The sequence below is a fragment of the Acartia tonsa genome, chromosome 5, assembly GCF_053477335.1.
Source record: "Acartia tonsa isolate MP-2025a chromosome 5, ASM5347733v1, whole genome shotgun sequence".
NCBI classification, from domain to species: Eukaryota; Metazoa; Arthropoda; class Copepoda; order Calanoida; family Acartiidae; genus Acartia; species Acartia tonsa.
The window spans coordinates 22,703,787-22,847,965 of NC_137264.1; the positions used below are offsets into that span (position 1 = coordinate 22,703,787).

The window sequence follows — 144,179 nt, forward strand, 5'->3', positions numbered from 1 at the left end:
AACACTGTAATAATAGAAACATAAGAATGATGTCATTTTTTATAGTTCCTATAAAAAATGACACCATACTGGCCTACACCATTGGTCAATTTAAATGTATATTGGCCTGTCATTGGTAACTTATTCTGTGTATTAGTCATTTATGTTCTATGAAGTAATTTTTTTATATGAACTATAAAAAGCTTCAAGAATGATTACATACAATAGTAACAAAGCTTATGATATAATCCTTACCCTCATGTGAAAAACATTGAATAATGGAAAATCTTCCAAGAGAAAATTGAATAATTCTTTGACTAGAATTACTTTTAATTTGTGTGAGAATGTAATATTCACGATAAAAATTTCAATTGTGTTTCTTTTTTAATGTACTCTACAAGACTTTTGAAGTAGCTTTGCTAAATAAAAGTACACAAATTATAAGAAGTAAATATAAAGATAAAATTAGAATAGGTTGGTGATTATATTGTTTGAAATATTTTGAAAAATAACTAAAATAACAAAAAACGTAGGGTGCTTTCAATTTTTCTATACAAGTTCCATATGCGATATGTGGAAAATCGTCAATTTTTTCCCTTATAAGATTAAAAATATTTTCCTTTTTTTTTGTTAAAATAAAATTTAAATTATATTAGATATCTTCTTAAGGTATTAGTCTGTTGATTTTTCTAAATATTGATTCATACATTGATTCCAAGAATTCCAGATTCTTTCGAACCTAAAAATATATAAACTTTGACAACTTGGCAAAAATAAACTTGCGTTAAACCGTACTTTTTCGCGCATTCCCATATGCCTAGGGCGAAATGAGCTATGGAGTATTTAGATTTTAGCATTAATTAGAGATAAAGGAGGGGGGTCAACACACACACCCCAATTTTAAATTTTATTTTTAAAAAGTTAAAATTTTTTTCTTGGGGGGGGGGGTTAATCTCCAGTGTGATTTCTCTAGGAAAGATGGTAGTACCCTCCCTCAAAATGGTCAAAAAGCTTCCCAGGACCCTGTAAAGAAGAACCTGATTGGTTCTGCGGTTAGTGAGATCCATCGGTACAAACAGACAGACATCCTGTTATTTTATTACAAGGATAAAACATTAGTTTACTTTAACAAGGTTTACATCAAGCTTCCCAGGACAATGTAAAGGAGAACCTGATTGGTTCTAAAGTTAGCGAGATCATTCCGTACAAACAGACAGACATCCTGTTATTTTATTACAAGGATAAAACATCAGTTTACCTTAACAAGGTTTACATCGATTTTGACCATCCTATTCCTCATATCAACCTAATAAACAACATTTTCAAATCTTTAAAAAGGAATTGTAGCTTTCGCAAAATTCCATAAAGTTGTGAGTAAGATTCAAGTCAAATGCGGTTATTAGGTCAAACTGTTTTTAAATATGCAGTTAATTACATATTCATTTGGTCAACATTAAGGACAGTTACAGTTAATAAGCACATTTGACTGGAAGCTTGCTTATAATTTTACGGAATATTGCGAAAGATACTCTTCCCTCTCTTTAGGCATGTTATTTAGGCTGGGCCTTCCTCACACTATCTTTTTGTCTATTTCTTTAGTAATATTTATGTTTTTGTTTTTTTTGGACGGATCTTTATGATTTGTTACCGTTCACAACAAATAACTTAAAGATTAAAACAAAATTTTTTACCTCTTTTGAAAGGTTCGAAACCATACATAAACAATATAAAATGAAATATGCATGTTTGATGAATGGGAATTAAATCAGGTTTTTATTTTTTGCTGTATTATTTAAACAAGCTTCAAGATTTAGCCCTATTATAAAGATCGTACAATGAAAGACTGGGTATCTTGTAGTTTATCTACTTAATAAGAAAAACAAAAGTCAAATCGCCACTTATTTTAAGATCAATTGAAAATAAGGAATGGGAATTTTTCGTTTCCTTTTCAGGTTAGGTTTAGGTACATTAATGGTGATCGCTAGGAACGTTGAGGGGAAAGCACAGTCTATAAATAAGAGAACCTACCAAAATCTTGACAAAAGCCATGTTGACGTTACCAATAATTCTCAGGTTAGATTTAAATGTTCTTCTGGTTCGGTAATGAGCTAAAATAATTGAATTAGAATTAATTCTGGAGCAGGAATTTAAGTAATGGGTATAAAAAATTAATAGTTACTTATCGCCTACAGTTAAAGAAAGCTTTCCCCGGACAGTAAGATAATTATAATTGCTTCGAGGTGTAATTTTTGATTTATTTTATTCTTGGAAAATTGTCCGCAGTACGATAAGATACATTGTTTTTTTTTGTACATACTTCCCAGAACCAGTTGTAATCCATTAGTTATCAAGAGAAATTTTCGTAAAGGTTTCGTGATTCCAGTATTTTCTTTCAGGGATTTTATGTGTATGACAACATCTTAATCTGACACTGAATCTTTTCCCGACTTCCATCACCCTCCTCTAGAGGCAAGGGGCGAAGCAACTAATAACAAATAAAGTAGCTATTATTGAAAAATAGATATTTCATCAAATTAGGTTTAATAAAACTAATATGACTACAAGTCAGAAAGACCCATTGAACATAAATTATAACAACTGGCTTACTATGGAAAACAGACACAAATAGTTAAGTTTCTTCACCACCAAAACTCGTGTACTTACTGTTATTACAAATAGAACATTTAAGTGGCTTGGCATGCTTCTGCAGAAAATTCTGTCTCTTGTTGCACATCCCTTAAATAGGATACTATAATAGTTATATAAGCATAGCAATACAATTCCGGATCTTCTACCTGGAAATCAACATCTATCTATCTATATCCCCTCCATTCATCTATCTATCTATCTATATGCTATTCATCTATTTATCTATCTATATACTATCCATCTATTTATCTCTGAATCTGGAGGAGCAGAATAGAAACCACAGTCAGGTTGGGAAGGAGCCAACTCTAGATCTTCTACCTGGAAATCAACGTCTATCTACTATATCCTAATCATCTATCTATCTATCTATCTGTAAACCTGGAGGAGCAGGATAGAATCCACAGTCAGGTTGGGAGGGTGCCAACTCTGGATCTTCTACCTGGAAATCCAAAGTAAAAATATTCATATTCAAACAAGGACAAATATTTTCATAGCTATAATAAAGATCTAAGAATCTATTGGACAGTAAATTATAATGGTACCTAACTATTTATAGATTCTTTTTCTCATTCGTTAGCTTATTAGCTCTGGGGACTTAGTTGATTGGTTCGAACTAGCAGTGTCTAAACTTTCAAAGCAATAGTTTAGATCTAAAGAAGGGGTAATTTTGTTCATCATCATTGGGGATGTACAAAAATTTATCGTTAAGGCCCATAAAAAAGCAAAGATCTTTATGGTTTTATATATTCTGTATCATTTCTGCTAAAGGATTGGTTTCTTTGTGTTTATTTATATGTATGTACCAGTCTGTAAAGCCTTAGGTTCTCCAAATTTTACTATACCTTAAGTTCTTGCTTAACAGGAATATCTTCTTCAATTATTCCAATTCTTCTGGCTTGTCTAGTTTTCCTTTTCTTCAATTTCTAACAATATTAACAGCTTGAATGTTTGTTTGTATGTTACTCATAATTTTGCTTAATACTTGACCAATATGTGACTTCTTTTTTGAGGGGAGGGGGGAGATAACTTTATAATGTTCCAAGACAGATATTTATCTAATTCAGAAAAGGAAAAGTAAAAGTGATTAAATTTACTATAAAAATTGAAGGAGAGAAAACAACATTTATTCTTAATCTTGTATTAGCTGACCCACCTTTGAAAAAAGTTTCTTTTTCATTTTATCCACTACAGTTTCTTCATCCTCAGAATTCTCTACAAAATATATCCATTGATGATTAAGATCTAGTGCAGTTCACGGTAAAATGTTCCTGGTAACGATTATCTACAAAACTCTGAGAACTTTAAGGTCTGTTATCAGCCAAACGGCTAAACGGACATGTCATGCCCGCACGTTTTAAGCAGCATAAGAAGGCATAAAAATAATCTGCAATAGCAAAGATTCAATGATGCATGGGGAAAGCTTTAATGAAGAAACAAAATAAGTTTTTTTTCGCGCATTTATGTGCACCAACTGTCCAATATGTCTATATATTTGCAGAATATTCGTAGGCCTTCTTTTGTCGGTTAAATTTTGTGTGAGCATAATCTATACATTCCACAGTTTGACCGTTAGCAACTTTTAAAGTTTAGAGATAATATTTACCTGGAACATTTTACCGTTAATTATAGTAGATCCAATAATTATTATTAATGATCCAAAATTCAATTTTGTTGATTTGTACTTGGTATAGAGTCTGAAGCAATCAATGAACAATGTACTAATCAACCTATCATTCTATCTATCAGCAATTTTCCAATAAGTCAATCTAAAATTTACTATCTATAAATGAATATATATCTTTCAATGCATCAAGCTATAAATCAATCAATCTATGAATCTATCAATGAATCTATAAATCAATCTGTGTCTATACTTCAAACAATAGATAATCAAAAACCCTATCAATCAATCTATCTAGAGTAATAAACCTGGAATATACTCTTCTAGCTGAAATGGGGAAATTGCATCTGGAGTTTTGCTCTCCCTGTCTTTAGCTGACATCGGACTTGGGGATTCTTTTGCCCTCTTTGTATTGAATCAAAATATTTTGTTGGTATCCCATTATCATATTATATAAAGTACTAAGCTTTTTTGTTTGTAGCGAATGATCTCGCTAACCACTGAACCGATATGGTTCTCCTTTACAGGGAAGCTTTGTATAGGCCCTGAGATGGTGTTAGACTATTTTCTTTTCTTAAATAAGTCTGGGTATGGTTTTAAACTATTTTACTGCCCTTCTTTATCCCTTCGAATTTAATGCCCCTAGATGCTAGGGGTGCAGCCGTTGGTTATACATATAAAGTAATACACTTTTTTGGACTGTATCTTTGGATTGCGATAATTCCTGAACCGATTGAGTTTTCCATTTTAGGGGAATTTTAAATAGGTCCCTGGATAGTTTTTGGGCGATTTTTCTGTGCCTTCCTGTATCTTCGAACACGGATTCCCTAGAGTCTAGGGGCGCAGTCGCTATTATACTTAAATGAGTAAGTAAACATGGCATTTTACTGCATTTATTTTAACCCCTTTTAGTTTTTACAATTTTTCTGTTAATTTTAGATCAAAGGATAAAAAATGTAAAATGAAATACATCTAAATATGAATGGATTTATTATTACTTTGATCCTTCTCCAGATAATTGAAATTTTACCTCTCATTAAATTCAGGTAAATGTTATTTTGAATACTTCATTTATCTATATTCAATAGAAACCAATTATAAAGACCTAAACTTAGCCAAAGTCTATTTCCCTTTCCCCTTTATTTTTTTTTCTTCTAAACATCACGAAACCTCGTATCAAAAAAATATTTTTAAAATTTCCTTCTTGTCAGTTTTTTTCTTGGTCTTCTTTTTTTTCTTCTTCTTAGTTTCCTGTAATTGGAATATAAGTATTATTTCGAACCCGATTAATATCCGTTTGAATAGAACCGGTTCTCAGTCATACTGAAAAAAAACATGTATAGCATCATATTCAGACATTTTTTTTATGAATATTAAGATAAAAATCATATATTAACCCCTTACAGTCGGGCCCCTTGCCGCACCTTAATCGGTCGGGGGGGGGGGGGGGGGTATAATTGATATAATTGCTGTTTATTAGTTATGTAATTTTTGCATAAGATTTATATTTATTAATTAAGTATTAAAACTTATTATGTTAATTAATTGTGTTGTGTAATAATATTTAATCTAAAACCTTAATTTAATGTTATTGGTGGATAAAAGTGTTATTGGAGCATTTACAATTTCAATAGTTAATGTCGACTAAAAATGGCCATTGATGACAAACTACTAATTTGTCTGTCGAGGGCTTTCAATAAAAAGTTTGTCTGTCTGAATTACCTCAACTAAATTGTAATTCTCTCAGGATATATAAATAATTTTAAGCTACCATTATTAGATATTCTTGAAGGTTTTTATAGTGCATATAAAAAATGATGAAATACTGGCCTACCATTGGCCAATTAAAATGTATACTGCTATTGGTATTTTAGTCTGTGCAATGGCCTATCATTGGTCATTTGTATTGTATGACGTCATTTTTATGGGCACTATAAAGAGCATTAAAAAAGAGTTTTAAAGGTTTTATGACCTACCTTTGAAGACGACCTTTCCGTAGATGATGCACTGGACGATCTGGCTCTCCTACTTATCTTTCCTTTCTTACCCTTCTTCTTTTTCTTCTTACGAGAACTATATAAAATAAACAAGGATGGCAACATTCATTACATCAAAGCTCTGAAACGGTAGGATAAACGACTTCTAGAGTGTATGAACTGAATGAGCAGTATTTAAATGTTTGAGTCTATTTAAAATTGAAAGTAAATTTGTTCCAAAACAGATTAGGATAATTATGACACCTACGCATTTGTTGTTAAAAAGGTTAGAAATCAAACTGATTTAAATGGACTTGGAGTAGAGGAAATAAAAAAATCGGTCTCATTAACAAAATGGCACACTTTCTAACTAATGATATGGCTGGATTACTCCTTCAATGTATATTTACTGGTTCATTTCATAAAAAGGGAAAACAAACATTGAGAGACACATAATACCTTCTCTTTGAATATAAAATAAACAAAATTTTATTTCATAATCTGAGCAAAATATTTATGTTAATTCGTTGTTAAGTAGCTTCAATACTTGCTATTTGAATTGATTATAGACGGCCTAATTGTCATAGAAATCACAATTTCAAAAATCATGATAAACGGAATATTGAATCAGGTGAAAAATTGTGTCAAAATATCTGAAACGTACATGTTAAGAATGGACGTATGGAACCAGTATGCAGGGTTTAAAATTGAAACGATTAACCACCTGCGCTTTCCCTTTCTTTCTTGATCAGCCTGATCCTTGAACCTGACCCTGTCCTGTTCCAGATCCAACTTCTGGAGGCCCCCGCCAACCTCAGCTTCCTGATTATTATTAAGGTAACAACATTTTTTTGGGTCATGGAAAGAAAACGAAGATGCTGGTTTTATCGTATTTTCACAGTAGCTTTTGAAAGGTTATTTTATATTTGGCTAGGTTAAGTAAATGTTAATGATTGCCACGCAAGTCTAGAGCCCCCCCGCAGGGGCTAGAAATAGGAGAAAAGCTACTGTGAAAATACGACGAAACCCGCAACTTCGTTTTCTTTCCATGATCAATTTTTTTTATCAAATAGAGAATAGAGGGGGTTAAAGTTTTTATGTTTGGAAACAGTACCTATGAAATTAATGAAGCAGCTTATAAAAATGATGGCATACTTTATAAATGACCAATAATAGGCAAGTATACATTTTTATATTTGACCAATAGTAAAATGTATACTGGCCTATCAATGGTCATTTGTATTGTAAGACGTCATTTTTTATAGGCACTAAAAGCTGCTTCTATTCAATGTATTGCATATATATTATATTTGCATATTTCAAATTAATAAGTAATCTATGGATTTTCAAAATTGACTTTAGAAAAATGAATTTAAAAACTGTAGTCCTTTTTTCAACATTGAAAGTGTAAGTTTTTCAAACTTAGAGAGAAAACAGAAATTTACAAATACAATTTTTTTTGCAAGCTTAGGGGTGCATGCGAATACTTATAAAACTATTATGTTGATGATCATCCCTGATCAGTTTGGCCTTCAGCTTCATACATTCCAATGCTGGATCCTGCCTGGCTGCTGAACTAAAATTAAGATACTTTAAAAGGCAACCACTAAGTGTCTATGATGCTAGATATGTAGTTTTACTTTGAAAAGTTTACAGATACATGTTTGAACTTGATGGTTGCTAAACTTGGAAATTAATCTTTTATAAAAATTTACTACAAATCATAATCAGATTGTTTGAAAATCAGAAACCTTGACGATTACAGAAGATTTGCTGGCATTTGAAGCAGCTTATAGTACCCAGTATACATTGTAATTGACCAATGGTAAATTTTTACTATCCTATCACTGTTGATTTGTATTGTCTGACGTCATTTTTTCATTAGGGACTGTAAGCTGCTTCCTGGCAATTTCAATAAGTATTAGTTAAAATATTAAAATAAACCTGAGTTCTATATCTTGGATTGGATACATCGCTTTGATTAGATGCCAGGCTAAGTTGACTGAAATAAAGGTAGTATAGTCTATTGTTAACAGAAATGATATGACATTAATACATCTATTAACAACATTTGAATTGTTATTAATACTTATTACTGCCAAGATTAAAGTATAGCCATCAAGTAAAATAAATCTAAAGTAATTTTGGGACAGATAAAAGTTTGTTATTGCTACTAAAAGTTGCCCACCGAAATCACGAAACCTTTACAAATATCTTTTTATTTTTTTTTCAAGTAAATTAAGTTGTTTTGCTGCATTAGAATTTTAGGTATCTATTGCTCTAAGCCCTTAGTATGTAGATCTTTTAGTCATCAAGGAATACGTGTTATCATTTTTTAAAGAGCAAAAGGAAGCAGTAGGTATTTCCTTAGAAAGAAAGTCAAAATACAACAAACGGCTTTTGAAAAAAGAAGCTTTTTTATAGTGCCTCTAATAAACGACTTCATACTGCCATTGGTAATTTAGTCTGTGTATTGGTCTATCATTGGACATTTGTATGGTATGACGTCACTTTTTTTATAGGCACTATTAACAGGTTTAAAAAGTTTTAAAATCACCTTGTTTGCTTGACAGGCATACGGATAGACAGCTTTCTAATTTTACACAAAAATACATTTTAAATTTTGAGCCAATGAATTTTTATGATCATTGTTTGATTGAGTTCAATGCCTAATATTGGCTGATAAATGTTTTTATAACGGTCGTAGAACACATTTTTTCAAACGCCCTTTTCTCTATATTAAAATACAACTGCAATTTTTTTGTATACATGTTGAAAGGTTAGCAATACAAATCGGGTCACCCTAGCATTGCAGAATGTCCGACAGACACAAAAACTTGTAGAGTAGCTTCATTAATAAAATATCTTTTATAGTGGATTAACATGTATATTTTTCCTGTCCATTTCTGAAGACAGCTCGGTGACTGCATCCTTATTTTCCTAAAATATTTTTATCAGGAATTCGAATTTTTTGCCTGAAAATTATTTCAAATAAGAAAATGATTCCATATACATTTACTAGTTGAGAACAGAATATACACACCTCTCCTTAATTTCTGCTTTCAAAATTTGTATGGAGCCCTTATCCTGCGGGGCACTCCTAAACTTGCCCAAAGATAATTAAATCTAATATTTTGAAACACCCATGAAAAATTGTCGTCAATTTGTATTGCTTACATGGAACTCATTAATAGGTAAGTTCGATCATCAATCAAGGTGGAGGGGAAGGGGTAAAGGGGAAAGGGAAGTGTATCGTTATTTTAGACCGCTGTAAGTTCCACTTTACTAGAGAACAGGAAAACAAGAACAGAACATCCAAGTAATAATATATTCGTTCCTATATACATTTTAGGTTTATCTATCTATGTATCCATTTTCTATCTATCTATCTATCTATCTATCTATCTATCTATCTATCTATCTATCTATCTATCTATCTATCTATCTATCTATCTATCTATCTATCTATCTATCTATCTATCTATCTATCTATCTATCTATCTATCTATCTATCTATCTATCTATCTATCTATCTATCTATCTATCTATCTATCTATCTATCTATCTATCTATCTATTTATCTATCTATCTATCTATCTATCTATCTATCTATCTATCTATCTATCTATCTATCTATCTATCTATCTATCTATCTATCTATCTATCTATCTATCTATCTATCTATCTATCTATCTATCTATCTATCTATCTATCTATCTATCTATCTATCTATCTATCTATCTATCTATCTATCTATCTATCTATCTATCTATCTATCTATCTATCTATCTATCTATCTATCTATCTATCTATCTATCTATCTATCTATCTATCTATCTATCTATCTATCTATCTATCTATCTATCTATCTATCTATCTATCTATCTATCTATCTATCTATCTATCTATCTATCTATCTATCTATCTATCTATCTATCTATCTATCTATCTATCTATCTATCTATCTATCTATCTATCTATCTATTTATCTATCTATCTATCTATCTATCTATCTATCTATCTATCTATCTATCTATCTATCTATCTATCTATCTATCTATCTATCTATCTATCTATCTATCTATCTATCTATCTATCTATCTATATATCTATCTATCTATCTATCTATCTATCTATCTATCTATCTATCTATCTATCTATCTATCTATCTATCTATCTATCTATCTATCTATCTATCTTTCTATCTATCTATCTATCTATCTACCTGTTGTTCAGGATCCAGTAACATTATTGTTAATAGGATTATCTGAAATTATTATAATCTCAAAATTATTTTGTTTATATGAGATCATATTATAATATTCATAAATGGGATTTTTCCACTTTTTTAAATAGCGCAGCTCTTCTACAACTCGGATATAATAAAAGAAAAGTATACAAATTTTATAAGAATAAAATATCTTTGTCATTTAAAGCATAAACGAAGGACCAAAAATTTGTATAATTGGTGCAAATTGGTGCAATAAACAATAACTGTCTTTCTTGAATAGCAGCCGAGAAAAAAATTTTTCTTATGGCGTTACGGCCGGGTGGACGGACTGACAAAGTGAATTTTAGAGTGGTGTCTTGGCTATAGAAAAATTCCCTTCAAAAATAAAAACCAGGTTGTTAAATCTCTGATCCTTTGAACTTGACTGAATTATTTACTTTAATTCTTTTTGACGGACAACTGGATTTTTATTAACCGGGGGGGGGGGGGGACACACCGAGGACAGGAACAATTATCCAGGGTTAATAAAATAAGGGATAACAAAAACTAATTCAAACATATGTTTGTATCATTTATGCTTTTGATTTAACTTGGTTATTGTCCGCGGATAGGTAAATGTAAAATCCAGGAAGGGTTTCTGCAAAATCTAGAGAAAAAAAAATTATTGTATGATTAGAACCGGTTCTCAGCCATACTGAAAAAATAGCATCGCATTATATACAATTTTCTACGCATAATAAAATGAAAATCATAGAACTAATATTTAATTTCATCATTTTTCAATATCTGCGGAAAGCTGTCTATAAAACAGTGTGATAAAAATTCACTAAAAATATTACTCTATAATGTCTTTTTTTTTCTGAATTTCCTTACCTTAAAAAGATTTATAAACGATTGTTTGACAATAATAAACTTTATTTCATATTGGATAGAGAAGGAGTGAGAGAGAGAGAGAGAGAGAGAGAGAGAGAGAGAAAGAGGGAGTGAGGGAGAGAGAGTTTTGTTTATTTGATTATCGGAATAAAACAAGGATGACATCATCCATTATAGGTTAAAATAAATCCTTCTTACATTTATTTATAATCAGAGTGGAAGGGACTCTGATATGTAAATTACACTAGTACCCAATGTTAATGTTCGTTTTTCCGTCCAATTTGTTTGGGCTTTGCTAATTGGTTGAATTCATTCTTGTTTTACGGATAGCTTTTTTTTGTTTAATAGCTTTTTTTCGTTAATTTTATTATAACTTTGTGTTACATACTTAAATCCAACCAAAATTTAGTAAATTTTCTTATATTTTTAGGTTTGATCCTTATATCCCTGGTTTTAATGATAAAATGACAAGGTAAATATAATAATGTAAATATCCCCCTGCAGAGCAAAGCTACTTTACAGTCATTTACAAGATCTTATTGAGCATTCTTATTTTGAAGGAGGGTGAGGTAAATTGTACTGATAAGAAAAGTTTATGAAGGAATCAGTTCATATACGTTGACTTTAAACTTTGGGTACTTTTATTAAATCTTGATTTGTTGGTACAGAAGCGGTGTCAACACCCCACTAAAACAGGATATTAGGAAGAACTCCTTGTAAAAAAAATTCGACTCTGGTAAATCCTTTTCTAGTATCGCTTCGAAACCGAATGATATCCGCTGGATTAGAAGCGGTTCTCAGCCATACTGAAAAATCATGTATAGCATCCTATTACAGACAGTCTACACGAAAATTTAAATAAAAATCATAAAATTAATTCCAGTCAGTACATAGAATAAGGAGTCAGTATAGCAGTGGTCTTTGGTCCCCCGGGTCGGGGCCTAGAAAACTGGTTTTAATCTTTTAATTTTTTATTTCATTATCAGTGGAAAGCTGTCTATAGTACGATGTTATAAATTACTAGTATACATCACTTGATGTATTATACGTAATTTTATCCTTTATTGATAATCCCCTAAGATCTTTAGGTTTATTGAATAGGTTTCGCTACCAAGGCAATCATATTGTTCTTGTGTTTCTAGAATTAAATTTTGTTGAATTAAGGTTCCAATATTCCGATAATCTGATCAACCTGGAAAAAGAGAGGGATCAAGAGGTGGTGCGATTACAAAATAAACTCTATTTTGTTTTTTATTAGCAAAGCTACTCTGAAATTCGATATGTCTGTTCGATTGTCCGTCCATTTGTCTGTCTGTCTGTTCGTCTGTCTGTTTGTCTGTCCGTCCGTCTGTGTTTCTGTCTGTCTGTCTTTCTGTTTGTCTGTCTGTCAGTATTTCTGTCTGTCTTTTTGTCTGTCTATCTGTCTGTCTGTCCGTGTGTCTATCTCTCTCAATGTCTGTCTGTCCGTTTGTATGTCTGTACGAAATATTGGAACCATTAATTTATCAGCTGCTATTCAAGAAAATATATGAAATATTTTAAGGACAAAATAAATTAGGACAATTTGAATGTACTACTAACCACTGAACGAATATGGTTCTCCTTTAAAGAGAAGTTTCTTATATGTCAGGGGAAGGTCTTTAATTATTTTGTTAAAAGGTCACTCACTAAATCTTCTAAAGAGAAACCTTTTTTTAGTGTTCAAGTTATATCTTTTGAAGATTTCAGATTATACTTAAGTTCTTTCTAATATTCTTCCCGTTTTTTAGATCTTAAAAAGTTATTTTATTTGTTAACTTGTAACAGCACTTTTCTAACCTAGACTAGATTGCGTATTATTTGATAATAGAAATACACTTTTAGAAAATAACTTTTCAGAGGCGGGACATAAAATAGCTTAAAGCCTAGATTAATAATGGATTTTAAAAGATAATACACTTTATGACGAACTGATTTATACACACAATTATGATTAGCTATTTTTACAACCTCGTAAATTGAAGTTATTAGTGGAGTAGTTTGGACATTGGACGTGTCCCAGAAAGGCCATTTTTCTATGGAGGTCAAAATCAACCATCTCTTAAATTACATGTCCTTTTCTGGAAGTACTAACAGTCTGTGCTAATTACTTTTGTCTGTTTACTGGTCAAAGCATTACCACCTGCTCTCACTATTAGTGTCATGTATCAAACATAGTAGTAGTAGTAATCAATTTAAACGTCTGAAGTATGACACGGAGTTGTGCATGCTCGAACCCGACACCTCCCTGACAGCTATACTAAAATTTGCAGAGAGAAAGAGAGGAGAATAATGGGCTGTTTATTACACTAGTCCCTAAACTTTTATAATAACGGTCTCTTATTGGCTTTACAACTTTTGGGACTTCAGTGAATTTTGAAATGTTGCTTAATTTAGTTCAGAGTTCAAACGTTTCAACCATCTTTTTTTAATATACAGAAGGGGTAATTTTGTTTATAATCATTAGGGATGTACATCAATTTATCGGTCATTGTCTTATCCCTTTATATTCCTGATAATTTGATATCCCTCTATATTGCATAAATCTGTTATCTATAATACTATTATTTATATTTGTGTGGGAAATTCAAGAAGTGTTTTGAAAAATAAAGTGTAAACCTTGACCCATACCTATCACAATAACAGCTAAGGACATTATATTTATTATTTATCTAGACAGGGATTTTAAGGGATAAGACAATGGTCGAGAAATTGATGTTGATCTTCAATGGTAACTATAAAATTATCCTTACTGTAGATAAAAGTCATTGATTGAAAAGTTTTTATTCAATAATCAAGATAATTAAAAGGTACCCAATGTTTGAAGTCAACGAATGAGGGAAGGTGTTACTGAAAATTTGGGTACCAGTATAGTTTACGTTCCTATGTCACCTCCCTCATTGTTATATCCAAGGATTCTTGGCAATTTCTTTTCAATCCCCAGTGGTTGACCCTTTCAAATCCCCGTTCATTAATTTGCCTTTTTAAAGTGAAGCATTTATGCATTTAGGGTCTATACATACGTCCTTAACGGAAAGCTTCAATCGTTTATTTTTTTTAAATTCAAATTTTCCATGGGTATCTTAACAATTAGGTACAATTTTGGCTTTTTAAAGGTGATTTTCAGAGCAATTAGGCACATTTTTATAAAGCATTGCAATATTTAACTCTCAAAAATGTTACGAGTGTGTCTGTATTTAGCTTCATAAACTAAATCAATTATAAGAAATATTTTTCTCGTATTCATTCGAATCCGGGGGACAGGAACCGGTTATCATCCATACGAAAAAACTATGTCTAGCATCGTATCATATACAGCTTTCTACGAATATAAAAATGTACAATCATAAGATTAAAACCATTTTTTTAGCCGGTGCCTTATAGATTTTAAATTCTTTTAATAAAAAATATAAGGTGCGCTAAATTTAAACCATTAATATTTGTTTTTCCAACTGTCTGTTTTAGTTTTCATGGATGTTGTCATCCCTGTTAAAACAAATGTATTTGATATCCAGGTGAGGTTGTGTAAGATAAAGCCCCACATGTTTAGAGCTTTACGTAGGATCTGTAATCTTATTTTTAAAGAATTCTGTGACTGATAATCATGATAAGACAATAAACAATCATGAAAAACTTTTAAACAAGGATGACAACATCCATAAAGGCGAAACTCAATATATAATTTTATTTCAAAATCATATTCAGAACAACAAATTCGATTTAGATATATGGCAGAATTAGCTTTTATACAGTATTCTTAGCATCGACGTATATATTAATATATACTTAGACATTATTTGAGAAATGCTTTGCAGTTTAATCTTTCAAGTCAACATCTAAGAAAAGACATATGGGCGTTCCAATAAAGCATGTAGATTTGCTATGCTTCAAATCATGCCTAAGTGTCACAGGAATCATCATGAAAAGTTTTAATTCTATAAGAAGATTCTATCACGATTGAAATATTGATGAGAACTCCCATTTGCGTACGTAATTGTAGAAAATCTTCGCTTTTAGAAATAAAACTCAAAAAGATTGAAAGGATATGATAAAATCAAAAAATAAAGATATCGAAATTTTGACAGAAAACAACAAGTATTTTCAAAGATTTAAAATTCTTAATTAACCCTGAACAGTCGGATCCCTTGCCGCACCTTTATCGGTCGGGGGGGGGGGGGGGGGTGTGGCGTTACAGATACTCATCTATCATATAACTTACCGTCTATATGTCGGTCATGCAACAAAATAATATGAAAAAAATTATATGAAAGGTTTCATGATTTTCCTATTTTTATATAATCATATATTTTATGATATTATATTTTAGTAACTAGCGGTTCATCTCTTAGCATCTAGGGGCTGTTTTGGAAATTGTAGGGTAGGAGTAAAAAATATAAAACCATTCTAAGACTTAAATCTTAATTTGAAATTGCCTAAAACCAATAAGAAGCTTACCTATAATCTATTAGTCAATCAGTTAAGTGAAACCTTAAGCTATAGACAAAAAACGTATAATAGGTTTAACATTTTCTAATTTATATCTATTTATCCTAATATCTTTCCATGCCAATTATTGGGAGGAAATGGGTTAGTCAAAACAATTACCTATCTATTTATCTATCTATCTATCTATCTATCTATCTATCTATCTATCTATCTATCTATCTATCTATCTATCTATCTATCTATCTATCTATCTATCTATCTATCTATCTATCTATCTATCTATCTATCTATCTATCTATCTATCTATCTATCTATCTATCTATCTATCTATCTATCTATCTATCTATCTATCTATCTATCTATCTATCTATCTATCTATCTATCTATCTATCTATCTATCTATCTATCTATCTATCTATCTATCTATCTATCTATCTATCTATCTATCTATCTATCTATCTATCTATCTATCTATCTATCTATCTATCTATCTATCTATCTATCTATCTATCTATCTATCTATCTATCTATCTATCTATCTATCTATCTATCTATCTATCTATCTATCTATCTATCTATCTATCTATCTATCTATCTATCTATCTATCTATCTATCTATCTATCTATCTATCTATCTATCTATCTATCTATCTATCTATCTATCTATCTATCTATCTATCTATCTATCTATCTATCTATCTATCTATCTATCTATCTATCTATCTATCTATCTATCTATCTATCTATCTATCTATGGTAGGAAATGGTTTAGTCAAAACAATTACCTGTATTATGTAATGTGGCTTCAGGACTTCAGGATTTCAGGGAGAGGTCGTTTGGTGAATTTTAATTCAAAATCAAAAAATCTGACAATTTTTCTAATATCATAATGAATACCTTTTTCCATGCAAAGAAATATAGTATAGTATAGTAAAGTATAGAATAACATTATTCTATATAAATGGGCAATTTTGTTTACCTTCATTGTGGACGTATATACATTTATCTTCCATTTTCTTATCCCTTAATATCCCTGCTTTTGAGTACTATGCTTGTTGAGGAAGTGGGGCTAGTGTGAAGTATTAGTAGTAAGGGAAGACCTACACTGAACATTAATAATATGTGCTTTTTATCTAATAAATTTGAAAAAAAAATATAAATATCTAAAGGAGTTTACATTAGATATCTCAAACGAACAAAGAATGATTTGGTTCTCCTTTTATAAGGACATATTTGGATCCATGGCATGTTTTAGGCTATTTTACAGAATGGTAAGTTACATAAAAGTTTAAAATTTCACAATTTGGACTTTAAAATAAGGATTACAATATATTATTACTAGCGGCTTCGCCCCTAGCCTCTAGGGGCATTGTCCCAAGAGGTGATTTAAAAAAAAATGGAGCTGCCCCAGTATCAATTTCAAAATTTTCGGGAAAAAAAAGAATTGGATCTGCCCCAGTATCAAATTCAAAATAAAATAAAAAATGGGGGGGGGGGGTGTTTTTGTTTTTGGGGGGGTTGTGGGTGTCCCACCCCCCAAGAAAATAGTCTAAAACCACCACAGGACCAGTAGGTATATTCCCTATACCAAAAATCAGATCAATCGGATGATTAGATCACATAAAAATTTGTTGTTAAAAAAGTAAAAAAATCAACATGTTTAAAATGGACGTACGGACATTTTGGTGATGATTATAGAGTTGCTACGCTTTCTAAATCGTACCTAACTATTAAAGGAATCACCATGCAAAATTTGAAATCGATAGGACAATTCTAACATGCCTAAATTAACGAAAAAAGCTATCCGTTACGGACGTACGGACGTACGGACGGACGGACCGACCCTAATTATAGAAAAGCTTCGCTTTTAATAAAAGAGAAACAAGTAGTGTGTTTAGAGTACATGCATGGTCGTGGGATAAGAACCAAAAAATTGGGGAATCCGATACCAAATTTCAATATTTGTACTACTAAACCTATAAACTCTAAAATAATGATCCTAAATCAGCTATTGGGAATTGGGAGGTGATACTTATTTGTCATTTAATAGAATGTAAGTTATATTATTATCCAAAGAAAAGTATAAATGAAATATGTTTAATTTAATCACTAACGGCATTTATAAGTCATTAAAAAATATAACTTTTCTTAGCCTTTGCAGGGAGCTCTAAGCTATTGGTTAACCTATAACTGGCCTTAACTTACATCACAAACAAAATTTGTGAAGAAAATTTAAAAAAAAAGATAATTACTAGCATAGCTACTCAGGGAGGGAGGTGACATTGAACATGTCCAAACAATTTTAATCTACAGAAGGGGTAATTTTGTTTATCACCATTATGTAATGTTGCATTTGTTTACAAATATTGGAATTAGTTTTGGGTAGCCAGAGATTGGTGGACTCGTCACAGGAAATAACAAAAATCAGGTGCCATACAATAATAGAGAAAATATAGAATTAGGTTCACGTCATACAATAGTCACTAAAGAAAGTAAGAATAATGTAATTTCTTGACAATAGAACAGGTGAAGATAGTTAAAATGCCTTGTAGATACTTCCAGACAAAAGTCTTGTAATCTAATGGATATTAGAGTATATATCACATGTAGGGAAAGCTCAAGAAAATTTTATTTTCGAAAATTCTCAAATCAAGCTTTGCTTTTAGAAGCCTCTTAGATATTGGAGTGGAGGGGGGGGTGGAATGGCTGTTTTATATTTTAACTTTCATTGTTCTACCCCTTCCTGCTAAAATGAGAGCTCTAATGATCATTGTTCTCATGAAAAATTGAAGAGTTATAGGAAAAGGGGGTAGTTTTGTTGAAGTGGTTGGGTAAAAAGTTCGGGTGAGTTGTTAAATAAAATAAAAAAAGGGGTGTGGTTTGATAGGGTGTTGCGCAGGGATAAAGGAAAGGACAATAGACAGTAAATTTTGTATTCCCCAATTATGATAGACAACATTAATCTTTGGTAAATCAATACTATGAGATGGAAAGTTTAAGGAAGATTGTTTTGTTTTCTTGATTAGTTTTTGAGTAATTTTCTTAACTTAATCCTTTAATTAAAATTCCTAGGGGAAGATTATTTTTTTTCCATTGTCCTGTCTCTTCATCCCTGGATTCGTCACATGTTAAGGAAGCAATTAATGAGGGGGGAGGGTTGGTTGTTCAAAAAAATATTATTATTGGTTGAGGGGAGGAAAAGGTGAATTTAAAGGGTTAAGATACGAATAAGGGGGGTGGAATCTAATAGGAATAGGAAGTTGTTAATCCAAGAAAAAGTTTTATTGTGAATTATGGAAATAAGCATTTATATTTTACTTATTCTAACAAGATTAGCTTTTCTTTTTTTAGGGCATATATTGTATTCTGTCTGTAAATGGGAAAGAAAGAGAAAAAAGGACAAAAAAAGAAAAAGAAAGAGAAAGAAAAAGAATGAAAGAGAAAGAAAAAGAATGAAAGAGAAAGAAAAAGAAAGAAAGAGAAAGAAAGATAAAGAAAGAGAAAGAAAGAGAAAGAAAGAGAAAGAAAGAGAAAGAAAGAGAAAGAAAGAGAAAGAAAGAGAAAGAAAGAGAAAGAAAGAGAAAGAAAGAGAAAGAAAGAGAAAGAAAGAGAAAGAAAGAGAAAGAAAGAGAGAGAGTAAGAGAAAAAGAGCGAAAAAAAAGAAAGAAAGAAAGAAAAAGAAAGAAAGAAAGGGAAAGAAAGAAAGAGAAAGAAAGAAAGGGAAAGAAAAAAGAGAAAGAAAGAAAGAAAAAGAAAGAAAGAACGAGAAAGAAAGAAAGAGAAAGAAAGAGAAAGAAAGAGAAAGAAAGAAAGAAAGAGAAAGAAAGAGAAAGAAAGAAAGAGAAAGAAAGAAAGAGAAAGAAAGAAAGAGAAAGAGAAAAAAAGAGAAATAAAGGGAAAGAAAGAGAAAGAAAGAGAAAGAAAGGGAAAGAAAGAGAAAGAAAGAGAAAGAAAGAGAAAGAAAGAGAAAGAAAGAAAGAAAGAGAAATAAAGAAAGAGAACGAAAGAAAGAAAGAAAGAAAGAGAAAGTTAGATAAAGAAAGGGAAAGAAAGGGAAAGAAAGAGAAAGAAAGAAAGAGAAGTAAAAAGATAGAAAGATAGAGAAAGAAAGAGAAGGAAAGAAAGAGAGAGTGAAAGAAAGAGAAATAAAGAGAAATAAAGAGAAAGGAAAAAAGAAAGAGAGAGAGAGAAAAAAAGAGAAAGAAAGAGAAGGAAAAAGAAAGAAATAAAGAGAAAGAAAGAGAAAGAAAGAGAAAGAAAGAGAAAGAAAGAGAAAGAAAGAAAGAGAGAGTGAAAGAAAGAGAAAGAAAGAAAGAAAGAGAAAGAGAGAAAAAAAGAGAAAGAAAGAGAAAGAAAAGGAAAGAAAGAAAGAGAAAGAAAGAGAAGGAAAAAGAAAGAAAGAAAGAGAAAGATAGAGAAAGAAAGAAAGAGAAAGCAAGAGAAAGAAAGGAAAAGAAAGGGAAAGAAAGAGAAAGAAAGAGAAAGAAAGAGAAAGAAAGAGAAAGAAAGGAAAATAAAGAAAAATAAAAAGAAATAAAAAGAAATAAAGAGAAAGAAAGAAAGAGAGAGAGAGAGAGGAAGAGCGAAAAAGAAAAAAGAGAAATAAAGAAAGAGAAAGAAAAAAAATAAAGAGAAAGAAAGAAAGCGAAAGAAAGAAAGAAAGAGAAAGAAAGAAAGAAAGAGAGAGAGTAAGAGAGGAAGAGCGAAAAAGAAAAAAGAGAAATAAAGAAAGAGAAAGAAAGAAAGAGAGAGAAAGAAAGAAAGAGAAAGAAAGAAAGAGAGAGAAAGAAAGAAAGAGAAAGAAAGAAAGCGAAAGAAAGAAAGAGAAACATAAAATAAGGAGATTAACGGAACGTAGAAAGACATAATAAAGGTAAAAATTAATAAAGAAATATAAAATAAAACATAAATAATTTTATGGATTATGATATATATGTTTTTTTTAAAAACATAATCATATAATAAATATATAGACTTAATAACACCAAAAAATGTCTATATTTTTATTAACAAGGACAAGTATATACGTAAGCAATTCAGAATTAACAACACTCAATGATTCACTAGGATAATAGGCAGGGATATAAAGGGATAAGACAATGGCTGATAAATTGATGTACAATTACATCAACAATGATTATACACAAAATTATTACTTCTGTAGATAACAACTAGTGGTTGAAACGATTGGACACAATGTCCCCTCCCTCCATGGATAATAGGTCATAAGATGGAGAAATTTTGATCTTTTGCACTTCAAAAGATAAAATACATTTGTGATTTTGAAGACAAAATTATTTGCTCATGAAATTTGAGCAATATTTTTTGAATCCGTCAATAAAACAGGATAGTGATAGATGTCTTTAGTTATTCAGTAGCAGCACTTTTTAATAAAAAGCGGAAAAGAAGGAAGGAAGAGGGAGAGAGAGATAGAGGTGGAAGGTAAGGTGTAAGGGAATATGATAAAAGTGGAAGGTGTAAGGGGACAGGTGGTTTATGATTTCTTTACTAATAAACACTCACTCACTATCTATCTATCTATAGAAGGAGAAGGGGGCTTTCAAAAGGGGATGGGATACACCTTTACAATAGAGAGAGGAGATTAAAGGGGAGAGGGTATAAGATTATATGTGGTTACTAGAAATTATTTGAAACGCAATATAACATTGGGATTAGATACTGACAATACTAGTAAAGGGATATATTCTTTATATAATTGCCTGCCTTTGGAAAACTTTTCCACAAATCTCTTAGTCCGTCCGATTTCAACAGTTTATTCACATAAGGAGGGACATTAACATATATAGTGACAATTTGTGAAAAATAACAATTTTAAATATGAAGTTTTAAGTCTTTGAAAGGGTGATAATTTTGTTATATGAACAATGATTAAAACTTAAGTTTTAAAAAAAAGTGAGAGAAAAAAATCTAGCAAAAAAAATGTTTAAATCTCAGTTTGCCCAGGAAATGCTGCACTACAGCAGTTTGTCTGAGGAACAATGGTTCAGGTTTGTTCTTGTTTTTTTTCTTCTTTTTAGTTTTTAATAGAGTAACTACCCTATACAGCAATACAAAATTCCCAATAAATCTATTTAAAAGATCTTTAGCTTCAGACAAATGCCTTACTTAATAATCCAAATTGTTACAGGAATCAGACATCCAAATTTAGAAAACAATAGTTCTATTATAAAACTAACATTTACGTTACGTATGCAAAGCCCCTATTGTAGAAAACCTTCAATTTAAAAAGATTGATAACTAAACTTAAATTTATGATTTATATCATGTTTTTGTTCTATTTTTATATAATTTAGAATTTAATCAACAAATCTTAACCCAGCAGTTTACAGATTGGCTGATCTTACTTAAACTGTAGGGGGTAATATTTAGGCCCCTTACGCGATTTCAGGGCTCTAAAGGGAGAACACAATAGAAGATAAATTGATTCCTAATTGTGTTACAAAATTACCTCTTTTTAAAAGAAACATTTAGAAACTCCTGGTTTGTTCATCCAAATGAAGATTCGATAAAATCCTCCAAAGTTTTAGAGCCAACGAATGAGATAACGTGATTATTAAACTTTGGGAAAACCAATATTATTAACAGTCCCCTCCTTCTCTGAATTTAATTTAACTCTGGGGGTTGATACCGCTCCCTTCTCTTCCCCCTTTAAAAACGTTTTCGTGATATTAAAGAAAAACAGATTTATTCTAAATTTATCAGTTTTTTAAAAGCATATCATATCAGTGATTATAGGTTTTATATTGTTTTCCTTACAATTATTATTGCTTTTCCTTCTTATTGATTGGGTAAAATATTCGTTCTCATTGTTTTTTAATTGGGTAATGCTATTTATATTAAATGCTACAATTTTGTAGCATAGTGTTTTCTTGGATGTTGTCATCCTTGTTTCTTTTATATTTGTATTTCTTTTAATTAGCAATTACTGTTCTTGACCAAAATACAAATAAATATACATTAAAATTTGTTTCAAGGGACTATCTTGAAACAAATTAAGATATTTACAAAATTATAATCAATATATAGGAAGCAATTGATTTAGAATATATGTATGTGGACATTATAATTGGGGAAAAATTGTCAGTTTAGGTTGCTAACATGGACATAATTTATTCAGTTCGTTCATACAATAGGTGGAGAGGGGAGGGGATTAGACAAAGGGAGTAAATGTGGGGTATCGTTTTTTTTAGCCAGCTACATGTTTCGCTGTATTAGAGTACATTATAATCTGGTGTAAGATGGTACTTTTTGCAGGAAATATCAATAACTCTGACACTGTTCAATATCTATATCTATAGCCACTAATTGTTTGAGGAATCAAATTTTCAAATATTAAACGAATAATGATTTTTACAATTATATTTGAATTGGGATTAGTTACAAATTAACATTTTCAAAATGGACGTGCTTACTAGGATATATAAGTTGGACATCTGTGATTGGTGGATTTAAAACTATATGCGCTCTGGTTGGAAAAGCTTAAGTGTCGTACATCATTCAATTTTATAAAAAAAAATCCTTAAAATTTGATGCAGATTTCAAATCTCCCTCTAACATTAAAATTGTTTCCAACTTATATATCTTAGTGGTCACCTTATAGGTGCACACCTAATAATTTAGACACCCCCTTACTATTTTCTTATCCCCCTAAAACCAAAATCGAGGGGGGCGTATTATAGACAACAAGAGGTTGTGCATTTTTAGAGTTAGGCGTCTAAAAAGTCCCTGAATTGCTGAATTGCCTAAGCGCGTAAATTCTAGGAGATTGCTGCTTTTTTTTACCTTGAAACCCCCCTTGGCTGTATTAGTGGGTTGTACCTACCTCCCTTTATTTTGTGAAGGCGCTTGTTAATGTTAACCCCACACCACACCACACCTTCTTCACTGCAAGCCTTTTTAGTGTAAATAATTGAAAATTAGGAGTATACTTTAACTAAAAACTAAATTAGAACTTCCTAGTCAATTTATTGAACCAAATTGTTGCTGTATTGTACATCATACAGTAAACTAATTAATTTTGTATTTGTAAATAACTGTCTTTTTTATGAGGTCTATAGGTTCGAAACTTGGATTTTTAATTTGTTTACTTAAATTATTTCTTGTATTCTACTGGTACCCAAAGTTTTCTAAATGCGTTTTCTTATTGATAGACTTAAAAACTTATTGGGGTACTTTTTAAAATTTAAAAGTTTGGTACAAAAAAGCATTGTTCAAATAATTCAACAAATAGTTTTGATCTACAGAAGAGTTAATCCTTAATATTGGGGCAGCATCAGGGAAGAGGGTATATTGTACTAGTACCCAAAGTTTCGTAAATTAAAATGATCTTATTCGTTAGTTTTGGGCACTTGTTTCTTGATTGAATGGTCAAAATTGATCTACACAAGGGGTAATTTCGTTTATCATCATTGGGGAAGTACATCGATTTATCTTATATTATCTTATCTCCTTAGATCCCTATAAAATCATTATTATTGAGAATGTGCATAAATTTATCATCTATTGTCTTATCCCCTAAAATCCCTGTTTTACACTACAAAACATGCAAAATTTAGGACAGTACAACTAGAGAGTTGGTACAATATAATTTGCAAGCATTCAAATTTGCCAACACGGAAAGTGCAATAAAAAATAGAGTTGTTATAAAATTTTTGTCAGTTTTCTGTTAAGTTAGTATTGAGATTTTACAAAAGCCACCTTCAAATTAACTTAAATTTTTTATCTGAAGAAGCAAATTAATGGCAGTATAGTATTAAATGTAGAAAATTGTAGGAATATTTTTTTAGTGCAAAGCCTATATAAGTTTTTAAAAATGATTTATCGTTTAAATAGATTTAAAGGAACATCTACTGAAATTGTGAAAATAAATAAATTATTACTTATAATCAGCTTTAAGCCCCTAGAGGCCCCTCTTCATTGTATCGTGGGCGTTGAGGTACCTACCTTCCCACAAACCTTCCCTGGAAGGAGAAACTTATGAAACCGATTAATATCCGGTGGATTAGAACCGGTTCTCATCCATACGAAAAAACTATGTCTAGCATCGTATTAAATAAAGTTTTTTTTACGAATATAAAATATTAAAATGAAAAAAGATAAGATTAAAACCAGTTTTAGTTAGCAAGTTTCTTCGGCTCCTAGGGCTAACAAACTGGTTTTAATCTTATCTTTTTTTAATTTTAATATCCGCGGAAAGCTGTCTTTGATACGATACGATAAATAACTATTCTTTATCTTTATACTATAATTATTTATAGTTTTTTGACAAACAGGCACAATAATATGACACAATTTAATAAAAATGGGATATTGCAAAACAGTGTGAAAAAAATTTGCTAAAACCATATGTTTGCAAATTAGAGCGTTGCATTTGCTACAAAGGTGGTTTCAATCCTATAATAAAAAGTAGTAATATTTTTTTTTGTCCATTAAGATCGCACTAATGACTGGATCAGTTGAGTTTAAACCGGGATAGGAACCGGTTCTCATCCATACGAAAAAAACATGTCTAGCATCGAATTATATCCAGCTTTCTACGAATATAAAAATGTACAATCATAAGATTAAAACCAGTTTTTTTAGCCCGTGCCTTCGGCACATCGGGGCTAAAAAACTGGTTTTAATCTTAAAATTGTACATTCTATATCCGCGGAAAGCTGTTTATAATACGATGCGAGAAATAACTATTCCAGTATGGCTTCGAAACCGATTAATATCCACTGGATTAGAACCGGTTCCCAGCCATTCTGAAAAATCATATAAAGCATCGTATTATAGACAATTTTCCACGCATATTAAATTGGAAAACATAAAATTAATACCAGTTTTGTTTTAATCTTCATTTTAATATCCGCAGAAAGCTGTCATAAAACGTTAAGTTAAGTATTTGGGATGAGAATAGATTTATTGGCCATTTTTACAAGATATAAGGATTCATTAGTTTTAAAGAAGCTTAACTACTCATATTATACCAAGAACAACTTAACATTTTATAAATACCAAAATTCTTTTAACTGAGCTTATAACCATAAAAAAATAGAAAAAACCTACATATTTTAGAAAGATATTGTATAGTTTATAAGAAATTGAGGAATAGATATTTATGGCTTCGTATTATAGACATCTTTCCGCGATGCCGAGGGCCTGGTTCTTTACCCCTAATTAACTTTTTAAAAAGTATTAGAAATAATATAATAAAGATAAGCATAATGATATATATTAAAATAGATAGATTTATAAATAATTATATTAAAATAAATAGGTAGATAATTACATCCGAATAGATAAATAGAAATATAATGATATAGAAATAGATAGATAGATAAAAATGGATAAATGACTATGGCCACACGCTCTAATAAGCATGGTAACACTTTACTATTTATCCATAAATAATAAACAAGAATATTATTCATCCATAACTAGCTAAGTACAATAGTAATTTTTTTTTGGGGGGGGGGAGGGGGGTGTGGATGGATGAGCCACTTGAATTAATTATTAAAAATGAGCTTAGCTTCAAAATGTGATACAGCAATTTGACTTTGTCTGGCAATTGCTTAAATGTATTTTGATGTGGAAGTGTTTATCTCTGCGTGTTTATCTCTGCCGCCGAAAACGGTCATATACGAGGATAATTGTCAATATAATTATGGCAGGAACTTATGTACCACCGCCGCGCCGTTATTTCAGCTTCTATAATATATTGTACCACATCAAACAACTTAATAGAAAAATCCTTATTCTGTTATCCTTTTTATGATGAGTTCCTTTGTGTTGGTTTTTAAAAGTGGCACAGTCACCCCATCCCCGCTCCTGATTATTTTGAAATACCCTTGCCGGGCCCTGGAACACACAATATGCTCCACTCTAAGTAAAATTATTATTTACATATTCCTCACTCGCCTTATTAGGTTAGTTTAGGTTTTATAATGCCTGCAGGGTCAAATTCACAAAATTAAATTAAGACTTATCCAAAGTAGGGGTTACTTACTCCTTAATTTGTACACCATTTTTTAAAAGGACAACAAGTATTAAATTAAAGAGTTGCTTCGATTCTGAAGTAATCATTTATAAGTGTTATGTTATTAGAAGTCTGTTTTTGTTTCAAAGTTTGCAATTTATATTACTGTAAATTCTAGATTTAATCATTTTATTTGCGATTATTTTAAGTTGACTTATTTAGAATTTTGTTGGTAAACCTTTCTACTAGGATAGGTTAAACTATATAGGATTTTTTTTCGTGAATGGAACAATTATTATTATAAACAAAATTACCCTTTATGAAAATTAACAATTGGTAGAAAAATTAGGACTAGTAGATTGTACATGCTAATTATAGATCAACTAATAACCAAAAGTTAAGGTAATGTTCAGGCCTAGCTATCATAACAATCAATTCTACAAAAAATATCTTGCTTTTATATGTAACTACTAGAGTTGGCTCGATATAACTATCTCCCTATTGGCTAGTTTTCTATATGCATGTCTATTTCTCAATAAATCTATTTTCCTCACCCGGCATTACTATTTAAACGGAAGTAAATATTTAATAATTTAAATGATCTTAAAAAGATCTTTTAAATTATATTTTTTTCTTTACATTACCATCACCAAAGGGTTTATTATATGATTACAATTTTAGTTCAATATTTGAACACACAAAGTGTCGCCACAATCGAATTCTTTTAAAACAGAGTTTTCTTAAATTTATTATATCATAAATCTAAATTTTCTTTTTTATGATTAGAAATTAAATACTTCATTATAATGTAAATAGCAACATGAAATGAAAAAAAATAATTTGTTTTTAATAAAGTAAAATAATGGGTCTTATCGTTCTGGGCAATGAGAGTTTATTATGGATTATTGAAGCACTATGAGTTTTCAACGAATAGTCCTTGGAAAACTTGAGCTCGTTTATAGACATTTATTTCCTATACAGATCTGACATGGATCTTGAAGCAATTAAGCAGGCCGTTTTGTACAGGTTAAAAATTGGAAGATTTCATTAAATAAAAGTTATCGCAAATATACTTAGTAAATAAATGAGGTGTGGGTAAGAAGGGGAGGAAAAGGGGAAGTGGGTTGTAGGGAAATTTTCCTTCAGAATTGTTTGTCAGAATCACATTCCTTTTTCCCTGGGTATTGATAAATGGAATAAGTATAATTTACATTCCAATGTCCTCTCCCTCCGTGTTCTTAATCCATTTTTATTTTCTTCATGTTTCTCTCTTTCTCTCTCCCTCTCTCTATTTATCTTTCTCACTCACTCACTCTCTCACTCTCTCTCTCTCTCTCTTTCTCCCACTCTTTCTCTCAAACTCTCTCTCACTCTCTCTCTCACTCTCTCACTCACTCACTCTCTCTCTCTCTCTCTCTCTCTCTCTCTCTTTCTCTTATTATTTGGTCAATTACCATGTAAAACTATAAATATCATGTACTTTTAAACTTCCTTATTACATAGAATTTAGGGATAAGACAATGAAATATTACACAGGAAGGAAGGGAACATTGAATTATAAAATTATCATAGTACCCAAATTTTCACGCTCTCTCCTGTACTGGCATATAACTTCGATTACTTTTATTAAAGTTTGATTGATTGGTAGCAGTGTTTTAACCGACAATTTTAACCTACAGAAAGGTAATTTGTGCATACATCAATTTGTATTCAGATTCCAAACATTTTCTACAAACATATCAACCTACCAAAGAAGATAATAATAGTAAATTCCCAATAATAAACTAAATTACAAATTCTATAGCTTGCAATCATAGGTGAAAAGTTTAAACACTGTCAGTTTTTTTTTACCCTATCATGATTTAATAAAAGTACCCAAATGAGAAGACTTGATTTAAAACTACATTATAATTTAATTTGCAGTCACGCCCAAAGAGGCCTCTTGGGGCACGTTTAATGATTTTCTTTTCAATCTATGTTAAGATCAGCTGTTTACCAAAAATTATATTTTCACTGAAAGGAGGGTGGTGGTATCCTCCCCGAATATAGCTATAAACCTTCCCAGAACCTATGAGAAGCTACACAGTAAAGGAGTACCAAATCGGTTCAGTGGTTAGTGAGATCCTTCGGTACACACGAACAGACGGACAGACTCACAGACAGAAATCCTGTTACTTCATTATCAGGATAATCCTATCCCTGTTTCCTTGATAATACTAATGTATTATTACATGCTATGACTAATTAAAGCTAAGAGAAAGTTACATAATATAAGTAAGTATATATATGTTTATTAGAGGGTGTCAAAATGTCTTTAAAGTTATGCAACAGAAATCAGAAGCGTGCAGAAGGGAGGTGAATCAACAGATCTATAATATATTCTTTTCCAATGACCTTTTTTGGTCTGCCAGCAAATTGTTTCCTGCTACTTGGCTGTATTAATATTCCCGACATTATTGGTTGATTTTTAAAGATCCATTTTATAGTCGGCACAAGATTGTTATACTCTAATGGTGAATTCACCCCTTGGGTAAACTAAGGAGGAGGATACACCCCCTTAGGGATCTTAGCCCTTTTATGTATTAGGTCTTAAGGCTTGAATTCAGGAATCTAAAGGGATAAGACAATAGCCGATAAAGTGATGTACATCCTCAATAATAAAACTCATAGGTAGTTTTAGTGGTTGAAACTTTCGAACACTTAACTTAATGAGCCATCCAGTCAATAGTCTCTAAAGACCCAAAAGTTGTTAAGCCAACGAATAAGAAAAGGTTATTATAAAACTTTAAGGACTAGTGTAATAAACAGCCTATTGTCCCCTCTCTCTGGCTTGAATTAGAAAACAATGATATTTTCAGTATTCAAAAAGTTGATAATTTTGAAACCCTCTACTGTGCGTATAAACAACGTATTTAAGACCTCATAATCATTTGATAATTACTCTGTGTGTTTGTTTGTGTGGGTGACTGTGTGTGGGTGTGTGTGTGTGTAGTGTACTAATTATTCTTACGCAATAAATTCATTGAATACCATCAACTTAACTTTATATGAAGGAACAGGAATAAATTTTAGTATTTACCAGGAATAAAGGACTCACGGTTGGACCCTCAGATGTCAAAACTTTATTTTAGTGTTTGGCCAAAATGACTTAGCAATTGTATCTGTAAGTACGTCTAATAACACCCTTTGCTATTTTTAAAATCCTAGAAAATTTTTTTTGCAAGAAAATTGCATAAATTCGCAACCTTTTTTAGAACCACTACATAACTCGAGTTTTAAAACTTTTTATATAAAATCCTTTTTACAAAAAATATCAATAATTACTTAAAATTAAACCTGAAAGAAAAAAATTCTCATTACACGTGTTAATTTTCATGTTTTAGGTCTTTTTTTGAGGAAAACATAACTTCTCCTTTTTTGACAATAATATATTTTTTTAACAATTCAAAGTAAAATATAATAAAACTTAAACGATTTTTCTTGAATTATCAGTTGAAAATTTCATCAAACATGCAATTTAAGTGATGAAAATTTAATAAAATCATTTTTTGAATGTTTAGAATTACCAATTTTCTACATTTAAAACAAAATGTTAACAAAATTTAAAAACATTCTAACATATAACTTCAAAAATCAATAACATTCTATAAAAAGATGTTTCAAAAAATAAATCATTAAAAGGTATTAAAATGCATTTGAAATTACTTAAAATTAAAACGAGAACATCTTTTTACACTGTATTCTGTGAAATAGAGTTTAAATGACATGATTAGTGAATGAAATATTTCCTAAACTCATTAAGCCTTTTTGTGACTATATCAAAAATAATTTATTTTGTTTAATATTGTTTTTTTATTCAAATATTTGACAAAATTTTCCCTACGTCAATAAAATAAAGTCAGTTTTTTACTGTTTCCAGGTTTTTCTTTATAATTTTAATAATTAAATATAATATAAATCTTCATTATCTTTTATTTGAATTATCATACACATTAAAATGTGAAGTATAAGCTAGAATAGCACTTTTTTCAACAAATATTTTAATGACATTATATCAAAATAATTCCTCTTAAATATCACACAACATATGATTGGGAAGTATAGCCATTTCTTGGAGGTATAATATTTACAAAAATACCATTAATTCTGTTTTTATCAGAAGTTAAAAAAATTGAACAATTCTAAAACAATGGTTGGCTGTCTAGATATTGAGAACACTAAGACTACGGCTCTGTTCTATTGAAATAACGTTGCAAAAAGAGGGGTTCTGAAAGTAATCTACCTAATTTTATTAAAAGAACCAACAAGTACTGTCAGTATCTTTTTTCTTGTAATCTAGCAGACAATCAAATCATAACACAATTTTCATGATAAAATATTCAGGTTTCTACTTCACATTTTAAAAAATATACTGATCAATAAAATGTTCAAAATTTTACGTTGTACTAATTGAAAAAATATGTTGTAATTCTTATTTTAAAGTTACATTTTTATCCCTGACAAAATCATAGACGACTTTTAAAGGCATCTTATCTAAACTTTTTGAAGAAAAACTTAAAAACGTTAATTAAGTATTAAAACTATATTCTTCGATTTTTCTGAAGTTATTATCGCATTCTATGGGTTTTTTATTATCATTTACTTATATCGAAAGTGCCAAACATTGTACCCCAACTTATTCATTTAATAAAAAACGAAGCGTGGACTATAAATGGATTTTGCATTTCTTATGGTTGTAAACAAAATCTACTCTTCTGTAGCCAAAAAAAATGAAAGATACAGTTTTATTGGGTACCAATATAATAAGTCCAAGTCCCCCCCCCCTTTCCCTTTCAGTAGCCCCTTTTTACAGTTATTGTCAATAAATCACTATATATGACATAAATTTATTAGCATTTTAATGTTTGAAGTGAAAGTAAGACTATGAAATATTCGTAAACCTGGTTATTTAATAATAATACTTAAGTTCATTTTGTGTTATGAAATAAGTGTAAGGTTCATAAAAATATGTATTTCAGTGTTTTTACAAAGTAGCATAATCTTACAAACGGTTCAATATTTTATGAATAGAAAAATGAAGTTTTTTTATTTCATCGTATGAAAAATATAAGAATAAAACCAGTTTAGTTACAAAACTAGTAATGATTTTATGATCTTTATTTATTATTCGTGGAAAATTATATGTAATTCGATGCTATACATGATTTTTCAATATGGCTGGAAACCGGTTCTAATCCATCGGATATTTATAGGTTTCGAAGATATACTAGAAATTATTTTCCTTCCTTTTCATGAGTGTACATTCTGTCTTTGGTAGCAGTTTAAATTTGAAAGATAAATAATTAATTTATCCTAAATTTTACTTGTGTTAGATCTATAATTCTGTGAGAGTTTTAAAATTGTTATGCAGGTTTTAGACAATTTTTCTTGGGGAAAGAGATCCTTCTTCAGAGGAATGGGTCAGAGAAAAAAGTTGAAACTCCAAATTCTAATAGGAATTATATTTACCAAAAGATAAAACCAGTTTTGACAAAAGATCAGTTTTGCTAAGGATAATTAGTGCAGAATCAATGTCCAATTTCTGAACATTTTTGTATGAAGACTGCAAAGAAAAATCCGTTTTTTCCCATTGTTGCGGTGCACCAACAAATTTCCTTTGCCCGCCTTTTTCTCAGGGAGGCAAAGGACAGGGTACTGCAAATTATACTCACCCCCAATGAACACGTTCTGTCATTTGTTGGCTTAGGGACAGTTGATCTATGATTGAACAGTGCTTAAACAAAATAATCTGTATGTGGTAATTTTTTTTATCATGATTGAGGTTTCATTTCATATTCCTCAAAAATTAGATCGTAGCATTAATAATCTGACAAATTTTAAAGGGAGTGTGAACGTAAAAATTTCTCATCTGATTATCAAATCTTAACATTTACTAAGCACATTTCACTACACTGATCAACCAAAAATGTCCTATTCACAAAAATATCCAGAAATAATGCCTTGATTTTATGGTATTTTGAGAGGGAAAAAGGAAAAAACAGGGAAAATCTGAACGTTTTTGTTTCTTATAATGTTTGTAGGGATATTTAACTTGTCATATATAGTTGAAACAATTTACTTACTGTTAAGGATTTATTTTATGCTATAAAATTGCCAATTCGTTTTTTTATAACGTAGTAATTAGGTAATAAAGACATATTTTAAATTCGTATTATTGACAAAAAAAAATACCTCACTGTCTACAAAGGGTTGAATCTCATAGGTTATATAAAATAATAATATCCTTTTTTATTGTGTTGAACAATAAATAACCCACTTTGGAGAATTAGTTTACACTTTTATCAGACTGTTTATAAAGAAATATTGCGTCTTTATTATTTACAAATTTGTAATTAAAGGTGGGCGAGAGATGGGCCATTTAAAGTTAATTGGATACTAATAAAAAACCTGTTTCTGGCTTTGTTATTGTATTTGGTTTTCAATAAAAAAATATTGCTTATTTTATCAATTTCTAAGTAACTATACATTGGATTAAAGCAAGGATTATGTTAAAAGCCAGCTTAACTGTTAGGAAAAATCTAGAACTATGTGAAAAAGTTTAATTTTAGCTATAATGGGAGAAAAAAGCAATTTAATGCACATTTTATATAATACGGAAAATTTCTTCCTTTCCCCGTACCTTATAAAAATCGTCGGAAAAAGCCGTTTTTTAAGCAAACAAAAGCGCGTTTTGCTCTATCTGTGAGATATTATGAATGAGATAATGTTAAGATTTGATATTAAGATGAGAAAAATTTACGTTCACAGTCCCTTTAAAGAAAAGAACAATAAATTATAGTACAGCAATAACGAATATTTATTTTCTTGAGTTATTTTTTTCTCTATCTTAAATCTAACCAACTAATCAAAATTTATTTTAAACTACTTTTTCTATATCCTTTTAGAAATAAAAAAACTGTACGAAATTTTGAAAGACTAAAATAGGGCAAACATAAATATAAATAAATTCTCGTCGCTTCTAGGGGTAGAACGTAGGCAGAAAAATAGACTAAAACCATCCAGGAGTTCTTTAAAGCTTCCGTATATTGAAAAATCAATCAGTTCGATGATTTGTGAGATCGTAACTGGCATAAAAATCTACTACTTTATATAATAAGAATATAAATATGTGTTTACCCCTAATTTGAAAAGTACATGATTCTGTTAATGTTCTAAAGAATAAAATTCCATCTATAACAATCTATCTTTCTGTCTACTGAGCTGTCTATCTTTTTCACCAATGCTTCATTTTTGTGGTCTTTAATTACAATTGTCTTGGATTTATTATCAAAAAATATTGTTTAGATTGATTAAAAAAGAGTAGAATGTTTAAACTTCCTACGTACATTGGCTTTTAATTTGAATATATTGAAATCATTGGTTGAAAAGTTTGAACACTGCTAGTTTTTGCCAACTAAATAACTTTAAAAACTAATGAGAGAACTTTTTTAGCAAAATTTGGGAAACAGTATCATATAAAGTCCAATATCTTCCTCCCTCACTTTCAGATTTTCAGAATAAGATTGTTGATGAATGGGGAGTATACACCCCCCGTGCACCTTATTTGGCATGCCCCCTCCTGTATGACACAACGTCTAATTGACTGGTTCTACTCTGTTGAAAAGTCAATCATTGTCCAAATATTTCTTTATTTGAATTGTCCAATCAAAAAGTGTTCGTTCAGACTTGCCTGAAACTTTTCCCTTAAAATAATAATATTTTACGAAATAACAGCTAATTGAGGTGGGAGAGGGTGGAGGTCAACTCTCCACCCCCATTTTAAATTTTAGTTTTAAAAAAGTTAAATATTTTTGCGGGGGCTTATTTTTTTCTAGGAGTGATATAAATCGAAGGGATATTGAACCCTTCTCTAAATAAATATAAGAGGCTTGATTGTAGTAAAGGACCATATTGGCCCATCGGTTAGCGGAATCCTTCGGTCCAGACAGACGAACACACACACACAGAAATCATCTTGTTACTCTACTTTGTTTTAGTTTTAAGTAGAAAATTTCTAAATTTTTGTGTCAAACTTATTTTAAAATATTGTTAGCTTGTTGTTGCTTCGCTATTTAGTTAGAGTATGGGTCTTGCTAGAATGTAAAAACACTAAATATAAAGAATGACAGTTATAAAAAGTTTATAAAAAGACTAAATTTCACATAGATACATTCAAATTAAGTAATTACATGAGGAGAGGGATAATTATAAATATGGATTTTAAATATTGTAACTCAGGGACCTTAAGGGATAAGATCAGGGAAGACAATTTACTCACCCCTTCTGTATATTAGAATTATTGGTTGATAACTTTCAAACTTGTTTTTTTTCAGCACAAATTTTACATAATATTTTATTTTTAAAATAAATTGTTCTACTCTTTCTTTATAATTTTAATTATTACTTTTGGTTTAGAAAAGTCTAGTATTAAGACAAAGGTTTTCAAAATAATAGATTTATTAGAAAATTACAAGAAATCCAAATATAAAGGGGTAAGATAAATCGCGAACAAACAAAAAGACAGATTAAGAGACATTTCGACAAACAGGCGGACGGACGGGCGTATAGACGTACAAACACCTTACTCTTTTAGAGAGAAGTAATTGACAGAAAAATAGCAATCATAGATATCTATGTTTTATTTGTTTGAATTGTATCATGAATTAATCATGTGTTCTTTTTGAAGCATCAATAAAAAAGAAAACTTAATCGGTTCAGTAGTTAACCGTATCTTACACAAAAACAAAACCAAAAAAACCTTAGGCTGTTTCATAAAATAGTATATAAGATTAAAATGTTTCGCTGTTTTGGAATAAATCGTGTTTGTTTAAAATATAAAATATAGTTTTGGTTTTTATATAAAGAGTTTTTGGCTTAAACAAGCGCAATTAAAAAGCCATTATGTTTCGCATTTTTAATTTCTCTTTTTACAATTTCATAGATTTTTTATTTAAAATTTTTCCTATATTTTGCTTGTATTTTGTCTTGCATACTTCTTTTCTCTTTTTTTGTGTGTAGCGATGGATCTCGCTAACTGCTGAACCGATATGGTCCTCCTTTAGAATTGAGCATTTTAAAGATACTGGGATGGTTTTATAATTTTCTATTTAATTTTTTAATATCTAGGTATAGTTTCAGGCTATTTTTGCCCTCCTTTAATTTAGAGCCCCTAGATGCTAGAGGTACACCACCAGTAGTTTATAATTTATTTATCTATCTCTCTATACTTGTACCTTTTACAGTATCTATCTATCTATAACATGTTTGGTTTTTCTTCTGTTTATTTTTAATTTTTCCCTTTTTATCAATTATATTTTCTTTTTATCTTAGTTTTATCTTCTATATTTTCCTTTTCCTTATTTTGTCTTTTCTCTATTTTCTCGCACATTTTATCCACGTATTATTCTTTATCTATTTAGCTATCCTTTTCTTTCTCTTGTATCTATTTATCTATCTATTGTATACACTATACATCGATCTATTTCTGTATCTATCTATCTATCTATCTGTTGTGTTTTAACTTCTCTTCCTTTTTCTCATTCTCTCTTTTCTCGTTTTCTTTCTATTTCTCCATCTATTCATCTACCTATCAGTGTAACTATCTATCTATTTATTTCTTGTGTTTTAATTTCCCAATGAGAAATTGACATTAGCAAGAGCTACAATTACGTAATTTTTACACCCTCTATTGATACCACACAGAAATGTATTATAAAAAAGAAAATTTAGTAATTATTAACGACACATTACAAACTGTCCCAATTTTGCGGAACATGTTCTAGTTACGTCATATTTTTCTTTCCCGAAAAAGAGAAGGGGGGAAGAAAATCTCTTCAAAAGAGATGGGGAAAACCCCCTTTTCTCCCATCTCTTTTTTCTTCCCCCCTTCCCTTTTTTTCTTTCCCTCTTCCCTTTTTCGGGAAAGAAAAATATGACGTAAATGGAACTTGTTCCGCAAAAGTTATACAAAATTGGGCAGTTTGTAATGTGTCATTATTAACAGAAAATAAGGAAGGACGAGACAATGAACTCAAAAACTTTGGGAACCTGATTGTTTGATGCAAACTAGCACCTATACTTTAAACATACAGAAGTAATTTAATTAATCATCATTGGGAAAGTACATTGTCTTATCGCTTAAGATCCCAGAACACAACTCTGAATTCTATTGTAAGTCGCTTGACATAGCAGCAGTAGGAGATAAGAATCCTACGACCCCAAACAAATTCACACAGACTAAAACATTGATAAAGTACTACTTCGTATTAAAACCTTAAATATGGTCTGTTAGTGAATGATCGACTAAAAACTTAGTTTTTCCTATATTATTATTAATATTGTACTTTAAATCCAAACTATTATTAGTTTGTATTGCTAAGCTACTTAAGAGCTCAATTGTCCTTGTTTTTAGGCAAAATGAATATATTTCACTAAACAAGTCCTAATCATTGAATTTTCAAGACAATTTTGGGAAATTCCTTTGTATATTGATTAGTATTTACTAGTAATTATTTTAAATCATTCTTTATTTAACAATTTTGCTTGGGGCTAAGATTTTATATTTTTTTAGACAAGGTTGATTAGGTTTTATATAAAGTGTCATTTATTTAGTAATGTGTCATATTATTATGTAGCTTCGCCCCTTTGATCTCGGGTCTTCATGGTATACTACATTTGCTAGGTATTTTAACCCTGCTGGCCTATGCAACATGCTGGGGATGTTACCTAGTACCTAAAAATACCTAACCTTACCTGATCTATAGTAATAAAAAAACAAATGAAAAAATACCTCGTTTTTTTTTATTTATTTTAAACATATAGGGGATGATAGTTTTCAGAGGTTTCTGTGCTTGACTGGGTACTTTGGGGGAAAAACTTATCTAGGATACCCTGACCAAAACAGATCTCCTCTAATTATCACAGATTTGTTAGTGTACCTGTTATCTTTGACCTATTGAAGTCTTATGTTGAAAGTATGCAGAACAGACTTATTTTTTTTACAATAATAATCTTTTTTTAAATTTCAGAGATGATAATCTGGATCCTGGTGGCGGGCAGGAATTCTCCAGGTCTCCAGACTTCCAGCAGGAAGACTTGGCAGCTGTAGGCAGCCGCAGAGAGTCGCAGACCTGGATGGATGCGGCTACGTTTCAGAAAATTCTAGATACAAGGTATTGCCAACTGTAACTTACTTTGTCTGTCTGTCTGTACGTCTAAAATAAAGCATCTCAATCCTATACATTGTTTAGTTCGTCGGTATGTCAAATAATGCTTTGATTTTCGTTTACACGTGGCATGTAAATTACAAGATAGATGGCTGATTTTTTTAGTGAACATTTTTTGACCGTTTACTCTAGAGTCTACTCTATATTTCACGTTGTCCGTCTGTCAGTCAATAATATGCTACGGATGAGATTTCATTTCTGCGGTAAAATGTGAATTTAAGAGGCCATGAAGTTTTTCTTTCTGAAATTTCATACATATATTTCTTAAGCATCTTCTATATAACATACTTATCAGTCCGCCTGTTTAACCTTTTACTAAATTCTTAGCTACATCTTGTAAGTTGGCATAAATAAGGTGCTAAATATTACAGTTTCAATTTAATTGTTTAGTGAAAGATTTGAAGACAAAACAAACAAGAATGTGAGCAAGCAAAGGTTTAGCCACGGATCTCTCTCCTCTGACGAGCCGCACTCTGGTAGAACCACCCCAACACCGCCGCCCATAATTGAAGCCCCAGCGCAACTCCGACAGACACTTGCTAGCGGCAACCCACGCGACGCTTTCAAGCGTCCGCATAATATTGCAGACAATCGTCGCCATTCGCTGGTGCAATCAGACGACAGCCGTCGCTCATTTTTGCAGCCCACAGACCTTCGCGGTCCTCGCCGCTCAGTTTCGTCATCCTCAACTTCAGACGATCATTTGGAAGAGCTTATTCCTGGCGGTACTGTTCTCCAGTTATCCAGGTAAAAGTTTCTAGATAAAAGCGTAACACTACTCTATGATTAGGGGTTTTCCGACAATTTTAGTGTCAGACTGTCTTTTATTACCTGTTTAAACACATAACACATTTGCATATTTTTTTTTATTTACAAACATTTACTAAATTTTGCTGAAGACTTATTATAATTTTCTATGTGCTAGAACTACTTTTTCTACATATCTAAAGAGGTTATACTGAGATAATATTACTGTTATATTGATAGTTTTAAGACATTATGACTACATACTTTTTACATTAATTTAATTTTTATTTTTTTCTACCTCTCTATTCACTCGTTTAAATCACATTTGCGTATATGATTTTTACTTTCTTTCTCTCTACCTATTTATCTATTTTTTCCCTTCCCTTTATCTCATTTTCCCTTTATTTCTATTTTTGTTGTTGTCAGGATATTTGAGACTGGGGGTGAACCTGGAGGGAGCCAGAAAACAAGTTTCCCTCCCCCCCAACACAGCAGATCTCATTCCAGGGGCTCACTAAGGTAAATACGATTACTGTATTATGATTTACTGTTCTATTTACACAGATTCGAAGCCATTTCTTTATGCCCAATTAAAACTGGTTTCAGTGATCCAATTTATGGTACAAGGGAAAGCACCAACATTTTCTTATTTTAGATCCTCCCGTTCTTCCGTTACCTCCAACCAGCTGACTCGTTCTACAAGATCTGTGGATGCTGCCGGCGCGCCGCCGTTAAATGATAACGGTTACGGCGGCGGCCGACCAGACAATGACGAAATCGGTGATAATTTAGAATTGGCTAGTACCAGCAATCGTAACTATGGCAGTGAAAATAAAAATGCTATTGAAAACAGTGATGATAATGAATACATTGGAAATGGTTTTGACGGTCTTCAGAATAAAGTTAGAAAGGTAATATTTATTTGATATGCTCTGTTGGGGCGTGACATAGGCGCTAACCTCTGCCCCCTCCCCCCCAAAGCCAAAATCACATGAACGTTCTTCAAATAAATAATGTGTCAAAATGCCATACAAAAATGCAAGGTCTCGCCTGGGGCAATGAAAGGGTCATCAAACTGCCAAGGAAATTTATTCTGATGAAAATTATTTACTAAGTATATTTGCGATTACTTTTATTTAATGAAATCTCCAATTTTTAACATGTACAAAACGGCCTGCTTAATTGCTTCAAGATCCATGTCAGATCTATATAGGAAATAAATGTCTATAATCGAGCTCAAGTTTTCCAAGGAATATATGATTAAAACTCATAGTGCTCCAATAATCCATAATAAACTCTCATTGCCCAGAACGATAAGATCCATTATTTTACTTTATTAAAAATAAATTCATTTTTTTCATTTCATGTTGCTATTTACCTTATATTGATGTATTTAATTTCTAATCATAAAAAAGAAAATTTAAATTTATAATATGATAAATTTAAGAAAACTATGTTTTAAAAGAATTCGATTGTGGCGACATTTCGTGTGTTCAAATATTAAACTAAAATTGTAATCATCATCATTAACCCTTTGGTGATGGTAATGTAAAGAAAAAAATATAATTTAAAAAAATCTTTTAAAAATCATTTAAATTATTAAATATTTACTTTCTTTTAGATAGTAATGCCGGGTGAGGAAAATAGATTTATTGGGAAATAGATATGCATATAGAAAACTAGCCAATAGGGAGATAATTATATCGAGCCAACTCTAGTCATTATATAAAAGTAACAGGATGTGTATTTGTCTGTTTGTCTGTACCATAGGATCTCGATAGCCGCTGAACCTATATGCTTTTACTTATTGGTGAATTATCTTATAGGTCGTTGGAAGGTTGATAACTACTTTGGAGTAGGCTACCTCCACCCTCCGATTTTGCCTTTATTTAAAACCAACATTAAAAACGGAGGTGTCTCTAGGGGCCTGGCCGCTTGTATTACATATTTTATATTCATATATTTAAAAAAAAATTTCTTGTAAACTTACGAATTTTTACCCTTTTCAATTCAATGACAAAATTTCTTTTTTTTTTAATTAAGAAAGAATAACGAACAGAGATAAAGATACGTAAAAACATTTTAAATGATTTTGTTATTGGCCACTTAAAAATTTTATTAAGCCAACGACAATTTCTATTATTTGTCGACATTATCTAAAAGTAGACAAAGCTGACAAAATATCGACATACTGATATTATAAAGATATTTTGACCACAGTGATGAATAACTAAAAAATGGTGGTTTCTAGATCACAAGTTTTTTTTTTGATAAAAACGTGTTTTATCAAATTTATTTAAAATTATCTTTAGAAGACCTATCCCTGTCCCCTGTGATCCATGGCGCCAATCACGTAAAAATTTCCCAATGAATATGTATAAAAAAAATCGTTCAATTAAAAAGATTTTTAACTTTCTATTTTGTATCCACTACGCACTCTATGTTAGCCCCATGGAGTAATCATAAAGAGTAGTATTGATTTTAGTAATGATAATAATCTTTTTTTCGTATTCATTCGAAACCGGTGGATGAGAACCGGTTCTCATAAATACGAAAAAACTATATAGCATCGTAATATAAACAGCTTTCCGCGGATATAAAATGTAAAATCAGAAGATTTAAACCAGTTTTTTAAGCCCGTACCTTCGGCATCTCGGGTCTAAAAAAACTGGTTTCAATCTTATAATTGTACATTTTATATCCGCGGAAAGCTGTTTATAATACGATGCGAGAAATAAATATTCTTTCATTCGCTGGCTTAAAAACTTTTCATTGAATCTTGATTGATTGGTTTAAATTAGATGTGTCAAAACTTTTTAACCAATGCTTTAATTACAGAAAAGGTATTTTCTCGTATTCATTCGAATCCGGTAGATAGGAACCGGATCTCATCCATACGAAAAAACTATGTCTAGCATCGTATTATATCCTGCTTTCTACGAATATAAAAATGTACAAGCATAAGATTACATTCTATATCCGCGGAAAGCTGTTTATAATTCGATGCGAGAATTAACTAATATTTTTATCAACATTGAGGATCAGTGGTTTGATTCTAAAATTCCGTTTATGCAATATACAATCAAGGACGCCCAAGCCTTTTTAAAGAGGTAAATGAGGTTTTCAAAGGATTTAGGGTAGTACTCTAATATATTTTTATAAAAAAAATAGCAAGGTAAAACATGGGTTTCAAAGGGGGGTAATCACAGCTTTATCCCTCCTCCCCCACACACCCCCCCTGTAGGCATCTATGGTTACAATATCATAAAATACGATTTCTTATCTTGTTACATTCCACCTAGTTACTTTGAGACTTGATTATGTATATAAATATGTATGTAATCATAGAAAAAGGGACAAATTTTCAACAAAAAATGATAAAATTAGTATTACAAAATAACTAAAAATAGCTATCATACTTTTATGTTCCTTATACTTCTCCATTAAGCTCAATTTTTAATGGTTTTTTGAGTAGATTACAGAATATGACACTTATCTGTCTTGTTTTATCAATTGTTTTTCTGCATGCTTATCCCCTGTGTGGTCGTTTCGAGATATTATTTGACATTAATACTACTTTGAAATACAGGATACATGTCCCCTCCCCCCCCCCCCCACCTCTGCGGGGCCGCATGTAATGATGAACTTTTAATACTTGTTTCTTTCAATTCCATGCATGGATTACGCATAACTGGTGGACATATAAACCAGCAAATTTTATACAATATCTACGCAGTATTTAGATTGTGCAGTCTCTCGCTTAGTGCAATCTTAATACACAGACACACACAACTTAAACTACTGAAAATGTGGGATCTTAAGAGAAAGGGCCATCGACGGCAAATTGATGCAAATCTCCAATAAATATAAACAAAATTAACCCTTCAGTGAATTACAAATTTTTATTTAAAGGTTTAAACTTTGCTAGTTTGAACAAATCAATTAAAATTTAACTAAAATTAATAACCAACGAATAAGAGAGCATGATTATAAAACTTTTAGTTACGAGTACATCATAAACCACTTGCACAAAAACTTTATAATTTCATTTTTACTGAATTACAGTCTACTATTGTATACATCGACAAAAAAGACTTCAAATAATCAAATCATGACAACATTCTTAAAATAAATAACTTTCTAGAAACACTGAAATAATTTGGTAGTAGAAACTATGCTTTTTCCCACGGGGGGGGGGGGGGAAGTGAAATGGGAATGGAGCCTAGAATTCTAAATTAATTAAGGGGGGGGGGGTGTATTAAAAAGAGTATAACCTCCAGTCCCCTGTTAGTTAAGATGAGGTCGTGTAAAACGGCAAATATTGAATGTTTTGTTTATTATTATTTCTTTTTTAATTCAAAATCTAAACCTTGGAGAAAGGGGACTTTGGATTGTAAATAATATTAACACCCAACGCCTTCTTTGGGTACTTGGATTCAATCTTGATTAGTTTGGTAAAACTAGCTCTTTCAAACAAGCAGACATGCAAACGCACTTTGTCTTACTTGATTGTATAAACTCTGTTTACTATTGATACGGTTCAATTCTTTACTTTTCCGTTCATTCTATTCATGTATACATTACCATGACTTATACTGGGTGTCCCCCCAAAAATTCAATTAAATAATAATACAGTGTGTCCACCAAAATGTGTATGTTAAATATTACTTTCAAACTTTTTTTTATTCTATTCATGTATGACTTATACAGTGTGTCTGAATAAATAGGAAATGTTTATTTTTTTTAAGTTTCATATTTATTTTTTATTCTATTCATGTATATACATACTACACATGGTGTCTCAATAAATAGATCGGTCTCATTTTATATATCTTTTAAAATTGTATACTAAATAGTCTATAGCTGAAAAAAAAAAATTCTTGAAAATTGTGGAGCTATCATTCGTTTACTTTACGAGATCTAATTGAACATTCGCTCACTATTCAATATTAATAATTTTAAAATAAATTTTGGGTCACCCTGTTTATAAAAAAAGTCTTGAAGAAAACGGATATGCTACTTTTTTTGTATGCCTAAATCCCTCGCATACAAATTATCTGATTCGTTCCCATAAATTAAAGCCAGGAAATCTACTAAAAGTACTAAAAAAGAAACATTCAACAAGGAAGACAACATCCATAAAAAATCAGGAAAACAAACAATAACATGTAAATATTAGAAATTAGAAATTCTGAACACAAATTCTTTATTAATTATTAATATTTCTCAAATTATTTAAATACAGAATGTATTGGACATACGTCCATTCCATTTGACTTTATTATTGAGATACCTCGCTTGTAATTGTACTCACTGCCATGTTTGAAATCAATAGGACAAATGTATAAACTAGCTTTATCTTTTACAAACGAACGGACATTAAATATTGTAAACATTCGTCAATTAAGAGTCATGATATAAAAAAAAAATTTTCAACTGAAATAAATATATAGATATGTATTATTCATATATTTAATATGCCCCAAATTGCTAGAAATAAGAAAACCCATAAGATTTTAGAACTTTTAGGGAGGGGAGGTGGGTACCATAGTTTTTTAAGAATAGATTAGATTTAAGCCAACACATAAAAGGGGGGGGGGCGAAAGTGACACTTTTTGAAACCAAAACTAAAAGTCAACAAAGGAACTCAACTAAAAAAAGAGTTACAGGTCTGAGATTTTGCATGGCAGTTGCTTTATAGGGGTAAAATATGGAACTGTGAAGAAACGGCAACGCAACCGCCGAAAACCGCCGTTTCCCGCCGAAATTTTTTTTGCCTTTTTTCGGCGGTTTTCGGTGGTTGCGACGCCGTTTCTTCACAGTTCCATATTGTACCCCTATAAAGCAACTGCCATGCAAAATGTCAGACCTGTAACTCTTTTTTTAGTTGAGTTCCTTTGACTTTTAGTTTTGGTTTCAAAAAGTGTCACTTTCGCCCCCCCCCCCTTTAATTATATCCCCTCCCCAATTTTGAGCAACAACAATTTTTTTATCATCACGTGTCAAATTATAGGATTCACATCATTGATACAACACAGATATTTTACAATTATTATCAATTAGTAAATTTTCACACAAATCAATAGAAATGGATAATTATTCTCAAAAAATACATATTTAGTTAGACTGAAACATAGGGCCACTTAAGGTGGGAGGGGGTAGAAATCTATTTTAGTTTAAGAAAAATAATTTTTTTATTTTTCTTTTTTTTTGGAGGTGGGGGGCTGGGTGATAATTTTTTTCTAAACGTAATTTATCCTGAAAGAGTGGTGGTACCTTTTTCAAAAATAGTTTAAACCCTCCCAGGACCAATAAGAAACTACATTGTAAAGAAGAACCATTTTGGTTAAGCGGTTAGCGAGACCTTTTGGTACAGACAGAAACACACACACAGATCCTGTTACTTTTATATAAGGATGATAAACTACATTTAGTTCCTAATAATGTGTCCTAATTTTCTGTTCTCCTTAATTATTCTATGGTTTTTAGGTATTAAATACCTTTTGGTCATGGGATGGTTTTAAGTTATGTCGTTTTTTTTAAGAATGTTATCATTATTGTTCTATCAAATGATAGTGAAATTTGTAACTGGCTTAAATAACGACCCCCCCCCCCCCATTCATCCCCTTCCCTATTACTGGATGAACGAACTGGTCAATAAATGATATCCATGTTAGCAACCTAAATTGGCGATAATTTTTTCCTGTCATAATAACCACGTATATTCTATATCCATTAGGATACAAAATCGTATTTTTGGCCATGAAAATCTAATTCTATTTCTCGCCAAGGGGTAGTTTAATAAACACTAATCTTTCAATTTTTACTCGCCGGGGGCTATGCGTACTTAGTATTATGTCATCCTTGTAAAATTTAGCACTTTAGATTGGATAATTTATGTAATTTGAAGGCGTCAGGGTTCTAGAATAAAGGAAAGAATAAAAGGAATGAAATTTGGTAGGGTAAGAGATACCAAATAACTGCTAAAATATAAACTGGGTTTAAGAGTATATTTTGAGGGGAAAATACCATTTTTATAAATACTTTTCTGATAGGGAGATGTTTTCTTTCTTTTAAAAGATAAAAACCTGCCCCCATAAATATAAATTTTTTGCAAAAATGGAAACCAAAAGGTTCTGTAGCTTGTAGGTTTATGTTAGAATTGCCAAACAGTGGCGTGACCAAATTTTTTTTAGATATTGGTAAACTTAGGGAGATTGCATGCCTTTCTTATTTTTATTTTAAGGAAGGTGTAGACTCGTAGAGTCGACACCCGACCCCTTTCCACACGCCTATGTTACCAAATCTTTTATCCCGAAACAATTGATACATAATTATTTGGATGTTGCACCAGATTTTTATGTACTATGATAAAGTGATACTCATAATGGCTAACATAACGATTCACCTCCTTTACCCCATCACCACCCCTTCTACTGGATGAACGAACTGACCAATAAATTAGGTCCATATAAGCAACCTAAACTGACGACAAATATCCCCTGTCACTATATCCACGCATACTATATCCATTCCCTGAATTGACGATGAGAATTTTCTCAACTAATTCGACCAACTCCCCTAGTTAAACAGGATGTTTCCTCATTCAATCTAAATTGTATTTTAAAACTTCTTTTTCTGTCTGTTTTTTTTTGTTGACTAGTGCCTCTGACCTTGGCATAGCTTATAGGGGCTCTGTATTCGAAGAAGCAGGGATCGAAGAACAGAAAATAGCTTCTAACCACTGAACAGAAAATAGCTTCTAACCACTGAACAGAAAATAGCTTCTAACCACTGAACAGAGAATAGCTTCTAGCCACTGAACAGAAAATAGCTTCTAACCACTGAACAGAAAATAGCTTCTAACCACCGAACAGAGAATAGCTTCTAGCCACTGAACAGAAAATAGCTTCTAACCACTGAACAGAAAATAGCTTCTAACCATTCGAAGACTTACATGTGGTGAGGCAAAGAATAGCCTAAAGCAATACTAAGAATGAAATACATAAAACCACCCTGTTACATATCTGAAGCTTCCCTAAAATGGAGAACTCAATCGGATCAATAGTTATCAAAATCGTAAGCTACAGACAAATCAAACTGACTACTTTATGTTCCAAAAAAAAGCATTTCTATATTTGAATCAGTTCGTCCGTGCGTATGTTTATATCAGTTCGTACAACATCCTGTATTTAAGTTAACGAAAATTGACAAGTGTGAATCTTACCTTACAAGAACAGCCCAATCGGACTAGGAGTTTCCTATAACTCGTACCATACACAGTTGCCAATTATTTTTTCTAATTTTTATTTAAAAAAGGACTAAATGGGAGCATTTAAATTTATTTGTTCAAATCTTGATTGTTTTATAGGAACTACAATGTATGTAAGTTTAGCTAGAAAGTTATACAGGGTTAAAGAAATATATTTTTTTTATAAAAATGATTGCTAACAATGCTCCAAGTCCGAGTCATTTCCTCTGAATAAAACTTGTTCTGGGCTTCACTGAAAAATCATGTATTGTTTCGTAATAAAGATATGCAAATATGAAATTCATAGAATTGTTATCCCGTCCATTTGTTTCTCTTTGGGTCATCAAAACAAATCGTGTTTATCCTATGTTTTTATTTCTTTCCAATACATATTCACATGTTATGTGATATTATTAAATATATGTATCACTTATTTCCTGAAACGGACTGAAATGTTATGTAACCTATCCTATCACTTTAGTAATTTATGGCCTAAAACCAGGGATAGGACATTGGACGCAATTATAGAAATTCGGGTATGCAAAGCTGCATTACAAGTAAAATAGATATGTTTTCTTTGAATTTGTTGCGCAGTTAGTTACGAATATATTTGTATTTCCATAAAGTTTTTATATGAACTTGTTTTTGTAGCTTGCCATATTTGTATTTTGCCATTTTATGAGCCAAGGCCTTCCATTGCATGCATTACAATAGCAGGTTTCTAATTGATCTATTTATTTTAGGAATGCAACAAGAATGAGAAAATGCCAAGCAAGCAGCAGCAGCCATCGCAACCCGTGTTAAAACCTGACTTCCGTCTGGACAGCTACCCAGAAAACCTGGCCACCCCCTCACACCTCCGACAGTCGATGCCATGTTTGCCTGGGGGCGGGGGCTACTACCCCACCCCGAAACCGCGCCACTCCATGGCTTTTAACTCGGCGCGTGGCTTCGTGGGCGCGCCGTATAATTATAACGAGGAGGATTCCCTGTTGGGATTGGGGGCAGGTCCCGAAATGGCGTGCTCTACCCCCAGTCAAATTTCAAAGGTATTATTTTTTATTTTCTTTAATTAAGGAAAAATGCTTTGTTTTTAATGAATAAGATTTATTAACTTTATTTGCTTTAATTAGATAAGAATTGCAGTGTTTTCATTAAACTAACATTTAACGTACTATCTATCTAGGTAGTTGAAACAGTAATAAACACATTAAAAATACTTACTAAATTTTTTTGATCTATACACTTATTCACCTATCGGTGTATTTATTTATCCACCTATCTATTTATTTTTCTATCCATTGTAGGTTAAAACAGAATTAAAAACTCTGTGTATTTATTTATCTGCATATTTACATATCCATCTATCTAACCAAGGTTGAAGCAGCATTATCCTTAGGAGCGTGTCTAAATATATCCTAATATCTATTCATCTACTTAACTATCTACCTATATATCTTTCTATTTTATGTAGAAACAGTATTATCCTTTAGAGCAATGAACAATATCCATTTGGTGTCTGTCTATCTATTTGTCCACCTGTCTATCATATGTAGAAATAATATTATTCTTTGGTGTACGGTTCAACAATGATAAATATCCTTATAACCGTTTATCTATTTTTGTATCTATCTATCTTTCTATTCTAGGTTGAAACTGTATTATCCTTTGGAGCACGGTTGAACAATGAAATGGAGTGTATACAAAATCTGGAGTCAGAAATCAATAATCTGAGAAGGGAGAACACAGATCTTAATACTCAACTACTCATGGCCAAAGAATCTGCTAGAAAGTAAGTTGGTTAAAACTTAAATGGTTGCTATTTCCCCTGGAATTTTTTGGTCAGTCCGTTAATCCAGTAGGAGGGGAGTAGGGGGTTAGTTTAGCTTATTTAGTGTAAAATGCATAGGTATTCAATGTTTATTCCATACGAATAATAATTAATGTTACAGATACAAAGCATTGGAGAAGGAGGTGGATCATTTGACCTGGCAGCTCAGCAAAATGGAGGATTCCAGGTATAAAAAAATAGCTGAAATGTGTTAGGAAGAGTATTTATATACTTCTAGTACCCAACTGTAAAATGTTCTGGTACTAAAAATTTATAAACAATTATCATCATTTGTTGGCTTAACTTATATTAAATCTTGATGGTTGGTTCAAACTTGTGATGTCCAAACATTACAACCATTATTTCGTATATTAAAGGGGTAATTTTGATTACTATAATTGGGGATGTACATTAATCTTATTGCCATTTTCTTATCTTATATTATCCCTGTGCTTTTCTAATTATAAAACATATTGTTTCTGTTATCTAATTTTTGCTTAAATCTCTATAGTGGCTAATAGCTATGTTTTATTATTCAGGAAAGTATATGAGAGAGCTACAAATCAGTTGGTCTTATTCCTAGACCAGGTGTCCGAACAGTTATCAACTAATTCATCTTCCAGAAATAACAGCGACAGGTTAACTCATGGTTGCCAAAATTAAAGGGAGTTTTCGTAATTTTCCGTAGAAAATAATAAAAATAGGTTAAATTAAAGATAATTTTCTTACGTCTAAAATTTATAATATCATTTATACCAAATATTTCCCTTTTCAATTACATTTTGGCAACCACGGGCAAAAATGTACCAAAAAACAGGTTTCAATTCCCGCCAAATTCTTCACTGTCAGATTTCGCGGATTTTCAACAGCAACTTGGCGGTCGTCTTGGATCTCTGGGTGGCGGTCAGCTGCGCCCAGAACAGATATTACAAAACAGACTCTTGTACGGCAGCATTCTAGGTAATATTGTCCTTATTAAAACAGAGTATGTATGTTTAGGTATACCTATTTGAATGGTCTTTAATCTAAGAATTTAGTTCTCAGTTTCAGGAAAGCTTAATTAGGTCCCAGAATGGTTTTAGACTATTAAGTTTTTAGATATAAGTCTTGCTTTACGCTATTTTCTGACCTTATCTATCTCTTCGAATACAGAGCCCCTAGATGTTAGTGGCGCGGCTGCTAGTTATTTTTAAAGTACTACAATATTACCAATTGATTTATTAATGATATTATTTATAATCATTTATATTTTTCTTTTTAGGCGAATCAAGTTTGGCTATGAACCGAGCCCAATCCCGCCAATCTTGGGGCGGATTTAACGGCGGAAATGGTGGCGTCTTGCCGCCGCCAGCTGCCTCCTACCGCCAACAACATCAATTGGATTGGATGAGCAACGGCTATGCGTCTGTTGGAAAACATAGCAGGTATAAATGACAAATGTAGAATAACTTTACAAAAATAGTTTATACTTAAAATGTAAATTGGAAATTCTAACGAAAAGGCAATATTGATACAGTTTAAAATAATACACTTACATTAATAATTTAAAGATTATTTCAAAAGATATGAATACGTTTTCCAGTAAAAAAGTAGATGTATTAAGGCATGTGTTATTTATATAGAATGAAACAAGGATGATAACATCCATAAGTAGCAAAGCACAGAAAAATCATGGAACATTTGTAGTATGACTGACAAACCAACGAACAAAATAAATTACACACTGAACGGTCATTGGTATAGGGAATCCTAACATAAAAAATCAGACATTTATCTTGAATATCAGCTGTGAAAATCATATTTCATGCATAGCTTTACAGACGGCCTGACTAATTTACGGATGGAAGACAAAGTGTATTATAGAGTAGCTTAGCTACTAAAAAGTGTGATATGAAACCTTAAAAGTGTATCATATTTCAATCCTTTTTTTTACATAAATGGCTGAGGAAATTGTAATCTATAAAACAAAGTTTTTATATGTTTTCTTTCTGTATGTCCTCTAGTCCAAACATTTTTTTTTGCTGGAGCAGTCAAAAAGTAATAAATATAACTGACGAAGTGAAAATTATACTGGTCCCCAAAGTTTCCCCCAATCATTTACTTTAAATATACTTTTCTTAAATCTTGATTGGGTTGTACAAACTTGTGCTCGAACTTCTCCACCAATAATCTAAATCTAATTAAAAGTGTATCATGTTTCAATCCATTTTTTACATAAATGGAAAAGGAAAGTGATTCTGCTGTCTGTCTTATCTAGACAATTACCAAAAATTAATGTAAAATACTATTTATAGTAAACCAAAATACCCCTTCCGCAGTTTAAATTTGAATTGTATGGACACTACTAGTTTGTAGGCACAATCTAGAAGTCCTCAGAGTCTTTAAGTCAACAAATGAGAGAATGTGTATACAAAACTAAGGGGACCTTCTCTCCCTGGCTATATTTAACCGGAGGACTGTTTGAGTTTTGCTTTCCTGGAATATACTCTATGATAATCCAAACCCTCGACCCCCCCCCCAAAAAAAAAAAAAAAATTTCTAGATAAACAAAGGAAGTGGCATTTGCTGAAAACGTTTTCATGAAGCTTATTCATATCTTAGTTAATTCCTTATGAAGAATATCTTGTTCTTTTTAATTTTTAATCTTTTTTTATGTCTAATAAATTTACATATTTTCATATATTTGTATATTAAGAATCACAAAATACTAATTATAACTGACTAAACAAGTACAATTTTGTTCATGAATATCACTGCGCGACAAGCTTATAACCCATAGCAATAGCGTAAATTGAAAAGTGCTAGACTAGTATTAGGTTCGATATAAGCCTATTTTTTCAAAAATAATAATAAGAACTTTAATTTTAGGGATAGCAGATCGAGTCTTGGTTTTTCAAGCAATCGTTCTAATGTTTCAAAACTAGACGAGAAAAGGTAATTTTACACCTCTAGTATCTAGTATTTGTCAGGTGAAGAAAATATATTCTTGTTATTGTTTCGCTACTTATTGACATAATTGCCAGGAATTTTATTGAATAAATTGTTATAAATAAAATTTAAAGTGGACAAAAAAACTCTTTAAAATTATTGGTTGAAAAGTTAAGACATTACTAGATTAAAACCAACCAATCAGAATTTAATAAATGTATTAACAGACTTTGAGCTCTTGAAAAGATAACGTGGTTATAAAACCATAGATACCAGTGCAGTGTAATTTTAGCCCAATGTTCCCTCCCTCTCTACATATTTTTCCTTGAAGAGATACCTGATAAAACTTGTAAAAAAGAATCCATAAAAGTGCAGAAATATTCGCACCACATACAATTATCAAATTGCACGCGATAATTAACGTTTCTAGGTATTAAAAATTAAAGTAATAGGTTGTATGCCCATCATTCAAGTTGACGCTTAAGACGCTAACCTATTGATACTACTTTTCGGGGAAATTTTCGGAATGAGATTATTTTTGTAGGGGTTACGAACCCCATGTATAAAAAAGCTTATTCGTTAGACCGAAACTTTGGCTACTTTTATTTAATTTTAATTGGTCGGTTACAGATTATTTTATGTCCTACACCTTAACTAAGTTGTGTAAACAGGGTTTTACCATTGGGATGAAAACCTTTAAGGAGGTGTGGATACCCCCTCTTCCTTATACTTATGTCTTTCATAGAAAATAATCTTACAAAAATAATTCTAGGCGGGGAAATCAAAGCTGTTGGAACCTGAGCAGTAATGGTGGGGGAGATGAAACAGACACTGCCCCCTCAATAATTTCTAATGGGAGCAGGCTAAACAGCCACCACCCCAAAAATCCACTGAGAGCGGCGAAAAGTGAACGAAATATAACCACAATCAAAGGTAATTTTTTTTTCAAATATAGAATTACTGACGTACGGACATATATTATATAGAGCATTAGCTCAGCAATAATAAGCTAGATTCAACAATGAAGTTTAATTTAACTTTTATAAAACAATTATTAAGTATAATAAATAAAAGTTTTGGGGTTTGGTAGTATATTGCTTCCGAGTGAAAAAAAAAATGTATACAATGACAATGTTTTTTTTTATAGATGAATCGATAAGAACATCAACGCTGGAAAAGACTTTAATAAACAAAAGAAAACTTTTTCACCAACAATCAAATAAGGTATTTCTTTTTTATTTTTAATATTTGGATCTCCATTTAGCTTATCTTGGTCATGTTAGAATCGTCCTATAAATATTATTCTTTGCATGATGATTCCTGTAATAGTTTGGTATAGTTATGAAAGCATAGCAACTCTGTGAGCATTAGCAGAAAAAATTTCTTTGAATTATTTCGTTTTTTGACGGCTTGTGAAAAAAACACTTGGTTTATAATAAAATAATCACCCTTTTAACTTTATTTTTTATTATTGATTCTTGGGACTATTAGAAACAATATGTTATATTCAAAGCAACTTTGTAAGTATGTCATCCTTTTTCTGAATTTAAATAACTTAAGTCCAAATTTCTAAAGCATCTTTTTCAAGACTTATTTGTTGAGCTTCTCGTTTATGAATGTTGTTTCTTTACATTTCTACTAGCGGCTGCGCCGCCTAGAGGCCTCTACGGGCACGTAAATTGTTTTCTTCCAAATCTATGTGAAAAATATCCGCTAGGTGGCATTTTCTATTTTTGGGGGATTTTCGGCGGATTCTCTGGGAGGGTGGTGGTACCCTCCACCATAATATTCCCATGATTAGGCGAAGCTACACGGTAAAGGAGAACCATATCGGCATTGCGGTACAAACAGACAGACAGAGAGAGATCCTTTTACTTTATTATAGGGATTAATATATCAGATAAAAAAATACACCATACTCTTAAGTTACATAATATCATAAGCATTAATTATACTAATCTTTAAATTCATTAATTTTAGAAAGAATTATAAATTATGAAACTTTAATTTTATTGGTTTCCTTAACTATAGATATTAATTTACATAAATTTGATATTTTGCAAATAAAATTTAGAAGCATTTTAAATGAAATAGTAGAGTATTATGCAGTGATAATAGGAATAGCATAGTAACTACTATTGCCAATAAATCACTAATAACGACATTTTTAAAAAACAGAATATTTGATAAGTTAAAGCTCATGTCTTCTTATGTATACATATTTACAAGTTGTATGTATACATAAGAAGACCAACCAATAACAACCCTTTGATTTTATGTCTTTAGGGGTGTAAGGGTTACATATGTCTCAAGGAAAAAGAAATTAATCTTGATGAATATTTTTCTATAACAAATAAGAGTAGGATATACTATGTATAGTATTATAAGTAGATATAAAATAAAATATATCAAATAACACCATTACGTAATAATTCAAATTAAAATGCATATTAGGATATTGATTTAAATCTATTTTAATTCTGGATTATTTGAAATTTTTTAAAAGATTGTATTTGTAAAATTAAGTGAAATAAAGTAATATTCTGTATAGTAGAAAGTTTTTTTTTGTCTGGTTTCGCTTCACATTGTTTTAGGCTATATTTTTATATTTTAGTCTTGAATTGATGTTTTTCTAGCACATTTCTGGCCATTTGAATACAGAGCCTCTAGATGCTAGAGACGGAGTCGATAGTTATATATATCATATATCTAGAAATCTAAGGTCCCCAAATTCTTTTCATACTTTTAAGTTTACTTAAACTCTGTATCTGTAGGAATAAGACAATGGATGTTAAATGATGGAAATCCCTATTTTTGATACATAATTACTTTTTTTATTAATTTACATTTTGGTCGAAAAGTTTGAACGCTTCTAGTTTGACTGAAAATGTAAATTTGAATACCTGTATCCAAGCCAACGAACTTGGTAATAAAACTTTGGTTACCAGCTTAATTTACAGTGCTACGTCCCCTCCCTCCTGCATTAACTTCTTGTGAGATATAAAAATATGAATTTACTAGGTTCCAAGCTCCGCAAGTTCTTCAAGTCTGACATCAAAAACTAAAAACTACACTCGTCACAGCTCCGACGGTCATCTTATCCCGAGGGGAGAAGAGGAGAGGGGGCGGGGAAGCATGGGTATGGCTGGAGAAGGAGTGGGAGAGGAGGTTGAGGGAGTATCACTGGAGAGCAAGGACAGTGGGAGGAGCACGGACAGTGGGAGTGGCCGCAGTACGCCTAAAACTCCTCAAAGCAGGTAGACAACAGATTTTGTAATAGCGATATCTTATCTTTCTTTGTTGTACATTCATGCTTTGTTGAAATTACTACCCAAAAGTAGACAAAATAGTCTTATTAATTTTGTGCTTCTTCGCTACTTGGGGATATTTCTCTTGATATTTGGCAAAAACTAAGAGAAGTAGGATAATTAGTGTCTAAAGCTATCAAAGTTCATCAAATGCTTTGTTTATTTCAAGGTGTCATTAATTGAATTGGTAAACTAGACTTGACATCATAGATATAACAAATATTTACCTTTTCAGTAGCGCAGCTACTCTATATGGGCATTTATAATTGTCTTTCTTTATATAAAGGTTAATCTAACAAAGTTTCGTGATTTTTCAGTATTTTTATTAACAGTTTATTTGATTTTTTTCGTAATTTTTAAAATCTTTATTTTAGCTAACAGTTTACTGTTATTCTTTCATTCAAGCTATCTTTGAATTTGATTGCCGCGCTACTTATAGACACAATTGTTCTTGTTTATATGTTATTTTCATTATTTTGCAGGGATCAGTTATGCAAAAGAGCGAAGCACCTCGTCAAGGCAATGAAACATTTTCTGGCCAGAGAAAAATCAAAGTTTAGTGAAGATAAGTAAGTGATTTTTATATGCAAATGAAGTAAATTTACTGTTTATCTGATCTTAGTTTTAAATGGACTAAAAGATTTTGAATTTAATTGTATAAAAAGATAAAATTCAGTAACAGAGAGACACTTATATATATATCAAAAGAAACAATTATTCTACTTTATATCTATATAACTAGCGGATACGCCCTTAGACGCAACTATGGGCCCTTGAGGTAGTGGAAGGGGGGGGGGGGGGGAATTCGTCCCATCCCCTCTACTTTTAAATCTAATTTGAAAAATTAAAGAATATTTTTTTGTAGTCCATTTTTTTAGGGTGACTTCTCCAAAACCCTCCTCCAAAACAATTAGGAATTTAGGATCCTTTCCGGGACATTTGAGCAACTAAATTTAAAGGAGAACAATATCTGTTTAGCGGTTAGCGAGATTCTTCTGTACAGACACATAGACATCCTACTATTCTAAAAAGATAAACTTTGTTTAGGAAATCCAAAAAGTTAGACAAAGATTTGATTGAGAAGTCAAGCAGCAGTTCTGATACACGCCCATTATCCTCACACAGAAGTGGCTCTCAAATCTCATCCTCATTGAGAAGTAATACTCAGACATCTTCCTCATTGAGAAGCAATCCTCAAACTTTGTCCTCCGACCCTCCAAGTGTTTCTGATTTACAAGAGCTGGAGAATACAAATAATAAGATTGTTATCCAGATTCGACCTGAAAATAGGTATTTTTTATTTACTGTTTAGTATTTATGAATCCTTTATGCTTTTCATCTGTCCATTTTGACCACCCTTTAACTAAAAATAGCCATTTCTTTCTTTTGGTTGATTTTAAAACCTGATATCATCAATGCATAATTAGCATGGAAAAAGTTTTATATATTACAGTATGTTTCAATAAATTTAAATTACTTGGTGTGATAGTGTTCTGAGATGGATTCTAAAAAAACTTTTGCCTCACTAAAATCAGTTTTCCCCACTAAAATCAGCGAGGCTCGCTAAAAATTTAGAGGAGATAATTTTGCCTCACTAAAATTTTAATGGGACAAAAGGATTTTAGTGAGACAAAAGTTTTTTAAAGAATTCACCTCTGTTTTCTGTATGTATTTATGTTAGTGGAAAATGGCTTAAAACCTACTCAGTGGGTAGCTTGATTTTTAAGGATAAACCAAATAATGTTATAAAAATACTAATTTATTTATATTTAGTGAGAAGCCGCCGTCAGGGTGCAACCTGAAGAAGAAGAGCCACTCCATGAACTTACACTCCTCACGGCCACCCGCCAAGCCAGCCCGCCTCTTTGTCAACAAGAGTAAAGCCGCCTTGGCGGCAAATGATAACGACAATGAAAAATATGCCGCCAATTTGATAAAAATTACAAAAATGGGAACGGTGTCGGTTCCTGTGCCGTATCCTATTTTCAACCGCCGGAATGAAAATCCGTCAAGACAAAATTCTTCTGATGCTTATTGGTTTTAAATATGTTTAAAACATTGGTTTTAAATATGTTTAAAACCAATAAAGAATTTTGTAAAATAATTATGTAATAAAAAGACATGTTTAATGGTATAGCCATTCAAATTATACCTTTCGGAAATTTTCATTTGATAAATTTAAGTATAATTTCATTAATTAAACCTAATGTGTACACATTTTGCTTTTGTGCAGTAGATTAATTGATTTTCATCCTTCCCTGATTTTTAAGTATTATTTCAAAATCTGAAAAATAATTTCTTGTAAAAAATGCATTAAAACTTAAAAATTACACTTTTTTTTATAAATGTAAAACTACATTTTACACAATTAATTATTTATTTACTAATACGTATACGTATGTTCAATTTTAAGTTATTTTTTCTTGTATTTAAAATGTACTATAATGTAAATATTAATATTGAACCAAATTTATTGAAAAAAATGATCTAAAGTTATTGTACCTGACAATTAAAAATGTAAACGAAATAAATTTTATATAAAAAGTTGTAGTTGATTCTATTTAAACAAGGATGACAACAACCATTAAATCAAAGCAGAATATTGATTTATGATTCTAATCAAGCATTGCCTAAAATACAGGATTTTATTTCATGACATACTTGCATTTATAGAACTAGTAACTGTTGTTGTAGGATTCCCAAATAATAAGAGAGAGAAATTAACATATTCACCATCCCTTGAAACACAGGTCTCAGGTTGGTGTAAAATCCGCGGGTAAACTGAGGGTTTTGCAGCAACCAGGTGCCATGAGCGTCCGGAGCTTTTGGAGGAGGGGCCAGGTCAGATCACAACTAGATTGTGATGTGAACTGGTCAAAAATCTAATCTCTCCACGCGAGACTGGATAGGGAAGGAGGGGGAAATCTTTAGATTGAACCTAAACCAACCTGAACTAATCATGGACCTAAAAAGTGTTGTTTTTCTAGTAGTGTTTTCATGCATAGGGATAATAGGGCCAGTTTCACACAATCACAAACAAAGGAACGTAGGAAATGAGCAATTGCAAGGGTTTTTCTTCTTTCTTAAAAGTCCACTTAAAAAGGGTCAATGACAAAGGGAGGGAAATGTGAAAAGCTGGTTTTTATTTGATGGGAGGTTGCGTGACTCATATTAATCTATTATACTTATATGAGGTTGCGTGATTTTCCCGAAAAATATAATCAGCTGGGCTGGGTGTATGTGTGTGTGTGTTTTATGCATACGTGTCTGTATGATACACGCATGTGTGTTCGTCAGAACTAGTTGCTTGTCTGTCGGTAATGTACACCAAATTTCAAAATCTCAGATATTTCTACAACAAGTGAATAATTTTCCAAATGTGTGAAGCGTATATTTTTAATTTATTTTTATTGTTTATTTGTTTTTAGGTATTTAATAGTTTCTGCCAAGGCTAGTAGCAGCCTAAAAACTATTAAATTTTATTATTTTACCACAGCTTTTAGCGACCTGACTGATGCTACATCTATAATTTTACTTTATGACAGTTTATCTTTTATTAGGACCTTTATCTGGTTGTCTCTCACACTTTTTAACCTTTCACTACAACAGTAAATTTAGACCAACAATGTAAATTTTAAGACTTTTTCTCTACTTCCGCAAGAGATAGTTTCTGTTAATAGTCTATTATTAATGACTCTGATCTCTTACAGACCACTCACTATGAACGCTACACCCGAAGATTTTAGAGATGGGGGAGCCAGTGGTGCTAACGGCGCTGGAGCCCTTGGACCTGACTATGGGGGCCCCACCGTAAAAGCGAATAGTCAGGTAACCGATTGTCGTAGAGACCTATCGAAATTTTTCGACCAGGACACGACAATATGCACCTTGAATGGAGAAGGCAGAGACCGGGGAAACCTGGACGCCCAATCCAAGATAGACATAAATGAGAGTTTGAATAAATTGAATTTTGGAGAGGAATTGCTTGACGGAGATGATGAAACTGACTTAACAATGACAGAGACAGACAAAGAATCAATAGTTGATGAAAGTGTATTAGAGGACTTGGAAATGACAGGCAAAACAATGGACAGAACATGGATAGGAGGAAAGGATACTGAGACTAAAAAGAAAAGACAGACATGTGCAGAGATCTGGGAGAAAATGAAAGACAATGAAGGAGAATGGACAGATGTACTTAGTAGAGAAGCAAAGAGGAAATTGAGAGAGAATAAGACACAAGAACAAAACAATGATGCTATTAATACTGATGATGTTGATATTTTTAAGGGCGGTAAAAGATCTATAGGCTTCGAAAGAAGACTGAGACTCAAGAAGGCTAAAACTGCAAGAGAGATGGAGGTGAGAGCCGAGGACCCACTCCAGCAGGAGGTCATCGATACATATCTCAGCAAAGAATCCTTCTCGGACATAGTCCGAAAGAAGGAAAGATACATGTTTGAAGTAAAAGTGTGATCATCTTATGCTATGGAAGAAGCAAAGCTTACTCAAGCCCAGTTGGACGAGCTTGATCTCCAACTCCTTGGAGCATACATGGAGTATATTCAGCAACACAGAGACAACTTTGAGTATGATGCGGTTGCTGGCTACTCCAAAGAAACAGGAGTAGGCTGGCTCTCAGCAGGCACTAAAGATATGGCGGAATTCATTTTAAATGTAGCCAAGAACCTGAAGCCACCGGAGCAAGATGACGAGGTAGACCCCCTTGAGTACTTCATCTACCTGGCGGAGGACCGTGTCTACAGGAACATGTGGACATCAGTGCATGGCAAGTGGACAAATTACACGCTAGAACAGCTGACGATGAGAATCAAGATCTGCAACCCTATTCTCAAGTACAAGGAGGATGGGGTAACTCGTTTCTATCACTTCAAAGTACATGAAATAGGACCGTTGAACTCTGCTGGTTTCTTCAAGATCGGGCTCCAGATAGATGAGAGAATCATCAACAAGCTGAAAAACCCTGCAGTCAATGGCAGGTTGAGGTTAGGTTTCAGTGACCTGATTCTCCACGGGTCAAATGTAGAGCAGGAGGTCAAGGCAGCAATAAGACAAAGAATAGTCAGCGAGATCGAGACTGTCAGAACTGGCTTCAAGGCGATAGCCTTAGCCCCAGGAAATAGCAGGCACTAACCAACAACAGACAGGCTCTGACAAATATGTCAGGGCCACCAGCTTGACTCAGATAAACCTCCACCACTGCTGTCAAGCCAGCCTAACACTAGGAGAACGGATAACGGACTGGACTGGACAAGATGATCAAGCTCTACGGAAAGGATGGGCGCGGGCAATTGCCCTTGTGCAAGAACCCTATCTAATAAAAAATAAGGTAAAAATGTTTCATAATGTTAATATATATGAAAGTAAAGAGTCAGGTAATAGAGCATGTATAATAACTAACAAAAATATCACAGGTATAATTCTAACACAATTCACTAACCGAGATCTTCCTCTCCGAACATTTTTCGTGCCTAAACAACAGTAAGATTAAAACTCCACTAAAAGCAAAGCTATAACCAAAATTAAACGCGCGACAACGCGCCACAGTTTTATTTTACCATGGCCTACTTTCACTTTTTACTTTCACCCTTCTCTTTTATAAAAAAAGTGAGATTAATATAACGTTTTTTTTTTTTGGGCACCAACCCCCAACCCCCTTCCCCTTATTTTTCCACCCCCCCCCCCCTGCCCCCCCGTCCCACTTCCTTATGTTTTTACCCCACTCACAGCTATGCTGTGACCAGTTCTCAAAACACAAAAATCAGATTCCGGAGGAATCGAACCTTACATACTTAGGGACACACTCCCTATATCTCAAAATACCAAAATCAGATTCCGTAGGAATCGCATATAACCTATTTTTTATTCTTATTTTGTACATAAGAGGATTTTATATCCCTTCCCAAGAAATAAAACTCAGATTCCGTAGGAATCGAAACCATCACTTTACTCCTTGTTCACCTAGGTACCTAGGTACGTTACATAGGTACGGTTTTTTATATAGAGACACATTATCCAGGTATATCTTTGTCACTTTCACCGTTATTATTATTATTTTATGGATTATTGGTTTGGACCAGCGTTGTCGCGATATTTACCGTTGCCCTGTAATTACTAGTGTGGAGATGTCCTTAGACACGGACAAAAACTCCACTCTATAATGAAAATAATTTGTTACAAAGGAACCTGTCAGGACAGGGTTGATAAGGGATCACAACGGGAATAGCAACTTCTCACGAAGGTTTTGGTTCCTTAATTGTTCCGAATTTATGCTTGGAGGAGTTGCAACTGATAGTAGGAGGATGTCTGAAATACACAGCAAGATACTGTATTTATCATTATTTATCATTATTATTATTGTTAAGATTTTTTGCACATATAACATTGTATCGGCTTGGCAAGCGTCAAAGTACACCAGTGGCTCCACAACCCTTAAAGGGTTATGCCAACTATCTGGTACAATGTTGCATGGAATTTTTCTTGTAAAATGTTATTTTTATCCTACACGAACTTGGCTTGGCAACTAGGTGGAGACGTAGTTCAGCCAATTCCATGCTAGGTACTTAATAATAGTTATTATGTAAATTATTCTCAAATTTGTACCAAACTTAACAAACCAGAAGAATCAAACCAATCAAAGCATAGTAACTTTTATGAATAATATATACTTAATAAAAACATGTTGTACCTTTGAGGAAAATAAATCTTATCTTAAATCTTATCTTATCTAGGTAGCAGTACTCTTTAATCTAAACGGTAAGGATACTATTCTTTTTTCAACGTACATGGCCAATGATGAAAGGGTAAGACCAGTAAAACTACCACCAGAGAAAATTACCAAGGACACTATAAGGTATGCCAGGGAAAATGGTATAGGTATTGTATTAGGTACAGATGCTAACAGCCACAACACAGCTTGGGGGTCAACGGATATAAATCCAAGGGGAATAGCCCTATTGGAGTATATTCTAGACAACCAGCTTATGATTATGAATGAAATAGGTAAACCAACTTTTGTAACTAAATCTCGAGAGGAAGTACTTGACATTACGATAGCCACACCTGAGATTGCAAATAAAATAGTAGGCTGGCATGTAAGTGAGTACGACAGCCACTCCGACCATAAATACATAGATTTTATGATTGAATCACAACCAAATATTAATACTAGTATTTTCAGAAATGTCAAGAAGACCAACTGGCAAAATTATAAACAAGCATTACAAAGTAAGAGAAATGGTAGACAGAGAATAGATAGCGAGGAAATAGATAGAGATAAATTAGATAATGAAGCAGAAGACCTAAGGAAAGACATAATAGAGGCGTTTGAAGAGAGTTGCAAAGAGTCAGAGAAAAAGGGAAAAGAGAAGCCAAGATGGTGGGGAAAGACATTAGAAAAATCTAAAAAAGAACTTGAAAAGTTTAGGAGAAGGGTAAGAAGGGAAAGAACAGATGAGAGATGGGAAGAGTACAGACAACTAAGAAACAGACATGCTAGACTAATACAAAAAGAGAAGGGAAAAGACTGGAAAAAATTCTGTGCAGAAATGACAAAACTGGACACGGCAGCAAAAGTACAAAAAATTTTCAAAAGGGGTAAGAAACAGCAAATGGGAACAATTAAAAAGAAAGACGGACAATTTACGAAGACAGTAAGTGAATCACTGCAGGTACTGCTTGAAGAACACTTTCCGGAGGAACCAGAAGGTGACAATGATGAACCCATAGATCATTCAAGTAATAATAGGAGGATAGATATGGATAGTGTAATAAATGAAGAATCAGTTAGAGCTGCTATTAACAGCTTTGGTAATTTCAAATCCCCTGGGGGAGATGGCATTTACCCTGTTTTGTTAAAAAAAGGACTGGACTTAATTTCAGGTGACATAGTCAGACTTTACAGACATAGTGTAAGACTGAGTTATAGTCCTAAATGTTGGCTGGACACGAGAGTTTGTTTCCTTGACAAACCTGGGAAAAAAGACTATACGGACCCCAAATCTAAGAGACCATTATCGCTATCATCCTTCCTACTGAAAGGATTAGAAAGATGCCTATACTGGAATCTTAATGAAAAAGTTTTAAGAAAAGAACTTTCCAGGAACATTTACAGCTACAAAGAATCAGTGGGAACAGAGGATGCAATACACTCCCTACTTGCCACAATTGAAAAGGGACTAGAGCACAACAACTTCGTTGCTGTGCTCTTTTGCGATATGAGCGCAGCCTTTAACATGCTGACAGTTAAAAGTATGATCAAAAACCTGACAGACATAGGCGCAGACAGAGAAACCTGTGCCTGGACAGAGCAAATGCTCAGAGGACGAACAGTTACAGCAACAATAAATGGAGAATCAGCGAGCAAACAAACCACCAGAGGCACCCCGCAGGGAGGGGTGGCATCTGTGGATTTATGGAACATGGCCAAAAACAATCTAGACCTCAGATTTCCAAAAATACATCCCTGTAAAAGAAACATTTATGCAGATGACACACATGTAATTAGTGTAGGCAAAACAGAAGAGGACTGTGTAAGAAACTTACAAAATGATATTTACACACTAGAAGAATGGGCTGGAGAACACGGGCTTACCTTTAGCCCAGCCAAGACAAAAGTTATGCTTTTCTGCAGGAAAGGCATGAAACCAAAATACCTGGATATAACAATGAACGGTCAGAAACTTCAATGGGTTTCGGAATATGTATACCTTGGTGTGACCATAAGAAATAACCTGAACTGGAGGAAACATGTGGAAAAAGCAGCAGATAAAGCCAACAACACATGGTTACATTGTAATCGTATGTTAAACAGGACCTGGGGAGTCAATCAGAAAATAGGACGCTGGCTTTACCGCAGCATCATCAGACCAACACTCACATACGGATGTTTTGCATGGATAACAGCAATAAACACAACTGAAATAAATAACATACTGATGAAAGTCCAGAGAAAAGCACTAGTTGCAATATCCAACGCTATGACCTCGACGCCCACGGCTGGGCTCGAGGTCCTGCTGGGCATTCAACCAATAGACATCTTCATTAAGACACAAGCCATGGTGACATACAAAAGACTTGCTGTTAACGGCAGCTGGAAAGTACAACCAGGACAACTCCTCAGCAAAAAAAGCCATGCTGTGACACTCATGGATATGGCAAAGAATCTGAAACTAATACATGCCCCTAGAGACAAGATGAACTACACAATCAGCATACCAACAAATTTTGAGACCATCATAGAAAGGAGAGAGACAATTAACCAACAGCGGCTAAAACCTGGAAGAATAGATAATAAAGACATAATGGTCTTCACAGATGGCTCCAAAAGTGAACAGAAAACAGGATATGGATATGTCATAAGTGGAGCAGGTGTAAGACTATATGGATGCAATAATAGTGGACCACTGGCCACGGTGTATCAGACTGAGTTACTAGGAATACAAGAAGCAGCCTTCACACTGGTCAACACAGGTACAACAGGCAGGAACATAAAATTCTACGTGGACAATCAGGCTGTGATAAAAACCCTGGGAAAATACAGATTAAAAGAAAACTTGGCAGCAGAGACAAAAAAGATGGTTAACAAATTAGCAGAAACCAACAGGATAACAATAAACTGGGTACCAGGACATCAAGGACACAATGGTAATGAGATTGCTGATAGGAAAGCACGAGAAGGAGCAAATATGGAAGTTCAGGGAACCTGGACACATATCCCTATGGCAGAATCAAACATAAAAGCTGAAATCAAGAACTGGGGGATGACATTGTGGCAAAAATACTGGGAAGGATTAAGTAACTGCAGGCAATCAAAACAAATGATGCCCATAGTAAACACAAAAATCTGGAGACAGGTGGCAAACCAGCCCAAAAGAAACATGAACATGATAACACAAATACTAACTGGACATACAACCCTGAACAAACATCTTAAGAACATGAAACTGGCGAACGAAAACCGGTGTGAACAATGTGAAGAGGATGAAACGGTTGAAAGTATGGAACACTTTCTATGCCAATGCCCAGCCTTCGCGAGAAACAGAAGAAATACACTAGGAAGTTTCTTTCTTAAAATAGAAGAATTAAATAAAATTGACATTAGACGCATTTTAAAATTTGTTAAACAAACGCAAAGATTTGAGTACTTCGAATAAGGGAAGTTCTCAAATCTTCGCAAAATACATCTTTTTCTTTTCTTTTTCAAGAGAAGGATTATAATAAATCATAAGTAGCCAATAGACGAAAAGAATGAAAACATACATAAGTAGCGAATAATCAAAATATGATCTTTAGGAAAAGATAGTATGTAGCAAACAAAATGATAGATAGGCACTTTCGAAAATAGATAGGAATCTGTTTCTAACATCCTCTAATAGGTATCTAATAAAACTATATTTCTATATTCTTATTCACCATAATATTCTTTTCAGAAACCTCCAGCAGTCAAGAGACTCACTAAGCTACCCTCATTCTGTTTTAATAATCTTAATCTGTATTTCAATTTTCTAAAAATTTTAACCTAGAGCAAGGACTGTCAGCACCGGAGTGAAGGAAATTTCTAAAATTTTAAGTTAAAACTCATAAATGTTTATATAGGCTTGAGCAAGGATTGTTCTCACCGGAATGATGGAAATATCTAAAACTTGTAAGCTTAAATCTCATAAAATACTCATATTTAGGCCAGAGCAGAGATTGTTTTCGCCGGAAAGAAGAAAATTTTAAAAAACTGTAAAATTTTAAAACTCATAAAATTTCATATCTAGGCTAGAGCAGGGATTGTTCTCACCGGAATGAAGAAAATACCTAAAACCCGTACTTTTTAATGCGTATATACTTCAAAAATTTAGAATCGAGCAGAGATTGTTTTTACCGGAATGAAGGGATATCTAAAACTCGCACCCTTAAAACTTTAATATATATTATAACTAGGCTGGAGCAGAGTCTCTTCTCACCGGAATGAAGAAAATATCTTAAACTCGCACGATAAAACTCATATATGTTTATATCTAGGCTGATTTCAGCAATCCACAGGCACACTTCCAACTACTTAAATCATTTATACACACAACACACAAGCTTATTTTTAGGAAAAGGAACACCTAAAACTTACACGTTTTAAATTTATATATCTTATACCCAGGCCGGAGCAGAGATTATTCTCACCGGAATGAAGAAAATATCTTAAACTTGCACGATAAAACTTATATATGTTTATATCTAGGTTGATTTCGGCAACCAACAGACACACATCCAACTACTCTAATCGAGTATACACATAATAAACAATTTATTTTCAGGAAGGTTCATAAACTTTATTAAACTAGACAGCTAATAAACTTTTAAACTAGTTAATAATTTATGTGATGATTCATCTAGATAGAACGGCACGCCTCCTCGTGCTGATTGATCTGCTGCAGCACAGCAGACAGCTCGGCAGCCTGGGCAGCTGCTGACAACTCAATAGCAGGGCGACAGCGACGCAGATTCGCCTCTAACCACCCATGGTGGTAGAGGCTCCTGGTGAGAGCTCTCTTGAGCTCAACATCATCAGTACCCATGGCTCTATTAATCAAACTTTCTTTCAGCAAGTCCATACGACTTTCCAAGTCATACCACAATTCTTCATTTGTATTAAACGACATTTTTATTCTTATTTAGTGAACTGATAGTTTTAACTTCTACCTAACAACTGAAACAAGTTTCTCACAACTAGGTGCAGCAAACAGACAGACAACCACCACGCGCGAACACAGTCAAACCAACCAACTGATACTAACTTAATACCACTTTCAGATACAGGAAAAAAGGGATAAATAAACATCTTTATATCTTACCACTTTAAGCAGAGATTATACTCACCGGAAAGAAGAAATAATATCTAAATCAATCTCTTGACACCTAATTTAAAGTAAGATGTGTAAATACTGTTGTTATAACATGACTATTTAGGATATTTCGTTGGGCGCATGAACGTATTTCCCCGCAGTCTTTTACAAGCGAGGAACGGATCAAGGTTGTTGCTGAAGGACCCAAGCCTAAGGCAGCACCTCGCCCCCAAGAGGTATTTTCCAGGTATCCCTTGAAACACCAAACCTAGAAATAGACACCTACCATTGAAAAAATATATTTTTACATTCAAAACTAAAACGGATGGAAGACTCCCCTCTCTTCCTCAATTGCCACTAGAAAATTTCTCCCAGATTTTTTTCCTTTTTTCTAATAGATAATGAAATAATACTTTATATTTGATTTAAACCCCAAACATTACTGCTGGAAAAGTTTAGACACTAGTAATGTTCGTCACCCTAGATTTTAATTCAAAAAGTTTTTATTTGTAATTAAATCTTTACTTCATAGTAAAGGGTGTTTAAAAAAAAACCAATCGCTCACATTTTGAACCACCGTAAGTACTTCAAATCTTGGAGATAGACCCTATAATGTTTAGAGTTTTTGATGGGGCATGCAAAAACCTTTCTTTAGACACCTTAAACAGGTTTCTACCTCAATCCTAGCCGATTTGGGATAAAAAAGGCAGACCCATCCAACATTGAGGCATGGCGGCTCTGTTTAAATCTAGTTCTTGATGTTTGTCAGGTATTTCTTTATGATGCCAAATTGGCTAGGATTGTGTTAGAAACCTAGTTAAGGTGTCTTGAGAAAGGTCTTTACATGCCCCATCAAAAACCCTAAACATTATGGGGTCTATCTGCAAGATTTCAAGTACTTAAGACGGTTTGTTCTTTTTTTAAAGAGACAAATTTGTCTTAATTTTATTATAAAATATGCACTTTCGGCGTAGGGCAAATTTCTCTGCAAGGGCTAGGTTTCGAGCTCTAGTGCTCTGGAAAGGTGAGTAGATTTAAAATTTAATATTGTTTTGTTATTGTCATTGCTTGGGCATGAATTGTACTATTTTATATTAATTTTGGACCAACACTGTAAGGTTTATATTGAAAAAAGTGAAGCGATTGGTTTTTATTTAAACACCCTTTAGATTGAACTAAAATTTATAAATTTTGTGCGGATGACGACATTTATAGAGGTCTTCGATGAAAAGTATAAAAAGTATATGTTTATAAAATGGATGAAGAATATATGATTATAAGATTATAAGATTAAAACCAATTGTGCATTCTATATCCGCGGAAAGCCGTTTATAATACGATGAAAGGAATAACTATTATTCACAAGCAACTAAAACCATTCTATAGTGCTTGTACTTTTATGTTTGAAAACAATGTAATAAGTATGAAATTGATGTAATACTTGCTTCTTCCTGGATAGTGTATGACTGGATTTATTATTACTTGGATCTTACGCAAAATTTTCATCTTCGGCACCTCGGGGCTAAAAAAACTGGTTTTAATCTTATGATTGTACATTTTTATATTCGTAGAAAGCTGGATATTATACGATGCTAGACATAGTTTTTTCGTGTAGATGAAAACCGGTTCCTATCCACCGGATTCGAATGAATACGAGAATAGTTATTTCTCGCATCGTATTATAAACGGCTTTCCGCGGATATAGAATGTACAATTATGAGATTAAAACTAGTTTTTTTAGCCCCGATGTGACGAAGTCACCGTCTAAAAAAACTAGTTTTAATCTTATGATTGTACATTTCTATATTCGTAGAAAGCTGGATATAATACGATGCTAGACATAGTTTTTTCGTATGGATGAGAACCTGTTCCTATCCACCGGATTCGAATGAATACGAGAAAATTCATTAATATTGTTGGTAGACATAATACAACGAATATATATTTGGCATCTGAAGAATGTACATATCTGGGCATGAATCAATTTGTAATACAAAATAAAATTAAAATTAAAATTTTTCTGTTAGTTTTTAATTACATAATACAACAAAGATATTTCATAGTAAAACAACTTTCTTTTATTTAATTTATATTTAACTTTTGTAGTTTCATGGTTTTGCAAACTTCAGAAAGATACTAATAACAAAAGATTTTTTAATCCTACATTTTTTTCTAATACAATTTATTTGAATTGCTATCCCTGTAGATACATGGCATTTTACAACCAATAAAAAAGTGGTTGATGTATTTTTGACAAATTTGGCAGATTTGCTGCCAAAAATACATCTACCTATAACATTTAGCATCGATTTTTTTTTATGTTTTGTGGCAAAATTTAAATATGATTGTATTTTTAGACAGAGGTTTTAATACATTATGTTAAAAAAAGCAGATTTAGATGTATTTCTATGTAAAAATGGCCATGTTCATGTCACTATAATGATATGCTAATTTGGCAACACCCCTTACTTTTTTGGTGGACCCTCCAGGCCCCCTACTTTTCATTTTTTTGAATGTTTTAGAACAATACACTGCGCTAGTGTTGAAAAGAGAATATCCACAAAAAAATACAGCTCAAAAGAATCACTATTATTTTTTGTTGGCTAGGTATAAAAAAGGACAAGTTCCCCTTAGGACTAAAATTCCCGACAGGGGATAAAAATATTAATTGGGGGAGGGAGGGGGGGGGGGGGTAAGGGTCCACTAAGAATTATAGCGATTATTACAAGCACTACTTGAAAAATCATCTAATAAAACTTTACATAAATATACACTACGTACATATTTACAAATATGTACAAGAAATAATATTCGGATTTTGCAAGAATGGAAGTATGATTTTAATTTATGGAGTTCAATTTCATATAAAAAATAAAAGACAAATTTATTTTTAGATGAAAAAAGTCATATAAAATTATTATAGGATGATGTTCTGCAAAACTAAGTAATTACGTAAAAATAACAAATTTAAAGAACAAAGGTTTAAGGTGGGTACTTTTAGGTTTTGAACAAGTAGTCAGGGTTCGGCAACGGCAATACAAGAAGTGCAACTATTTTCGGCGGCCAATTTTCAAAAAACAACTAATTTCAAGCCGCAAACTAGCTGCTTAAAATAGGTAGATGCCAAGCCCTGCAAGTAATGGTTAGCTGCCGAGCCTTGCAAGCAATAGATAGCTGCCGAGCCCTAAAAATAATGCCTTTCAATAAGCAAATAAGGTATAAAACTAACTACATAAAAATTACAATATTATAAGGATTGATTTTTAAAACAATTTTAACTTTTTTTCCAATAAAGATTGTGTTAATTTGTTAACAGGCTTTAAAATAAAACCTTTAACTTTTCACTTAAATATTGTTTGTATAGTCGATAACACTGTAGTTTTTTTTTCTACAGATTATGCTTTTTATATTTTTCTTTATAAATAAATTTTTAATTTTTGATAATTTTCGAGTTAAAGAAAATTTTTTTCCCAGTATTGCTTCGGAACCAATTAATACCCGTTGGATTAGAACCGGTTCTCAATCATACGGAAAAAATCATGCATAGCATCGTATTAAAAACAGTTTTCCACGAGTAATGAAATAAAAATTATAAGATTAATAAACAAAACTGGTTTGAATCTTAATATTTTTCATTTCCATATCCAGGGAAAGTTATCTATAATACGATGCAATAAACTATTTTAAAATTGAATGCATAGAAGAAAAAATAATCTCCGCTTCATAAACTACATTTTAACTTAATTTCAATAAAAATTTTGCTTAAAAATAAATTTTGCATTTCTTTGATCTATCCCTCCTCTTTCTTTCTCTTGATCTTGTCTATGTCATAGAGTTTGATATGAGCTTGAATTGGATGAACACGGCGACAATTGATTTAATTATGCTCCAAGCACTAGATACAGGCAAGAGTTTATGGATAAGTAAATTTATATAAATAAAACACGCATTTAAGGGATAGACAATGGATGACACATGATGATCAATAAAATTACCCCTTCTGTAGATTAAAATTATTGGTTGAAAAGATTGGACACTACTATTGGAAACAACCAATAAAATTAGATAAAAATAGCCAATGCTTTTGTGCAACAAAATAAAATAACGTGGTTATAAAACTCTGGTTAAAAACAACTGTAAATTAAATTCTAGAAAATTACAAAACCTTGTGAGCTTGTAATTACTTTTACGAGTGGACGGAGGACGAACTTATAGTGGAGCTACTTTAAACTCTTGATTTTTTTGCATATTAACAATACATATCCAATTATCCCTGATATTTCTCCTCAACAGTGGGCCCGACAGGGACACAGCACCAGAACTTGGGAATCTATGCACAGAGGGGCGGTTCTTGGGCCGACCAAATTTATCCACAGTTACGCGGGGGATGTTGTTGGGGTTGTTAGCCGCGGCCTGGGTCACTCGGTCCTAAAATGTAATATGATTTTAGGAGCGCAGATACTCCACTCCATAAATAGGACATGTCTGTCAGTTCAAACTGTACTCCTGAATAGTATTTTATTGCTGAAAATTTCATACATCTCCGCTGCCTCCGTAATGACGCATCCTACATGGATGCTACGAATTACAACTTTTGTTGGGCTTTATGAGTTCTAAAAAAAGTATTTTGAGGTCGTTAAAATGACTCCCAAGACCATTTTAAGGGGTTGAAAAGGTTAGAACCCCATTTTTTGCCGCCAACCGCCGTAACAGCGAGTCATAGGCGGATGGCACTCTAGTGGACTCAATTGGCCTTGGCAAGTTTAAAATATTGTATTTCTTGATAAATCCCTTAAAACGCTTCTTTCCATAAGTTTTGATAGCACAAAAATTATAAAAATACTTTCAGCTTAAGAAAATGCTAAATATAATTGTCTGGAACCCGTGTCTTCATACATATCTACTATTGCTGTGGAATATTCTTTGAAGCAAATATCAAAATGTTTAGTAGATATCGCCAGATTAAATCTAAATTTGCGAGATTTAGAACAAAATTTTGACGGATTTTTTTATCATATTCTTTATTTCAGTAATATATGATCATACTGTAACTGTATTTAATACTCACAACCTGTAACATTTCTGTCATATTTTACTCTGCTTTTTAATATAAATTGTCCCTATTTACAGCCGATAAATAATATGCATGTCACAGACATTTAGCAAGGAATGATCTACTTTCTTGATAATAGGGTATATCTAACAATCATAATGTGTACCTGTGATTTAGCAGAGCTGGCAGCTGTTGATGTTTCCTCCTGTGAAATAATTGTATTTTCAGAATCTTCATCTTCTTTCTCATCAGAGTTAGTTTGCTCCCCACTTTGGTTATTAGTATCATCATTGTGCACTGTTGTTATTTCTGTAAATATTTAGATATCAGTTTTTTTGTGTGGTTTTGAAAAACTAAAAGATAATTTCCATATCATGAAGGAAGGATAAATACTAAGATGATCTGGAAAAATAGAAGAACAATGATTATTTTTAAAAATTTCAAGGACACAATAACTACAAGCAGAACTGGCTTAAGACTCAATTTGTACAAATATCACAACACCGAACCAATTTAGCTCAAGATTAATAGAGAATTTTCATAGTTGTAATACCAAGTTTTCTTAGAGAATGTAACAAGCCCAACCCTGTAAAAATGAAAATTCTTCACAAGAAAAGAAAAAGAAAAAGGTCTGTTGTGAATGAATATATACATTTCAGTAATTCATGACTTGTATTGAATTTGGGGGATGACTTATCCGTTCCAGTATCCGTACCTGAACTTTCAACTTCATAATCAGGATCAACAGCTAAGGCAAGTAATGTTGTTTCATCAGACTAAAAAATAAATTTATATTAAATATTTTTAACATGACATATGTCCATATTTATTAATATTTATATTTACAATGAAGTACCAAAAAACACTTACATAAAACCTTATTCCAATTTTGATTATTTCCTACTGTAAGTATAATTTGATATTCTATTATATAATTTTTTTTTCATATGAAAAACAAATCAATTAAGCATCATGCTATTTAAGGTTTATAAACACTTATATTTTATCAGACAAAACAATATTAATAAGCAAAAAATCAGTAACAAGTTTTACCCATTGAAATATCAATATTTATATTCACGAAATAGTTAATGATCACAAACAAACTAATATTAATTTGTATGTTCACAAATTGTTAGTTTTTCAAGATATATTTTCCAAAACAGAAGGACAAACAAGGCAAAAAGTTAAACATTTAATGCAAACAAGTAATGATATTCCTGATTTTATAAATGAGACAGCGTAAAGTACTGCAAAAAAAATTACGTCATGCAATAAAATGACCAATTAGAGGCCAGTATAAATTTTACCATTGTCAATTACAATGTATACTGGCCTATTATTGGTCATTTTGTTGTATGACATCATTTTTGGGGGCACTTTACGCTGTTTCTTTATAAATATTAAATAAGTACATTGTATCAGTTGAGTTAAACTTAGATGCATTAAATGTCCACTAATGAACATAAACACTCAACCAAAATGTGCAATTCAAACAATACAAAGCAGTGCCTGGGAGGTTGTTATTGCTTCAGTTGCATCCTGGACAACTAGTGTTGTGTCAGAGATTACTGCAGTTGTTTCTTCTACAACTGCAGCTTCAATTTCTGAGTCGACTAGAGTTGTGTCTTCAACAACCGCAGTTGACTCTGATTTTACCGTAGTTGTGTCCTGTACAACTGCAGTGTTTGTGGTTAACTCTTCAACTACATCTGCAGTGGATTCAATATCCACCACTGCAGGAACAGTGGTTGGAATTTCCACTGCCTTTTCAGTAGTTGTTGGCAGTTCAACTGTAGTCATTTCTGTCTCATGGGTTGTGATGTCCTAGATTTGGTGCTTTAAAGTTTTATTTTTAATAAAATTAAAGTTCATATACATGTAAACAAGGTCTAAATTACATGGAATAGGTATATTTGAGGTAGTAGGTCATAATTTAGCAGGTATTTGAATCTAAGCATTTAAAAAAGAAAAAATAATAAGGATTTACGATAATTTAAATAGGGTTTTTGGGTTCTTTTAATAATACCTATAAGTTGACCACCAAAACTGCATCTCACTACCCACATTATTCTCAATATTTCTAAAGCTCATATAATGGGCTTTACCCTTGCAGGGCTCTATCACAAAAGAGCACTATCTCTGTGGGGCTATCCTAATCCTGTACTTAACCTACCCTAGCTTGTAACATTCAATAATTGTTGTATGGTCCATTTAAATTGACCTACCTCTGCATCAACAGGAAGATTAATGGTTGCTTTTGTTGTAATTTCTTTAACTACATCAGAAACTTCTTCACTAGAAACATTAATTTAATTCGCAATAGAAAATTATGCTATAACTTGTGGATTTCCATATCACATCCAGCATACAATAAGCTACTAATTTAGAGATACGAACTGTTCTACGCCACGCTCCTACCATAGACGTCCAAGGGGGGGTTAATTGGGCGATTACCCCCCCCAAACGAATTTGGCAAAAAAAAAATTTTCACTTTACCCCCCCCCCATTTAAAATTTACCCCTACCCTGTGGGTACCGTAGGCATCCCCAACCATTTAGGAGGGGGTATTTACCCCCCCCCCCAAACAATTTTGGGGGGTAATTACCCCCCCCAAAATAAAAAATCTCTAACAAAAAAAATTTTGCGCGCTTCGCGCGCATTTTTAATGCTAAATTTTTAATAAAATTTAAATTACCCCCCCCAAAAATTTTACCCCGGGGGTAAATTTTGGGAGGGGTAAACAAATTTTACCCCTGCCAACAGATTTCAGGGGGGGTAACTACCCCCCCCAAGCAAATTTTACCCCCGGGGTAAAAATTTTGGGGGGGGTAAAAAAAATTTGTCCGTCCGTCCGTAAGGGATAGCTTTTTTCGCTAATTTAGGCATGTTAGAATTGTCCTATTGATTTCAAACTTTGCATGGTGATTCCTGTAGAAGTTAGGTACGATTTAGAAAGCGTAGCAACTCTATAATCATTACCAGAATGTCCGTACGTCCATTTTAAACATGTTGATTTTTTTACTTTTTTAACAACAAATTTTTATTTGATCTAATAATCCGATTGATCTGATTTTTGGTATACTGATTCCTGGGACAACAAAGTACAATATCATAAGCGAAGCAACTCTATAATCAAGTCCTAAAAATGTAAGTATGTCCATAAACATTATTCAGTATCAAGCAGTTTTTCAACAATTTTGCTTCGACATTTATACATTTATATTCTGATTATTCAGTTCTGACACTATACAAGTGTTAGTGTCCGTTTGCCCTAGCGTTTCAGTGCTTCGCTTTTATGGATGTTGTCATTCTTGTTTCGTATTGTTTTGTTGATTTCTTTATGGGGGATAATGGTACCCTGCCACAAATTAGTTATAAACCTTCTCAGGACCTATGAGAAGCTACTCTGCAAAGGAGAAATATATCAGTTCAGCGGAAAGCGAGATCCTTCAGTACAGACAGAAAGACACACAACCTGTTATTTTATTATAAGGATTAAAAAGTATTTTTAATTTGGCCTGTTGGGGCTTGGATGTCAACTGCCAATTTTTGCATAAAAGATATATTATATTCTTTTAGAAAAATATCAAGATGTTTAAAAGCTGTCTGTTTTTTTGGCATAGGAACATTTGAACCGACATGGTTCTTCTTTACAGTAAAGATTCTGTAGATTCAAAGATGGTAAATAACTAAATTAATGGGTTACTTCACTTTGCCAAGAAAAAACATCTCTTGAAAGAAAAACTCCAAAAAGGCCTCTATGGGCATAGTCACTACTATTAAATAATAAGTTTTTATGAACAGAATATTCTACCTGGGATAAAGATCAAAGCTGGACACATTGACAGTAATGGCTTCTTTTATAACAATCTTCTTGTTAAGATCAGGAATAGTTGTTTCCTCATGATCATCTTCTTCTGTTGTTTCTAAAATCATTTTACCTTGTTAATTACCTTTTTAGAGCAGAGGTGGATTCTTTTTTTTAATAGATTTTCATATGATTTTAGGGGATTTTTCACAAAGCAATTTTAATGTTGATTCTTTTTTTAAAGAATCACCTAAGTGTTCTTCTTCAATCAAAGGGAAGTCCTAATTGTGCCTTTTTTAGGGTCCTAGGTATTCCCCCCTATTCTCACTATTAGTGTTACGTGCCTGACATAGCAGCAGTAGGTACCATTTTTAAGGTATCTAGTGTTGCACAGTGTGGAACAGACTCGAACCCGAAAAAAAGATGGTATACTATCATTTTTATTGCTGCAGGTTTTCTAAATTTATATTATTCTATATGTCTGTTTGGTGGTTTGTAGGTCAGCAATGAATAAAGATCATAATCTTTAAACATAAATTTATCTATGTTTTTGGTTTAAAAAATGTAAAACTTTATATATATTTTAAATTAAATAATTCCATAAAATATATTGTTTATTTAATACTTCTAAAAACAGACAATAAAAATGTGTACTTTGAAAAATTTCTGAGTTGATAAGTAATTTTGCAAATAAATTGAGATAAATCAACTTATCATGTTATTTTTTATTAAAAGTAAATTTGCAAATATCATATTTGTATCAAAGTAAATCATTTTTTTACTTAAAATATATTAAATAAACAACATGAAATATTTTGAATATTTAGGTTATTTTAAAAAATATCTTTATTAGAAGGAATTGTACATGGGTTAGTTATGTAAAGTACATTTACTGTTCAAGGTTTCTAAAATTATTATTCATTCTTAAAGTAACTGTAATGTGTGATTGTTTTCAAAAAATAAGAAAAAAAATTTAGAGTCAAAGAAAAATTGTGCAAGAGAAAAGTGTGAGAAACTTTTTGACCACAGCATCTCCGTCAGAGGTGCGTTGTAAGCGATATGAGAGATGCGCTGTGCGCGGCATTTTTTGTATTTGTTTTTGGTTACTATAAGAAGAGATGTGTGCTTTGTCCTTTGGGCGTAATGAAAAATCAGTTTGTGGAACATAGAGTGCGATAGTTTGACAGATGCTTATGTTATTTCACTATCAGGTATGTTTGGAATAATTTTATAACCCTCCCTAATAGAAAATATTGGTATAAAAGTCTGTGTGTCCAAGCGTGGATTGAAATAAAGAGAATAATTTAAATTAATTCTTTTGATGTAAATATATTTTTTATTGCTAAACAATTTAGGGTTGGGCCGGATACTTTTTTGGCCGGATACCGGATATCCGGCTGATTTCTAATGCCGGACATCCGGTTCCGGCCGGAAATCTGGCCAACGTTCGATATCCGGCAAATTACCGGATATCCGGCCGGAAAACCTGATATCTGGTGTAAAAAATCAGCCGGATATCCTGTAACCGGATAGTTTAAATATCCGGTATCCGGCCGGATATTGAAAATGACCGGATATCCGGCCGGATAACTGGCCAGACCGGATATCCGGCCCAACCCTGCTAAACATATTATTACAGTTAAAAGCATATTTTTATATCAGTAAAACTTTGTTTTAAATTAAAAGATTTTCTTTGTGCTGTTTTATTACTTGATAAATAAAAACATATAAATCAACATCTGAGTGATATTAACCCATATCACTAGCCGAGACTACTCTATAATTAAGTTTGTCCAAATCAAGGGCATCTTAGGAAGACACGCTACTGCAAGCGTGACAGTAACATTCTCATCTAAATATCCAAAGATATCCTTCGAGGCCAAAAAAACTGGATTTATTTTTTCAATTTTCTTTTGTGAAAAGTAATTTAAAAAAATTACAATAAATAACTAATGACTAGAGTATTTTTGAGTTGAAGGAGATTAGAAATGGCAATACACTATCTAAAAAAATTAGGTAATAAGAAAGACTAAATTGGACATAATATTCCTTGTTAGGTAATTACCAGGAAGGAAGGGGACATTAGACTGTAATCAACCCTAGGACTAAAAGTTTATGACCATTATCATAGTATTTGTTGGATTAAAAACTTTTATTGCTGTTTATTGAATTGGTTTTAAAAAAGTAATGCACAAACCTATAATGTTAATCTGAAGAATGGGTAGTTTTGTTTATCATCATTTGGATTTATACCAACTTATCGTCTATTGTGTTATCCCTAAAAATCCCTGATAATATTATAGTCACCTTGGTTATGTGTTGTTGTAGTTTCCAGAGGCACAATTACTGTGTTAACTTTACTTTCCTCAACAATTTCTTCTAAACAAAATTTGGATAATGAAAAGAAGTAGCGGGTTTCGTCATGTTTTAAAAGAAGCTTTTCTCCTATTTCTAGCCACTGCACTGCAGGGGGCTCCAGAGCCTATTTCCTAACACTACGGGGCAATCAGTAACATTCACTAACCTATTTCAAAATAACCTTTCAAAATACGACGAAACCCGCTATTTCCGCTAAAAAACTGACATCCTAAACAGATTGTACTTATTTTAAAGTGTTCTCTAGAAGAGTAGCCGCTAGTCATTAAATAAAGCAGAATGCACCAAACTCGAATCACCTTGATTGAAAGGTCCAGGTAAGGTTGTTGCCAAGGCCTCTTCTCCAGAACCTAAATAAATAAAAGTTGGACCCAAAACCAAGAAAGATTCATGGAAATGTGGCAATGCTTTTGTAGCTGTCTATTATTCATTACTTATTTCTAATTGATCCTATGTAATACGTAAAGCGCAACAAAATTTTTGACATCAACTCATCACAAAAAATTAAATAGTAAGAGGGGAAAATATCCCAAAACCACCCAAAAGGTTTTCTATAAAAATCATAAACTAATTCCGGAAACTATGTATGTTAAGAACTCAATTGGTTTATTGGTTAGTGAGATCTTAACTGACAAACAAAATACCTCAATATTTATATATTAGGATTACAATTATTGGGAAAATTATTTGCTCTGTACACAAATATCAAGTTGTACAAAATATTCAATTAATTAATTATGCATAACTCGATTAACAAGGACAATATTATAATTAGTGTTTTTAAGGGAAAAAGAAAAGTTAAGAAGTAGTTTAAGGAATATATAAACGTCTCTTCGTGTGCTTACAATTACATGAGAACCCCCTAAATTTTTTATAAAATAAGTCTCAATTTTGGCTAGAAATATGTACAATGATGGTCTTTATAAAAAATTTTAAAATATTTTTTCGACAGATCGATATTACATCAGAACCAGAAAAAAAGAGAAAAAGATCAAATGTTTTTAAAATTTTTAGAGTTCTAAATAATAGTTCTTAATAAATTTCAGGTCAAATATAATCCATAGTAGAGCAACAATAACAAACAAAGTATGTTTTCAATAGTAAAATAATAAAGGAACTGCACACAGACTGTATAGAGTGTGAAAAGATAAATTGTATAGAGACTGTAGAGTGTGCAAATATAAACAGACTGTAGAGTGTGCAAATAGAAACTGTATAGAGACTGTAGAGTGTGCAAATAGAAACTGTATAGAGACTGTAGGGTGTGCAAATAGAAACTGTATACAGACTATAGAGTATGCAAAAAGAAACTGTATAGAGACTGTAGGGTGTGCAAAGAGAAACTGTATACAGACTATAGAGTATGCAAAAAGAAACTGTATAGAGACTGTAGAGTGTGCAAATAGAAACTGTATACAGACTATAGAGTATGCAAATAGAAACTGTATAGAGACTGTAGAGTGTGCAAAGAGAAACTGTATAGAGACTGTAGAGTATGCAAATGGAAACTGTATAGAGACTGTAGTGTTTACAAATAAAAATATAGAGTGTGCAAATAGAAACTGTACAGAGACAGCCTCTATACAGTAAAATAAAAACTGTATAGAGGCTGTAAAGTGTACAAAGAGAATCAGTACAGAGACTGTAGAGTGCGCAAAAAGAAAGTGTAAATATAATTAAACTGTATACACTGCACAGAGAGATACCTGGTAGACATTTGGTACTTGGTAGTGCTTAGGTTTCAAGCTTTATTGCGAAACAAGAAACTTTTGAGAAATTGTAGAATAACAAACTATGTACGATGATATTACTAAATTTACTTTACAAAAGGTTTGACGGTTAGACGTGCGGACAAAACTAGTTACTATAAAGTTCTGCGCTTTAAGTCCACGAAAGGAATTTGAGTAGGTGTTTCAGAAGATTTAGAAATACTTTGATAAATTTCTAAATTTCCTTAGTTTAAAACCTTTGAATTAAATAATTATGAAATTTCCAAGTTAACAAGAAATATTATATTCCTAGACACACAAAATGTACTTTGAAAAAATCTAATTATCAATGCTTAAGTTTCTTTCTTTCATAATATTTTTTAATCATATAATTTGCGAAGTTTACTTTTCTTTTTCCTCACAAACGTCTAGTCTGTCTAATGATTTAAACCACTAAAATTGTAATGGATCTCAAGGGATAAGACAATGAACGAAATAGTGTTTAAGTCAGTGAATAAGAAAACGTGGATATAAAATTTTGAGTACCATTGTAATTTGCAGTCAAATGTCCCCCTTCAAAATTGTAGGGTACTGCGCAATGAAAAATAAAATATTCATTGTAATGTTGTTTGTTTCTAATAATCAGCAACAGACAAGTATTCTATGATTCTTATACAAAAGCAACAGGATGTCCGTGTCTGTTTGTAGCTTAAAAGTGTCGTATAGGTCCAATGAAGGTTTCTAATTTATTTTGGGGGAGAGTACCTCTACCTACCAGAGAAATAGCCCTTGAAAAAGTAACCCCTCCTACCACAAAGAAACAATGTATTACTTTTACTGTTAAAACTAAGATTTAAAGTTAAGGGTGAACTTACCCCTCGCTCCTTTCATCAAGTGCTCCTAGAGGTCTGTAGGGGTAATGCCCCTAGTAAATATTTTTGCCCAAAAATGAAAAAGATACTTAAGATTTTAAATAGACAGATGCTTATATACAATATACATCCTACTACTCTGACAAAAATATATCCGACTGTAAAAAATGTATGTAAACCTTATCAAAATTGTCTAAGAAATGATATTCGAAATGATATTTATACAGATACAAAAACAAACCTTTGGAGACCATTGCATTAGATGTCCTTGGGGCTATTCAAAAGGTGAGAGAGCTTCAAAAGATATTTTGCATTGGCGGAAGTAAAAAATGACATAATAAAATTACTAAAGCATCAAGAAACATTTTAGCAATTACTTTTATATTGTGGCATCTAGACGGACGTACGGTCATGCTTAATTTATAGAGTGTTTGTTTTGTTTTTATGTTTTTGAGAAAATTTTCCACTGTCCTAGCATTGGTAAGATGAATGAATCCTTATAAAGAAAAGGAATCCTAATAAACTTATCTCATCTCATCAAGGGGAAAATGATAAGTAAGGAATAATTTACCCTTGAATTTATGAAGCATTTTATATAAAAAAAAATGACCTCATACTATACTGGCCTACCACTGGTCAATTAAAATGTATTTTGGCCTGTCATTGGTAATTTAGTCTGTGTATTGGCCTATCATTGGTCATTTTTATTGCATGACATATTTTTTTTATAGCCACTATACAGAGCTTCTGTAATATATCCTCCAAAAATTACATTCTTATGTTGAACAAGGATAACAATATTTATAAAAAATAAAGCTCAACAAATCAGACGGTCAGACAAACGAACATTTACAAATATAGGGTAGCATTGCAATTAATTTTCAATAATATTTAGAAGTTTTAACATTGTTGCATTTTCATCCTTCACTTTATGGATGCATATAAATCTTGTCTGATTGTCTTAGGAATTAATATTCCAAAAAAAAAAATTAATAGGATTATTAAGTTGTTACTTGCTCTCATTTGTTGACTTAAAACTTTTTAATTGTAAATCTTCATTAGTTGATTAAAAACTTGCAGGGACAAAACATTTTAACCAATAATTTTCACCTACAAAAAATCTATTGTCTTGTCCCATAGAATCCCCTGGCTATAAACTAAGATTTGTATGAAAGGACTTCTAAAGTTTAAATTTATATTCAAAAGTTTTAAAGAATATTTGCTGCTATATAATGGTACATCAATTGCTCGAAATTTTTATTCATAAATATATCATTTTATTTCTGTGAAAAATAAATTTTTATTTATCCATCATATTTTTGCATAACTAAGTTGTAAATATTTTTTTTGTGCGTTATAAAATCTTAAATAAAACGGGATTGAAACTTAGCACATAAAAATATTATTTTTTGATTTAAAGTAACAGGGAAAAACACAATCGAATGAAATAAGCTTTTAATATTTTTTTAAAAATCATCAAACCTTGTATTCGCAAAAGTATATTTACTTTGTGACAAACAGAACAAAGAACAGACATACTGACCTACCCCGTTTATAGTGTAATTGCGATACCTAATATATAACAATAAAGGCCTTTTTAAATCACCTTACCGACGAATTGACTGACCCACAGTCCCACCTATAAGATTTTAGCGTAACTTTGCTACAAAAAAACTTTGTCCACCTGTTGTATCAGAAATTTCGTTTGTATCCAAATCCGCGTCGATCCCGAAAGTCTAAATTGAAAAAAATGATTTATCCTGAATAAATAAATAAAAAACATCAATATAAGTTTTGTTGGCCCCAAGGCATACGAACTGGAATTGATCTTAAAATTTTTCATTTTACTACCTACGGAAAGCTGTCTATAATACGATATTTCAGAATGGGCCATATCTTGTTTAATCCATTTGGACATTAATCGATTAAGGGCCATATTTGTATGATATATTTACTCGTTTAATAGTTATTATGTTAAAGAATAGATATAGAGTGTTAAGATCAACAATCCCAGTAGACCAATAGTATCACCATGTAAGAACAATCTACCCCTATTAATTTTACCTAGGTGGAAGAGGGGGAGGGGTGTGAATCTAGCACTCTTTGGCACGTTAATACATATATAGGTATATATTTTTGTAAGAAAAGAATAAACTTTTACCATATAAATATATAATTTTTTGGAAATAATGATTCATCTCATTCAGGGTTCAGAAAATACTTATTCATGAAAAATTATTTTATTCATAATGTCTTAAGGTTAAAAATATTTAATAGATAAGCTAAGCTACTCTATAACTTAAACTAAACTAAAACTAAAATATTTATTACATGAGATCAAATTGACAATATGTTTACAAATAAAATATTTTATTAATTATTACTATTGTTGTATATTGTAAATCATGATGATTATGGTCGGGTTTATAAAAGGTGTGATCCATGTGATCCAGATTCCAAGAAGGCATGTAAGCTATCCACTGTTACAAGGAAAGCTTGCCTGTAAAGCTGGTTCCGGAATAGAGTAATTAATATTAATAGTAAAATGGTGATGTTGTTGTCAGGAGTGGTGGCTCGGTGGTGGCCCAAGCAGGACAAGGTGGGTTGGTTCAGGTATAGAAGTATTAAACTATAGTAGTCACGTATGATGTTAATATTAGTATTTGTTGGTAAAAAATTTAGTATGGTGTTCTCTATCTTTAACAAAAGTACAAAAATTTATATCGAATTTAACAGGTAATCCTTTACTTTTTTCAAGTTTAGAATTCTATTCGTTTCAAGATTTTTAAAATCATTAGGTAACTCGTTATAAACACGAGGAAAATTAAACAAAGGGTGTTTAAAAAATGAAATGCATCGAACATTGGGGATGTAGAAATCATCTGCATTGCGCAGAGCATAAGTTCCACGTTGACTGTTTTGAATCCATGTGCCAGAAAAAGAAATTGGGAGTCTTTCTAATTTAAAATCAAGCATAAATTTGAATATATTATAATTGATAAGTTCAGCTAGAGGAAGAATTTTATTTTCTTTAAACAAGGGTGGAGTGTGTTCATTGTATGAAGCTCCACTAATAATGCGTATGGCTTTTTTTTGAACAATTTTTAATGGTTTTAAATATTTTTCAGGTGCCATACCTAGAATATTACAGTAATATTCAAGGTGTGATTGGACGTGAGCATTAAAAACTAATTTCATGCAATCTTTGTTCAAAATGTTTTTAACTAAATTAAGACTATACAAGGATCTAGAAATTTTTCCATGAATATGTTTACAATGTTCTGATAAATTCAAGTTGCTATCAAGATAGACACCCAACATTCTAATTGATTTAGTATCTTTATTAGGTACCATTTGTACACGAGAAATTTTAGTTATGTTAGATTCTCCTGGTGCATTATTATTTATAAACAAAGGTAGATAAATATTGCTATCATGAACAGGAAGATCAGAAAGAATATTTCTGTTTGAACTAAAGATCATAAAATAAGATTTGTTAGGGTGTATAGAAAGCTTATTTGCTTTATACCAATTAGTGAGATTATCTAAGTCTTTGTTTGCTTTAATCATAAGATCCTTTAAATTTTTTGCTGCAGTGATGGTAGAAATATCATCTGCAAACAAATCTGCAAATGCATCTGTACAATTGTGTACATCATTAACAAATATAATAAACATTAATACCCCTAATACACTTCCCTGAAAAGTAGAAATATCTATATTACAAGTATTTTCAGAAAATTCATCCCCAATTTTTACTTTTTGTGTACGGTTTGAAAAAAAACTTTTAAACCAAGATAGTGCAATGCCACGCACACCTGCATTTTCCAGTTTTTAAAATAAAATAGGATGCGATATACAATCAAAACATTTTTCTACATCCATGAAGAGCCCTAAAGCTATATTTCCTTTGTTCAAATTATCAGAAATGTGGTTAATAAAATCAATGACTGCATGATTTGTTGATCTATGTTTTAAAAATCCATATTGATGGGAGTAGAAAAAATTATTTTTATCAAGAAAATTTGTTAATCTGTCATTTACAATTTTCTCAAAGACTTTTGAAATATTATCTGTTATCTTTACAGTATGTTTGTCAAGAAAGGAACTAAAATGTGTACATTGGTTATTTTTATTTAGGAGGGTTAATGAAAAATTAACTTTTCATTGATTCAACTAATCCTTATAAATTTATCTTTTACTAATTATACATACATATCAAGAAAAAAAAATTGAGAGGGTGTAATTTTTTCTAGAGCGATTTCTCATGGAAGGGTTGTGGTACATTCCCTAAAAATAGTTAAAAACATTTCCTAGGCCGATAAGTAGCTTCACTGTAAAGAAGGAACGTATCTGTTTAGCGATTAGCGAAATCATAAGCTACAAACAAAACAAAATCTTACTGCTTTATTTATATACTAGCGGCTTCGCCCCTAGCCTCTAGGGGCTTTGCCCCAAGAGATGGTAAAAAAAGTGTGGAAACCTTCCACAAAGGTTACAAAAAAAAAAAAAAAAAAAAATGCAGCCTGCGGCAGCCTGTAGCAGAGCAAAATAAAAAATAAGGGGGGGATATTTTTGTTTTTGGGGGGGTTAGGGGTGTCCCACCCCTAAAAAAAATAGCTTAAAACCACCACAGGACCAATAGGTATATACCCTCAAGAGTAGAATATGATCGGTTCAGTGGTTACCGAGATCTTAAGCTTCAGACGGACGGACAGACAGACAGACAGACATCGTACTACTTTGTATTATTGATTATATATATTGTTTTTTTATTCCAACAAATTTGTTGCTAACTTGTTATTCATGTAAAATTCAGAGTAAATTGGTTAAATATGTGAGAGGGAAGATAACCTGTATTTTTTTAATTATGGGTTTTTCCCGTCTGTCCCCTCCCCCTTTTCCCCAAATTAACAGTCCTTGTTAAAAATGTTGACCTGAATCTCAACTTTTCTATCATCACAGCAAAGGTTATTGTTGCAGCAATAATTTCCAGTTTTCCAACTAAAACAAAACAAAACTTTAGTATAATCTAGTTTATAATTTGTCCGCTAGATGATATCAATTATTCTTACTTTCTATTCATATCTTTACAAATAAGTTTTATTTATGAAAAAAAATATTTTTTAGAAATTTAAATTATAACTGGCTACTATATGTAGATAATTAATTTTGTTTTTTTGTAATGGTTTGATTTTCAAAATAATCTTTTAGTGATTTAGTTTTAATTTATATGAAAAGAGCTCTTATTAATACAGAGATTTCTACTATATCAACTACTGATAATTTACATTTTTGCTGGCACTTAGTGGCCTATCAATGTCATGATTTGCTAGATGAAAGGCACCAGTAAAAATATAAAAAAAACGTATTCTTTTTAGTTTAAACTAGTAGCTTCGCTCCCAGAGGTAAGGGTTTATGACTCATATTCTTATATATTTTTGTTGATTTGGCAGGACCACATTCTTTAGGGGGGGGGGGGTTGCAAGGTATTTCTCCATTAATCTAGTATTTTTTTGCTTTGAAATGATTATTTATCGAATAGACAGCTTCCCGTAGATATTAAAATGAAAAATGTTAAGATTAAAACTAGATTTGATATTCGTGAAAACTGTCTGTAATACATTGCTATTATTTTTTTTTCGGTTTGGAAGCCATACTGAAATAATATTTCTGTTTACCTCCTACATTGCATGTCTGAAAAACAGGCGAAGCTCTTCCATTGCCTAAAACAAATTATAGTTTTCATTAATTCTAATCCAAACTAAGTTTCAGTGTATTATGCAAATATTTTAATAAATATATTAAAAGTACAATAACACGTTCCATAAAACTAGTCACCTGTCTGATATACAGAGTATATTAATAGTTCACCTGTAATAATAAGTACAATAGTACATACAATAATACTAGTCACCTGTCTGACATACAAAGTATATTAATAGTTTACCTGTAATAATAAGTACAATAGTAAATATAATAATACTAGTCACCTGTCTGACATACAGAGTATATTAATAGTTCACCTGTAACAATAAGTACAATAGTACATACAATAATACTAGTCACCTGTCTGACATACAGAGTATATTAATAGTTTACCTGTAATAATAAGTACAATAGTACATACAATAATACTAGTCACCTTTCTGATATGCAGAGTATATTAATAGTTCACCTATAATAATAAGTACAATAGTACATACAATAATACTAGTCACCTGTCTGACATACTGAGTAGTGAGTATATTAATAGTTCACCTGTAATAATGTTGTGGACAGCAGTACATGCCACAGCAGTAGTCACCCGCCTGACAGTCAGAGTGCTTATCACAGGTTTTCACCTAGATTTAGAAAAAGGTATCAGTAATATAGGGGTGGGATGATGGACATATAATATAGGGATGGGGGTTGTTGAGGGGTTAAATCCAACCCCAAACAATAAAAATAATACCTGTTTAGTTGCCTCTATTACAACTCCTTAAATTTAACACCTCCCACAGTTTTGGTTTAAGGGAGTGCCAAAAGTTTGTATGATTTGTGTCAACATTTATGGTTGTGCTTTGCAGAACACCATGACAAAACTCTGTGCATGTCACTTGTTTTAATTTAATTGTTTTAATGTTTGTGATAGATATTTTTATTGAAATTTTTCTGTGAAAGATGTAAATAAATAATAAACAACAGTATCCGTTCTAATACCCAAAGTCTTGAAAGTTAGTCAAAACAACAAAAGTTGCGTTTGTTCTGGCACCCAAAGTCCAACACAACAGAAAGATTGATAATTCTACCTGACAGTTAGAATAACAAATACTATTATAAAAAAGATAATCATTTGATAGATAGATAGAGAAAGAAAAATAGATAGATAGATAGAGAAAGATAGATAAATACACCTGATAGTTAGAATAACAAATACCATTATCAACTTCTCTCAGGTTCCAATGTCTGAAATAAACAAAAAATAATTTATGCTTTTCCTCAAAGTGCATAGGAAGCACAGAACACCCCCCCCCCCTGCTATTCATGAAATAAGTTAAAAATAAGTGAGTAATTTTTCCCCATACCTAATACCTGCAGAGGGGGGGGGGGCTGTACCTGCGATGCCTAACCCTGTGGGGCTACCCTGTAAACGATATACACTGCACTGTAAACGATATGACCTAAAGTAATAACGCGAAAAACTAATCTTCCCTTATTTTCAATTCATTTTTAAAAGACATGGGGGGGAATGGGGGGGGAGGAGGTTGATTGTAAAGAATAAAATGAAAATTCAAAGAGAAATATTATAATTTCTTCGGCCTTTCAAGCTATCATTTAATTCGAATTTTTTGTTGTCTAAGTTTAATCGTTTTGGTAATAAATGTTTTAGCTTTGAACTAACTATTGATTTTTTTAAATTACATTGTGAAGAATTAATGATCTAACTTTTCATAAAAAAAGGATGATAAAATCCTTAAGTAGCGAAGCTTTAAAAATCATAGAATGGACAAACGGACTGGCGGACTGACAAAGTGAATTGCAGAGTAGCTTCGCTTCTAAAAAAGGTTGACAACATATTAATAAACTAACTGTATCATCAAAGGGTAAAAGGGTAGGACTAACGAACATTAAAACTTGAAGAGTGTCAGAACTTATATTATCTTAAAGTCTAAATTAAATTGTTTCAGGATAATGTTTAAAGAAATACATTATCAGGACTTAAGAACAGAGATGCTTCGTTTAAAATATTATACCTTGTTGTCCTAGGGCCCATTGTTTGGAAAATCAAATGAATTATATCATACTAAAAATTTTTGCATGATTTAAAACCAGCATGCCAAAATTAACTACCTCTATGAACGCTATTCTTACGGACTTGCCCTTATTAAAGAAAATCTTTGGGGTTATGAATTTGTTTGAATTATACATATTATGTATTTTTTATTACGTTATTCGATATTTTAAATAATTTTAAAAATCCTTTCGTCAATTTAAGAGAAAAAAAAATTTAGAATATGTTATGATTAATGTTTTTTTCATAAGATGCTTATTTTTTCTTTAGGAATTATATTAGATCACCTTTATTATGAATTTATTATAGAAATACGGACCCAAAATTTTAAGATCCAACTAATTAAAATAGAAAAATACAAAGTTGTGTTTCCTTTTACTGTGTTTCTTTGTTAAAAGTACATCCAATAATACGCTGGTATTATGATAAGAAGACAGGTGATTGGTTCGAAGCTTTTATTAGTGCCTATAAAAAAAGATATCTACTGGCCTGCCATTGGTCAATTAAAATGTATACTGACCTGTCATTGGTAATTTAGTCTATGCATTTGCCCATCATTGGTCATTTGTATTGTATTAAGTCATTCACATAGGCACTTAAAGCAGCTTCGATTGGTTCATTTTATTTAGCGGTAAAATTTGGAAAATGAAAGTTGTACCTGTAACATTTATGTCCTTCATCACACTGCCAATCTGCCTACAAAATAATATTTTCAAATTCAAGCTATTCGTGCTTTACCCCACAGTGCCCCCAGAGCACTGAATACCCCTTGTTTTGGAAACAATTTTAATATAGGGTGGGTGGTTGTTTTATTCCCATTGCCTAATCCATGTGGGTTTTATGCTTGTAGTGCCCTAATCCTGCAGGGCTTCAAAGTATCCACAAACTTAAAAATCGGCTCCCCTCCCCCTTACTTTTAATGTATATCAAAATAAGGGGTTAGAGAGGGGTTCTGCACTCAATTAGTCACCAAGCTTCTTGTTGGCTCTATCATGGGTTTTTTCAAATTCAATGTCTGTCTGTCTGTTTGGTCCAAGCAAGTAGGCAATGTATGTCTAGTTGTGGCATTACCTGGCAATGTGGCCGTATAGGATCAGGATCCACCCAATTGTGGCAATAATACAGGAAACAGGAATATTTGTGGCCTGAAATATAAAGTATAAAGTTGTGGCAACAATACAGGAAGAATAATTGTGGCCTAAGTTGTGGCAATAATACAGGAAACAAGAATATTTGTGGTCTGAAATAAATAAAGTTGTGACAATAATACAGGAAACAAAAAAATATGCGGCCTAAAATATAAAGTTGTGGCAATAATACAGGAAACAGGAAAATTTCTGGCCTAAAATATAAAGTTGTGACAATAATACAGGAAACAGGAAAATTTGTGGCCTATAATATCAAGTTGTGGCAGTAATACAGGAAACAATAATGATTGTGGCATAAAATAAATAAAGTTGAGGCAATAATACAGGAAACAAGAATAATTGTTGCCTAAAATATATAAAGTTGTGGCAATAATACAGGAAACAAGAAAATTTGTGACCTAAAATATTTTTTTAATTTAAATTTAAATGGTCCATTTGACACAAAAATTCGTTAAACTTAAAATTTCTAGCAGACAAACACATTAATTCTATAATCTGCACAATTTCTAACCAATAATATGACCGGGTTGTTTCACTCCATTGTTTTACTATTGGCTGGTCTAGAGAACGTGTCGTTAGATTATCTCTATTCTACAGATGGATAAACATCCTATTACTTTTGTATAACGATATAAATTTTAAGGATGAGAAAATAATAAAAAAAAATCACTAATTGTTGCACTTTTATGAAAAGCTTTATCTAATTGGCCATGTAGTTATCTAGGTCGAGTGGTTCAGTCGAACAGATGGACGTTTTAACAAGTATACAGACAGCCTAAAACCAGATCAGATAACAGACAAACATGAAACCTTACTACTTTATATAAAAGGATAAATAGTAGATTCACTTACCTAACTTAACACAATCACTATCGTCTATACATGCTATCTCATTCTCACTAAAGTCATTATATACTTTTAAAACTCTTTCTTTAGGTTATGAAATCATTAGAGTAAAACATTAGAGGGGGAAGAGGTTAAATAACTGTATGTCCCCATCCAAGGACCGTGTGCCGACTTTCAATTGGTCTTTTAAACTCAGCCAATTTTGTCGTGAATATTAACACAGCCAAGAAACAAACAAAAAACAAATTGCAAGCAGACGAAAATTTTCCTTTGAAAAGGGGGAAAGGTAGTTATATACATCTATAATATAGATCTGTAATGAAATTAGATCAAATTTAATATTTTTTGCTAGAGAAACTAATGTAAGATTTAAAACGATGTCTGTCCGTTTGAATGATTGTTCATAATTGCCAATGCTACTTTTGAAGCTATTTGATTTTTTTTTGTAAAGATTCTAATGACTAATGAGCATCTACATTATATCAAACTCTGTCAGTCCGTGCAATCATGAAGCTTTTATAGTGATAGGAATTCTAAATATTTGTGAAATGTTATTTTTCCCTCTGTCCTGTTAAAGGCAGATTTCTAAAATTTCATGTAAAGACTCATATTACAAATTGACTTCTACTTTTTATCACACGTTGTCCGTCCGTCCGACAATTTTGTAAATTAGATTTAATTCCTGTTTTGTTGGCCCATGAAAATATTTCAATAACTAAATAGGAGTTAACTCAACCCAAGCTCAAGCTCAAACTCGAAATTTATATTTAATTACATGGATGTTGCACCAGATTTTATTGTACACTAATCAAATAATACTTCCAGCTAGCTGAAAAGTTACCCCCCCCCCCTCCCCTCCACTCACTTTACCCTATCCCCTCCCCATCTACTGAAGGAGATAACTGACCCATAAATGAGGACAAAATTAGCAACCTGAATTGGCGACAATTTTCCTCTGTCAATAAATCCCAGTAATTACATCGATTCTTACAGGGTACCTAACCCTTGTTTAATATTTAAAGGCCACCTTCTAAAATAAAACATAAATTAAAATCACCCTTGTTTGTATCTATTGCGTTGTTCTCCCCAACCGAATAAAGCTAGATTTTACTTAATTTCATTATTGAGAAGAGTCAAGAGATTCTAATTGCTTTAACCATAATATAATCAATATATCATAAATTATCTAAAATCTTATATTAATCATTGTTTAAAGAGAAGCCTAATTTTCTGTAATTCTTTTTTTCGAAAAAAGAAAAAGTACGAAAAAAGGTTGATGTAATTCTCATGTTGGAATAGTTATTTAAGGCATCGTATTATAAACAGCTTTCCGCGGATACTAAAATGAAAAAGTTATAGGATTAAGACGAAGGCCCGTTGTCTGTAATACGACGCGATGCTATACATGGTTTTTCAGTATTTTTGTGGACCGGTTCAAATACAGCGAATATCAATTGGTTTCGAAGCCATGCTGGAAAAATGTTTGTGAATCCTAATATGATTCAAATAAGTTCCAGGTATCAGCCCATAATCCTCCAGGTAAAGTTGTAACTGTGAATGTAGCCTACAGGTTTCACTAAAAAACATTGAATTTAACCCAAAAAATCACGAAAGTCTAATAAAATCTTCTTGCTTAGAAATACTAGATAGTGATACATTAAACATGGCACCTACTGGTGCACGTGGTATGTTTGGCACGTGACACTATTAGTGAGCCTTGGCACATAAGGCGCAACTCATTATTACCATTCACTTTAAATCTTGGGAGAATCACGCCCCAACAAGTTTTTGACATAGTGTTGAAAAAATTCTGACTACATTATTGGTTAGAAAGTGTACACGTTTGGTGTGAAAAGGCAGGGTTAGTACACTTCATTGTATTCATATGATTGAAGCTTTGCATTATAAAATTTTAATCTACAAAATTTCTTAACATGTATTATTGGATAATAATCATGAACGAAAACTTCATATGCTAGAAATTACGTAGAATGGATTATTTTTGTCTTATTAACCAGCATAAGTACTAAATTCCTAAATCAGATTCCGCGCATCAAGCCAATATACAGGAATTCATAAACATCCTAAAAGCAAGGAGCGAAGCCACTAGTTTTTTTTTTTTATAAAGTGGAAAGTTTTGATGTTTGTAACATAAGATCTCGTTAAAACTGAATCTATTGAGTTCTCAATTCTAATGAAGATTTACATAAGTCTCGAGATGGTTTTAGGCTTTTTTATTTTTCGATCTATGTCTATGGATGGTTTAAGGCTTTTTTTCAACAGTTCCGAATACAGAATCCCTAGATGCTAGGGGCGAAGCCACTAGTATTAATTTAAAAAGTATTCCTAGATGAAATATATGAAGATTGGGAAAGGATGATGAGAAGGAGGGGCAGTAAAAACTCTTTTCTCCGCATAGCTGTCTAAATAAAAATAGGTTTTCAATTCACTAGGACGATTTTTTCATGCATTAAAATACATCTAAAGGGACAAAATTAGCGATACATTGATAGCGAGCTTCAACAAAGTCTATAAAATAAGGATAAATACTTATTTCATTGATTGTTAATAAATCATTGAATATGACTTTAAAAAAAAGGAATACTCATTTTTTAGTAATTTGTGTCTTAAACTTGTATATTTTATAACTAATTAAGAAATTTCAGCAATTTTTGGTAACCTACTTATTTGGTCCCAAGGTCGGACGGACATACCAAGTATATATTTGTCTGAAATGTATTAATTATTTGGATCTACTGCAGTTCACGGTAAAATATTGCTGGTAACGAATATTGCCAAAAATCTATGAATCTTAAAGGCTGCTAGCTGCCAAACGGCTGAACGTAAAGATCATACTCGCACACCATTTCAAGTGGTATAAGAAGGCCTACAAATAATCTGGAATAGCCAAGATCCAATGATGCATAGGGAAAGCTTCACTGAAGAAAGAACGCGTAAAATAGGCCTTTTTGGCGCATTTCTCTGCACTGCGAGATAATTATGCATTATTGATTTATGGCTATTCCAGATTATTTGTAGGCCTTTTCATGCCGCTTAAAACAGTGTGCGGGCATGATCTGTACGTTCAGCCGTTTGGCAGGTAGCAGCCTTTAAAATTCATAGATTTTTGGCAATATTCGTTACCAACAATATTTTACCGTGAACTGCAGTAGATCCAATTATTTGGTTTCCCTTTTTTATGGATATAATTGTTCGTGGTATGACACACAAGGCATGCAGAAAGGAGGTGTATCAACCCTCCTTGCTAAATTAATGGGTACACCCCTCTACACTCCCCTTAACAAGGGTCTAAACCCCTTTGTACAGCTAAGGGGGGATGTCAAAATAAAAAAGCATCACACCCCCCTTAAATTTAAGGTGAAAAGGAAAAAAAATGTGCGCTTAGAAGCCATACTGGAAATAGTGTCTTTTTCTTTGGTATTACCTTTTTATTTGAGAACTATTAATGTAGAAGTAAAAAAATGAGTATTAGGTTTGATCCGAACAAATCAGCCTCATTTTATGCTCTGAAACTAAAAAAAAGAAATCATTAAAAATAATAATTTTAGAAGCGAGGCTTCTTTTTAAAATTGTGTCTGTCTGTGATTCTAAAGAGGGGGGGGGGGCGAATTTTATTAGAACTGGAGAAATGGATGTAGAATATACGTGGATATTATGAGGGGAAAAATTGTCGTCAATTTAGGTTGCTAACATGGAAATCTTTATTGGTTAATTCTTTAATCCAGTAGGAGGGGAAAGAATGGGGTCAAGGTGTTTGATTTAGCCCGCTGCGTGTTTCACTTTATTAGAGAACGTGAAAATCTGGTGTAAGATCCAAATAATAATATATCCATTACTAAAGATAATTGTAATAATTCCAAGTAATCACGCAACCTTTGCAACATAAATAGAACATGACTGTCTGTCTGTTTGTATGTTAACCTAGACCTTGTAAACCGCTGTACCAATCATTCCACAATATTAAATCTTTATTTGTCTTGGGAAAATGCAGGTATCCGTTATAATTCCCTGTAATGCATTATTTGCATTATTACCAGCGGCTACGCCCCTAGAGTTCTCTAGGGATACTTGAGGTGGGGAACATGACCCCTGCCCTTTTTCAAATTTAGTTTTATAGAGAAAAGTATAAACCAAAAATACCTCCCCAAAACTAGTTATAAATCTTCCCAGGACCTACCTGAAGAAGCTACATCGTAAAGGAGAACCATTAAAGTTGATTCAGCGGATGGCGAGATCCTTAGGTATAGACGAATGAACATCCTGTTACTTTTATGTAAGGACTTAATTTTTTATATACATATGTATAAAGAAATAATTATTGACATAAGTTTGGCCAAAAGAAAGACAATTGTATGTAAAAATAAATGTTAAATCATTAATAAGTAGCGAAGCATAAATAGTAGATGGACCAACCAACAGACAGAATAACGTTTATTGTTTAAAAAAATGAATATATACCTTGAACAAAAAATATTACGAAACCTTTTTGCAGGAAATATGTATTGTTTTCATAAGTACAGGTAATCATGTTGTATATCTATCTTAAATAGCAGCCGAAATAATATGTTTCTTACAGACGGACTGATATTTTGAATAAGAGAGTAGTTCCGCTTCTTAAATGAATACTAAAACATATTGAATATCTATTTTTTTTAATCTTTTTACGCATTTTTGCTGCCTATGTACATAATTGTATTTGTTTTTAGGAACTTACGTCTCTTTCGAAAAAAACACTTGAATAAATATATCTGTGTTTGTCTACAAAAAGATATTTTGATGACAGGGGCGTCCAAGCTTTTTTTTGGAGAGGGGGGGGAATTTTAAGGGGGGTGTAATTCATTTTTGGAAGGGGCAAATTTTTTTATACCTCCCAAAATTTTTTAACCCGGGGGTAAAATTTGCTTGGGGAGGTAATTACCCCCCCTGAAATCTGTTGGCAGGGGTAAATTTTGTTCACCCCCTCCAAAATGTACCCCCGGGGTAAAATTTTTTTGGGGGGTAATTTAAATTTTATTAAATATTTAGTATTAAAAATGCGCTCGAAACGCGCAAAAAATTTTTTGCTAGAGATTTTTTTTTTTTGGGGGGGGGGGGTGTATTTCTCCTCCTTAAATTGTTTGGGGGTGGTAAATACTCCCTCCTAAATGGTACTTTTATTTTAAAGCATTCCTAAGAGAATCGTCACTAATAGTTTCAAACGCATATCTCACAACTCATGGCGTTATTAACGAACTCACGGGCTGACAAAGTAATTTTAGGATTAGGAGAATCCTGAAATATACTACTTTTGCCAGGAGAGGCGCTTTTTTATCTAGAAAAGTTTCGCGTATAAAAATATATCTTATTAAATAAATTTCTAAAAAAGTAAAAATAGAAAATTTTGTTATGTTCTGTAATTGGATTAAAAAGTTTTTAAGAGTAATAACGTATTTAAACTATATCCTTTTCAGTAGCGAAGCTACTCTATAATTCAAAACTGTCCATGTGTCCATCAGTCAGCTACGTTTAAAGGGTGAAACTTGATTTTCTCTGCAGCTTTTCAAGATATATTACTGAAAAATATTGTGAAGATACCCAATGAGAATCCAGTATATAATTTGCTTTGTCCGATAGTCTTTCAGCGACATGTATATATTAATATGTAAAGATATCGTGATTATTCATCTTCTCCTTCTCTTTTTTTCCCTCTCCTTATTTTTAATGGCCACTGAATATTTGCTATATAATTCACTTTTTCGGTTGTTAATCCATGATTTGTTTGCTTCGCTACTTATGGATGTCATACTTGTTTATATCTACCTAAATTATAATGACATTTTTAATAAGAAATGACTATTACTTGATATAATTGTTCTAAAAAATATACATTTTCCTTATTAAAAGTAGATTTATTCCTATTAATACTTGTATTATATCATTTTACAGTTTATTGAATAAACGAGACTAGTTTTCATAAAAACTGATGCCTTTTAAAAAAAAAAAAAAGATTACTGTCTTTTTGTGTAAAGACATACAAACATTAAACAAATTATATTCTGAAACATACAGGCTAAACAAGGACCTTGCCATCTAAAGTGATCTCAAATTTTAATTAGGGTCGGTCCGTCCGTCCGTCCGTAACGGATAGCTTTTTTCGTTAATTTAGGCATGTTAGAATTGATTTATCGATTTCAAATTATGCATAGTGATTCCTTTAGTAGTTAGGTACGATTTAGAAAGCGTAGCAACTCTCTAATCATTACCAAAATGTCCGTACGTCCATTTCAAACATGTTGATTATTTTTACTTTGTCAACAACAAATTTTTATGTGATCTAATCATCCGATTGATCTGATTTTTGGAATATTTATTCCTGGGACAACAGAGTTTAATGTTATATGCGAAGCAACTCTATAATCAAGTCATAAATATGTAAGTATGTCCATAAACATTATCCTGTTTTTAAACAAATTTACTTACAATTTTGCTTTGACTCTACATTTATATTCTGATTATTCTGTTCTGACACTATATAAGTGTCAATGTCCGTTTTTCCTACCGTTTCAGTGCTTCGCTTTTATGGATGTTGTCATCTTTGTTTTTATAAACTTACTTACACGGGCAAACGGTCGTACAAACGGACGGGATGTGGACGACAATGTTGTCCCAGATTGATTAGGCTTGGTTAAAAAATCTGCAAAAAGCATGAGAGAACACAGAATGACAAACTTTTTTGAAAACTATCGTTTTAGAAGTCCAAAGGTTCATAGAATGACAAAAAGCACTTAAAATTTTTTATTTAATTCGGAAAAAGTTTAAATTATATGCGTTTTAAAAAGGCATTAAAAGTGACACAGCAAAAGTAAAAAAACAACAATGTATATATGTACTCTCAATATTGATTCAATATTGATTGGTTGGTACATACTACTATTAGCAATAATACATCCCAATGATGATAAGCATAATTATCCCTCTGTAGATCAAAATTTTTGCTTGAAAAAAATGAACACTCCTGATTTAGAACCTACCAATCAAAATTCAATAAAAGTACCCAAAGTTATTTACAAAACGAATAAAATGGTGTAAAATTTTGGGTACCAGTACTATTTCCAGTCAAATAACCCCTTCCTCCCAGAATATTTATGAATTCTTATTACTGTCCGCTGAACCGAAAATGATGGCACCTGCTTTCTAAACGGTTATAATCCGATTTTTAGCTCCGGTTACCATCAAATTAATTGTTTTATTTTTTTAGGGGCGAAACTATTCTTCAAGGTTTTTTATCTATAATGAGAATTTGTACGTCAATGGTTATTTTTTTCGTAAATTTAAGAAGTTGTAATTGTCCTATCAATTTCAAACTTTAGTTGGTGATTCCTGTAACAGTTAGGTTGGATTTAGAAACAATAGCAACTCTATAATCGTTACCAAAAAGTCCTATTTTTCTGTGACCTTTAACAATGATTCCTAGGACACAAGGTACAATATTTTAAGCGAAGTATCTCTATAAACCAGTCTACCACTAAACATAATCATTCTTGTTTAATATTGGGGAATTTTAAATAATTGGCGAATAATAATGACATGATATTTCTTAATGTAAAAATATTATTAGCCTGTCATAGCTGCGCTTCTTATACTCCTAGTTATACTTGTTTTATTTAGAAACTATCACATTTTACTTGACATATCAAAGAGATTAAAAAGTTTTTTAAAAAAAGATTTTTGTGTCATATTATAAAACAGAAAATAATGAACTTCTATTTAAGGGAAGAAGGTGGAGGAAGGGGACATTGGACTGTACATTATATATGGTATCCAAAGTTTTATAACCACGTTAAGAATATTTGGGAATAGTCCCTTTCTTGGCAACGCCCCTAAAGGGGGCGATGCGTCGTATTTTTAAATGGCTTTTTATAGGTTATTTTAGGTTAGGTTAGGTTATATTGGGTTAGGTGATTGCCCCACAGGGTTAGGCAATTGGCCCCGCAGGGTTAGAGCCCCCCGCTTGGGCTATAAATAGGAGAAAAGCTACTGCGAAAAATAAGAAGAATCGCCCCTTAAGGTGCGTTGCCACGAAAGGGACTATACACGAATATTTGGGTAATTTTATTAAATCTTAATTGATTTGTTTAAGATAAACTTTTTAACTAATAATCTTAATATACAAAAGGATTCATTTTATTATCCTTTTAATTTTATTTTATTATTAATCAATTTATCGGCCATTGTCTTATCCCCTAAGATCCCTGGAAATGAGAGTCATAGTACCCTAAATAGTAAATTAGACACAATAAACGGTGACAACTTTTTTAAAAATTTTACAGAAGAGGATTTTTTTTATATTTAGTCACATTTCAACCAATCTCATAATATAATTTTTCAAAGCAACACTTTATGCTGTTCAACTACTATTATATGAATGAATTAGATAAAAAATCTTTTGTAACAAAATATGTACATTTTTAAAACAATAATAATTTCTAGTTCCTATTTATTCTACTCATGGTCAAATAAAGGATTGTTCATCTAGTTTTTCTATATTAATTCTAGATGCTAAAAAGTGCGTTTGCTCTAAAATCATTTATGGACTTTCATTTATAAAAGGTGCAATAATTTAAAACATTTTAATATCCATTCCGGTTCTTATCAGGAGATCTAGGGATAGGAAAGTCCACATAAAAATATCATAACTATGAATTTAAAAATTATAGTTTGCCGCCAAAATTAACCAATTACGTGTCTACTTTGTCAATAGGCCTCCAATAGTTTATGGAGACACGCGATTGGTTCATTATTGCGGCGTATTCTTAAAGTCAATATAAATCATTAAAGTTCTAATAGCTTTATTTATTCTTAATTACTTTATTTTTATACTAGCGGCTACGCCCCTAGTGGCCTCTACAGGCACTTAAGTGTAGACCTTTGAGATTCAGTATTCAAAAGATTAAGTAGAATAAGTCGGATAGAATTAATTTTTTTCTGCGGTAACTTTTCATTTGGGCTCTGCAGTCTGATTCTATAGGTGTCCTAGTATATTTTTGACCCCCCATTCAAAAATAGGTTAAAAACAGTTTAATATTACAGAAAATTTATCGCTTGTCTTTTAGGGCCTGTTAGTTGTTTCAAATAAAGTTCAACTTTCAAAACAACAAATAATTACTGACTTTTCGAATAGGAGTCCGGATTTGATGGCCTGAAGTTCCAAAGGCGAAGATAGAAAGGAAAATCTTATGATATTTGTTTTCTTTTTTATTGCAAAGTACATTTGTTTCAGTATGGCCTTAAACCGGCTTTAACCAGGTGAAAATATTTATTTATAGAATATAATAGAATTTATTAACTAATGCAATACATTTAATTTTTAAATTATTGATTTAGAAGTTAAGAAAAGGTCTGAACTGTAATTCTGATAAAAAATCTTAATCTGGACGTACATACATTATTGTCTTGTTTGTAAAGTGGGTTTTATTATAGTATAGCAAATTAAAAATTGATTATTTTACAAGTTTGCTATTCAAAATTTTTGCTGTTTTTGTAAAATGTTTGAAAAAAACAGTGTTTAACAGATTAATGATATCTAAAAGGAAAGGTCATTTACAACTTTTTTTAAAGCAAAGCAAATCTATGTGCTTACATCGTCGATTAGTCTGTATATCCGTGAAATATTGCTCTGACTCGTATAATTTTAAAATCCTTCTATAAATATCAAACTTTGCTAAATAATTGATGTTACTATAATAATTTAAAATGATTAGCAATTCTGTAAAAACATTACCAGAAACGTACATTTATTTGATTTTAGGATATTTCAGAATGGTCATTTTTTGAATTCTAAAGCCAATACCCATGTCACATTATGCTGGTTTCTATGACTAGTTAAGCTTCGCTTTTATGTATGTTGCTTCCTTTTTTAAGAAGAGATAATTCTATTAATAAAAATAAATAGGGTGCTTTCACCTAAAGTGCCTATTGAGCGCTAACAGTAACCATCCCCCTTAGTTTTTAATTTTTCTAGCTATCTTAAATTATTAAAATTAGACAGGGCAGGAAAACGATATCCTTTATTGTTTGTTCATTAAAATCTCGTTAACCACTGAACACAAGATTGTGTGGACTATTCTGGATTCTAGGGGCGTATCCGCTATTTCCCTATAAGTATTGTTGAAATAAAAATCTTTAAAATATTTTTTTATGAAAAAGTTTCACTTTCTTAATTTTTCGCTGCATATTTTTAGCAACTTTGACAACTAGCGATAAAAATAATTTTCATTGTTTCTGATTAACAAACAAGAAGGTCTTGGTCTAAAAGCGGCTTAGCAAACGGTTTGGAAGTAGACTAAAAAGTATGTTATCAAAAAGTTTGCTTTAAAACTTTGAGTACCTTTATCAAATATTGATTGGTTGATTCAAACTAGAAGGGTAATTTTGTTTAACATATTTTTTGATTAACATATGTGATATTGTTGTTTGTCCAATATCTTAAAATTTTTATAAAACAAAAAAACAAAGAAAAAATAGTTTTAAAAAATAAAATGTATTTACCTACTACCTGTTTTTAAAGTTAATACAATAACTTTATAGCATTGTTTGTCCGTAACACAGGAAAAATATAATTTACTCGGCTGTTTGGGAGATCTTTTCTGACTTAAATGGGTCACTCAGTCAGTCTGTCAGTGAGGCTCAAAAATACATTAATTTTATAGAATTATGTGAAAGTCTCAGCTATAATACAGATAGATGGTTTGGTAAAATAATTCATATTTTTAAGTTTCCCTATTTATGGAAATTGTCATCCTTGTTTATTTTTCTAAAGATCTGAATATACTAAACACAGCTATTCATTTGTTATGCAAAAATTGATAGAAAACAAAGAATATTTTATTTATAAGTATCTCAGCATCAACATTTTCTCTTTAAATATGTATATGTTAGTTTTCCTCATAGTACATAGTCCCCCCCCCCCTTATTTTGAAAGAAAATAAGGGTTGATGGTGTTAGGTTAGGTTAGGTTATGTTGGGTAGTTAGGGGCACCACAGGTTACGCATAGAAAAATAACAATTCTTCCCCCTCATTTTCAATTCATTTCAAAATGAGGATGTGGGGGGGGGGGTTGTGGTTCAGTGCTCGATAAGCACAAAAAAATAATTTACTACATCCCATATAAGTATTTGAATGTTGAACAAGATCTCGAAGAAGTATACATTTGTTCTACAATATAATGAACATTTTTTTGTTTTGGTTAGGTTAGTTTTAGGGTACTTCCTTGGAGAGAAGGTTTCTATTATTGGACTTTTAATAATCTTCTTTTTTGAAAAGTATACAGAGTATCTACGTTCCCAAAATGTGCAAATATTTGGAAAGTAAAAAATTAGAAAAATTTAATACATTTTAAATGTACCATGCAAATACTAATTTTTCTTATTTCAGTTAGTGCTGTATTTTGTCCGCTATCCCTTTATTTTGTCAGTTTTTTTACTAAAAGTGCTGATAACTTCCCCCCCCCCCCCCCTCCCTTCTTATTAAAAGAATATAAATTAAGGGGATGTTTGTTTCTATATTGTTTGTAGATAAGGTTAGGTTATATCATATTGGTTACTGAGTAGGCCCACAGGGTTGGGTCAAAGCAGTATTAGGTCCTGCAGGGTCAAGACCCTCCAGGAGTAAGGCATTAGAAACACCCCCTCCCCCACCCCCGCTATTTCGACAGACTATTAGTGTAGTAAAAGCACTATTTTTTTGAAAGGGAGAATAGCTACTTAACTATAAACTCAAATACATACATCCAATATTAGTGCAGGTATACACTATAATTGTGATGTCCTTTGTTCCGCCCCTCTGACCGTCCAAAAAAGAGTTACCCCCTGAAAATCAAGTTATCTTATGTTTTTAACAAAAATATTTTTACATTTTAAAACTTAACTGTAGATTATAAAGGATGTTACTGTATAACATGCGAGGCCTTTAGCTAAGGTGCATTAACTCTACAGGAATACCCTTGACTAATATAACTTTACCTTGAGTAAACACATCGACTAGATACTTTAATACCCAATTTTGTCAGGAAATTCAAGGAATAAGACAAAGGACGTGAATTTATATGTAGAAAAAATATTTAGTGGAAAAGTTTAGTTAATAAAAATCCAATTTTTATACATACACCTACGATCCTACTAAAAGCGAAGCTTTTCTAAATTGATTAGTATATAAAATTCTTCCAGACGATTTAAAAGCTTGTTTAAAAATCTAATTTTGAAAAGAAAGTGCTCTAAATGGATGAACCTTACGTAAATTTAAAAATAATTAATTAATTGACATGATAAAATTATAACAAAATGTTAAACTTTATTCATATTACGATTGGGTACAATTTTCCAAGAGCTGCAATTCATTTCAGTATCAAGTATTATAATCAATTATTTTACAATCGATAAATCAAAATTAATAGGACTGTCGCTATTATGGATGTTGTAATCCATGTTTTTTCAAAATAATATCGAATTTATTATAACGAAATCTAATATGTTAACTTAATAGAAGCCTTTTCAGTTTATGTAAAATAATATCATTGTACTTTTTATCTTTATATTAACAGAAAAAGTTTCTTATGTCATCAAAAACTCTGTAAAAAAAAAGTTTAACCCAAAAATTGCAAGCATTTTATTTTGTAGAAGGTGAAAAATCTGATTGGAACAAAACTAAGTATACATCAAACCATGGCACACAGCGCAAAAAAAATTATGGGGCTTTAGAGGTTTTCGGGGAGTCCTGGGGTATATTTAGAATAACGTAAGAGGGGGGGGGGGTGCAGTTGAATTACAAGTAGATGAGTTGTGAACCTCTGGGTAAAAGACATTTAGTTGTGGTGTAAAACAAAAGATCCTATAAACAAACAATTGTTTGGATTTTAAAAAAATTGTCAAAATTGTTCTATTTTAAAATTTACAGACAATCTGTTGCAAGAAAGTACAAACATATATGAACTATTTATAAAGTAGCTGCGTTACTTGAAAAGGAAAGGTATCATAAAAGTTGAAACAAAAATAACAAATGTCAATTAAACAAGAACGAAAACATCCGTAATAGCAAAAGCAAAAAAATCCAAATTTATTTTTAATTATTCTCTAGTAACAGACCGTTTGTTTGTCTGTCCGTATGTCCAGCAAGATCTTAGTATGTAGTATTGTCAGGGATCTTAAGGGATAAGATGAAAAATCATAAATTAAGTGTACAACCCACTAATCATAAACAAACTAACAATTTAAAATGATTAAATTTAATTGGTAAAAAAATTTGGACACTGCTAGATTGCACAACCTAAAAGTTTGTATGCCATCGAATAAGACAACATGTTTAAGAAATTTTTTTGTGCAGTTGTATTGATTTGTTTATTTTATTAAAGAAAGGATGTGTAATCTATAAAAAAGGAGCTGAATGTAGGAACGGTAATAACCTAATTATAGAAAAACTTGTCAACAAGAAGCATAAACAAAATCATTAAAACATACAAAAATAGGATGACCATTTTACATCAAAAGAACAAAACAAGAACAAAAGATGCTAAGAAAAATTTACAGTATTTTTAAAAGCGAAGCTTTTCTATATTTAGGGAAGGTTAGTCTGTACGTCCTTAACGATAAGCTCTTTTCGTTGATATAGACATGTTAGCATTGTCCTATCGATTTCAAACTTTGTATTATATTTCCTACAATAGTTAGGTACGATTTGGGAAGCGTAGCACCTTTACATTCGTTACCAGAAAGTTTATTTAAAATATGCCGGTTATTTTTTACAATTTTTTGTGTGGTATAATTATCATAAAAGTAATTATCCTATTTATCTGATTTTTGGAATAAAGATTCATAAGACAACAAAGTGCAATATTATAGGCGAGGCATTTCTATAATCAAATCCTAAAAAATAAAAGTATGTCCTTATACTAGTTAGACTTACAAAACAATGTTCTGTTTAATAAGTTCTGACACTCTACAAGAAATATTGTTCGTTTGTCCTTAACTCTGATTATAAATGTTGTCATCATTGTGTAAGAAATAGAATAAGCTAAAGAACTTCATATTTACGAATTTGTTCGTACATACTAACTATCCGTATTGTAGAAAAGCTGCAATTTTAAAAATCTAGGGAGACATTTATCGTCCTTGAAACATTAGGCCTTTAAATGCTCTGATCAGGCGTTTAGGGGTCGGTTATTCTGTAATATAAAAGTTTTCCAAAATGGACAATTTAATGGATTGAGTGATTATTATTACTACAAAGATATGTTAGTTATGACCATCTTTATTGTGTATTGACATAAATAATCATTAGTGAATGGTAATATAACGGCTAACAAAAAGACAAAGGTGGTACAATCAAAGTATGTTAGGTGTTGATACCCTTAGTAAGCCTTTTTTATAGTTACAGTGCATTGGATAACAGCCTCGCTGGTTTTTTTGGTCTCAAAAATTGGTGGTCTGAATTTTGGTTGTACTTTTCAGATAACCGTTAGAAATATCATGGGTTAGTTTTAAGCTATTTCCTCATATCCTCCGCACTCTCCTAGAGTCTAGAGGGCGAATAAACTACTATGTAACGCCTCAAAGTTAGCTAAGTATGCAAACTTGACTGCCTGCCCCTTTATCCCTGGCGTCAATGTGCATTTCCTTTTATATTCTAATTACATCACATCCTTCTACATACAGAGAGATAATTTAAATTTATGTTTTTTTGGGGTGCGTAGCATCTTAATAAATCAATGTGTTTTTTTTGGGAGGGGATCATTTTTTCTAGAAGTCATTTATCATGGGAGGGTATTGCCCCCCCCCCCCCCCCCTCCCCTCACATATAGTTATTAACATTCCCAGGATCTATGAGAAGCTAATTTGTAAATGAGAACCATATCGGTTCAGCAGATAGCAAGATCCTTCGCTACAGACAAAAAAATACAATAGGACTAACGGCTGCTCTTCAAGCTTTTAGGGGCCCTGTATACAAAGGGGCAGAAAAGGCCTGCTATAAAAATAGCTTAACAGAATGCTAAAACTTCAATCTGAAAAAGAAATAGCCTAAAACTATCAAGGGACCTATAAAAAGCTGACCTAACCAATTAGTTCAGTAGTTATTGAAATATTAAGCTTCAGACCAAAAACCCTAACTACTTTATATACACGATAGCATCACCGTTTCTCTCTTTATTTATTTTTTGCTTTATATTTATCAATGTTCGTTTGTTTATCTGATTTGCAAATCTTCGCTGTTATGGTCGATGGTGTCATCCTTGTCATGTTGAGCTTCTAAATAAAATTAATTCAATTGATACTTTGTACTCCAAAATATGTTTGCATTTTTCATAATTTTCTTAATTTTTCTAAATTATCATTCAATTATAAATCAACTAGTTGCTTTGTCCCTAGCCTCTAGGGCAGTGAAGAATAGGAAAATATTCAACCAAAGATATTTTTAAATATTCCATAATAAGTACAACCAGTTCGGATTCTCATTTTCTGTGATCTTTAGTTTAGACAAAATATACCTTGATACTTTAAATAATACAAGCGGCTACGCCCCCTAAGGGCCTCTAGGTGCTCATAGTGTCGAGGGTAGGGGGGAAGTCGATCCCCTTAATTTCAATTGTAGTTTATAAAGAATGTTTTTCATAGTTAGTATAAAAATTGCATAATTAGATTTTAATTAATATGCATTTTTGTACAATATTCATATATAAAACTTATATTTTTATGAGATATAATCTTGCAAACGGAAATGAAGGATAAGAAATTTGATATAAATCTTGAGAATTAATTTATTATGAGGATTGAATTATCAACAAAATTGAATAGGCACGCGCATAAATCGGGGATCTAAAGGGATAAGACAATGGCCGATACATTGATGTACTTTTCCAGAGATGATACACACAATTATTACTTTTGTAGATTACAATTACAGGTTGAAACGTATGGACACTCTAATCAACTTATCAAAATTCAAGTCCCCAAAATTATTGAGCCAAAAAAAAGAAAGCGTTACTATAAAACTTTGGGGACTAGTGTAATAAACAGCCCAATGCCCTTTCTCTCCTTGCAAATAAATATATACTTTGGATATTTGATTAATTTAAAAGAACTGTAACAAATGTTTCTAAGTAACGCAGGAATAACAAGGCACTTTCAATCAAAGTGTATATCACAAAACCTCCTCCCCTTTTCTTATTTTGAAATAATTTAAAAATAAGGTGGGTTGGTTTAATCTATACTGGTACAGAAAAACACCGCAGGGTTAGGGCATCACAGCGAAGGTAAACTACAGGAAAAAACTACGGCCCCTTTATTTAAATCAATTATAGAGAAGGAAGAGAAGGGGGGGGGGTTCAGAGCTCTCTAGACACCAATAGCAGATTAATAATTTTGTTATTAACCAAAAATAACAGCATTTTTTTAAAGCCAAAGTTATTTTTTATCAATTACTGCGCTATCAATTATTTGTTTACCTTTTGAATAAATCTTTATCTTATGTTAATAAGATTTAAATTACTTCCTTTCAATTGGTTTCAAAATAAACTAAACAAATCTTTTTAAACAAGGCACGATAGGAGCATAATAATATCTTCTAATGCTTTAGGTGATGCCAGAATTTTTTGAATCAACACAAAAAGCTTCAGACAAAAAACTTACTTTTTTATGTTATACTAGAAGCTACGCCCCCCAAAGGTCACTTCAGGAAAGGGAGGAAAGTCACCACTTTTATGGGTAATTTCAAGAGAAAAAAAAAAATTTTGGCAGGGAAATTTTCCATGGGCAGTTTCTCATGGGAGGGTGGAGGTACCCTCCCAAAATATTAATTTTCCCTGAAACTGTAAGAAGCATTACTGTAAAGGAGTCCGAAGCCCAATCCGTCCTACTTTTAATACCTGTGACGTCATACAAATAAGGGAGAGGAGAGGAAAAGTAGAAAAGAAAACCCATAAAAAAGAGATTGATCAGCTTCATTTTTATGACGTCACAGGGATCAAAAGTAGGACGGATTGGGCTTCGTTTAAAGGAGAACCATATAGTTCCAGTAATTATCAATATCCTTTGCTAAACACAGCCAGACAGACAAAAGCCTGTAACTTATATAGAAAGATTATATTAAAGTACAAAAACACTCTAGGAAAAGTGATAGATATTTTTACCAATTAAAGAAAAGTTATTTTTCTACTTTTTAATCTTTTAAGGGAAAAAAATTAAATATTAAGCACTGATATGATGGAGGTAGACAACATTAACATGGGACATACAAAGTTCTATCTATGTATATCACAATACATTGCTCCTGTTTTTAGGCCATTGCATATAAATCTAATCTTAATATTAATATCTTGCATATGACATAGCAGAAGTAGATGCAATACATTCCTGTCTGAAAATTGTGTAGTTATTATGTAAACATGATGAATGTCGGTATGTCGATACTGTGTCAGCCTTTGCCACTTTTATTAAGACTACATAAACGCAAAATTAATGAAAAGATTATTTCGTTCAAAGCCAAATATTTAGTCCACAAACTATCTAAAATAATTATGGACATAATTTGGTCTTAAAATTACTGAATAATTGTCCGTGTCCGGGATCTTGTGGAGCTTAAAAGCATTCAAGGGCTAACAAATTAAATCCGTCAGAATTGAAGAAGCTGCTCTTTCTTCTGATGAATTGACTTCTTCTTGTAATCCTATTAATCTTGTACAGGGTGTACAAACAAAGTGGCAAACATTTTAGCTGTATAAAAATTGATGAATTCTCTTCTTAAAAACTCATACATATGTATATACTCTTAATCAAATAATTAATTTAGTTAATTTTAGTCTAAGATCTCGTAAATGGCTGACTTATTTTTTTCATAAATTTCAGGAAAGTTTAGCATAGGTGTCCAATGACAATTGTAAGATGTTAAAAAATTAAATTTTACTCTTTGGTTCTCTATAAGTAATAATTAAGTATATATGAATTAACAAGGATGACAACATCCATAAAAGCGAAGCTCTAAAACGGTAGGACAAACGGACATTAACACTTGTATAATGTAAGAACTGAATAATCAGAATGCGAATGTATAAGAGTCAAAGGAAAATTGTAAGTAATTTTGTTGAAAATGATAATGATTATAGACATACTTACATTTTTAGGACTTGATTATAGAGTTGCTTCGCTTATAAAATTGTACTTTGTTGTCCCAGGAATCAGTATACCAAAAATCATACAAATTTGTTGTTAAAAATGTAAAAAAATCAACATGTTTAAAATAGACGTACGGACATTCTTGTAATGATTATAGAGTTGCTACGCTTTCTAACTCGTACCTAACTATTACAGGAATCACCATGCAAAAATTGAAATCGATAGGACAATTCTAACATGCCTAAATGAACGAAAAAAGCTATTTAAAAAAGTTAAAAAATCAACATGTTTAAAATGGACGTACGGACATTTTGGTAATGATTATAGAGTTGCTACGCTTTCTAAATCGTACCTAACTACTAAAGGAATCACCATGCAAAATTTGAAATCGATAGGACAATTCTAACATGTCTAAATTAACGAAAAAAGCTATCCGTGACGGACGGACGGACGTACGGACGGACGGACGGACCGACCCTAATTATAGAAAAGCTTCGCTTTTAAAAATTTAAGATGCAAGATACTTGATAAGAACCTATTCTTTTATATCTTTTATTCTTAGGTGATTTCCCTAAAAATAAAAAGAAAATACCTTCTTATCTTTATAAGGAGAGTTATTTCTTTATTAATGCCTAAACCCTGCAGGACCTCTACCTGCAGTGTCCTAACCTGTCCTTACCTATATAAAACAACACTAGGACAAAAAATCTACCTCTCCCCCACACCAAAAACATATTTTTTCAATTTAATTTCAAAAAGGGGGGGGGATAAGCTTGACTACTGCACTTTGTATTTAACTGCTAATGTCTCGCTATCGAAAATTAAAAGAATATTAAGGATTTTTGCTAGTGACAAATTTTGCTAAAATTCAAAAACTTTGCATCTTATAAATAAGTGCTGACAACACTTTATTATAAGATATTAGGGTGGTCCATAAAATAATTTCTACTTTGTTAGGGTGTCTTATAGCATAATGATTTAAAAATTTCATTTCAAACATTAAAAATTGACATTTTTAAATAATTGTACTAACATGTGATAACATACAAAAGATTATAAATCATACAACTATGTAAATTCCTTAGAAATATGAGTTTACAAATAAAGATTTCGTTTTCACAGTACATCTTTCATTGGATATATGGATTAACATAACATAAAAATTCTAGATAAAGCTTTGAAAACATAAGAACCTTTAAAATGAAATTTCCAAATACCCACTTAACACAGCATGGCTTTTAATGATTATTTTAAGTACCAGGCCTTATGTCAATTTATCATCCCTTTCTATAAAGTAGTAAGCTTTTTTTTTGTTTTTAGCGGAGGATCTCGCTAACCGCTGAATCGATATGGTCCTCCTTTGCAGTGAAGCTTCACATAGGTGTCGGGATGGTTTTAGGCAATTTTATTTCAGATTTAAGCCTTCTTCCACATTCTTATCCGTTAGAAGATACATGCTAGGAGCGTAGCCCCTAGTAAAATTAAATAGTATTAAATTTTTAAATAAATGTATGCAATATTTAAAACCAATTATTTGGAAATGAATGAATATTTCCTGCCATTTATCTTATTCGTTGGATTAAATAGTTTTATTTAATCTTGATTTCTTGGTTTAAACACGCAGTATTCAAACATTTCAATAAAATGTAAAAAGTAAGCTTTAAAACACTTACCTTCTAACATAGCTTGTCCTTGTCCAAAATGCAACATCCAAGTAGTATCCTATAAAATGTTTAATATTGTAACAAGGATAAAAAAGTTCAAAATCAACAAATCATTTATTCGTTCCTTTTATCACATCTTTAAATTTAAAAACCACAACCATTTCCTTTATAATCAAACTTAAAATATTACAGGCCTTTGGTGGAAGAATGGTTGTCAGAATGAGATTGTTTTAAGCAGTCAATGAACTTGTCACATACCAGGGTTCATAACCCAGTGACTCATACACTTGTTAGACAGAAGGAAAGTGAAAAAAGGGAAAGTTTTACCCTAAAAAGTGACAACCCCAATAAACAGTTATCCACAGATCAAAAACTAGACGTCTAGTATACCAAATTTCACCATGTTAGAAAGTGAAAATATCAGTGATTTAGACGTCTAAAACCAACAACCATAAAAGGTTAGACGTCTGATATGTGACAATCATAGCAACAGATAGCCAAGATGGCCATTAATTATGGTTAGAACCAGACGTCTAGGGGGCGCAACAAGCGTCCCCAAAAGTATAAAAGGAAGGGATTTCTGGAAATTCCTCACTCTTCTCATAGCCACCAAACTTAAAGCATCTCACTTGTAGAACATAGTCCATAGAAAATTAATTCCAGATCTATAGAAATCCAGTAAGTTTTACTTCAAAGACTTTGGTTAAATTACCTTAATCATATCCAAAGGTACACCAAACATCAGTTGTTGAATTTGACTACCTGAAATAATTGACATTTGATAACAAGTTTATTAAGCCAAAGGTTTAAGTAATATTAATTAAAGCTTCAGTAATTCCAACACAATTGGTTGATTTTTAATTTTAAAATCCTAAGCTAAAGTTTTAAGTAACACTTATTTAAAGCCTCAGTAAACCTTTAACACCATTGGTTGATTTTAAAATTTAAATCCTAAGCTAAGTCTAAAATAACATTTATTTAAAGCCTCAGTAAACATTTAACACCATTGGTTGATTATTTAATTTTAAATCTTAAACTAAACATTAAGTAAAAGATTTGTTTTAAAGCCTCAGTAAAAGTCCGACGCTATTGATTGATTATCATTTTAAATTAAAGAAATAACTTTGAATAGTAATTAATACTTAAGTAATTAATAATCCATTGAGATAGGTATACCTATCACGTCTGTAATTAAGTATACATTAATTGATAATCCTTTGTGTTAAATAAGTTTTGTGTACAATTTTGTTTGGTTTTATTCTAAACTATTGCAACCATTTTGAATTTAAATTGTTCTGTCTTGTCCTTAATTCATAAGTATAACTCCACCTTTTATATATCCAATATCATTAAAATCTTGAATTGTTTTGTCTTGTAAATAAATTCATAAGTATTATTCCACCATTTATATAAATCTAATATTATTAAATCCTGAGATCTTGTAATCTAATTAAAATCTAATTAATATCTTGTGATTGTTTTGTGTTTAAATAAGTCTTGTAAAATAAAATTATAAAATAATAAGGAATTAGTTATTAATTGGTAAACTCGTTTGAAAACTACTCTATAATTTACCTAGCTCGAATAAAACACTGTCAAGGGAATTAGTGGCAAGCCGTTAAGAAAGGGAGAACCTTATCGGTTAGAATTGGGTTTCCTTGAGAGTCGGGACTAGGATTATCTACTTACTGAACCAACATTTAAAGGATTGCTTTGCAGGTAGGAAGGCTGATAAGTACGTCTTCTAATTTCAAAGGATAGATAGGTTAAAATCTGCTCTTTTGATAACGCAAGGTATAGAATAGCGGTAAACGCTATCATCACTCCTACAGGTGGTGCGACCGTCCTTTTGAATCTTAGATAGATAAGAATTATTAAGAAAATTTTTAATTAAGTTCTCTTACCTTATTTTTCTATACGGACCCATAGCATTTTACCAAGAACATTGACTTCCTTGATATATACTTAATATTTTTGACAATCTATATCTTGTACAAGACAAAACAACTTCTCTATACTATCATATTACTATTTTTAATTGCGTCAATTGACACTAAAATAACAGCCAATAATTTAGTTTATAAACTTGAATTAGACAATTTAAAATCTGATAAAGCACTTGAAAATTTTGCTATTTTTTTAGATATAACTCAAAGGATACCTCTTATTTTTATTCTAATTGACATTATAACTTTGATTTGCTACTAATAAACTCTGTTCCAACTTTTTTTCATAGTTCTCGAATTCTTTTCCTATCGGATTGTGTATTCTACACCATTAATAAGTATTTCTAATTTGCTGTGAAAAACTTTCTGTGATAATAACTCTTAGTAATATTAAGGAGACCTGTGATTTCTGACGGATCCGGTATATAACACCACAACATCAACAGAGAAGAGTCCCGTCAAAACAGCGATCTTTGGTTTTCTACCTGAAAAACATTCAAAATTTTAGGTAAGTGTATTGCCTTATCTTTTATTATTTTCGTATCCTTATTAGGTTTAGTAGCTTTATCTATTTTTAATATACAATTGTTAAAAAGTTTTGCTGAATTTATAAATCAATTTTTCTCAACTTTTGAAAATATTATAAAACTAATTAAGTCAAAATATGACAAGCATCTTTAAAAGAAGCGAAAAATCCCCCTCGAGACCTACGTCACAGGCGGGGTCAATCATAATGGAATCTCAAAATACAGATAATAATTTAATAAATGATGATCATCACAATAATCTAATTACAGAAAATGTGGCAAAAACATTACAAGACCCTATCGGTCGATTACTTTTAAACCTAGCTAGCACTTCAATTGCTTTGAGTAAAAAATCTGACATTCCTGCTCCAAATCTTGATATAGAAGACATAAGTAATGATTATCAAGAACATTTACAACAAAATAAAAAACGCATTGAAAAAGAAATCAGAGAAGAAAAATTAAAATTAGATCACTTAATAAAAAATTATACAGCGGATAAAAAATTTACAACCATGGAAACTATAGTGGCCCCTTCAAAATATTCTCCTACAGATATCTTAACTCATGATGAGTATAAAAGAAACTTAGCTCATAATCTATTTCCAAAAAAACAATTCAACACTAAAAGTCCTTCCTCTCCTTCCATTGCTGAACATTTAACAAATCTTAACGAGTTTCAGGAGGACATGTGTTTATCAGAGGCTGAATTTAAAAGATTCTTACAAAAAAGTTTTACAAATGAACCTTATCAGTTTATATCTGATCAAATAAGCTCAAAATTGCCTATTAGCGATATCTATTCAAACCTATTAAAAAAATATGATACTCGCATAAATCCATTCCAAGCTAGAGATAAATTATTACAATATAATCCTCCCCCTAATTCAACCTTATCAAGTATTGAATCAGACATTCTTGAATTAGGGAACCGTGCGGCACTTATTCATGATGAAACCTCCAGAAATTCATGCTTTAATGCTGAAGTCATAAGTGCTTTAAAGAAAGCATTGCCCCGCCAATGCTCAGAGTACGTACTTAAAGCTGAAAAAGAGTGCAATGCTTACTACGGCCGTAACGCATCTTTTGCTGAATTTAGTACTTCATTAAAAGTTTATTCTGACCTCATAGATCTAGAATTAGAAAAACTTTATGCTAGCAAACCAATGAAGTCTATACATTTCAGCAAATACAATACACCTAGACACTCTGTAAATGCTTTAAATTTTGATGAAAATCGTAGATCTACGTATAATAACAATAATCATGCAAAATCTAGCTATAATAATTATAAAAATAATAGGCACTTCATCAATAATCTCGATATAGAAGATAATTATATATTTTATAATAATGGATCCAATTTCTCTAATTATAACAGGAGCTATATAAATTCATTAGATATTGGCGGGACGCCCCAATACTCTAGAAATTATTCAAATAACTCCAATAATAATAATAAAAATCATTATAATAATCAATCTTCTTATATAAATAGAAAGCCACAATATAATCCTGGTCAAAGTTACCAAAGAAATAATAATAGCAACAGAAATAACATTAATAATTACAGGAATAATAATAATTATAAAAATAATAATAATATTAACAATGCTAGCTATAGTAAACAGCCTCATAACCAATATAAAAATGGCCAATATAATCCGCAAAATTTTTCTAAACGTCTTAGAGACCAATTCTTCGATAATTTTGGTTCTCACAAATATCACCACAATAAACCTGTAGAAGAATATAAAAATAAAATTAATTGCCCTCTATGCGGTGATTCTGGGCATGAATCAACTAGATGCAGACAAATGCGTTTAGATAATGGTAAATTAAAAGTTCAGCCACCAACAAATGTACCTTGCACCATCTGCCTTAAAGCAACAAAAAATGAAATGAAACTTCTCCACCCTGAACACTTATGTTTTCGCAGACCCGCTTTTATTCAAGCTAAAAGGGAAGGAAAACACAGGGATTATGATATGAGAGTAGTGAATCAAGAATATAGAAATCGAATTAAATCACAATAGCAACTAAATGTGATTTCTTTAAACACCCTAAAATCTGACAAGCACCAACTTATTTTTATGGATCTAAAACCTACATATGGACGGAAACTATATATACCAATGTTAATACATCTAACTAATAATGACTATAGATCATGTACCTCTATGCTGGATACAGGTGCTGATTTATCTATTTGTTCTTTTTCTTATTTAAAAGATTTGTTTCCATACTTTGATGATGATGAATGGGATGACATGATTCAACCTACAAATATTAGTTTAAAGTCTTACACGGGTCACAAAATACCTTTATTAGGAACGATCGATTTTAAAGCTAAATTTGATTATAAAGATAAGCCACAAATTATTAAACTGTACATTGTTAAATTCCAAGATAGATTTCAATGCAAACACCCAGTTATTTTATCATTAACAGATTTTCTTAATTTAAACTTAATTATTAAAAGTCTTAAAGCCGATAATTATATGCAACCAATAGTATACAAATCAAATGATTTAGAACAAGAAGTTCCTAGCTACTTTGATACTGATGAAAATTTAAATTTAGCTCATGCTTTTCTTAATGATTTTAAACCTAAAGAAATAACAGAAATCTATTTTCAATTATCCCCAGCTTCAAAATTTTTAGAAAACGATCACGTGATTATAAGTCAGGACCACATTCCTTACTCTCAGCATTATAATATTAAAATTTTTCCTTCAACTAGTTTTGTTCAAAGATACAGAAATAAAATGTCTGTAATAGCAAAAGTTCAAAATGTAGGACCTACGACTTATAATGGCGCAATCCAGGGATATGTAGATTTTATTGAACAAAGCCAGGAACTTACTGTTATAAATCATATCTCCATAAATTCTTACATTGAGAATAAAATTAACTTACTGCATGAAGTCTCTTTCCTTGACAGTTCAATCACTCCAATAGGTGAAATCACTCTTCTAAAAAATATAGATGATAAAATTAAGACCGCAGACATAGATCAAAATATTTTTAATTTAGACTTTAACTTTGCAGAAGATTTTATAGGTAACCCAGATGCAATTAATAATGACGTAAAAGATCCAAAATATAGCTTGTCAGAAGAAAGGGATAGGATAGAGGAATCACCTATTACATTAACTAAAGAACAGGAAGATTCTTTCCTTGATGATAATGAAACAATACAATTAGGCTTTAAGCCAAACACTAAAGATATTGTACCTGAAGACTTACAACCCTCAGGTTTTTCAATTCCTTCAAATTATTACGAAAATGCATCAGACATTATATTACAAAACAATTATGATGCTGAACACTGGCCATATATAAAAGACATTTTTATTGATAAATATCCACAAATAATCTCACTACACTCTCTGGACGCAGGTAAAATCAGCGACACTCTTGGTTTTTATAAAATTACACTTAAACCACATGTCTCTCTTCCAAAAACCAGAAAATGTTATTACCTGGCTCCAATGGAACTGGCACAATTAAGAGAAATTCTTCGAATTCTTGAAAAACTTGGCATTGTCAGCAAGGCCAGCACATCAGGTTCGGAACTCAGTCAGTTTGCCAGTCCTTGTTTCTTAATTGCAAAATCTAATAAAGCTCAAACAGCAAGATTAGTTGTCAATTACAAACTACTTAACGAGCTTATAACCATAGAGCCTCCACTCATACCTACGGTTAGCTCAATCCTTAATAAATTAAGAGATGCTTCCTTTTACAGTGTCATAGACCTAAAAAATGCATTTAATTCCATAAGCATACATCCAGACTGCCGCAAGTACACCCAATTCGCAACACAAATTGGAGCCTATCAAATGAATTCACTATGCACAGGATTGGCCAGCTCTCCATCTATATTGGCTCGTTTCACAGATATGATCATTAATCATGTTCCTAGTAGAGATAAAAATAATACAATAATCTTTGATGACAATGGTTATCCTCTCATGTTGCCAGATTACCTGGATTTCTGTGACACCTACTACGACGACATTGTTGTCTTCACACCTGCAAAAGATACTTATGAGGAAAGTGTTAAATTTCATTTCCAATGCATAGAAAAATTAGTTTCTCGCTTAGCTTTTCACAAATGTAAAATCTCCATAGAAAAAGCATCCTTTTGTAAAAGCAAAATCAACATTTTGGGATGGTATGTGTGCAACAACTTTATACAAGCCGACCCCAAAAGGGTCGAAAAAGTGTTGCAAGCACCCATGCCAAAATCTAAAGAATGTCTGCAATCATATTTAGGTATGTTAAATTCCTTCAGAACAGTTTGTGGATTTGACGTATTTAAAGACATAAAACACATAACAGTACTCACAAGCGATAAAACAAAATTCATTATGAAAGATTCACATAAAAAAGTAATTATGGATTTAAATAAAACCTTATCATCAGCTCCATTGTACTCAAAAATTGTACAACCTGGAGTTCCCAAAATTCTTATGACAGATGCCGCCAGCGCATCAGGTTCTCAGTATAGCTGCGTCCTAGCACAAATTATTCCAGCAAAATTCCCAAAATTAAAAGTCCCAGAATACATCAACATGGACGATAAAACACACAGAATAATTTATGATTTAAAATTACCTTATAAACCTATCTTTTATCCAAGAGCAGACCAATCTCACAAAGCATTCATGGCAGACTTAAAAACATCTCAACCACCTAAACATGAATATCTATTAGATAAAACTTTAGGATATGGTGAAGATGTAAAAAACTCTTTTAGTCATAGTCTCAAGTTATTACTAAAAGTCTCAAATTGCCCTACGGAATTCAATACAATTTGTAAGAAAATGGTGACCTATATTAGGGACCACATCCTCCACCCACAGATATTAGAAAACACATACATGTCAAACCGTCATATGATGAAAGATTTCATTAAAAATATGGAAAACGGAGAAATTTCCATAGACAAAGATTTAAATGTTTTTGATGCTCTAGCACGTGTGCTATACAAATCAGTAATAATAATAAACTCAACAGATAAATTCAATAACCAAAAACAAATTATCTTTAATGCACCTAAACTTAAAAGTGCAGCACCCCTCATTTTTCTACTTTATGAATCAAAAGACACTCTAATTGTAAGACCAGCAATAAATATTTCTTACCCAGAATATCAGCTCAGCAAACACAGAGGAACTTTTGAAATTATCTGTTATCACACAAAGTCTATACCTGAAACAGTAGAAAGTAATGCTATATATACTCTAGAACTTAATGCACTTCTAGATGCCTTACATGCTACGGAGCACCTTCGAGGCTTCGACCCAACTCTAGCATTATGTGATAATAAAACAGTCCTCTGGATGTATAATGAAGGAGTCACAAAATCATGTAGAAAAATGAAACGATGGGGATTAATTATTAAACATGACCATAAAACTGTCACACTTGCATTTTTAAGTTCAAAAAACAACCCAGCAGATTATCTAAGCAGAAAATTTCAAGTCCCAAAACATGAAAGAGTAAAAATACAATTACCTCTGTATGTGAAGGACAGCTTAGATGACAATATGCCTGCTGAGGAGATGTCCATTGGCGACTGGGCCAAATGGGTAGTACAACATCCACAGTTTGTTGAGTACAAAGATCCAAAACCTGAAAAATCATTATCAGTCAACAACATTACAGCATACTCCATCCCTGAAGTACATATTAACCTCTTATCTCAAATCTCTAGAGAAAAATTTGAAAAAGATTTTTAAGAGACAAAACTCAGCAAAAAAGTCTTAGGCTCTAGTCTTTCATATAATAAAATAATTGAAAATTTAACTTCAATCTTTCAACCACTGAAAGATTTAGAAAAAATTCTAACCACTCAAAGAATTATTGATGAACAAAAATTAGAATACAAAGACATTTACATCCAAGCATTAACGGAAGACACTTATGTACATAACAATAATAAATACAAAATTAAAAATGCACTTTTATATTACATTGACAAAGATGACATTCCAAAACTCTATATTCCTTCTAAGCTATTATATGCATATATAGCTTCTGCTCACCTGGCTACGAACCATTCTGGCAAAGATAAAATGATTCTTAATCTCCAAAATTATTTTCATCCTCGCCTAAAAGAATATGTTGATAAGTTTACAAAAACTTGTTATGCATGTCAGCTTGTAAATCAGTACTCCAAAAATGAAAAATTAGGATTCTATCCAATCAGTGACCAGGCAGGTGAAATTTTACACATGGACCTAATAGAAAGTCTTCCTAGTAGTAGTGGTTTTGTGCACATACTGATTGTAAAATGTCCAGCTACAAATTTCATAAATTGCTTCCCCGTAGTCAATAAGACAAGCGAGGAATTCTTACATATTTTTCAAAATTACATATTTCAATTTTGGCACCCAAAAAGCATACTTGCTGACAACGCCCCATTCTTTGTATCAAAAAAGACAATCTCAACTTTAGCTTTCTTAAAATGTAGAATGTTTTATTCCTCAGCCTTCTCAGGATTTAGCCATGGAGGGATAGAAAGATACGTGGGGCTGTTTAAAACATATTTCAAAAAAGTCTTGGCAATTAGTCCGTCATTCAATTGGAGTTTCCTCTGCTGCTCTGTCAGTCTATTGCATAATACCTCAAAAATTCACAAAACAGGCTACTCTCCAGCTGAACTCATCTTCGGACCAGGTGTACATTTGTCAGAAAATCCGCTTCTATCAGACAACCTACCTAAAATACATCCAAATGCTCATATCCACATTGACCAAATAAAAGAAAAACATAACTTTCTACAAAAAATATGGAAAGAAGCACAATTAAAAATTGAAAAAGTTAATGTAGATAGGACAACATACAAAAATAAAAATAGAATCACCAGAGATTATAAAATTGGAGACATTGTATTTGTAAAAGATCAATCCAAAATCTTAGGTAATACACGACCGTTAAAAACAACTTATTATCAAACACCCTTTGTTATTGTACAACTCCCTGAAAAAGCTGTAGTAGTAAAAGCTATATCTAATTTAAATAATAAACAATTAAGAAGAAACAGGAATGAGATAAAAAAATACATTCCTTCAGACCCCCTCTTTGACCCCCTCCCCCTTTCTGTTAAAAATATTTGCCTAAAACAGTATGAGGATATAAATAAAGAAGAATTAGATAATCTTTTATCATCAGATAATATAGTTCTTGAAGAAATATTTAACACACCTGAGGAAATTATTGACGACGAAATTGCAATTGTTAAGGAACTTGAGAACGGAGTTGTCCCCATAGAGCCCGTTGACCTACCTGAAGACCACAACGACGAAGACAAACAGATTGTAACAAGATCAGCCCTTAAAAAAGCACAAAATCAGAATAAAAAGGTAAATTTTAATTCAAAAGTTGATATTAAGATTTTTGATTCATAATGCTATTAAAATATCTATTAATATTAATCCTTCCATCGTCAATATTTTCTTTGCAATTTTTCTTAATCGACACTATTACTACTAATATGTATGATTATAAATTTGAAACGATTATAAAACTTGAATGTAAATTACCTGATATTAACAAAATTAATACAACAGTATTCAATATTTATGATCAAGCAAATACAAAATTCCCATTGCCTGCAAGTAACGACCTACAATATAACACGCTAATAACAAATGAGTATTATGTACATTTATCATTAGTAAATACTCAGATACAAAAAATTATGGAAATAAACAAAAAATTTACTGAATTACAGCAATATTACACACAAGAGGTTCCATCGCCTTATCACCAATCTGGTAAATTTGAAGTATCTGAGAAATTTTTAAATGATACCCTTAATGCATTAGACTATTTAAATGCGGTCACAAAGATAACATTTGATAAATATACTACTTGGGACGCTTTTAAAGCCAACAGTCAATCCTTTACATCAATAATTATCCAATTTCGATTTATACAAGAAACACTAAGTTATTTATTTACTAACCTGGACTCACATTATGAAGCCATAAAACAAGCCAAACAAAACATAATCACAGATCGCTTGGCCTCTGCCATCTCGACTTTTGAATACAACACACCTAAAACAGACATTAAAATAATTGATTCATTTATTAAGGATGGCATACCTACGTATTATATCAAAAAGATTGAATATCACAACCAAAAAACAGGAAACAAACTACTTCCTGTATATTATAATAATTTTGGTTTAGAAGAAGGTTATCTTTTTGATCCTTCATTACATAAATATATTAAGCCATCAGATAAATCTTTATCTTATAAACAAAGGATAAATCTTAATAAATGTCTAACAGCCTTAAACTCAGAAAATTTTAATGATACATTAAAATTTTGTGAATTTCAATATAACCCATCAATTACTTTTACACCAACAAATGAAGGAGTTTTGCTTCATAAAGCCAGCCAATTAACTATTAATGCTATAAATAATCAATTAAATGTTGATTTAGCTCAATCAGACTTACCTGCGCATATAACTTTTGATGGTGATTTATCATTCATAGACATGGAGATTGGTTTAGTATCCTTCAAGCGTAACTCAGCAAGAGATGTCGAGGAATCTACATTTTCTCACAATAGAATAGATTACATGACAGATTATTTAAGAAAAAAAGAAGATAAAGTTAAAAATAATCTGACATTTCCTGAATATGTTGAAGATAATTACGTAGGCATATTAATTGATATTTCAGCTGTAGGATTAGTAGTTATTCTCGTAGCCATAGTGCAAAAACTTTTCTTCAAATCTACACGTCATTGTAAAAGAGTTCCAATGGAAAACAACATTATTAAAATGGTAAGAAAAAATCATGCATAATTCTTTTTTTGTTTCAGATGTATAACATATCCAGCACCATCAGAAACAATATATTGAACGTGGACGAAATAATAGACAGATCCTTATTAAAATTTAAACACCTTACGCCAGCTGAAAAAGATCTTTTTAGAGATAGAATCTTAAAACCTAATCTAGAGATCATTATAAAACATAAAGACCTCATTTTTATTTCTAATTTATGTAATGCCGCTATTATCTATAAACAGCTAAATCCTACAATAAATTTTGCACCTAGAGTACTTAATTTCATCCTCCGAAATCATCTGCCTTATTTCTATTATGTATTTTACATATTCTTTGATGCTATGTCTATTTCAGAACGTAAAAAATTCGGATTTGACATCAATCTTTATAGCGACACATTTTTTAGAAATACGACAAATGATACTATTTAAATTACAATTTTGCTTGTGTATTTATTAATATAATTATTGTACATTATTTCTGTCATATTTTCTTTTATTAACCTTTATCGATTCCAACCAATTCAAACTAATCATATGAGTAAACCTAAGCCATATACTACACACTTTAATAATTCAATGCATCTAAGCCATTTCTATTGAATTACATTCCTTAATATCCGCCATATTAATAGATTAACTAACTTAAGTCCCAAGCATCAATTTATAATTAACCCCTCCTAATAATAAGTATAATTAATCTAATCTCGAAATCGATTCACCCTAATTATTGTATAATATAGTTTTAACAATTACTGTGTACATACCCCCCAATACTGGAATCGACCCATTCTAATTTAGCCTAAGCTGTATAGAACACGCTTAATCCTTTTCTAATATACATAAACACGCTTCCGCGTCTAGCAAATAATTTTCTCATTTCGTACCTAATAATATTCTTTTTATATATATATACGTGAAATTAAACCTTTAATCATCTTATTATCTATCTGTTTAATTGTAACACTGCCTTTTTTATTTTTTCATATAAATAAAAATCTCTGACCTAATCTTTATTTTTTTTTATTACTAAGCAATATAAAACACGCTTTGCATTAAACCTTCAAACGCTCATTTATTTATTTTATCAAAGTAACGAACAGTTCGAATTAACTTCTCACCTGTATATTAATCTCATTGTTAAGTATTATGAAGCATTTTTTAACTTATAATCCTACGAAATAGAAAAATTAAACATTCTATTCTTAACTAATAACTTCTTTAATCGCATTATTACCTGTTTTTATTAAATACTAAGCATTATAGAACACGCAATTCTCACCGCTCTCCTCTAATGAAATCCAAGCTCTATTATTCATACCTTTAAGCCGTTTATAATTCCATGTTAAAATCGATCCAATATTTACATATAAGATAAATTCCATACTATTAAGAAATTTTTTTTTCTAATCTAAGCTTTATAGAACATTCTTGCAAACAAATATTCAATAACGGTTAACTTATTTCCATCCTGTAATACAAATTTCTAGTCCTTCTTGATTGCTAACATAAATCTTCAGATATTTGGCCAACGGTTTCTCTACATCTATTTTCGGCAGATGAAAACTTCTTGTCAATTTTCTTACCAAATATTTACCGCATAAATCTTACAACCTACCATTTAAATTAATGTTTATAACCATAAAGATAACGAAATCTCAATATTTATCTAAATATCTTAATACCACCCCATAAATTTTATAACCCCCTCCCCTCCGCACAAGCTTATTGTATCCTCGTGCCATAAATCTTTTTTGGTCCACTAAACACACAAGTTAAATTGCCCCTACTTATTTCTAACCAAAATTTTACAATGTATTTTTCACCCATTGTATTCAAACTAACCTGCTCCTACTCAATAAACTTTAATCTTACTTTCAACCACTTAATAGTACAAATTTTAGAATTATATTCGAAATAAATACAACTTTTTTTGAATCTTAATCAAAATAACTAGGTATTACGTTTTAAATTGGTTTATCATAACACCTTTTCTTTTCATAAAATCAGTTTTTTTTTACGAGATCTTAAAAGCAGATTTACATTAAAATTTATGTATCGGAAATATACAACTAGGTATTATCAAATTAAGAAAAAAGACGCAATCGATTAATCGTCTTTATCTTTTAAAACGACCATTTAAAGATTAATATTTTAATTAAGATTTGAAAACATTCAACCTTTATGATCTTTTAAAATAAATTCTGACCTCGAAATTTCCGTAAATTTAAAACAATTTTTATTCCAAAGAAGTGAAAAATTTTTTAAAACATTTTTCTTTCACTAAAACTAGTTCCAATCTTTCCGAAACATTTATAAAGAATCAAACAATATTCATAAGAAAACATTCACCTCGAAATTATTTTATTACACTCTCTTGTTTAATTCTTTATCAAATTTTAATTTATTAATTTACAGATAAAATAAGAAAAGAAAACGTGAGATTTATAAACCACTTTTATTTTAATTTTCGTCTTAAAACAACGTTACATAAATTTCTGTCACATAATTACTAAAAACAGGTACAAGTTCTTTTGAAATATAAGCGTAATTTAGTCAAATGCTCTAATCTTTTATATACAAATTTCTTAGGTACAATTTTTTTATCACAAGAATGCTAATAATATTATAAAAAACGATCTTTTCTAAACTTTAAAATCTTTAAAAACTGCAAATTTTAGTTTAATTTATACAAACTTTACATATTTACAAACAAAATTTTGAAAATTTATATCCTTGTTTAAAATAATGAAGATAAATACAGATTTCCACTAGCTTCTCTCAAAATATTTTAACACCATAACCCATAAATCTTATAGTACAAAAGAATGATTCCCCTTAATACAACAGATTTTAAACGCTACTTGATTTACATAGCACTTAACTAACACCCATAATTCTTCTTGTTCCCTTTAATTAACCATCTATTCAAATAAATTATTTCCGATACGTTAAGAAGCTAATAAAAATCTATTTTTACCAACATTTATACAAATAGGTGTTAAATTAATGTATCTCGAAACAAATTTCTTTCCTTGGTTTTACCAATATCAATTTAATGATGAATTAAAATCTATCATATTTACTTCTGTTATTATACAGTGGTGTGTCTTTCGTTTAACATTCCTGAAGAATATTCTAAAATTTTAACGATTTTATTTAAACCCTCCATCCAACCCACGCCATTAAAATGACGCACTCCATTTTTAACTTTTACTTAAATTTTACGCAAATACTTAACAAATATATTTAAGTTTCATAATTCCGAAGATAAAGACTTTCTTAAAATACTACGGTATAAATTCTCCAGGACGTCCAAACCTTGAGACACACACCTGATAATAAAGAACTTTTGAATAATCAAATTTTGAATTTTAAAAACAGAAATAGTCCTTTAATTTAACTTTAAACCAAAATCTTAACACCAAATCTTAAATATTTTATCTTAAATAACTTTAAGAATTTAGTCAAAGACTAAAATTCTTTTATTTTTTGAGAAAAAGCCATTCCAAACCTGACAATAGTGCATAAATAAATTAACCCCCTAAATTTATTTAAAATTACTTTCAAAGCACTAAACTCTAAATCCTTATTCCATACATATTTCCCCTAATTTTACAACCTTTAAATTTCCCTTCAAATCCCTTGATAAATTTTTCTTTACACTTACTTTCATTCCAATAATAAATCTAACGATACCCATCAATATTAAGATATAATGTTCAATAGCCTAAAACCCCCCCCCTCCAAACCAAATGTTATTCAGTTGTCAGGAATGTAGTGGTCTTTTCCTCTAAAAATATACATCATAATAATACATAGGTTAATAACATTCTAGTAAAGATTTTCTCATTTTTAATTTCATCCTACCTTAAATCCTTGCGCCCGAGAAGAAATATTAATTCCTTAAATTTTAAAATATCCCACCTTAAAATTAAATTCGTCCTAAATCTCTGCGCCCGAAAAGAAATCTTAATTCTTTAAATTTTATTCCCCACCCCAAATTTAACCCCCACCTTAAAATTAATTTCATCCTAACCTAAATCCTTGCGCCCGAGAAGAAATATTAACTCCTTAAATTTTAAAATATCCCACCTTAAAATTAAATTCGTCCTAAATCTATGCGCCCGAAAAGAAATCTTAATTCTTTCAATTTTATTACCCCCCCCAAATTTAACCCCCAACTTAAAATTAAACTCGTCCTAACTTAAATCTCTGCGCCCGAAAAGAAATCTTAATTCTTTCAATTTTATTACCCCCCCCCAAATTTAACCCCCCACCTTTCCGAACATTTTTTACAATTAAAATTACGTATTTAAATACCTACCCACAATTTTTTTTTTACTTTCGTTTCCTTTTATCCTGTAAAATTTCTTTCCATTCATATACTAAACCACTACAATCCTTTATTCTACAACCTCCCCCCCCTATTTTTCTCCCCCCCCCTAAAAGTTAATACAATCCAACATATTTTTTTTTCCTTATCCAACTGCTAATCCTAAATTAAATACGTACCCTAAACTTAAACCCTCCTAACAAATAAATAACTTAACCCATCGAAAATCTCTACTTATGTTCTACCTAAATTTAGCCCTAGTATTTTTAAGAAGAAAAACATTTTTAAACTAACCCCCCCCAACTATGTTGAAATGTGGGTAGTGGTAATTCTTCTTAGAAATAACAGACGCTTCAAACCTCATCCTAAAATATTAAATAAGATTTTAATCAAGAAATTTACTAACTAAACCTATAAATAACTTAAGAAATTATTTTAACTACTTATTAATATCCTTCAAAATCCCCTCCCACACCAATAAATGAAATACAAACTTACAAAATTAATCCGTCTCGGCTCGAACGCAGTTAACCTCTAAAATAATAAAGTATTCTTAAAGAACCGAATAAAATTGCATAATATTCTTTAAAGCTTAATTACCTACCATTAATAAATTAAACCCTATTCTTACCTTTCTCACCAGGCCGGGACGGGGCTGAGTGCAGGTCTTGGCGCTGGCGCTGACAGGTTCCAGCTAAAAAAATATTATATTTTTTTTAAGTTTTCCTTCAATATTTCGTTTTTATGTATTTTTTCTTGCATTATAACTCTTAAATTGTATATCTTTTTTGATTATATTGCATCCCCCTTTTAATTATATCCGACAAAATAATTATTTCTTTTCCAGAATCTAAAAAATGTACCTGGATTAATTCACCCGCAGCACCTCCAGACCCGACAACATCGTTGATATCTCGGTTGGCAACTAAAAAGAAAACATTCAATCTATGAAAACTGTTATCAACCATACTGATGAACTGAACCCAGCCCAATTTATCGGTATTTTGATAGCAATCTTGTTTTTACTGCCAGTAGCAATTATTCTAGTGACGGCCCTAATCTCATCTGTATTATTTTACATTTATGGTACCTACAAACTAATAAACTACCTGTTTAAACGTTTCATTTTAAACAATCAAGCCCAATTCCCATTCGAAATTTAAGAACAAATCTTACCGGTGGATTGTCTCCATAAGCGCTTGAACAGCATCCGAAACAACCTGAAACAACAAAAAAAATATTAGATGTATGAACTAATCATCCACGGATCACCATACTTTAAAATTGAACAAATAAAGGCAGACTACTACTTAACCTCCCTTACATCATTTGTTATCCTGCCAGGACATACCAAGCTTGATTCCAAGATTGAAATTCAATTTGATGAAAAATTTTTATGCTTAATACAGCTTGAACGCCCACAATTAGAACACGGTTTACTATTACAAGCAATAGACTTCCCGAATGGAATTTTAAACATAGATTTAGTCAACTTAAAAAACACACCCTTCTTTGTTGAAGCCAACACAAAAATAGCAAAGATAAACTTCACACAAAAACAATTTCTTGACTGCTACTTTGTTTTCAAAAATAACGATATTAACCAACAATAAAATTTTTTTTACTTACATTGAGAGAACGCAGATCGCAATAACACTGCCCCCCACCACCACATTTATCGTCAGAGTATTGCCATCCCCACCGGACAACACAGTTCCCCCGTCTCCTCCATCCCCCTCATACTCCGATTTAAAATCGCCGACCCCCAGCTCCTGACCCCCAGTTTCATCGCCGACATCAAACAAAATAGAATAAATATCCATATTCGCAATAAATCTGAAAGCAAAAACATATTCAAGTTATAGTGAATAATTATAGAAGAAAACAGTTACAAAAGTTAAAAAGATAGACACAATACTCAGTGAAAAGTACTTTAATAATTAAAATCACATTTGTTATCATTACTCTGCCTTACAGAGATCATTAGATCAACTTTATTACTAAAGTGCTGAAAAATCAGGTAAAATTTTTTTTTTATAATGTTCTTAAATAGAAAACACACAGAAATTAGGTCGTATTTCACAAATTTATACAAGCTTTATCATATAAAAATACCCAAATTACTTTCAAATTTTTATATTAAATATAATAAAATCCTCAAATTTTCTGTTGACCTCTTATTTAAACTAACTTGTATAATTTTATTAAATACGATTTGAATTCACTCTCTAGAACTCAACATCATCATAGATGTTATTTCCAGCAGGGTTTAACGGATTCATTTCAATGTGGGCTCCATTTCCCTCCTCCACTCGCCGAATATTGTTTGTCCGTCGAAAACACCGCTCAAATAACGCTAAAATATTAAACAATGAAACACACGCGAATTTTAGTTCATTACTAGTAAAAAATTTTACGCGGCATACAGCGCTTGCATTATTTTAACCCTCCTTTCCGTATAAGGAAATTTAAAAATACAGATAGAAAAGTAAAAATATATTCTTTATCATAAATATTTAATTAAATTAGAAACATACCTCCCAACTTAACGAAAACCATACACATTTGCGTTAAGACCAACAACAGAACAAGGACGAGAATCGCGATAAGCAACCACGTATTCAAGTCAATTCGGAAACCTCTAAAATAATAAGATTTTTTTTATAAATAGATATTTTCCAAAAAATGCAATTTTTTTCCCTTACATACTATATGTCTTACAGATTACCTGGGAGCAGATTTGCCAGATCCATCTAGAACCACTCCTTCAACGGCTCCAAGATCTTCAGAACTTAACTCATTAGGATCCGGAAACGAGAGGCTAGGAAAGAATACAGCACTCATATTCAATGATGGCGCAGAAACAGCCAGTATATGACTGCTTTGTAAGTATAATTGTTTTAAAATAACCCTAATATATAGAAAGCATGTAATTTAACCCGATAATAGATTCATATAGAATCACTAAAATATGTTATTCAGTCTAAAATAAATTTCCCCCCCCTACCCCTAAACCTCTTATTTCAACAAATCTTTAAACCATATTGGTTCAATTTTTTTTATCTTTTTATTTACAAAATTATAAATAATATTTTCAACCCACAATCTTTTACTATTCCCAACTACACAATAATATTCTTTTTTTTACCTTTTCCTTACCTTTATATTATTTCAGTCGGACGATGAAATACAACCAATAGATCCACCAAGTCCTAAAAAATCAGGTAACTCTATTATTTTTCATATTTATATCTCGCTAACAAATAGCCTATTAAAAATTTGAACCGAACAAAAAGTGTAGATTTATCATTTATAATTGATAATCTGTAGGCAAGCTAATCTAAAAGTTACTGCTACACAAAAATTTAATTTTCCAATAACATATTTTTTTTCTTACACATCAATTATAAAGGCTTATTTTACATATAGAAAATTTTATTTTCATTTACCCCCCCCTCCACATTTTGTAATGTTTTGATTATACTGTAACATTTATCGCTAAAACTTATCCATAAACATTATTTTTGGGGATATATAAAATTTATTTTTCATTTACCCAACCCTCCATAATTTTAAGCTTTCAATAATGTAACATTTATCTTCACATCCTATCTATAAATATTTCTTTTGGAGACCCATAAAATTATTTCCCATTTACCACCCCACCCCCCCATTTCTTTTATTATTTTAACTACAATTTACCATTTATCTTCACATCCTATCTATTATTATTTCTTTTTGAGACCCACAAAATTAATTCCCATTTACCCCCCCCCTGAATTTTTTTTGTAATATTATGACTACACTGTAATATTTATCTCTCAACCTATCTATATATATATTTTATTTTCCATTTATAACACCCTACAAATTTATCAACTTATTAAAATATTAAAATTTACCAATGAAATCTATTTGTAATATCAAAATGAAAATTTTCTTTCAATATTATATATGAAAATATCTTCCAATATCCAACCCCTGCACTTACTAATAAACATTGTTAAACTTATGTTAAATCTTAACCACAAAATAACTATATTTTGATGTAAATATAAATTATTCCCCATTGTCCTTTCACCGCCAAAAATCATATGTAAACAAACTCGAAAATTATCTCTACACATATCATTTTTGTTGATAGAAACATATATTATTTCAATTTTAGTAAAGGAGCAAAGCTCCTCCCAAATTTATTGTAACTCAATGTGATACAATGTAAACTAACTGTGATACTATATAAAACTTATGCTTTAAATGTTTCAGGCGGCGGAGCCCCTAATAAACGCGTAAAGAAGACTTACTCGTGGACAAAACCCCGTGGCTCCAGCCCCGACTACAACCCCCCATCCCCTAAGAGAACAGCACGCGCCAGTACGCCCCCTAGAAAGTCCCCAGAATGCCCCCCCGGACCTTCAAATTCGCCATCATATAAACCCAACTTTGGTCCTAGGACCCCTCCTGGAAGCCCACAATACATAATTTCAGCCCCAAACTCGCCCCCAAATACAGAGGTAACCCCTAAAACAAGGCCGCCCATTCCATCAGCAGAACAACCCTCCAAGCGCAAAAAGATTTACTCACTGAAACGAAGACTGATGGACGGCTTCACAGTCAGCGACCTAAATGAAAAAAGAGCATTCTTCACAAACATGATCTATCCTACCCCATTAGCTGTGGTCGAGCAAATCAACACCAACATGACCAGTATTCCACAGATAACGCGGGATATGGGGAAAGTAAACCAAGAAGGCATGAGCACTCTGAAGAATAGCTGTCCCCAGATAATACTCAGTAATAATATTATCAAGACCTACCAGCTGAGTCATGTATCAAACTTCTCCAGGGGGACAGCTAAATCATGCACATGGGATTTGGTGACAGACCAGCTGACAGTGTATGAGGCCCAAACAACCTCATACGCCATAACGCAGGGCTTATATGTACCTACCATGGTATACAGCCAGGGAGCCAACTTGGTGAGACTCGCCAATACGAGTTGTCCACATTCGTGGGTTCCTTCTTTGAAGCACATTCACCAAGATCGCAGTATTGTCTCTGTCACTTTGAATAATTTCAAATTCCAAGTCTTGGAGCCTCCAAAAAGATACCCGCTCACTCCCGAAGGAGAAATGTGCAGCCTCTGGCATCATGCCAACAGAGAGGTTTTAAGCACAATTCCTAACTTCTCCACCAAGTACCTGGAGAAGATGACCAACCGATACCTGATACTGCCCAGCATGCCATTGATCAACCACACCGTTCCTGCAAAACGTCACCTGTTGATGCAAATGTCTACCTACTCCCGCGCATATCGCCTGCCTGAGATACTGCAGACCATCAGAACCCTCACAGAAACCAATGAAGAAACAGTATACAGATTATACCTGTCTTCATCCATCACCTTCCGAGAGCTCCTAAACTGCATGCCCCAGGGAGCATGTTGCTTGATCCTACCCAGCAGGATCGCATACAAGATCACCCTAGCAGAGATTTCCCGCCTCATCATCATTGCCCACAGCAAGGAATAAATCACCAAAATTTTAGTATTACAGGTACTACATAAAAAATTTCCTTTTCTTTTCTCTTTCTCTTTTATGCAAAAAAAATATACTTGGCAAGCTAATTAATTTTTTTTCTCCTTTTTTTTGTAAAGTGGAATATAATGTAAAAAGTAAGCTTTAAAACACTTACCTTCTAACATAGCTTGTCCTTGTCCAAAATGCAACATCCAAGTAGTATCCTATAAAATGTTTAATATTGTAACAAGGATAAAAAAGTTCAAAATCAACAAATCATTTATTCGTTCCTTTTATCACATCTTTAAATTTAAAAACCACAACCATTTCCTTTATAATCAAACTTAAAATATTACAGGCCTTTGGTGGAAGAATGGTTGTCAGAATGAGATTGTTTTAAGCAGTCAATGAACTTGTCACATACCAGGGTTCATAACCCAGTGACTCATACACTTGTTAGACAGAAGGAAAGTGAAAAAAGGGAAAGTTTTACCCTAAAAAGTGACAACCCCAATAAACAGTTATCCACAGATCAAAAACTAGACGTCTAGTATACCAAATTTCACCATGTTAGAAAGTGAAAATATCAGTGATTTAGACGTCTAAAACCAACAACCATAAAAGGTTAGACGTCTGATATGTGACAATCATAGCAACAGATAGCCAAGATGGCCATTAATTATGGTTAGAACCAGACGTCTAGGGGGCGCAACAAGCGTCCCCAAAAGTATAAAAGGAAGGGATTTCTGGAAATTCCTCACTCTTCTCATAGCCACCAAACTTAAAGCATCTCACTTGTAGAACATAGTCCATAGAAAATTAATTCCAGATCTATAGAAATCCAGTAAGTTTTACTTCAAAGACTTTGGTTAAATTACCTTAATCATATCCAAAGGTACACCAAACATCAGTTGTTGAATTTGACTACCTGAAATAATTGACATTTGATAACAAGTTTATTAAGCCAAAGGTTTAAGTAATATTAATTAAAGCTTCAGTAATTCCAACACAATTGGTTGATTTTTAATTTTAAAATCCTAAGCTAAAGTTTTAAGTAACACTTATTTAAAGCCTCAGTAAACCTTTAACACCATTGGTTGATTTTAAAATTTAAATCCTAAGCTAAGTCTAAAATAACATTTATTTAAAGCCTCAGTAAACATTTAACACCATTGGTTGATTATTTAATTTTAAATCTTAAACTAAACATTAAGTAAAAGATTTGTTTTAAAGCCTCAGTAAAAGTCCGACGCTATTGATTGATTATCATTTTAAATTAAAGAAATAACTTTGAATAGTAATTAATACTTAAGTAATTAATAATCCATTGAGATAGGTATACCTATCACGTCTGTAATTAAGTATACATTAATTGATAATCCTTTGTGTTAAATAAGTTTTGTGTACAATTTTGTTTGGTTTTATTCTAAACTATTGCAACCATTTTGAATTTAAATTGTTCTGTCTTGTCCTTAATTCATAAGTATAACTCCACCTTTTATATATCCAATATCATTAAATCTTGAATTGTTTTGTCTTGTAAATAAATTCATAAGTATTATTCCACCATTTATATAAATCTAATATTATTAAATCCTGAGATCTTGTAATCTAATTAAAATCTAATTAATATCTTGTGATTGTTTTGTGTTTAAATAAGTCTTGTAAAATAAAATTATAAAATAATAAGGAATTAGTTATTAATTGGTAAACTCGTTTGAAAACTACTCTATAATTTACCTAGCTCGAATAAAACACTGTCAAGGGAATTAGTGGCAAGCCGTTAAGAAAGGGAGAACCTTATCGGTTAGAATTGGGTTTCCTTGAGAGTCGGGACTAGGATTATCTACTTACTGAACCAACATTTAAAGGATTGCTTTGCAGGTAGGAAGGCTGATAAGTACGTCTTCTAATTTCAAAGGATAGATAGGTTAAAATCTGCTCTTTTGATAACGCAAGGTATAGAATAGCGGTAAACGCTATCATCACTCCTACAAAAAGAATCTTATTCACGGAAAGGGTATTTTGAATGTACATCAATCTATCTTCATTTAGCTTATCTCTTAAGATCCCTGATCATATCAATGTTATAGAGAAGCTTCGCTATTAAAATAAAAGAAGGTATTACTGAGTCTGTATAACAAGAACCAGATTTAAATTAAAGATTGGACCAAAGATATGGATCTTCTAATTAGAACAAAAAGATGGTGTTCACCAAAAAAAACAACCATTATAACCAAACGAATCGTTTCTATAATCAATTATGTATGATAAGAAGTCAATAATAAATGTATAAGTATAGATTTATAATCCCAACCAACTACCTGCGTTCTGCTCTTTTGTAGCGATTGGCTGTGTTAATATTTCCGACGCTAGTGGCTGATATTTGAAGACACAGATCCTCACCCCGTGGAAATACAGTTATTTAACCCCTGCCCCCTCTATTCTTTTACTTTAATAAGTCAAACATCAAAGAACTGATTAACTGTAAATAACCGCTAATTAATTTTTTATTTTAGTGTGCTATTTAATTTTCTTTGCTTTTTACATTTTTACCAGAACACCATAAAAAATCGTGTCTACTTTTGATGGAGTGCTAACTTTTAACAATGTTTAAAAGAGTTAGAGTAAAGTAAGCGGTAGCTATTCTAACCAACAATTCTATCAAAATCACGAAACCTTATAAAGTATCTGGTGGTATATATTGTTTTTGTCATGTAACTGAAGAGGGAAAGAAGGGGAGGAAAAGGGGAAGGAGGTTGTGGGGAAGTTTTCCTTGTTTGTAGGAATATCATTTCCTTGTCCTTGGATTAAAGTTAGAGGTGTTTTCCTGTGCCTAGCCCTTGCTTGGAAACCAAATCCTGTGGGACCTTTACCTTCAGTGCCCTAACCATGCAGGGTATAAACTAATAACAAAACATGTCATAAAGTAATAATAATAAAAAATAAAAAAAAAAAAGATAGTTTTTATTTTATCAGCACTGGAAAGCAATTTTTAAAAGGCAAAAATTCAGAGAAAAAATACGACGATGTAATATTATACATTCGAAAAAAATCAGGAAGCCTATGAAATCTTTTTGAAATTTAGATAAAATAATATAAATAAAAAAACATATTTATAGTGTATTTACTTACTATTTATGTTGTATATTAGCGTCAAATACTCTTTTTATGATTTTCTAATGATTCTAGAAATACTGTAACTTTTTAAAAGCGAAGCTTTTCTATAATTAGGGTCGGTCCGTCCGTCCGTACGTCCGTCCGTCCGTCCGTACGTCCGTCCGTACGTCCGTCCGTCCGTCACGGATAGCTTTTTTCGTTAATTTAGACATGTTAGAATTGTCCTATCGATTTCAAATTTTGCATGGTGATTTCTTTAGTAGTTTGGTACGATTTAGAAAGCGTAGCAACTCTATAATCATTACCAAAATGTCCGTACGTCCATTTTAAACATGTTGATTTTTTTACTTTTTTAAATAGCTTTTTTTGTTAATTTAGGCATGTTAGAATTGTCCTATTGATTTCAAATTTTGCATGGTGATTCATGTAATAGTTAGGTACGATTTAGAAAGCGTTGCAACTCTATAATCATTACCAGAATGTCCGTACGTCCATTTTAAACATGTTGATTTTTTTACTTTTTTAAATAGCTTTTTTCGTTAATTAAGGCATATTAGAATTGTCCTATCGATTTCAAATTTTGCATGGTGATTCCTGTAATAGTTAGGTACGAGTTAGAAAGCGTAGCAACTCTATAATCATTACCAGAATGTCCGTACGTCCATTTTAAACATGTTGATTTTTTACATTTTAACAACAAATTTGTATGTGACCTAATTATCCGATTGGTCTGATTTTTGGTATACTGATTCCTAGGACAACAAAGTACAATATTATAAGCGAAGCAACTCTATAATCAAGTCCTAAAAATGTAAGTATGTCCATAATCATTATCCTGTATCAAGCAGTTTTTCAACATATTTACTTACAATTTTGCTTTGACTCATATACATCGCATTCTGATTATTCAGTTCTGACATTATACAAGTGTTAATGTCCGTTTGTCCTACCATTTCAGAGCTTCGCTTTTATGGATGTTGTCATCCTTGTTTATATTAAACTCAAAAAAATATGTTTTACTTTTATGCAGGGAAAATACAATAGACGATGATAATATACCTTAATTAAACGGTCGGTCTATCGATCATCATAAATTCTCATTTTTTGTTTTGTCATTTGAATTTCTGAAACAAACAAAAAATGAGTTGCATTATACGCATCTTTGCGTGGATTAACAAAACTGGAATTAATTATATGATTTTATTTTGATATTTGTTGAAATTGTTTGTAATACGATGCTATACATTATTTTTTAGTATGGCTGAGAACCGGCCATAATCCAGCGGATATTGGTCGGTTTCAAATATCCAGGGAGGGAGGGGATATTGGACAGAAAATAATTCTAGCAACCAAAGTTTATAAACACGTTAGGCCATTCGTTGACATTAAAACATTAGGCATCTTGATTGGTCTGTATAAAGTAACCAAACTAATAAGTGTTCAAACTTTTCCACCAATAGTTTTAATTATATATCTATCATAAATTGTGCCATTTCTCAAGATCTGAGAATTTTATCTAGCTTATTATGGTATCTCTTAATATCTTGTTCAGTCGTTTACGAGATCTTGATGGAAAAACACACATCCATCCAGCTAGTTTATAATACAATTTTGTTTAAAGCATTTCTTTTAATTCTAAGTATTTGTTAAGGTTAACCAGTGCATAGTTAGCTACTTGTTTTATTTGACAGGTTAGGAAAGTTGTGCGCAAAATGAAAATGACAAAAGAAACCTTGCGTAAGTAACAACTCTTACAATATGAAAGTTAATAAAACACAACAAGTATCAGGGACGTCCAGGGGGGGGGGGAATAGCTGTTGCTCCCTCCCCCTTAAAAAAAGCTTGGATATTTTTGCTTATATGAATTTTAAATTACCACCCCCCCCCCCCCTCCAAATAAAAAAGCTTAGACGTCCTTGACAAGTATGACAACATCCATAAAGTAGCGAAGAAGAAAAATAATCATGGATGGACAATCGGAATAAGAGAGCAGATGTTCAGCTGTCGCACACATATACAAATAAAGAGAATATACGATAAATCATAGAAAATGAAGAATCCATTATGAACATGAGTATTTATTTCTTTTGAAGAATGACCGACAGACCGACGTTTTTGGTAAATTTAAAACTTTATTTTCATATTGGTACAAGGAATCTTTAACCGTCTATTTTAAATATCAGTCAATTTTCCTAATAGCATTATGGACAGAATGACGGATGTGCAGAATGACAGACAAAACTTTTTTAACTTTTTGAAAAAATCTTGGAGCTTTGCATCTCATTTTAATATTTCAAACCTAATTAAAAGCTTTTGGTTTGAAAGGACATAATGGACAACTTTATTCGTATTTTTATGGTAGCTTTTTATAGTTCCTATAAAAATTACGTCATACTGGCCTGCCATAAGTAATTCAGTCTGTAGTTTTGCCTATCATTGGTAATTTGTATCGTATGACTTCATTTTTTTAGGCACTAAAAAGAGCTTAACCTTTCTGTCTATGAAAAAATAACATAAAGCACAGTTTTATCCCCCAGAAGTCAAAGTAAAATGATGTCCTACATAAAATGGCCTTAAACCTTTTCAGAACCAACTAAAACATCCTAAAAGCACAGTCTTATGCCAATTAAGGATCATAAAAATACATAAAGTCAAAATCAGGAGTTTACCATTTCATGTTGATTATAATTCTTGTTTCTTTTTATGGACATAAATTAATATGTAAATAGATTAATTTTACTTTTTTAGTAGCGAAGCTTTTGGATATTCTGTCTAAATGTAAGTCATTATTTTTCCTTAACAGAAGCATTAGTTTTAGAATTTTTAAAGAAGGTGAGGGAAGGGGTCAAATTTGACAGATTAGTTGATCTGTCTTTCGATCTAGTGTAAAAAATCTATTGTTATCTATCTCCTCTAAAAAAAAGTATAAAAATATGATAAACTTTTAATATTTGTTTAGTGTTATGCTGTTTGTGAACTTTTTCTCCCTTTTTTATAAAACATAAAATATAAATATTTATTTTGAACTAACATAGATATAAATATGGATTATCAGAAGTAAAAGAGTCAAATTTTGAATGATTATCTTTACATTGAACTTTTGTCATCTTTCTTTAAAAACTACATTAATTAATCCTATTATATCTGTTAAATTTTTTTGTGGAAAATAATTTCAATACATGATTTTTAAGTAAGGTTCAGAACTAGTTTTAATCGAAATACAATGAATGTGATTCGGATCTGTGGCGAGCCCAGAGTTTGCCAGAAATGAGAACATCCCTAAGGGGGTGTAACATAGACAACAAAAGGAGTATAATTTTATTGTCAGGGGTTGGATAACGAATACAACACCCCTCTCGTTGCCCAAACCAGAACACTATCAACATATCCAAAGCTTCATTACACCCCCCCCCTCCCTCTTTAATCTAATTTTGATAGAGGGTGGAAACATCTCCCTTCCACACGTCTCTGATTAAGAGTTATATGTGAAAATAGATATTACAAAACTACATTCTGCTAGTTACTATTTTTTATATTGTTTGTGCCTATCCCTGAAATAGTCTAAAGAACAAATATAAAATAGAATGGGAATGCATAAACTGAAGCCGTATAACATGAAAAAAATGAATATTTTAATATGAAAATACTTTCAATTGAAAAGACTTGATTGGATTTGACAAAGAGAAAAATAATTCTTTTAATTTTTAGAAGTGCAGCTACTCTACATTTGCCCTATAGAACTATCAGTTAGTCAATCGTTTTTTAAAATGTTATTTTAGGCTTTTGTTGTTACACATTTGCTTTATAGAAAAGGTGCTTTCCTCTCTCAGTGCCTATTGTGAATCGACCACATCCCCTCAATAAATTTATACCATCATATTATTGAATATAATTTTACAAATGACGCACGTTAATTAAGGCACAAAAAAATTTTCTTATCGTTTCACTTTCAAAACTTTACATTGCTATTCCTGCAACAGTTAGTTAAGATTTATAAAGCTGTAAGCAACTCTATTATCGTGATAACAGAAAGTTCCAACGTTAATTAAAACATTCTGATTTCTAACTTTTTTATGTTATAAATATCTATCTATCTGAGTTTGCAACAATTATTCCTAGGACAACAAGAAACAATATTTTAAGCAAAGAATCTCTATAATCAAGTCCTTAACAGGTTTATATTAACGCAATTTTGCAACTAGTTTACATACTAATTTGTTTAAACTAATAAAATATTTGTTTAGTGTAAAGGTTCGTCTGTCCTAACGTCTGATTTTGGAGCTTCGTTTTATTGATGTTTTCATGAACCTAGTAAAAGTATCTGACTCTGATTATGACGTAAAAAAAATTACCCAATTAGAGGCCACTAAAAATTTTACTATTGGTCAATTACAGTGTATACTGGCCTCTCATTGGCTAATTTTTTTACGTCATAATCAGAGTCAGGTAATTTTACTAGGGTCTGATTTCATCCTTGTTTTTTTTAAAAATCATTATATCACATTTTCATGGATCTAAAGAAATTTTAAGTTATGTGGAAAGAGAAGTTAAGATATTTTCTAAATATTAATATTTCTGATAAACTTATTTGGGCAATTTCCTTGAAAGTGCCTTGTCGATCACAGAACCTCCCACCCACTTGATTTTGAAACAAATTGAAAAAATGGGAGGGTTTGTTTCATTAATAATTGCATAAGCATCGCTGGGTTAGGACCTCCCGCAGGGGTAAGGCATAGAAAAAAAAACTCTCATTGGCAATTTATTTTAAAAAAAGGGGGGAGGGGTTCAGTGCTCGATTTGCACTTTGAGGGAAAACTTCCCTTTTTTGTGTACTGATCAAATACTGTGGAGCTTTATTGTCTATATTATTTAGAATTTATTATGATATTTCTGTATATTGTTCTAATTTGAAGATATCTGTATAATTTTTTATGATTTAATATTTAGTTTGTTGTTAAATACAAATTATTTTTTAGTAATTTTGTAATATTTTATATAGATACCTATCCAAATTCAAGTACATAATTCTATCTAATAAATAATATATTGTCAATTTGCATAAATAGGGATTAAGAACAAAATCTTCAAAAATAAAAAAAATGAATTACAGTAGCCTACAGTTTTTTTTTATTTTGAATGTAAAAAAAGTATCTTTCTTATGATTGCAGGAGCATGAATCTCTGAGTAAAAGAAAATAAAAATTAAAGATATAATGTTGTTTCACTTTTAAGTTTTTTTAAATTCTAGATATCATTATTCTAATGAAATTAGAACAACATTTTTTTGCTTACACATAAAGAACAAAACACTTTACAGGGCATTAAAATGCCGTTAACATCATGACCAAATTTTTATTAGGAAGGGAAGGACTTGGACTGTAAATTAAACCATGAGTTTTAATACCACATTATCTTATTTATTTGCTTTAAAAACTTTGGGTACTTTGTTCACTTCCAAACTAGTAGTGTCCAAACTTATCAACTAATAATTTTAATCTGCAGAAGGGATAATTTAGTTTATCACAATTTGGGATGTACATCTTATCCATTAAGATCCCTGGTTTTATCCTTATTTTCCTACCATATCCATATGTTTTTCAGAAAATATCTCCCTGTCTCTTCCTAAAAACTAAGTGGCCATAACTAATTTGCAGAAGTGAAAAAACATTAATTAGGTAGCAGAGAAAAAAAGTATTAATTTCAGTTAATTATTTAAAAACATTTGTGGCGTTAATGTCTTTATTTTAATTTTATTGACCTAATCTGTATCATGCAAGCAGTGGAGTTTTAAAGTAATGGATCCAGTGTTTTTTTCACAGGTGCTTTAACTTAAAAATAAATTAAACATCGAAAGAAACCCCCGATGGTGGCTCTAACCATGCGGGGCTTTTCTAACCCTTACACAACCTAACCTAACCTAAACAAGTATCAAAAATGTGGGGTTTTTTCTATCCTAGAATATAAATAAAAAATTGGTCTTCTATAAATTTATTTGTAAGTTGGACGGATTACTGTGTCTAATAGACTTCTAAGATGATAAATCTATTGTTCAATATATTACCAAACACAAACACATAAATCTTTGATACATCAAAAATCTTGTAGTTGCTGTGCTACTTAAAATCTATTTATCCATAAATATTAAAACATTCAATATTTAGAAACAGTTTGGCAAATAGTCAAGTGTTATGTTAACATAATTTTAATGGCAAAATAATCATTTAAAACATATTTATGGCTTTTTTATTATACTGTGCATGGAAGATATATTTGAAATCTATTTGCAACATATGAATTATTTATAGTAGTGCAGCTACTCATTTACTTATCTGTCTGTTCGTCTGCCTGTAAAAGATGACAAGAATTGTAAAGTCCAAAAAAGCAACTTTAATATTTCTTTTTTTAATATACAGGGTGTTTTTTATAATAGGACAAAAATATTACTTAATTTAACCCACTTGCCATTAACAGAAGTTGATAATCTATATCTTAATTTCTTCATTGGGTTGGGACATTTTGTATAAGAAAAAAATATTTAGCGATTTTCTACAAATTCTGCTTTAAAAACCGGTTTTCCAAAGTACCTAGCTTTGGAAGAATTTTGGATCATGACCAATTTAAATGAGTGTGCAAAAATGTGTACATTTTTAAAAATCAAATTGCGCGGCTTGTGTTAATAATAGAAAAATGTTACGCATACTGTTAGAATTGTCATAATTTCTAGTTTTTGGAAATATATGTATCATAGTCATGCTATTGTAGTATAGAAGCTACGTTGGAGAATGTGAGAAAGGTTGAAAATTTTAAGTAAGTTGGGATATTTTACCACGTAGCTCCTAAACTAAACGTAGCACAGGAATAGTTCTTAAACACCCAAAACTAGAGTTTATAACGATTCTAACGATATGCATAACATTTTTCTACGATTAACACAAGCCGCGCAATTTTATTTTTAAAAATGTATGCATTTTTGCACACCCTTTAAATTGGTCATTATCCAAAAATCTTCCAAAAATAGGTAATTTGAAAAAAAACGGTTTTTAGGGCAGAATTTGATGAAAATCGCTAAATATTTTTTTTTATATAAAATGTCCCTACCCAATGAAGAAATTAAGGTATAGATTATCAACTTCTGTCAATGGCAAGTGGGTTATATTAAGCAATACTTTTGTCCTATTTAAAAAAAACACCCTGTACAACATACATAAATGCAGATGTATAGACATACGGAGTGAGAAAGGCTAACGTTAATATAAGACGCTATAAAATTTGACAGAATGACAACATCCATAAGTAGGCAAGCATAAAAATGTAGATGGACCAACGGATAAAGTGAGTTATAGAGCAGATATTCAGTGTTATAAGAATACTATACACTGAGATAGAATAAAATCACAAAACCTTCTGTATAAATTTCTGTATAGCATGACCGACAGACCGACAAACCGATGGAACAAGTAAATTATATACTGGATGCTCATTGGTGTAAGTAACTTAGCAAATATTCCAGCCTTTTATCTTAAATAGCAACCATGAAATTGATATTTAACTGTTTCTTAAAGATGGTCAGACAGATGTGCATTTCGAATTATTGAGTAGCTTATCTGCTAAAACTAAATAACTAAAATTACTTTTTAAATGTGTAACTCTACAAACTACGTCAGTTAAGGATACTTGAAAAAAATCCAGATTTAATTCACCAAAATTTTAGTTTATTTAAATACTAATAATTATAATTGTTAATATTTTTAACTAAGATAATAAAGTTCAATGAAATAAATTGAAAATGGATGAAAAATCTTGAATTAGAAAAGTTTAACTGTACGAAAGAATAGAATTGTACTTTACATAAAATTTATTTTTATAGTTTTGGAAAATTTTTCCCTCAACCCTCCCACCCTCCGATTTTGAATACAGTACCCCTAGATGCTTGCAGATCTAGTTTTAAAAAAATAACATATTCTACAATATAACGCTTATCCAATAATGATTTGACATAACTGATTAACAATAACCATTATAATGAAAAAAGATAAAATTTTTAATTTCTGAATTTGCCGCTGAAATGATCCAATCGCGTGTCTTAGAGAACAAAGGAGACATGTGATTGGTTACTTTTGGCGGTTAACTATAAATTTGGAAATTTCATCAAACACTCATAAAGAAGATTCACTACTAAATGCTTACCTTTTTCATTTTAATAACCCTACTTCAAATTTTAATTATTTAGTATTTTCTTTAAATCTAGAATTATTAGTATATTTAACTAACGTAGGAGGATTATACTATTTGTTAAACATTTTCTATGCCTGGACCTAGTTTTCTGGCCCTATATTAGTCGACCCTGTATTAGACGACCTGAGAGTTTGGAGGTACGTACCCACCCACCCCCAAAAATAGTTCTATGCCTTTGCCTATGAGAAGCTTGACTGTATGTCGGTTCAGCGGTTAGCAAGACCCTACATTAAAGAGGCTTGACTGTATGTCGGTTCAGCGGTTAGCAAGACCCTACATTACAGATAAGCACAAACACATAGACATCATTGTACTTATAATCATTAGTTTCATTTTTAATCTAGATCAAAATCACTTAACTCCTAGGGCTATAATTTTCATTATTGTCCTGTCCTTTCAAAACTACCAAGAAGGAATTATCTACATATAATATTTTTGGAAATACTTGACTTAAATTTAAAACTTAAACTTAGATATTTTCTTTTAATATTACAATTAATATAAGTTAAGTGCTGATTTGATATCTCTACTATTTCCAGGGAGGCAGGGAACAATGGACTGTAAATTATTCATGTCTCCAAAGTTTTTTTTATAAGACTATCAATGTCCAAATTTTACCAAAATAATCAATCAACAGGGGTAATTTTGTATCTCATAATTTAGTAAGTACGTCAGTCTGCCGTTCTTATCACAGATTATATAAAAACAAATTTTCAAAACTAGCTACTCAACAAAATTTAGTTAAATTTCATGATTTTTAATTTTGAGCAACTTTACTTTTTTTATATAAGAGAAAAAACTCCCCCCCCCCCCCCTAAAAGGATTTAGGTGTTCTAACCCTCTCCTTATAGACAAGAGCTACAGGAAAGTTTGGTCAAATTGATGCTTTAAGAAATTATAAAGTAACAAAGATGAATATACCAAGACATTACTAAATTAGATCAACTTTTTTAAAACCTACTTACATGCTGGATATCAAACTATCTAGTTAGTATGTTTTGAGCATCAAATGGGTTTAAAAATATTGCTTATGCACAAGTGACGAGCCCTGCTTTATATAACATACTGTGTCTGCAGGGTTAGGGGGGGGGGGGTGCATTAAACTGTAAATTAGCAAGTTATTCATTTGCATAAAAACTTTAGGTACTTTCATAGATTTTTTATTGATTACTTAACAAGTAGTTGCGTCCAAATGTACAACTTATTATTTTAGTGTTCAGATTGGGTAATTTTGAATATCATCATCGGGAAAGTATATCAGTTCATAGCCCATTGTCTTTTCTCTTAAGTTCACTAAGTGTTTGTTCATGCTACAAGTT

The 144,179-nt window shown here is 31.6% G+C and overlaps 4 protein-coding genes and 4 long non-coding RNA genes across 8 annotated transcripts; 1 reads left to right on the forward strand and 7 right to left on the reverse strand.

Annotated features, from left to right (window-relative positions):
* Positions 1 to 1,228: 1,228 nt before the first annotated feature.
* Positions 1,229 to 4,651, reverse strand: LOC145320059 (uncharacterized). The gene is made up of 7 exons (XM_080162499.1): positions 4,558 to 4,651; positions 3,782 to 3,840; positions 3,471 to 3,551; positions 3,007 to 3,067; positions 2,644 to 2,715; positions 2,008 to 2,087; positions 1,229 to 1,285 (listed from the first exon to the last, which is right to left on the reverse strand). The coding sequence occupies exons 1-7, from the start codon at positions 4,628 to 4,630 to the stop codon at positions 1,229 to 1,231; spliced, it is 483 nt and encodes a 160-aa protein (XP_080018625.1). The 5' UTR covers positions 4,631 to 4,651.
* Positions 4,652 to 5,425: 774 nt separating this feature from the next.
* LOC145320060 (uncharacterized) lies at positions 5,426 to 7,739 on the reverse strand. Its single transcript, XR_013880111.1, has 4 exons — positions 7,722 to 7,739; positions 6,950 to 7,047; positions 6,226 to 6,322; positions 5,426 to 5,500 (listed from the first exon to the last, which is right to left on the reverse strand). It is a non-coding gene; the product is annotated as an uncharacterized LOC145320060 (long non-coding RNA).
* Position 7,740: 1 nt separating this feature from the next.
* On the reverse strand, positions 7,741 to 8,820 carry LOC145320280 (uncharacterized). Its single transcript, XR_013880144.1, has 3 exons — positions 8,783 to 8,820; positions 8,170 to 8,227; positions 7,741 to 7,801 (listed from the first exon to the last, which is right to left on the reverse strand). It is a non-coding gene; the product is annotated as an uncharacterized LOC145320280 (long non-coding RNA).
* A 12,508-nt stretch (positions 8,821 to 21,328) lies between these two features.
* On the forward strand, positions 21,329 to 57,647 carry LOC145319062 (uncharacterized). Its single transcript, XM_080160888.1, has 18 exons — positions 21,329 to 21,801; positions 37,841 to 37,984; positions 38,429 to 38,785; positions 39,212 to 39,304; positions 39,441 to 39,696; positions 47,780 to 48,085; positions 48,686 to 48,828; positions 48,989 to 49,054; positions 49,407 to 49,505; positions 49,685 to 49,827; positions 50,129 to 50,291; positions 51,736 to 51,801; positions 52,568 to 52,728; positions 52,943 to 53,019; positions 54,817 to 55,052; positions 55,586 to 55,672; positions 56,151 to 56,393; positions 56,877 to 57,647. The coding sequence occupies exons 1-18, from the start codon at positions 21,734 to 21,736 to the stop codon at positions 57,145 to 57,147; spliced, it is 2,979 nt and encodes a 992-aa protein (XP_080017014.1). The 5' UTR covers positions 21,329 to 21,733; the 3' UTR covers positions 57,148 to 57,647.
* Positions 57,648 to 70,830: 13,183 nt separating this feature from the next.
* LOC145320061 (uncharacterized) lies at positions 70,831 to 94,073 on the reverse strand. The gene is made up of 19 exons (XM_080162500.1): positions 93,984 to 94,073; positions 92,885 to 92,961; positions 90,545 to 90,591; positions 89,616 to 89,689; positions 89,203 to 89,240; positions 87,667 to 87,718; positions 87,032 to 87,114; positions 86,452 to 86,496; positions 85,708 to 85,774; positions 82,455 to 82,506; positions 78,489 to 78,539; positions 78,121 to 78,192; positions 75,820 to 75,931; positions 74,231 to 74,300; positions 73,515 to 73,829; positions 72,718 to 72,778; positions 72,169 to 72,311; positions 71,209 to 71,377; positions 70,831 to 70,844 (listed from the first exon to the last, which is right to left on the reverse strand). The coding sequence occupies exons 2-19, from the start codon at positions 92,953 to 92,955 to the stop codon at positions 70,831 to 70,833; spliced, it is 1,536 nt and encodes a 511-aa protein (XP_080018626.1). The 5' UTR covers positions 92,956 to 92,961; positions 93,984 to 94,073.
* A 16,276-nt stretch (positions 94,074 to 110,349) lies between these two features.
* On the reverse strand, positions 110,350 to 112,782 carry LOC145320281 (uncharacterized). Its single transcript, XR_013880145.1, has 4 exons — positions 112,708 to 112,782; positions 112,266 to 112,314; positions 111,074 to 111,123; positions 110,350 to 110,419 (listed from the first exon to the last, which is right to left on the reverse strand). It is a non-coding gene; the product is annotated as an uncharacterized LOC145320281 (long non-coding RNA).
* A 337-nt stretch (positions 112,783 to 113,119) lies between these two features.
* On the reverse strand, positions 113,120 to 121,678 carry LOC145319043 (uncharacterized). The gene is made up of 12 exons (XR_013879664.1): positions 121,315 to 121,678; positions 120,813 to 120,906; positions 120,388 to 120,470; positions 120,127 to 120,177; positions 119,469 to 119,559; positions 118,888 to 118,953; positions 118,358 to 118,474; positions 117,985 to 118,051; positions 117,455 to 117,532; positions 116,320 to 116,438; positions 115,754 to 115,809; positions 113,120 to 115,114 (listed from the first exon to the last, which is right to left on the reverse strand). It is a non-coding gene; the product is annotated as an uncharacterized LOC145319043 (long non-coding RNA).
* A 4,317-nt stretch (positions 121,679 to 125,995) lies between these two features.
* Positions 125,996 to 132,510, reverse strand: LOC145319044 (uncharacterized). Its single transcript, XM_080160868.1, has 11 exons — positions 132,385 to 132,510; positions 131,682 to 131,730; positions 129,147 to 129,199; positions 128,716 to 128,808; positions 128,525 to 128,628; positions 127,617 to 128,343; positions 127,164 to 127,207; positions 126,851 to 126,912; positions 126,619 to 126,681; positions 126,486 to 126,521; positions 125,996 to 126,352 (listed from the first exon to the last, which is right to left on the reverse strand). Exons 6-11 carry the CDS (start codon positions 127,808 to 127,810, stop codon positions 126,341 to 126,343), a joined length of 411 nt encoding a protein of 136 aa, XP_080016994.1. The 5' UTR covers positions 127,811 to 128,343; positions 128,525 to 128,628; positions 128,716 to 128,808; positions 129,147 to 129,199; positions 131,682 to 131,730; positions 132,385 to 132,510; the 3' UTR covers positions 125,996 to 126,340.
* Between the last annotated feature and the right edge of the window lie 11,669 nt (positions 132,511 to 144,179).

Bases quoted from the DNA above. Each gene is read 5' to 3' on its own strand.
- LOC145320059 (XM_080162499.1), bottom strand. From the start codon at position 4,630: ATGTCAGCTAAAGACAGGGAGAGCAAAACTCCAGATGCAATTTCCCCA. The intron at 3,552-3,781 runs GTGGGTCAGCTA...TAATATTGTTAG, and splicing joins AAAAGAAACTTTTTTCAAAG to AAATTGAAGAAAAGGAAAAC. The intron at 2,088-2,643 runs GTAAGTACACGA...CAATTATTTTAG, and splicing joins ATGTTCTATTTGTAATAACA to CTCATTACCGAACCAGAAGA.
- LOC145319062 (XM_080160888.1), top strand. From the start codon at position 21,734: ATGTTTAAATCTCAGTTTGCCCAGGAAATGCTGCACTACAGCAGTTTG. The intron at 48,829-48,988 runs GTAAGTTGGTTA...TTAATGTTACAG, and splicing joins GCCAAAGAATCTGCTAGAAA to ATACAAAGCATTGGAGAAGG. The intron at 49,828-50,128 runs GTAATATTGTCC...TTTTCTTTTTAG, and splicing joins CTTGTACGGCAGCATTCTAG to GCGAATCAAGTTTGGCTATG.
- LOC145320061 (XM_080162500.1), bottom strand. From the start codon at position 92,955: ATGCGGAGAAAAGAGTTTTTACTGCCCCTCCTTCTCATCATCCTTTCC. The intron at 74,301-75,819 runs GTAGAATATTCT...TAATGTTTCTAG, and splicing joins AGCTTTGATCTTTATCCCAG to TGAAGAAGTTTCTGATGTAG. The intron at 71,378-72,168 runs GTACACATTATG...ATTACATTTTAG, and splicing joins CCAGCTCTGCTAAATCACAG to GACCGAGTGACCCAGGCCGC.
- LOC145319044 (XM_080160868.1), bottom strand. From the start codon at position 127,810: ATGGATATTTATTCTATTTTGTTTGATGTCGGCGATGAAACTGGGGGT. The intron at 127,208-127,616 runs GTAAGTAAAAAA...TTGTTGTTTCAG, and splicing joins GCGATCTGCGTTCTCTCAAT to GTTGTTTCGGATGCTGTTCA. The intron at 126,522-126,618 runs GTAAGAATAGGG...TTATTATTTTAG, and splicing joins GTCCCGGCCTGGTGAGAAAG to AGGTTAACTGCGTTCGAGCC.